Below are 142912 nucleotides of genomic sequence, written 5' to 3'. Positions count from 1 at the left end.
GGGGGCCCGGGATGCTCCCGCACCCCCGTCAATCCGAGCCTCTCCGCTGTGCCTGACCTTTGGCTTACGATGGGGCGTGATCATCACAGCCCTGTGTCTGGATCTCCACTGTGACTCTAATGTCCTGGAAAACTGGGGGCCACTGGTCATCTGTGCCCTGAGCATGCTGCACCCCTCTCAAGTTTCTCAAGCAGCCCCTCCTGATTCAGTCGAGTCCGACTCGACTGCAGCCTGCCAGGATCCTCTGTCCATGGGATTTTCCAGGCAAGAATACTGGTGTGGGTTGCCATTTCCTCCTCCAGGGGATCTTCCCGGCTCAGGGATTGAACCTGCATCTCCCGTGCCTCTTGTGTTGGCAGGTGGGTTCTTTACCGCTGAGCCACCTGGGAAGCCCAGCCCCTCCCAAGGGCAGGCCTAAAATAAAACACTGTACTGAAATGGCGTGCTCGCCAGCCCAGAGAGGCCCTTGCCCACATCCAGGCTTGGGAGGAGGACGGAAGGGCCATGAGGGTCTGAGTCCCGTGTTCTGCCCCTCCCTGAGGATTGGACACTCTGAAGGTCACAGTCATGTGGTCCCTGTCCCCCTGAAGTAATGGGACGAGTGTGGCCAGGAGCAGCTAGGGACCTCCCTCCTGAGAGCAGCCTGCCTGATCATCCCGAGGGACTTGCCCCGTCCAGCAGCAGGAGTCTCCCCACTCAGCTTTGTCACCGGCTCGGGCAGATGGCCACAGGATAGGGCAGCTCAGTCATGCAGGCAAAACCAGACAACTAGTGACCGCGAGTTGGGGGACAGTCACCTCTTGAGAAGCCAGGGTGCAGGGGAGGGCCCCTGCCTGGCTCCCCGCTGGGACACTGTCCGCTGGTGGGGGTTGGGCAGGGAACTTAAACACATTTTATTTTCCTCTGTGTCCTCAGGGCTGAGAACAGTTCAAGACTCATGGGCTGGACATGCGAACAATGTCCCAGCACCTCCCCTTCAAAGCTAGTCTAGACTAACAGCATGTACGGGTTAAAAGGTAGATTGAAGGAAAATCCCTTGGAGCCTCCAGGCCCGGACTGGAGTCTGGCACTGCCTCCCACCGGTCACTGGTCCCAGGCCTCCTGCTTGACCTTTCTGGACCTCAGTTTCCCTGTTGGGAGACATGGGAACAACTTTGTTGGAAGGCGTGGAGGGGCCGCAGGGAAGCAGCCTCTAGGCCTGGTAAACACAGTGATTTGCTGTTCACCAGGGAAGTGGTGACTCAGACGGTAAAGGATCTGCCTGCAATGTGGGAGACGTTCGTTCGATCCCTGGGTTGTGAAGAAGATCCCCTGGAGGAGGATGGCCACCCACTCCAGTACACTTGCCTGAAGAATCCCCATGGATGGGGGAGGCTGGCAGGCTACAGTCCACAGGGTGGCAAAGAGTTGGATGTGCTGAGCGACTGAGCACAGGGAAGCGGGAGCTGGGCTGGGTCTCGTCACATCTCACTCTCCAGTCAGTCACCCAGGGCTGCTGGTGGTTCGCCAGGCTGATGGAGCTGGGACACGGTCTCCCAGGACCCATCCGGGAGGCGCAGGCAGAGCCCACCTGAAGCCAGAGAAAGGAGCGGAGGTGCAGGGCTGCCTGGAGGAGGCGGGTCGTCAGGGACCCAGGCGGCTCTGCCAGGGATCCCGTTTTCAAATTACCAGCCACATCAGCGTCATCGGGAAGAGCAAGTCCGATGCCATATCGGACTCGCCCTTTTACTTACCTTTCTATTCTGCTGCTTTGGCCTGAGTTAAGAATGTTGCCTAGAGCCCGTTTCAGTGGCTGAGTCAAAGTCTCTCTTGGTGAATGTCACGTTGCACTTGAAAATCTGTGGGTTATTTTCAAGTATCTTTTGATATTGAATTCTGACTAACATAATTCCACAGTGATAAGAGAACAGACTCTGAAAATTTTGCACCTTGTTTTATGTCCCCGGATACGGTCCACTGTCTCCTGGTTTATAGTCTATGGGAACTTGAATTTGTACCCTGCTGTTGTGTGAAAATTGTATTAATCTTAATTATGTTGAATTGGTTCATAGTGCTTTTCAGATCTACTGTATCCTTCTATTTTTCTGTCCACACATTCTATTAATTTTTGAGAGTTTGAAACTCTAAAAATCTTAATTTATCTGCTTAAAAAATAGTTGTAATATATAGTAGAACCATATGTCACTTTGTTCTGTATTTTCCAAGTCTCCTGTAAATGTGTTATCATACTTTCATAATTCAGAAATTAAAAATTAAAAGTTTAATTTTTTGAAACAAAATAATTTGAGGTTCTGAGGAGTTCTGATCTTTTGAGTGCCAGCTGCCTGTTTTCTTTGTTTTGTAACTACAATAAACACTGTATTTTCCTTTACCACACAGACACACAGACACACACACCCGAGGATGTTGCCTAGAGCCTGAAACATACAGGAGAGCCCAATCTCAAGGCTCTGACCTTTAAGAGTACGACACTCTTCCATCCGAATAATAAAAAGTTGTGGGACAGAGAATAACAGCGGTCCCGTTGCAGGTTTACAGGAACACTGTGATCTGATCTACCAGGGCCCTCCCTCACCCGGCCTTTAGAAACGCTCTGCTGAAACCTTCGCGGAGTTCGGGGTTTTGGGCATGAGCCACCATTCTCCTTGCCTGGCCCTGCGCTAAACCTTTTTCTGCTCTAAACTCCAACATTGCGGTATTGTTTAGACTCTCCATGCATCGGGTACACAAACTTGCGTTTGGTAACACAAATAATCAAAGTCATTCACTTCCAAGCATAATCAACTGTCTGCTCAGTAATATGGATTTTCCCCAGGTTGTTTGCATTTCCAGAACTCTATGTCTCCTTTGGAATAATTAATATAATGAGGTGTCATGAAAACGTCTCTGAACTTTGATAGAATGAGTAACACACACATTTGGATTTTTTTTTTCTTAGTTGAAAAAACGAAACTTATTGGCAAAATCCATAATGTAACACTGTCGGAAAATTAAGCACTTTCAGGGGCTGTTTCTGATTGTAATGATTTCAGGTTTTTCTAATTATTCTGCCCCAAACGTTCCTCTTTGTCTTTTGCTCTGGTGTGAAGATGCTCTGTTTATAAAACATCATGAGGTAAAATGGCTTTAGGGGCAGGTCCATCACTCCTTGGTAACTGAGGCAATTAACACACATCGATATTAAACTTTTACGTGTACGAATTCTATATCATTAGCGAAACATTAGCCTGCTTGGCTTGACACAAAATCTTTTTTTCCTCCTCCCTGATGAGGGAATGTTTTTATTTGGAAAGCCTAACAGAGGCATGAAAACAAAACCACACGCAGTTTTGTGTATCACAAACTCTCTGCTGAAAGGACCAAAGTTGAGAACATCCCTGGTGCTAGGGGTTACGAAGGCTACACGCATCACGAGTGCAGAGGGGCATTTATTTTTTGAACAAACAAATGACTTTTTGTACTCTCAATCAAGAAAAAAATCTGAATATTTACTTAACGCTAATCTGATGAGTTAATCCTCCACAGCTTCAAAATCCCCATTTGAATACAGTAATTTGTCAAGCCCAGAGCTCCCTCCACACACTCTTTTGTTTCACAAATATTTGAATACCTACTAAGTGTGTGTGTTGGGGCTTCCCTGGTGGCTCAGAAGTGAAGAATTTGCTTGCTGACACAGGTTGGATCCCTGGGTCGGGAAGATCCCCTGGAGGAGGAAATGGGAATCCACTCCAGTATTCTTGCCTGGAGAATCCTGTGGACAGAGGAGCCTGGCGGGCTACAGTCTAAGGGGTCGCAAAGAGTCGGACAAGACTTAGCAGCTAAACAACAGCCACAGTGTGTGTGTCTGAAGGTATACACAGCAGAGGAAGTCCCTGCAGTGGGCGGGAGACCTGATATTCTGGTGGAGGAGAAAGAAGAAGAGAGAAGCTAACTGCATTGTTACTGAGTCCAGACAACAGGCTAATAAATTGGGGAATGAGTTGGGCAAGGAGTAATGACTTTATTAGGAAAGCCAGCAGATTGAGAAGACGGCAGTCTAGTGTCTCAAAGAGCCATCTTACCGCAGTCAGAACTCAGGCTTCCTTTATACTAAAAAGAGAAGGTGGGTGTGTGTGTGTGTGTGTGTGTGTGTGTGTGTGTGGCGGGGGGCGGGGGTGGGGTGGGCGGTGGTGATTGGTGGCTGCAAACTTCTCGGAGCAGAAATCCTTCCTTTTACAGCTGCCCACAGAGGTCAGCTTGCAGATGCTCCTGTAAACCTCCGAGGAGACAGACGTTCTTCTGTATTCTGCAACTTTCTATCTCCGTATGAATGGAAGAGCCTCACACTCTTTAAAGGCCAGAGCCTAGAGAATAGGCTGTCCTGTGTGATTCAGGCGGTAGCAAATTCTTCTACAGAAGAGCCAGCATGACTACCTGCCGGCAACAGAGCACAGGGTTGAAGTAAAAGGAACAGATGTGACAGTCAGGTTGGTTCTTCCTTATCACAGCGTCAGGAAGACGCTTTGTGACAGTGGGAGTTCCTCCAAGGTTAACATGCTGGCAATCGGGATGGGGGCTCCCTCCTATGGGGCTGGTGATCTCACTCACTATGGTCACTCCGTGGGCTACTCCCAGGCAGCGACCGAGCACGGGGGGTCCTGACCCTGGCCCCTTCCTGCAGCGGAGGGCGCTCTCCAGTGGAGACTTTGGCTCTCGGAAGTCTTGATGGCCTGGGTGAAACTTTTCTGAAGCTGCAGTGGACTCGGAGACTCTTGCATCCTCTTCTCCTTTCGCAGGTGTCAGACCAGCATCCCGCCTGCAGGCTGGCCCCGCCCCCACTGCCTTTCCCCTGTCCTCCTGCCCAGGGTCCCCCTGTGACTCCTGCACGTCCAATCTCTTCTTAGCCTCAGCTTCTTAATAGGACCGAACCCATGGAGCCTGTTGGAATAAAATATGAGTATTGAAAACGTGTGCTGTGGCAGGAACATAAAGACGACCCTTGGCTGGAAACATCTGGCCCTATCCGTGTCCAAGGTTGCTCAAGGCTGCTTGTGTGTTGTATCTTATTGCCAAGCTGCTGCTGTGACAGAATTTCTTTCCCTCCTTCCCTCCATCCTTGCTTTCTCCCTCCCTCTCTTCCTGCAGAGAACAGGGTCCTGGCCACGCTTGCCTCTCTGTGATTCCTATTGGGCTTTCTCAGAGGGTCCCCAGACTCTGCCCAACCCCTGAATAGCTTTGTTCCATTTCCGTGGCCTCTGAAACATTGTAACAACCCAGCCTGAAGCAACATGTGTGGAAATCTTAGCTGGAGAATCACAACTGGGTGTTGCTCAGGATGTGGAAAAAATGCAGAGTGTTTCCTCTGCTAAGCACTTGATCCACAGGGCGGTCTGTCCCTCAGCAGCGCTGAGGCCCTGGCCAGGGAAGGTGCTGGAAGACCCGTGCGCGATCTGCCCACCCTACCCCCGACCTCAGTTGTGGGTCACCCCACGCTTCCCTGGGAATGCCACCAGTGCTCCAAACCAGAGCACCCCCTCCTTGGGGGCTGCTGTGTCCAATGCCGGGTAATGGAGCCAACAAGTCCTCCCCTCCTCGGGGCCCACAGCTTCTTCCACCAACAGCACAGACTTTTCTCGGAGAAGGAAGGAAGGCCTGGCAGCAGGTGCTGGCATGTGATGTGCTGGGTCTGTGGGAGGGTGAACCCCATGGGCCATAGCCGAGCCTGCAGTGGCGCTAGGAAACACTTCCCTCCTGAACGCAGTCATGGATCTGGTGGTGCTCCCCAAACGGCAGCTGAAGTCTCACTTCCTGTGATGGAATGAAGTCTATGCTGTATAACTATGCATATAATTAAATGCAAATTTCAGAATTTAGAAAAGTGTCAGGGTGAAGCCCTTTCAAGCCTGGCATAAAAAGTCTGATGCTTTGAACTTTTAATGTGTGTGCATCTTACCTGCCCAGACCGACCGTGGGCCCTGTGGGGGGAGGGTCATGTGGGATGGAAGACGGTGCCAAGGGTGGGTGTCTCTGATCCCTTTGGTCTGTTCTCCCAGGCGTCCTCCAGTGTCTCCTGGACACTGTTCCCTCCTCCAGTGGCACAACCCCCTCTTCTGGATGCTGGTCACTTGTCTTCACTGCACGCCTCTGGCTAGAGACCTGTAGGAGTCAGAACAGTTCTACTGTGTCTGGTGTCCTCGAGGTGCCCCAGCCAAGCTACCTTTCTGGGACAAGTGCGATGATGCTGGGTTTTGTGTCTACACGTGGTCAGTGGATGACCAGCTGCTGAGCCACGGGGTGTGGTGACCTGGCTGGAGGCAAGCCCCGAGGTGGGGATGGTCTAGAGGGAACCCACAAAGACAGGGTGTCCAGGAGACCCCAGAATGGCCCTGCTGAGGGGTCGGGCTGAGCCACTGCTGCAGGGAGTTTCGTGGAGATGTGACTTCTTAGCTGAGAAGTTTGGAGAGACACGGTGGCGACTGTCACTGCTGCGGAGTCTCTTTGGATGGGACTGTGTGTGGAATGGGATGCATGGCCTCCCTCCCCACCAGTCTCTGCAGTTGACCTTCCCACTCCCCAAATGAGCTCATGTCCTCACTGGGCAAGGGGGCCAGAGAGACCCCTTCCAAGGGCAGCTCGCTTTATTGATTTCCTGTGGCTGCTGCAACAAGTCATCACAAACTTGGTGGCTTCAAACAACAGAAACTGATTTCCTTGCAGTTCTAGAGGCCAGAATCTGCCTGCAATGTGGGAGACCTGGGATCGATCCCTGGGTTGGGAAGATCCCCTGGAGAAGGGAATGGCAACCCACTCCAGTATTCTGGCCTGGAGAATCCCATGAGCAGAGGAGCCTGGTGGGCTACAGTCTATGGGGACGCAAAGAGTTGGACACGACTGAGCGACTTCCGCTTTCACTTTCCACTTTCTAGAGGCCAGAAGACCCAAACCCAGGGGTTGGCAGGGCTGCGCTCCTTCCAGAGGCTCTAAGCGGGGAGATGTCCTCCTTTCTTACAGCTTCTGGGGATCCCAGGCGATCCTTTGTTTGTGGTCACGTCACCCGTCCTCTGCACCATTCTCTCCCCCTCTGCCTCTCTCTCTTTAGTCTCTTATAAGGGCGCTGCTCATGGCATTTAGGGCCCATGCAGGAAATCCAGGATGTTATCCTTGTGAAGCCCTTAATTACATCTGCAAAGACCTTTTCCCAAATAAGGTCAAATTCTGAGGTCCCCGGGGGTTAGGATAGATCTTCTAAGGGAGCTGCCAGTCAATCTGGGCTTCTCTGGTGGCTCAGTGGTAAAGAATCCTCCTGCCAATCAGGAGACATAAGAGAATGTGGGTTTGCTCCTTGGGTCAGGGAGATCCCCTGAAGGAGGAAATGGCAACCCACTCCAGTATTCTTTCCTAGAAAATCCCATGGACAGAAGAGCCTGGTGGGCTACAGTCCATGGGGTTACAAAGAGTTAGACATGACTGAGTAACTGAACACACACACACACACACACCATTCAAAACCCAGTAACTAAACATCCAACACATCCCTTTTTCCAGGCTTCATCCCTGTAAGACTCTGCAGAGTCTTACCAGAGGAAGACAAGGGACACAGCCATGTGTTGTCTCTCCAGGGGGCCTCTCTGCTATGTGGCACTACATGGTGTGAAGGAGAGACGTCTTTTAATTTCTATTTGTTTAGTGAGTGTTGACACTCTGTGTGGTGCAGAGCAGGTAGAGGGGCAGACCAGCTTCTCCTGGATATACAGCTACTGCTCCCTTTGTGTGATGCTGGTGCCTGACTCCTTCTCCAGGCTCGCAGACCCTGTCAAGGCTAGACCTTAACATTGGCCTTGCTCCCTCCTGGGCTGGCCTTCCTCTGGGGTTGACCAGTTGTTTGGCCTTGATATCCCCATGGGTCACTCCTTGAACACCCAGACCCCAGTGAGGAAGCATGGGTTCACTGCGGCTCCAAGGGGGGCATTTCAAGAGCAGAGCCTTCCTCCAGAGCAGGGGCTCCGTTCATTCCAGTTCAGTTCAGTCAGTCAGTCGTGTCCGACTCTTTGTGACCGCATGGACTGCAGCATGCCAGGCTTCTCTGTCCATGACCGGTTCCTGGAGTTTACTCAAACTCATGTCCATTGAGTTGGAGATGCCATCTAACCATCTCATCCTCTGAGAAGGGGCTAACATGATAATTTTAGGCTGGGTAGTATGTCAGAAAGAGTCCTTTTAAGGAGGTAAGTACTCCTCAAATTATAGTAATAAATACATACATGAACGTTTAAAAGGAATGGTAGAAATAAAAGAGCAGAAACAGGATGAAGAGAAGGAGTGGGTGAGAGTGGAGCAGAAACACTGCATTATTCCTCAGAAGTGCTGACACTTTCTGTTTGGGGCCTGTTGCTTAGTGAGATTCCACAACTGGGGCGTCATTCCTACTGGATTCAGGCTTGTTCAGAAACCTCATGAGACCAACGGCTTCTACTATTTTAATATATGGGTCAGTGGAAAACGGTTGGAAATCTGGTAGCTGGTTAAAATTTCACAGGCCCGGCCCTGTTTGAATAGACACATTTATACTTGAGTTGATGCTCAAATAAATTACACTGAGAAGCGGTAGAAAGTTTGTCAGAAAAAAGTTTTGGAGGGTGGGAGGAGTGGAAGTCTCAGAGACGTGGAGCTGGGTGGGGGGCCACTGGAAGACCACCAGCCCTCGTCCCTCCCCCGCCTCAGGTCTCAGGACCCCCGCTGTCCCCCTGCTGTGACGGAGGTCATGACCTAAGCCTGCAGTGTGTGTTTTGTTTCCAAGAAAACTTGCCCCCAGCTTGAAAAATCCAGATGGACACAGGGTGAGGTCTCCAGCTCGTCCTGAAGAGCCGGAAGCCCTGGCCACCAGGGGCTGGCACGCTTGCAGGGCAGAGGCTCCTTTGGCCCCGGTTGCCACCTCGCCTGAACCACACGGTGCTGTAGAAATGGGTGTGAGAGGGCGTTCTGGAGGAGGGCAGTGCCAGAGGGGGGCGGCATCTGGGAATCGCAGACTGGTCCCCGGGAGGTTTGTGCACGGAGGTGGGCGTTCATACGGACAGACAAGCATGCGCACACACACCTGTATGTGTGTTCACGTTTACGTGTGTGTGTGCGATTCTATCACTGGTCTGTCTGTCTGTCCATCTATCCCACAGGTGTAACTGATATACCTGGAGCCGGCCTGGGAGCCTGGGCTCTGGTGTGTGGCCCCCTTGAGGGGAGCAGAGCAGAGACTGATATCCTTAACCCACTGCTGGGCCAGATGGAACCTCTGGGGAAGGGAGGACAGGGCCAGTCCCCAGCAGCTGGGCCTTGGCCTGAAATCCTTCAGGGCTCCAGAGAGCCATGGAGTCCATCATCAGCACCTCCAGAGGGAAAACAGCCCAGTAAAGATTCTACAGAACTGGCTTCTGAGAACTATGCATATGTTTAATTAAACAGTAAGTTGATTAACCTAATATATAATATATTTAAATATATTTAGCCGTATAGTATAATTAGGTTATATATATTCTATTGTGTGTTAATGTGTACAATACATGGCATAATAGAATCATCAATCACTTATATTCTGATTTTTCCCAAAAGACATTGAGAGGGTATTCCTTACTATGCACACACATACCCTTTTATAGAAAGTATATAAAATAAGAGAAAAGGCCAGATCAGCTGGAAAAAGGGGTTATAAGATAAAGATTGGGAGAGGTAAATTTCTTTTCAAAATTAGTTATAGAAGGAAGTGACTGCATAGCTTCTGAGACAAAATTCTTGAAGTGTCAGTCTGTAGCAAAGGGTCTCAGTGATGCCTTTTTTTGTAGCTGGGCTCTGAAGATGCTGAGAACATGGTAAAGAAGGCTTTCTGTGGGGCCAGGCTGATGGAGTTCAGGAAGGTGGCTTCTGCCCCTTGGATTTGAGGTGATGGTGGGCTTCAGACTGGAGCTGCTGCTGCTGCTGCTGCTGCTGCTAAGTCGCTTCAGTTGTGTCCGACTCTGTGTGACCCCAAGGACGGCAGCCCACCAGGCTCCCCTGTCCCTGGGATTCTCCAGGCAAGAACACTGGAGTGGGTGGCCATTTCCTTCTCAATGCATGAAAGTGAAAAGTGAAAGTGAAGCCCCTCAGTTGTGTCTGACTCTAAGCGGCCCCATGGACTGCAGCCTACCAGGCTCCTCTGTCCATGGGATTTTCCAGGCAAGAGTACTGGAGTGGGGTGCCATTGCCTTCTCCTCAGACTGGAGAGGGAACCACATATCTGTCACCCCTCAGAGAAAGTGAAACCGAAAGTGTTAGTTGTTCAGTCCTGTCTGACTCTTTGCGACCCCATGGACTGTAGCCCACCAGGCTCCTCTGTCCGTGGGATTCTCCAGGCAAGAATACTGGTGTGGATAGCCATGCCCTTCTCCAGGGGCTGAACGTGAGCCTCCTGCATTGCAGGCGGATTCTTTATTGTCTGAGTCACCAAGGAAGCCCACCCTTCAGAAGGGACCTCTGAAATCATCTGCTCTCAGGTAGCTTGCAAAATCAGAGAGGAAATAGCTTATTACGACACTGTAAATTCCTTTTATCAATTGGATACTGAAAGTGAGTTTTAAAGACTTGTATACATTTCATCGCATTTTGCCATAACTCACAGCAGAGTTAATGGAATGACATACGTTAAGGTTCCACCGTTGACCTTGTTCGGTTTGGATCCCATAGCTCTTCGCCTCAGTGGACATGAGTTTGAACAAACTCTGGGAAATAGTTAAGGACAGGGAAGGCTGGTGTGCTGCAGTCCCTGGGGTCGCAGAGAGTCGGACATGACCTAGCAACTGAACAGCATACCTCTTTCTGATGATTTTGGCAAAACAGCTTACAGAAAAAAAATTTCTCTTCCTAGTAGAACTGACAGGAAGATGGATCATTTCATAAAGGAAGAGCTGTGAGCTTTTGAGGAGGCGAGCTCTCTGTACCACGGGGACTGTAATGAGGAGGAGGTCTTCAATCAGCAGAATAGCAGACGCCGAAAGTGATTCTTGACGTTTAAAAGTTCTTTCTTCTGCGGGATGTCCGGCTTCTCTCTGACCAAGGGCGAGGGCAGCCCCAGGTGGGGGTGCAGAAGGGCTCTGCCTGGATGAGGGCTTCTCACCTCCTCTCTTCTTTCCTCTTCTTTCCCTTTTCTAAGGCTGCTGTGGTATTTTTATTTAAATATCACCATTACAGGCCCAAAGCGTTTCATCATGCAGATCAATTCTAATCACTTTAGACATCCCTAACCTAAAGCAGAAATGTGTGACAGAAATAACCCAACTTATAGATTCATTTTTGGGGGTCTTTTCCTGTGTTTTGCTGTACATTACGTTCTGCCAGGGCTGGAGCTGTGTCATCAGCTCCTAGCATCTGCTGTCAGATAGGAAATGCCTGGTAAATCCTTAAGGATTAATAATACAGTGTTCAGATGCACCCGCCTGAAATTCCTGCTTTCTGGGATTCCTTCTGTGGATGATCTCAGTGGCTCTGGTGTCTGGAGGAGGTGCCAGCTCTCCTCACTCCTTCTGAGGGTTTGGGAAGGGCAGGACACATCCACCTTGGGGTGCAAATCCAGCCTTCTTGGGAGGGAAACAGCGCCCACCTTGGTCCAGCAGATACAGCCTATCAGGGTCCTAACAAGATGAGGGAGGCTTCTAGAAGACACTCTGAGGTCATTGGAAAAGACCCTGATGCTGGGAAAGCCTGAGGGCAGGAGGGGAAGAAGGCAGCAGAGGATGAGAGGGTTGGATGGCATCACTGACATAATGGACATGAGTGTGAGCAAGCTCCAGGAGACAGTGAAGGACAGGGTGGCCTGGTGTGCTGCAGTCCACAGGGTCGCAAAGAGTCAGACTGAACACCAGCAAGCACCGAGGTCTTTGGAGTCACTGCTGGGTTCTAGTGGCCTGATGGGGATGACTGTTCAAGCTTGGTCCCCCTACAGGGCTTCATTCATTGCTTCCTGGGTGATGTGGGGACAGAATGCGTGAGGACAGACAGACGGGGGCTGGGAACATCCGCAGGGGCCATGAGAGTCTTCAAGTGCAGCTGTTGCAGAGACCAGTACTCGAGAACGCAAAAACCACTCTCGGAGAGTTGGAGAACTCAGGTTTATGACACCAGCAGGCCCAGAGGAGTTACCACTCCAAGCTCTGAGCCCCGAGCAAACGGGCCACAGAGTTGTTATACACGGACATGCATGCTTAAGCCGGTTTGCGGGTTTGTAGGGGCTGGGCGATTGCAAAGAGCAGGACAAGGGTGAGTGGGATAAGCTCCAGTTCCTAGTATTGTGAGTCCCTGCTTTCTGAGACTGACGTGATCCAGACTTTGCAAGGAGCAAGCAGAGTTAGAGAGGAAGAAGGAGCAGGAAGTCATGTAAAATTTTAACTTCTCCTCTTCACAGCCAGGACAGCAGCACGGCTGTCCTGGGCGCCGTGAGTCACTCACCCCAGGTCCAGCTCATCCCAAGACCTGCCCCTCCCTCACGTTCCTGCTTCGCAGGAACGCTGGTAGTTCTGGGCACCCCCCACGCAGCTCCAGGGCTCCCCCTCCGCTGTCACTGTTCCTTTTCCCTGGGATGCCTTCTCCCCGCTGCCTCCACACTCAGAAAACTCCTGTACATCCTTCCAGATGAGGTTTAGGCATCCTCTCCAGGAAGGCTTTCCTGACCCTGCCACCTGGGGTGCTCAAGGATGCAGGTCCTAGAAATGACTGAAGTAGGCATGGTGAGTGGCATTGGTGGGGAGCTAGGCTTTGTAAATAAGTTCCAGATGATTCTGAGACGCAGCCCGGCTTATAATCACTGCTCTGCTCCAAGTGTTGAAAGTGAAACTCGCTCTGTTGTATCCGACTCTTTGCGATCCCATGCACTACAATCCACCAGATTTCCTCTGTCTACGGAATTTTCCAGGCAAGAATACTGGAGTAGGTTGCCATGCCCTTCTCCAGGGGATCTTCCAGACTCAGGGTTCGAACCTGGATCGTGTGCATTGCAGGCAGGTTCTTGACCATCTGAGTCACCTGGGAAGCCCAGTCGCTCGCAAGGGCCATGCTATTTTTATGCTTATTTTTTGGGGGGTAAGCTTCATCAGTTCTTCAAACTTTCTTCCTGGAAATGAACTTTCAACCTCAGATGGTGGATAAGGCACTGCCAAATTAAAATACCAGGCGTTAAAAATTGGTACCTGGCTGGTTTGACTGTGATGTTCTTGGGGAGGTGAATGGATGGGTGTCAGGTGCCTGCCTCGTGGCTCAGAGCAGCTGCTACACGATGCAGAGTGAGCAATGGACACCACAGGGGTTTTCTCCAGGCAGGGAGTGTCCCACCCTTGGGCATGTGAATGTACACACACAGTCTGCATGACACCCTTGTGGGCAAGTATTCCCCACCCCTACCTTACAGAGGAGGACCTGAGACTTGAGAAGAGCAGGGCCTGGCTCTAGGTGACTTGGTCCAGCTGGGATTTGGTGCAGACATTCTGGAACACAGCTGGCTCAGGTCTGACTTCTGGAAGCAGAGGCTGAGATGGATTCTCCCACAAGTGACTGACCGAGGGGCGCCCCCAGGGACACGGGCAGGTCTGGAGGATGGGAGCAGGGGATGGGGAGAAAGGCAAGCCGTGTGCAGCTACTTGGGCTCTCACTGCCGCTCTGGGGCACACGTGGAGTCGGTCCTGCCCCATCTGCACCCCCGTCTCGGCCAGTCTTGTGCTTTGGGCCTCACTCAGGAGCGAGGACGGTGGGGGCACAACTTCCTGGCACTTCTGGAGAGAATCCTGCAGAGAAGCCTGCAGGGGAACGAGAGCCTTTCTCAGCCACACCTGCAGCTGTATGGGGCTGGGCTCCCCTGACATGACAAGGGGTCCCAGGGGCTGGACAGGGAGCCCCAGGTGTGGCTATAAGAGCCCTACCCCTAAACAGGGTGCAGAAGTGTCATCCACCCCACCAGGTCCAAGCCTGGTCAGTGCACTTCTTGAGAGCAGCATGCTTCTGGGGTTTTCCCTGGGCTCATGCATCTTGAGCAGGGCAGCCATCAGTAGGTCTGATCCCTGGGCATCTCTTTACTGCTGCCGGAGGGCATCCTTCCCTGGAGAGAATAAGGAGGTGACAAGGGATGTCCTGAGGTTGTTGAAGGCCTTCCTCTGTGCTGAGGCCCACTTGGTCTGTGTTTTGTGTCTGTAGCCCTTGGCAGGTCCTGGCATGAGCAAGCCCTTGGGAACAGCTTGCTTGTATGAGTGAATGAATGAATGACTAGATGAGTGAGTGAATGAATGAGTGAGTGAATGATAAGTGAATAAATGAGTGAGTGAATGAATGAATGAGTGAATGAATGAGTGAGTGAATAAATGAATGAATGAGTGAGTGAATGAGTGAATGAGTGAGTGAGTGAATGAATGAGTGAATGAAGCAATGGTGCCTCCAGCCTCATTGCTATCAAGTTCCAGCCAGGAGGCTGCGGGGGAGGGAGACAAGGTCTTGCTTTCAGCCCCTTCTCAGTGTCTGGGCAGGACTGCAGCCCACTCCCCACCCTCCTGCCTGCCCCCCGCCACTCTCAGAACTTGGCTGGCAGATTTCACGTGTGTCTGTGTCTTTTCAAGTGTTCCCTGTGCTTCCTCAGGATGCTCGGCTGCTGGGGGTGAGGAGTGATGGGGAGCTTTGGCATGCCCGGGGCTCAGGGATGGAGGGGTGAGGCAAGGCGAGGGCGGGGCGGAGACCCGCGGGCACGGCCATGGTTACCGTTTACAGAAGCCAGGCTGCAGCAGCCAGTGGAAAAAGGATTTCACCATTGCCTGTAAACCGTGAATCAGGGGCTGCCCTTGCTCGCGGCTTCCTCGGTGAGTATCCCATTCATTCTGCCTCTGCAGGGAGGGCTGAGGGGCACCGAGAAGGGTGTGCCCCTGCCACCCTTCCTATGGCCGGCTGCCTGGCAGTCTGTCTGCTCCGCCCGAGATGCCTCATTGAGCCCAGCCCGCCAGGTCCCTCCCGGTCCGTGGCTGCGGCGGGCGGGCCGGAGGGGAGCTGGCCCTCCTTTGCTGGCCTCCACCCTTACTCACTGCCCTGTCATCTTCCGCTGTCCGCACCCACCTGCTGATCGCCTCCCTGTCCTGGGCAGGGGCAGGGAGCCCACCCTCCTCCCTATGGTCCTCCCATCTCCACCCACCCTCCTCTCAAAGGGTGCCTGGCTTTCCCCTCTCTCAGCGCTGGCAGCAAGGTGCTGGGTGTGGAGGGTGGACCGCCTGGGTCCAGGGCACAGAAGTGACCCCCTGGCAGCCCCGCGTTTGAAATGGAAAAGCTTCTTTCTTGTTAGATCTGCTAGAACATCCCGTGGCCTTTGAAACGCTTTGACTTAACTCCTCTCAACCACGATCCACAACAACCCTGTCGGACCAGAAAGATGGGAGAATCCTTCTCATGTTACCAGAGAGAAAACTGGAGTTCTGCTGGAGTAACTGGTGCAAGGTCCCACAGCCAGTTGGTGCAGAGTGTCTGCACTGCAAGCCCCCTGGGCAGGCCAGTCGTGCCCCGCCCTGCGCTCTGCCCCTGCTTGTCCGTGCGCAGGACGTGTTGGTCTGTTCTGTTCTGTTCTCCCCCGCCTCCCCCCAGCCTCCAGCTCTAAGCAACCACTAATGTTCTTGTTTCTGTTGATTCTCCTGTTTGGACAACACGTGTAAATGGAATTATGTAGTATGTGGCCTGTGTGACTGGCTTCTCTCCCTTAGTGTAACAGTTTCAGGGTTAATACAGACTGTAGCATAGCTCAGTATTCCATTCTTTTTTAATGCTGAATAATATTCCAGTGTATAGGTATGACACATTTTATCCACGCACTCATCCGTAGGTGGACAGTTGTGTTCTTTCCACTCTCTGGATATTCTGAATAATGCTACCTGTAACACTGTGTGCACGCTGTGGGCGTGTGTACGTATGTTTTTCCTTCTCTGGTATATACTTAGGAGCGGACTTGCTGGCTTCTATGGTGACTCTATGTTTACCCTTTTGAGGAGCTTCCAGGCTGCTTGCCCAAGTGTTCACCAAACTGGTGGACTTTCACACTCCCACCGGTAGTGTGTGAGGGTTCCACTTTCCTCATACTCTCACCCGCACTTCCAATCTAAGCTGCCCCAGCAGGTGTGAAGTGGTATCTCGCTGTGGTTTTGAATTGCATTTCCCTGAAGGCTGTGGTGCTGGGTGTCTTTTTATTTTATACACTTACTGGCCCTTTGTATACCTTCTCTGGAGAAATACCTGTGAAAATACTGTTATCTATTTGAAAATACTGGATTGTCTTTTTGTTATTGAATTGTAAGAGCTCATTATACATTCTAGGTACAAATTCCTTACCAGACAAATGACTTGCAAATATTTTCTTCCATTCTGTCTTTTGACTTTCTTGAAGCTTCTGAAGCACAATAATTAAAAAATTTGATGAATTCAGCTTATCTGTTTTTTTCCTTTGAACCCTTGTTCTTTTGATTATATCTAAGGAACCACTACCTAATCCAAAGTCATGAAGATTTAGCCCTAGTTTTTTTTTTTTTTTTTAAATCATTTTAGCTTTTAGATTCATTTTGAGTTAATTTTTATATATGATGTATATGATGTAAGATAGGGATCAAATTTAATTCTTTTGAATGCGGATATTCAGTTGTCCTAATGCCAATGATTGAAAAGACTATTCTTTCTCTTTGGAGTTATTTTGGTGCCTTTGATGAAAAGCATTTCAACATGAATGTAAGGGTTTATTTTTGGACCCCATTCTATTCCACTTGTCTTTATGTCTACCCTTACGCAGGTCTCATGCCATCTTGATTACCGTTGCTTTGTATCAATAGTGAGCTTTAAAATCGGAAGGAGTGAATCCTCCAGCTTTATCCTTCCCTTTCCAGCTGGTTTTGGCTACTCTGGGTCCCTTGAAGATTTATATGAATTTTAGAAGCAGCTTGTCGATTTCTACAAAGAAGTCAGCTGGAATTCTGATAAGGATTGCACTAGATGGGTTTGGAGAGCAGTACCACCTAGTATATCGACTCTTTCAATCCACGAATGCAAGATGTCTTTCCATTTATTTAATTCTTCCTTAATTTCTTTCAATAATGTATTGAAGTTTCCAGAGTATAATTTTGTACTCCTTTTGTTTATTTTTTCTAGGTAATTTATTCTGTCTGTTGCTGCTGTTAGGTTGTTTGGTATTTTCTACTTAGATGATCATGTCATCTGTGAAAGACAGTTTTGTTTCTTCCATCTCAGTCTGTGTATTTATTTCCTTTTCTTGTCTTATTAGACTAATATAGACTTCCATTGTAATGTTATTAGGAATGGTAAGAGAAGACATCTTGATTTTAGGGGCAAATTGTCCAGTTTTTCATCACTAATTATGATAGCAATAAACTTTCTGTAGCTTCCTTCTATTCCAAATTTGCCAAGAGTTTTTTCCTTCATGAATGGGTGCTGGATTTTACTGAATACTTTTTCTGCATCAGTTGATATGATCATATGATTTTTCTTCTTCAGCCTATGGATTTTCAACTGTTGAATAGACTTGCATTCCTAAAATAAATCTCACTTGATTATAGTGTATAATTCTTTCTACAAATTGTTAGATTCAATTTGCTAATATTTTATTGGTGATTTTTGCATGTATATTCATGAGAGATATTGGTCTCCAGTTTCCCTTTCTTATAATGTCTTTATCTAGTTTTGGTAATAGGGTCAAGCTGGCTTAATGGAATTAGTTCTGAAGTGTTTTCTCTGCCTCTATTTTCTGGAAGAGACTGTGGAGAATCAGCATCATTTCTCCTTAAATGTTTGGTAGAGTTGATCAGTAAAGCCATCTGGAACTACTGTTTTCCTTTCTTTTTTTGTGAAGTTGTCAGCTATTGATTCTGTTTCTTTATTAGATACAGGCTTATTCGGATGATCTGTTTCTCCCTGTGTAAACTTTTGTTCTTTGTTTTTCAAGGTTGGTCCATTTCATCTAAGCTGTCAGATTTGTGGGTGGTGGGAAAGAACCTGTTCAAAGTATTCTCTCATTGTTCTTTCAATGTTAGTGGGATCAGTACTGATGGCGTCTCTTTCACTTCTGAGAGTGACGGTTTGTGTATTCTCCCCTTTTGCCTGATTTCCAGCTTCTAACTGGCTAGAAGTTTATTAATTTAATTTATCCTTTTAAAGAAACAGATTTCTGTTTTGACTTACTCTATTATTTTCCTATTTTCAATTTCCTCAAATTCTGCTCTAATTTTTATTCTTTCTTTTCAACTTAAGAAGAAAATTAAATTGCTTTTCTTTCTGCAGTTTTTCAAGGTGGACATTTAGATTACTGATTTTAGATGTTTTTTCTTTTCTAATATATGCATTTAATGATACAAATCTTCCTCTAAGCATTGCTTTTCACTGCATTACACAATTTTTTAAGAATTATACTTTATTTTCATATAGTTTAAAATGTTTTTAATTTCCTTTGATACTTCTTTGACCCATTTGTTATTTACAACAGAAATGTGTGTTATCTCTAAATATTTGGAGATTTTTCCAGCTATTTTTCTGTTATTTCAACTTCTGTTAAAGTTTACTTGTATACTTTACTTGATATGATTTCTATTCTTTTAAATCTGCTAAGATGTGCTTTATGGCCCAAAGTATGGTCTATCTTTGTGAATATTCCAGGTGAATACAGACATTGAGAAAAATGTCTATTCTGTTGTTTTTTGATAGAGTATATCATAAATGTTAATTAGACCACAATTATTGATAGTGACATTCAGGTTACCTATGTCTTTAGCTATTTGATTGATTTATTAATTACTGAAAGAGGGCGATTGAAGTCTCCTAGGAGATCTGTTTATTCCTCCCTGAAGTTCTATCAGGTTTTGCCTAATGTGTTCTGATGCGCTGTTGTTAGGCGCATACATGTTAAGGACTGTTGGCTCTTCCTGGAGAAATGACTCCTTTATCATTATGTAATGCCCCTCTTTATTCCTGATCATTTTACTTGCTCTGAAGTCTGCTTTGCCTGAAATTAATATAGCTACTCCAGCTTTCTTTTGATAAATGTTAGCATGGTGTGTCTTTCTCCTATTACAGTCTGTTTATCTCAGTCTTTAAATGTAAACTGGGGCTCTTATAGAAAATATGCAGTTGGATCTTTTTAAAAGATACTTTCTGACAATTTCTGTCTTTACTTGGCACGTTAAGACTATTACCATTTTAAGTGACTACTAACGTAGCTGGATTAATATCTCCTATGTTTATTAAGTGTTTCCTACTTATTGCACTTGGTCTTTATTTCTCTTCTCCCCCCGCCCCACCCTTTTTATGCCTTCTCTGGTTTTCATTGAGAATTTTATATGATTTAATTTTCTTTCCTCCCTTGAAGTGAAGTGAAGTGAAGTCGCTCAGTCGTGTCCCACTCTTTGCGACCCCATGGACTGTAGCCTACCAGGCTCCTCTGTCCATGGGATTTTCCAGGCAAGGGTACTAGAGTGGGTTGCCATTTCCTTCTCCAGGGGATCTTCCCGACCCAGGGATTGAACCCAGGTCTCCCACACTGCAGGCAGAGGCTTTACTGTCTGAGCCCCCAGGGATATCATTATACATTTTAAAAAGTACTTAATGGCTTTTCTAGACTTCACTATACACATTTACAAATCATCGGAGTCGACTTTCAAGCACTACTCTATCGTTCCACAGACAGTGAAGATATCTTACAACAGAGTATTCCCAATTTCTCTCCTCAATCCCTTACAACATTGCTGTTAATTAATTTATATCCATAAGCTATAATCACCAAATGTTTTTATTATTACTTTGAGCAGTTAACTATTAAGAATGAGAAAAATTGTTTTGTTTTGCTTACACATTTATTGTTTCTCTGATGATCGTCCTTTCTTTATGAATATATATGTTTTTGATATCCCTGCCTTCTTAAACCCAGGGGATGATCACTGGCTGGTACTAGAAGAGCAGTTAAGAAAGTCAGGGTACATTACCATATGTACACCAGACAGTTAATGGGAAGGTGCTGCATAACACAGCGAGCTCAGCCTGGTGCCCTGTGATGACTTAGATGGGTAGGGTGAGCTGGGGGGTGGGAGGGAGGGTCAAAAGGGAGGGGACATACGTATGCTTATGGCTGGTTCATGTTGTTGTACGGCAGAAGCCAACACAATAGTGTAAACAATTATCCTCCAATTAAAAAAAGAAAAGCCAGGTACCATGGAGACAGGAATGGGGAGAGCAGTCAGAGCTGACGGAGCAGAGCTTATGAGCTTCAGTGGGACCATGGGGCCAAGCTTGCCTTGTTGGGTGCTTCTGTCCTGGGACATGGGTGAATTAAGGGTACTGACAACCCCCAGAGTCCAGTGGAGCTATTCAGCAGTCTATGCTGAAAATTCGTGCCAAGTTTGGGACAATCTCACAGTTATTTTGGGCTAAAGGAAGAAGAGAATTTTGCCCCAACCCTGTACTTATTCCACTTTTAATTTTTGTACATTAAACTTGGGCTACCTACATGCTCATTATCTTGAATAATTGTGACCCCAAGTAATTTTTCTTAAAAGCTGTTTTTTTCCTTAAAAACGTCAAATGCCTTAATTTTGGGTAGGAACCCAGGGCTAGAAAGCTAGGAAGGAAGGCAAAGGAAATTCTTCTTCCCTGTGAGGGTTGTGACTCAGAGTCACTTAGGTGCTGTGGATGACTCAAGGGAAAAACCAGGGTTGGGTTGTTTCGTGAAAGAAAAATCTCATCACAGTGTATCTTCTGACAAAGATTTAAGCAGGGAAAAGCTGTCTCCATTTGGAGGCTAAAGATAGGCAGAATAGAGAAAAACTCAGTGTTCTTTTCAGGAAGCTTGCGGTGAAGGGTGAGAGAATGTAGCAGCCCACAGGGAGACCTGCAGGAAAACGAGAAGGTCATCAAGACGGGCCCTGTGACTCGCAGGGCTGGGGAACTGGGAGGCTGAGTCCCGCTCCAGCTCTGCAGCCAGGTCTTCCCATGGCCTGACAAGCCTTTTACTGCCTCAGTTTCCTCATCAGTAAAATACTTTGTATTAGACGCTCTTTCAGGAGATCGTCCATTCTCAGCACCCCTAGTTCTATGGACTGACGCATTTTCCAGAAGAATTCACTTCTTTAGGTTTGGCAGTGCTGGGTCTTCGGTGCTGTGGGGCTTTCCTCCAGCTGGGGTGAGGGGGGCTCGTCTTGGTTGTGCTGCTCAGGCTTCTCACTGCGGTGGCTCCTCTTTCTGCAGAGCACGGGCTCCAGGGGTTCAGTAGTTACGGTGCCAGGCTTTAGTTGCTCCGCAGCTTGTGGGGCCTTCCCAGACCAGGGATCAAACACGTGTCTCCTGCATTGGCGGACAGATTCTTTGCCTCTGAGCCACCAGGGAAGCCTTTGGACTGACACATTTTGACATGAGGTGAGGTTTTTTTCCTTTTTCTGTTGAACAGACTCTTGGGATTAAACTGAAGAGCGAGTTGAGAGCAAGGATTTGTCTCCTTTGCTGACTGACAACATCCAATTAAATTGTGAGAAGTGGTTTTGCTTGGCAGTGCATTTGTTTGCATGCTAGGAATTGAGGAAGCTTGATTTTCTGCCAGCTCCGTTGCAGAACTAATCTCAGCAGACATCAAGATGTTTTAAGAGGAGGGAGAAGTAAGAAGTTTTGAGAAAAAGCTATGAACGGAGAAAGAAGCAAAATAGGGGTTAGGGTTGTGGTACTCTGTCTGAGCCTATCTGACCTCCATGCGCCTTTAGAACTAAACTCTGAGTCCAGGTGATGTCTTTCTTCATCTCCCTCCTTGGAAGAATGTGCAGGGACCAATTGCCTGGGTTCAAATTTCTGTCTGCCGTTGATTAAGAAGGGTGAACTTGGAGAAATGTCTTAATGGTTCAAAGCTTCAGTTTTCTCATCTGTAGATGACAATTATGACAGTAACATCTTATGGGGTCTTGGTGAGGTTAGGGTGGCCAGAGCATGTGATGCTCTTGGCATTGGGTCTGCTTGATGCTGGTCATTATCACCCGAGGATGCAGACCTCCCTGCAAGTCACTCAGACCGTACGGCAGATGAGGTTTACCGACCTTGGGCTCCATTGTTCAGAGCCTGGGCCTCCCAACAGAAACCCAAGAGCTAAGCATATGGTGATGAACCAGGCCAAGGACATAAAATTGGACATGTTTAAGGCAAAGAGAAGGCACAGACTGTCTTCCGCCATCTTTGCAGTGCGTAGTGGTTGCAATCAGACTTCTATGCTTGTCTATTAGTCAGCTCTGCTGTGATAACAAACAGTCCCTAAATCTCACGGCTTCTAACCCTGAATGCTTATCTTTTCATCATGTTGCATAAACTGGCTATGGGTTGGCTCTAAAAGTCCCTGCGTCCTCTAGCTTGGAGAAGCAGCCCCTGTCTTGGACACGCTGGTTTTGTGGCAGATGGAGACAGAGTCACAGGACTGTAGAGACTGGGAGGCATGTCTTCCATATCGTGTTCTCACACACTCCACTGCCCTGAGCAAGTCACTCGGTCTAGCTTGACAGCGGGATGAGAATTAGAATCTGCACAACCTTTCGCTTCTCCAGGGGATCATCCCAGCCCAGGGATTGAACCCAGGTCTCCCGTGTTGCAGGCGGATTCTTTACCAGCTGAGCCACCAGGGAAGCCCGTGCACAAAGTTGGATGCTGTAAATCAATAACTAATGGAGGGAATGCATAACCTTCTGGGGGAAGAGGGTGGCTATTAGGGGAGCAACAATATACTCTACCACAACAGCACACTTTCCTCTTTTTCTTGTAAACAAGGGAAAAGCAGAGAGTACTGGGAATTTCAGATAGACTTTGCATGGTGGAGCGGGTTATTCATTAGATGGAATCCTTACATTAATGCAATGCCTGCTGCTTGCTAAGTGTTTGCTGAATTAAAGAATGACAGTCTTATGGACTCTGTGGGAGAGGGAGAGGGTGGGAAGATTTGGGAGAATGGCATTGAAACATGTAAAATATCATGTATGAAACGAGTCGCCAGTCCAGGTTCGATGCACGATACTGGATGCTTGGGGCTGGTGCACTGGGACGACCCAGAGGGATGGTATGGGGAGGGAGGAGGGAGGAGGGTTCAGGATGGGGAACGCGTGTATACCTGTGGCGGATTCATTTTGATATTTGGCAAAACTAATACAATTATGTAAAGTTTAAAAATAAAATAAAATTAAAAAAAAAAAAAGAATGACACAATGCAGATGTAGCCGAGAGGATCACATGTTGCATTCTTTAACAGCCGTTTTATGTGTGTTGTTTCAAATATTTTGAAACACAGAAGCTACAGTGAATTTCACTGACAAAACAAGGTACATTTGGGGAACATCTTTAAAAATTATCCTTTGACCTTCTTTTCCAAGCGGGAAAAATTCCTTGGAACACAGAAACGGCAGTTCATTTAGAATTAATGGAAACCAGATATTTATAGAAATGTTTAGAAGGATTTGGAACCCTTCCCTAAATAAGCCTTTTGTCTTAGAGGAAAGACTAAAAGCACTTTTTGAAGGCAAAATGGTATGGCACAGCTAAAACGTCTCAGTCCGTGTAAATCTCAGACACGACTTGTAAACAGCACTGTTCTTTCTGGCGTGCAACTGTGCTCCATAAGGAGTGTTCCACGCCACGCCATAACCCTCCCCTTCGGATCACCAAGGAGGGGGTTTGCTACTGGTTTGTGAAGAGATTGGACTCTGCTTGACAAAACAGGGTCTGTTTTAATCATGGCAGAGACTCAGTTGTAGAAAAATAGATGAGAGAAAAGCTTCAGTTGAACGTTCCCCTTGCTCCTGCCTCCTATAGTGCAAATCCTTAACGCTGAGACATCAAGACACAGTGAAATGTCCTTTGGTTAAGTTCAGGTTAATACAATAACCTGCTAAGGCTGTGCTGAAGGGAGTTGAGATTTGGATTTTAAGAAAGCATGTCAACACTTCTTTTTTTCAATAATGCAAGTGTATATATACATTTATGCCTCAAAGTTTTAAACTTTGAGCCAAAAAATCCACTTCTCCAAATCAAAAATTAGTACTTGGGGACACATAACTCGATGCGGTTGTTAGGAACCCCTCTCAGAGTTTTCTATCCTTTAATCATCTTCAGAAATTTTGGAAACCAAGTATTAAGCCCACAGCTAAGTTATTTGATTTTCTTTCTGATTTTGTTTTTCTTTCCTTTTTTTTTAAAAAGGGACAATTAAAAAAATAAACTAAACCCAGAAACTCTCTGTCGTACCCTTTTTGAAACCATCTGAGCTCTTTTTTCCTTTCTTTGGATGTTTGTCTCCGTCTATGTGGAATACTTACACTGTTATTCTCAGCTTTTTCAGCCACAAGTATCTTCTGACTTCTTCCTGTTGATAACTTTATGATGTGTTTGGCTTAAACAGTTCTTCCGTGTCTGCATTTTTAGGAGAATTACTAATGATGTCTTCTTTGCGGTGCTAGTCTCTGTACCTATGCATATTTCTTCCCCAAGCCTCTTTCGACAGTCATCAAGCACAACATGTATCTATTATCAGCTTCCGAAGTTCCTGAGAACCCCCCTTTTGGACTCCTACCCCTCTTGTTTTGGTCCTGGCTCGTTGATTGCCAGGCTCTGCACAGGTGGTTGTTTTATATCATCTACCTGCTTCCCAGGCGGCACTAGTGGTAAAGAACCTGCCTGCAATGCAGGAGACTAAGAGACACGGGATCGATCCCTGGGTCATGAAGACCCCCTGGAGGAAGGCATGGCAGCCCACTCCAGTATTCTTGCCCGAGGAATCCCATGGACAGAGGAGCCTGGTGGGCTATGGTCCATGGGGTCACAAAGAGTCGGAGACGACTGAACGACTAAGCACTCACACCTGGAAATGCCCTTTTCCTGCTTCTTCTGTTAGATTCCCGTCTCTCAGAGCCCTTGTTTTCCACTTTCTGGTTTTCCTTCTCGTTTTGGTGGAGCACATCCTTTAGTAGTCTCCTGAGAAAAGGTACTGGAAAATAATTTTCTGAAATCTCGCCTAACGGTGTCCTTACTCTGCCCTTCGTTACTGTTCAGCCTCTCAGTCTGACTCTTTTTGACCTCATGGACTGCAGCACACCAGGCTTCCCCGTCCTTCACGGTCTCCTGGAGTTTGTTCAAACTCTTGTCCTTTGAGTTGAGGACGCCATCTGACCACCTCATCCTCTGTGGCCCCTTTGATTAATAGGTGGTTGGATGTGGCATTTTAGGATGGAAATATTTATTTTTAACAGACTTTTGAAGGCATGGCTCCATGGTCTCCTTGTTTTCTGTACAGCTTTTGAGAACGTCTAATAGTTCTTCCCAATTCTTTGTTTAAACCTTCAATCCCCTTTTTCTCTTTTTGATTTTTTGTAAGTTTTTAGACTCTTTTCTTTGTTTGCAGTGCTTTGTGAAATGTGGCAGAGATGTGCCTTGGCAGAGATCCCTTTTCATTCTTTGTTTCATTTATTGTCCAGAAACTCAGACCCTCCAATTCTGGGATTTATTTATTTATTTTTGTATTATTTATTTGCTAATTTCATCCCTATTGTTTTCTGTTCTTTCATTCTGTACTTCTGTTTCTCAGATTTTGGACCTCTTGGGTGAGCCTGTAATTTTCTTGTCTTTCCTGATACTGGCTGAGTTCTATTGAATTTTTTAGTTTTCCTATAATATTTTTTTTTGCATATTACCACGATTAAGCTAATTAACACATCCATGACCTCACACAGTTCCTTTTGTGTGTGTGTGTGTGTGTGGTGAGGACACTTAAGATCTGTTCTCTCAGCAAATTTCAAGTGTCCAAAACAGTTTTATTAACTATTATCACCAGGTTGTTCATTAGAGCCCCCAGAACATATTTAACTTATAACTGAATTCTTGCCAACATCTCCCCATCTCTCCCAACACTCAGTGTCTGGGGTTTCTTAGAATCCATATATGAGTTACATTTGCTATGTTATTTTTACTTACTACTGATAAACACTTTCTTATCCACTAAATATTCTCATTTAAGACGTAGCATCCTTTCCTTGTTTCATGGTTGCACTCTCTCTCCGGGAGCTGCTATGAATATCCATCCTTACTCTGTAGAAGAGTTTTCTCTGCTTCCTACATTGTTTCTCTCTCCTGTAAGTTGAATTTAGTTCATCTGTGTTCAGGATGGGGCTTGCTGAATGATGCTTTCCACAGTGGGCTGAAGACCTACCTATTTTTCTGCAGGACCTCCTATGTATCAGCATCTTCTCACCTTTTTCTCTTTGTCCAGTGAGTTTTTCTTTCTGGAGGAAATTTCTGGTTTTCTGTGGGGAGAGTGTAATGGGTTGAACTGTCTTTCCCAAAAATGGTTCGTCCAAGTCCTAACCCCCTGGGCTTCAGAGGTGACCTTATTAGGAAACAGGGCTCAGTTCAGTTCAGTCGCTCAGTCGTGTCTGACTCTTTGTGACCCCATGGACTGCAGCATGCCAGGCCTCCCTGTCCATCACCAACTCCTGGAGCTTGCTCAAATTCATGTCCATCGAGTCAGAGATGCCATCCAACCATCTAATCCTCTGTCGTCCCCTTCTCCTTCTGCCTTCAATCTTTCCCAGCATCAGGGTCTTTCCTAATGAGTCAGCTCTTCCTAACAGATGGCCAAACTATTGGAGTTTCAGCTTCAGCATCAGTCCTTCTAAAGAATATTCAGGACTAATCTCCTTTAGGATGGACTGGTTGGATCTCCTTGCAGGCCAAGGGACTCTCAAGAGTCTTCTCCAACACCACAGCCCCAAAGCATCAATTCTTCAGTGCCCGGCTTTGACCTCATTAGGAACCAGGCCTGTTGCAGATGTAATTGGTGAAGATGAGGTCACAGAAGAGTCGGGGGACGCTGATCCGGTCTGATGAGCGTCCTTGTAAGAAGACAGAGGCACACGGGGAGAAGCCCTGTGACGCAGAGACAGAGGTTGGGTGAGGACTGCCTGGGGCACCATCAGCTGAAGGAAGAAAGGGGGTCCCTCTCCCAGGGGTTTCAGAGGCTGCATGGCCCTGCTGACACCTTGATTTTGCACGTTCAGCCTCTAGAACTGAGAGATGAGACCTCTCTCTTGTTTTAAGCCTCCTGTTCGTGGTGCTCTGTCACAGCGGTTCTAGGAAAGTATTCCAGAGGGCACGTGCCAGCTGCTGCTTGCTGTGGGGGCCGAGGGGGCAGGAGAGGGACAGGATGGGACAGTGAGCTGGGGTGGGGGGAAGACGGGGGCTGGAGCGGGCAGGGGACTGGGAGAGGGGAGGAGGTGGGAGGGGGCAGGGGTCCAGAAGAGGACCCGTCCTCTACAAAGTGGGTTCAGGAGGTGGGCTTTATTTAACCCCACATCCTTTCAGGCTAGTTGAGGGTCGCAGGCGTGCATGTGTGCTCAGTTTCTCAGTCTTGCCTGATCTTTGAGGCCCCATGGACTGTAGCCTGCCAGGCTCCTCTGTCCATGGAATTCTCCAGACAAGAATACTGGAGTGGGGTAGCCATTCCCTTCTCCAGGGATCTTCCCGCACTTGGGAAAGGAACCTGATCTACTGCATTGACAGGTGGATTCTTTACTACTGTACGGCCTGGGAAGCCCAGGTGAGGGTCTGGCCCTTGTCCTGTGCTGTGTCTGCGGGTCCCTGGGCCTGGAGTTCATCGCTGTGGGAGGGAACCTCCTGGTTCCTCTGGGGGTGAGAAAGGCATGGCCCTCATGGGGCAGGGCTGTGGAGCCTGTGTCCTTGTCACTCGGACTCCCAACGAATCCTCGTGCTTTCAGCCTCAGCTCACTTTTGAAAAGCAACTGGAACCTCCCCGTCCTGAAAGACCTGCCTCTGCACACCTGTGTCCAGGTCTCAAGGCCTGCAGCCAGAGGTCATGGCTTCCAGGAATCCCTGAGCCCTCCCGGAAGGAGGCGAGGGCGCCCTCTCCTGGCCTCCCCAAGAATTTGCTCCAGGCTCCCTGTAGGTCCTGCCTGGCCCGGAGGGACACCTTTCTGTCTGATGCATCCTCCCCTCACGGCACTTTTCCACACAATAATCCTCAGTGCATGTCTGTGGGATAAATGAATCGATCGAGATGACATTGAAGCTAAAATGAGAAGACATTTGACTTTATGCCTAAGGCTAAGACTGTTAAAAAAAAAAAAAAGAACACACACCAATCCACCCATTCTTTACAGATAGAAATTTATATCTCAAAGCTAAGAAAAAAAAAAAAAGAGTCAAAATTGGGACTCTGGGTAGTCTGATAATTATAAAACCAAACATCCATCTCCTTGCTGGAATTTTTGAATTCCAATCAACTGCAAAAAGTTTCTTGGCCACTCTCACAGTTGGGTTTGCCATCCTTAAAATGAATCGGCAGAGCATGGTTTACAGCTCACAAAATTCTAGGAAGAATGTTATAATTTTAACTGGGCTATTTACACAGATTTTCCTAGAGCCAGCTCAGTGCTGGCAGGCTACCTCTGCTCCATGCATCTTCTCATTCCCCCAAATGGAGGGGGGCTCACATGTTCTCCCAAAGTTATTTAAGCAAGATAAATAGGAAATTCCTCTCGTTAGGCAATTCTTTGCAAGAGCCTGTATTGTCACGAGGTGTTCCCTGAACCCTTAGAGTTGAAGACTCGCCTTAGGAAGCAAAGCCCTCCCCCGTGTCTCGCTGGGTGGATGCTTTGGAGAGATCACTGAATGTCTAATTTTCATGGCAGGCGTTTGAGTCCATGTGACACCCTGTGACAACGCCTTCCTGTCTGTTTGATTAGAAAAAGGGGCTCTAAGAAAACTCAAAGAATTAATGGAAAAGGATCTGAAAAATATATATATAAATTTGTTCAGTATATATCTGAACTGCTTTGCAGTAAACCCAAAACTCACACAACATTTAAATCAACGATAATTTAAAAGAGAAATCCAGGGAAATCAAGACAGGGTCCATCTGTACTATAGCAGAAGTGATCATGGAATTGCCGTGGTCATCATTGCGATGGCCAGACTGATCTGCTACTCTTGGACTTAAATTAGCAGGTTGCTATGTGAAGAGTTTTTATTAATGGATCAGGCAAGACTTCTTTGATCACTGATCTTGAGATCCTAATTCAAATTAGCGTTAAAAATGAGTAAGTTTCGGCTCACAAGATCAAAGGGAGACTGCAGGTAGGTAGGATGAGACCAGCCCCGGGACAGGCTCGGGGTCTGGACTTCGGGAACCAGGAAGCTGACAGTATGCTTCTCCTCTCCGGGCGGCTTCCTTCCCTCTCGAAGCCTTCCTCCCCACGGCGGCAAACATGGCCCCTCCTGGGATCTGGAGACAGCGGCTCCAGGCCCGACCTGGAAACCCGGGGCCGGAAGCGCGGAGCCCTGTGGCCTGCACCCTCCCTGGATCGACCAGCGGAGGCGGGGCCGGACGGTTCTGCAGGAAGACTGGGGCCCCTTTGAAGCACGTGGTGAAAGCAGGCAGGGCCTTTCCCAGAATGACGCCAGGGCCCCGTCTAGACAAATGACAAAGCGGATGTCCTTCCACTATCTGTGTATGTTTTCCTTCATAGCTTGCTATGCTTAATTAATTTTATTTTATTTTTGTATAATTCTCATGAGAGTATAGTTGGTTTACAATACTGTGTTAGTTTCAGGTGTACACCAGGGTGAATCAGTTATGCATATACACATCCTCTTCCTTAGATTCTTTTCCCATAGAGGTCATCAGAGAGTAATGAGTAGAGTTCCCTGTGCTATTCAGTAGGTCCTTACTAGTTATCTATTTTATGCATGTGCATGTGTGTGAGTGCTCAGTCGCTCCAGTCGTGCCTGACTCTTTGAGACCCCATGGACTGTGCCCCTCCAGGCTCCTCTGCCCATGGGATTCTCCAGGCAAGAATACTGGAGTGGGTTGCCATGCCCTTCTCCAGGGGCTCTTCCAGACCCAGGGATTGAACCTGGGTTTCCAGCTTTGCAGGCAGATTCTTTACCACTAAGCCACCAGGGTATAGCTGTGTGTGTATCTCAGTCCCAATCGTCCAATTTATCCATTTCCCCTTATCCCCTGGTAACCATAAGTTTGTTTTTCATATCTGTGACTCTACTGTTTTATAAATAAGTTCATTTTTTTTTAAGATTCCACACATAAGCGATATCCTATGATATTTGTCTTTCTGTGTCTGACTTACCTGACTCAGTATGACTATCCCTGGATCCATCCATGCCGCTGCGATGGCGTTGTTTTGTTCTTTTTTAATAGATGAATAATATTCCACTGTAGATATCCCCCACATCTTCTTTAGGTAGCTTGCTGTGCCTTTTTTTTTTTTTTTAAATCCCATAACATTTATTATAAAGGTGCTGTAAAGGGAAACGCTGGGCTTCATGACGGGCTTATCGGTAGGATTTCTGGTAGCGGGCACGGGCACCAGGACCTCCAAACTTCTTGGATTCGCAGCGACGGGGATCGGCTACCAGCAGGGTCCGGTCATACTGGATGAGGATGTCTTTGATCTCCTTCTTGGAAGCCTCATCCACATATTTCTGGTAATAGGCCACCAAGGCTTTGGAGATGGACTGGCGGATGGCGTAAATCTGGGCGATGTGACCACCACCCCTCACTCGGACGCGGATGTCCACACTAGCAAATCGCTCCTTGCCCAGGAGCAGAACAGGTTCCAGTAGCTTGTATTGCAGCGTGCGCGGTTCGATCATCTCCAGGGGTCGTCCGTTCACCTTGATGAGGCCGTTACCTCGTTTGCAGTGCGCTACGGCTGTGGCCGTCTTCTTACGTCCGAAGACTTGCACCGACTGCAGAGGGCCCTTGGACGGCATGGCTGAAGGCGCAGAGACGAGATCCTCACTGCGCGGCGCCCCAACCGGAAAAGTGCTTGCTGTGCTTTAGTAACCGAAGGTGAGACGTCATTTAGCTTTAGACCCCAAAACTGCTACAACTGCGTTCTTTGAATAGCAGACTGAGTCAGCGTGGAGGATTGTGCCAATGTGCGCATGCCAAGTGCCCACGGGGAGCTGGGCGAAGGGGCAGCGAGCCCACTGGGTGTTTCTAACCTTGCTCCAGAGCCTGGGATTGGGTGGGGCTGACTCGGGGTGGAGAGTCTGCGTTCGCAGCCGGGGGCAGGGGAGGAGGAAGTAAAGGCTGGAAACCAGGCTGAAGCAAGTGTGGTTGCTCCAGCCCCCAGTGGCCGGCATCGGTGCTGGACCGTGCTGGACACCCCAGGCACGGCTGCTCTCGGTCCGCAGAGGAGAAAGCGGAGCCTCACCGCCCAGGCCTGCGGTTATGAGCCGCCGGGAAGTGGCAGGGAAGAACTAGGGCCTCGTCCTAGCCGGGTGGCCCACTTCCCACTAGGCTGCTCACGGAGGCTGAAAACCGGCGCCGGGATGGAACGAGGACTCCCACCATCCTCCAGCCGCGGGGTCAGAGGAAACCTCAAGTCCCCGCCTTGGCTGGACTCACAACCCTTCTTCTCTTGAAACAGTTGAGTTGCCTCTTGGGTTCTTTAAGCCGACTTTGGGATCTCGCATCTCCCCTTTCCCATGGGATGAAACTCCAACCTCACAACAAGCAAAATCTATGAACACAATCGCACAGGCAGATGCTTGCTGTGGGCTCTGAATGCGGGAACTCTGCAGGCGAGCAGAGAGCCCTCCAGAGTCTCTCCTCCCCTCCCTACCCCGGACTCTGGCTCTTCTAGGAATTTGATTTTTATCTTAAAGGCAGAAATGCCGGTTAACTTTTCTTCCCTGCTCAGTGTTTCCTATGTGTCAGCAAGTGAAGGATTTAATGCCCAGGTTTGTCTGCACACACCCAGACGAACGAAGGGCCCCTCCAGGCTGCTGTGATGGGACAGCCGCCTTGACTGTGTGCCCTGACCTGAGACCCTATCCCTCCCCACTCTCACCCAAGGAAGATGGGACTATTTGCCTCTTTGGTGAATGCCCCAGCTGGTGACAATGTGCTTTTCCTTTTATTTTAGGATTATTACAATCTTTTAAGGTCAGAATGTAACTATGCAGAATTGAGATTCTTCCTTTCCCACAATGCTGTCGTCTCCATGTCTGCCGGTCATTTCTCAAATCTATGGATTCCTGTTGAGATAAGGTCTTCGGTCTTGAGCAGTGTCCTGGGGCTAAAGAGTCTGGGTGCTGGCTGCAGTCCAGAGCAGGTCTTTCCAGCGTGGAGGCCAGCGAGGTACCTCTTGACTTGTCAAGAGACCCTGAGCTCAGAGGGCGAGGCCCTGGAGCACACATCTCTGAACTGGAGGCTCTGGTCTCCATAGCAGGGGCTTCTGGCTCCCTTCCACTCTGTTAGTGCTACCAGTGCCTGTTATGGGATGCTGGTTGCTATGGCAACAGGGAATGGGCATGGTAGTAGAGAACTGATCCAAGGGGATTATTGAGGACACCAAATGGAAAAGGGCTTAACTCACATGCACTTGCAGAGCTCTTTCCTGTGAGCTGGTTATGAATCATTCGACCCCTTGCTCCCAAGGCGTCTGTCAGGGTTATTTCTTAAGATTCTCATGAGCTCCCTGGGGCTCCATGTCAACTGTGATGCCAGTTACAATTTCAGGGTCATGCTAGTGGTGTTATGTACATTCTCCTCCCGCTCAGCATGGACTTTAATGAAAAGGAAGAGACGGCGTTGGAGGAGAACACATTTCACATTTCTTCTAAAAATGAAATTGAAACCCATTTAAGTGTAGACTTTCACATGTATGGCTGAGACAGAGCAATTCATTGGAAAAACCTGTGTCCCTGTGGGCCGACTCTGTGTGCTCGCTAGTGCAATGAAGTCTGCAAAGGGCAGAGAGACTTTATCAGAAAGAAGCGCCAAGAGAGAAGTGCAAGACAAACAACAGAGCCCGAATTCAAGGGAAGAGACTCACAGGCTGAGAGGCCACTAGATACAGAAAAATCTGTGCGTCACTGAGCCAGAGACTGATTGCATACATATTACATCTACAGTCCCACTTGGGCATAGCGCTATTTCCTTTTCGTTCAGTCGTATAAAATACATAAGCACAGGCTGCTGGAACTGCAAGAAGCTTCAGAGCTGATGTAATACATCTGTACCAGTCGGGGTTTCAGGCAGGAGACAGAAACCGATCTCCTTACTGTGAGCAGAAAGGGATCCATCACGGGGAATGATCAGGAGGGGTCAGCAGCGTGAGCTGGGGCGGGGCCTCTGGGAGTAATTCCCAGGGCCACCCAGCATCGTCTTCTGGTCCATTCTGGGAGGTGGGGAAGTAGGGTGCTGCACTGTGGAGCCCGAGTTTAGGGTCACAGCCTCAATCCAGGGGTAAGGGAAGGAAGACGGGGCAGGGCAGTCCGCAGCCTACTCCACGCCGTGCTGGACTTTGGGGTTTGGCTGTTGCTACTGCCTTCACAGTATGTGGGTGTGTGTCCCTAAGTTGTGTCTGACTCTGTGACCACAGGGACTACATACAGCCCTCCAGGCCCCTCTGTCCGTGGGATTTTCCTGGCAAGAATACTGGAGTGGGTTGCCATTCCCTTCCCCTTCAGGGGATCATCCTGACCCAGGGATTGAACCTGGGTCTCCTGCATTGCACTGGCGACCCACTCCAGTGCTCTTGCCTGGAAAATCCCATGGACGGAGGAGGCTGGTAGGCTGCAGTCCATGGGGTCGCGAAGAGTCGGACACGACTGAGCGACTTCACTTTCACTTTTCACTTTCATGCACTGGAGGAGGAAATGGCAACCCACTCCAGTGTTCTTGCCTGGAGAATCCCATAGACAGAGGAGCCTGGTGGGCTGCCATCTGTGGGGTCGCACAGAGTCGGACACGACTGAAGCGACTTAGCAGCAGCAGCAGCAGCAGCAGCTCCTGCATTACAGGCAGAATCTTTACCACTGAGCCACCAGGGAGGCCTATTGTCTTCACTGCTGCTGCTGCTGCTAAGTCACTTCAGTCGTGTCTGACTCTGTGCGACCCAATAGACGGCAGCCCACCAGGGTTCCCCATCCCTGGGATTCTCTAGGCAAGAACACTGGAGTGGGTTGCCATTTCCTTCTCCAATGCATGAAAGTGAAAAGTGAAAGTGAAGTTGTTCAGTCCTGTCCGACTCTAGCGACCCCATGGACTGCAGTCTACCAGGCTCCTCCATCCATGGGATTTTCTAGGCAAAAGTACTGGAGTGGGATGCCATTGCCTTCTCCGATTGTCTTCACTACCTCCCTGTCTTCGATACCTCCCTGTAACTCCCCCTCGGCACCCAGGAAGCTGGGGTCTCCCTTAGACACACCACACCTATCCCAGCACCTCCGGAAGAGGCAGCTTCCAGCAGCTGGGGATAATCCTCCAAGGAGGGAGCTGTGGCTAGGGTGGCTGTCCTGGCCTCGGAAGGGGTCTGGGAGGGGCTAGAGCCCCATTCTGTACTGGCCGCCAGGGAAAAGACCAGCCTAAGTAGCAGAGAAATCACCCCCTCACCCCCACACCCGTCTGCAGTATCACTCCAGTGCAGCCTCACCCGGAGCTCTAACTACAGTGGAGCCTGGGAAACGGGGGGTGCAAGTTTCTAACTTGTGCAGAAGGAGAAGGGAGGAGGTACCAGTGTTGGTTCAACACAGCAGTTACAGGGAAACCAGACTGTGAGATTCGGTGACTTCTGAGTTGCCTTGAGGGGCTGCCAGGCCCAGACCCAGGACCGCCGGTGTTGCGGTCTGATTTCTGGGATGGTTTTGTCTTGGAACCAGGTGACAGGAGGAACTGGTCATTTCACCGAGAATCCCAGATCCCAGTGATTCAGTGAGAAAACCATAGGAGCCACAGTGCTGTCTCTGGTGAGTGTCTTGGGAGGATGTGGGAGGTTTTCCACCAAAGGCTGCCAGCTTCCAGAAGTTTCTGTGACCGCGGGCTCTGTTGGCGAGGGTCTAGATTGTCAATGATTAGTTACAGTTAAATATTACGGAGACCTGGTTCTGATTAAGTAGGGGTTTTAGTTTCTTTACCCTGGAGAAGGAAATGGGAACCCACTCCAGTACTCTTGCCTTGAAAATCCCATGGACGGAGGAGCTTGGTGCAGGCTACTATCCATGGGGTTGCAAAGAGTCGGGCACGACTGAGCGACTTCACTTCACTTTAGTTTCTTTAATGCTTGTTCTAAATGATGCATTGCCATTGCTGTTTAAATAATGTTGATAGTCATTCCTAATACCAAGGAATGTATATTCTCTGTGATTTTGAAAAGAAATAGCTGTATTGGTATTTGAAAAAAGGAACCACTTAATAGGGACACAGAGGCCACACTTGTTCTCTAAACCTCTCTGAGGGGCGCTGCTTGGGACAGAAAGTGGTGAGCGAATGTTCCCTTATTTGCAGCCCGTGACATGCCTGGCAGCAGTGGTTCCTGCGGACCCAGACAGTGAAGTGGCAGCCTGTGTCCTGGTCCATGGGGCCGAGTCCATGCCAGCACCTCGGAGTGGGGACGCTGGTGGGACATGTGCTCTCCTGTGTGGGAACCCTGTCTGCCCACACGTGACGTGGGCCGTGTTGCTCCTGCTCAGAGACCCCGTTCATTTCTTCTTCCCCTGCAGGAGACAGGCAGGGAAGCATCGCAGTCCAGGTCTTCCTCCCCATCCTGACATTCTTCCAGCCGAGCCCCCGGGGGCGTAGAGAAGGGGTGAGCCTTCCGGTGGGTGAGTGAGGGGGCCCCTGAGCTGCAGGAGGACAGTGGGCACCGTCTCTCCTGTACCATCTTCCCTTCCTCCCTAAATTCAGGAAATCGTCTGGAAAGGAGTTAAAGATACGTTGACTCCCCAGACTTGCTCTGGAAGGATCTCCAAGTGAAAAGTATCCTTCAGATGTCTCGCTTTCTTTTTTTAAAAGATTGTTTATTGAAATATGATTTAAAATGTTAGTTTCAGGTATAGAGCAAGGTGAATCTGATATATATACATATACATATAGCCACTCCTCTTTTTTTTTTTTTAGGAAAACAGTTCTTTACAAATTTTATTTTATTTTTAATTGGAGGATAGTTGCTTTACAATATTGTGTTGGTTTCTGCCATGCATCAACATGAATCGGCCTTAGGTATACAGATGTGCCTTCCCTCTTGACGCTGCTTCCCTGTCCCGCCCCTCTAGGTTTGAGCTCCCCAGTCATACAGCAAATTCCCTTTGGCTATCTATTTTACATATGGTAATGTGTCTGTTTCCAAGCTACTCTCTCAAATATCCCATCCTCTCTCCCTCCTCCACAGCGTCCAAAAGTCTGTTCCTCGTGTCTGCATCTCCTTTGCTGCCCTGCAAGTACGAGCATTAGTGCCGCCTTTCTAGATTCCATACATATGAATTAATATACATTATTTGCTTTTCTCTTCCTGATTTACTTCACTGTGTGTAAAAGGCTGTAGGTTCATCCATCTCATTAGAACTGACTTAAAAGATTGTTTATTGTTTTTTATATTGTATATTATTTATATAGTCAAGTAATAATCCATTGTGTATATGCACCACATCTTCTTTATCCACTCATCTGTTGGTGGACATCCAGGTTGCTTCCAGGTTCTAGCATTGTAAATAGTGCTGCGACGAACATTGGGGTAGAGGTGTCCTTTTCAATTACGCTTTTCTCAAGCTTTATGCCCGGGGGTGGGATTGCTGGGTCGTATGGTAGTTTTATTCTTAGTTTTTTAAAGGAATCTCCATACTGTTCTCCAGAGTTGCTGTATCAATGTGCATTCCCACCAACAGTGCAAGAGGGTTCCCTTCACTCTTTTTTTTTTTTAGATTCTTTTCCCATACAGATCATTACAGATTATTGAGAAGAGTTCCCTCTGCTATACAGTAGGTCCTTATTAGTTCTCTATTTCATATATAATCATGTGTATATGTCAGTCCCAATCTCCCAACTTATCGCCTCCACCTCCACCCCCTGGTAACACTGTTTGTTTCTGCAGACGTCTCTTGATATTTCACATGACTTTTCAGCAGGGTCACGTGATAGGTGGGCAGTGAGAAGTTTAGGGCTTCCACGGCCAGAATTCTGATCTGAGCTCTGCTACAAAGCCAGGTTCTTCCCATCTGTCAAATGGGACCATAATCTCACTTAAGAAAACATGACCTATATCTATTTCAAAGGTGGGAATGGTCTTGATGCAAGAGATAACACATATCAAAGCACTGTGAACTGTACCAGCTTTGCAGAAACACAGGTTCTTTCTCGAGCGTCTTCCTGTAAATCTGAGCATGATAACACTTCTTGTTCCCCTTGTGTGTGTCCTGGAGTTGGGACCATTAGCTTCATAATCAGAATCATTATATACAGAATGACCAAAAAAAAAAAAAAGGATGTAGCCTTTTTTTCTTGCCTTTTCACTGCCAAACTGAGCTTTGGTTAGCCGAATGCCAAGGCAATTTTAATGGCTGGTTTTTTAATATCTGAAAGGGGAGGTTATTAGGAGAAGTCTCAATTCAGAAACTTCAAGAAGAAGTGGGAGGGTGTGGTGAGGGTGGACGGGGGAGACTGCATTTCCTGTTTTCCTTTCAGATGGTGTTGGGAAACACTGCTGGAAAACCATGGAGACCCACGAAAAAAATTCCAGAATTCATTCTCCTTGCGGCCGCCGGGGGCCCAGCCCCAAAGGTGATGAGTAGAAGGGGTGGATTTTTTTTTTCAAGAGTTGGGGTTTGCAAGCGTCCAGCTCCGGGCTCATGGGGTGAAGACAGCCTTCCGAGGTGACATCAGCTTGTGGTCCAGGCCAGAAGCGACAGAGCAGGAGTCTGGTTTTCATTTACAGTGTTGGGGCAGGCCCGCTGGGGAGGGGGAGAGGAGGGGGCGGAGGAGGGAGGAGGAGGAGCTGGAGGGAGTCTTGACTGTATCCCTGGGCCCCGTCCAGTTTGCAGCTCAGTCCTCCACCAAAGGCCGCTCAGTTCTCCCGCGCGCCAGCCTCCTGTGAAGACCACGAGAGCAGCTTTCCGCCCGCCCAGGGTCCCCTCTCCCTGCCCGGGGTCCCCCCTCTCCTGCAGAAGGGAAAGGAGACACAGCCCGTGGGGGAAAACCATGCGTCAGAATCGCACATAATTGAATATCGAAGCCCAGGGACGCAGGCTTCTCCAGGTTTGCTCAGGGTAAGTGCCCCTTCGACCCTGTTCCCCCGGTTTGGGGTTTGCGGCCAGAGGGAAGGGCTTCAAACCCCACTGGCCGCGTCTCGATGGCTCTCAGGTCCGCGCCCTGAGAGTCCCTTTTCGGTAGGAGCTGTGGTCTCTGGAAGCCGCAGCCGGTTTTTCCTTTCTCCGTGTGTGCCACCTGGATCTCCCCTGGCGGGGCCGAGGGCTGGGGCTGCCCTGAGCCCTGCAGTGCGGTCTGTCCTGTCCATCCATCTCTGCTTTTCGGGCTCACGGTTTATTTTATTTGATGTTGCCTCCTCCTTTGAAAGCTCAGCTGGAATCTGAGAATCGGCTTTGTTTGCAGAAGTGCCTGTGCAGGGATCCCAGAGCCACTTTGGGGAGACTCTCTCCGAGGTGGCTGTTGGGGGGGCTGGTTGAGCGCCTCTGTCGCCCACTGGGAGACTGGGGTGACTTTGCTGTCCAGGCAAGGGGCAGGTGGAGGCTTCCTCAGCTCTCACCATCAGGGCTCCATCTTTTCAGGAATCTGAAGTCACTGTTGGTGCCTTGGTCCCCTCTGGGGTTCCCTAAAGGAGCTGCCAGGGTCAGAGGAGGAGAAGGAATTTGGTGTTTGGGCAGCAGGCCCGGTGGATAAGGCAGGGCCCCTGGGGCCACGAGCTGGCCTGCGTTGCCCAGATGTGTGGTGTGTGCCAAGCCCGGAGGCCCTGGGGCCTGTTTCCCGGCCGGGAGGGTGGGGCCCCCGTCCTCTCGCCCAGGATGCAAAGTGTTCCCTCATAGTCACCAGTCTACTCTGGGGACCTGTGTCAGGGGCTACTGTGTGCGGTGGGCTCCCTGGGAGGGCTCAGCGGAGTCCTGGGGGCTGTAAACAGAGATTGCATTTCACAGCCAGCCCGAGGAGTGAGTTGAGAGGCTGGTCTGGACCCCAAGAACAAACTGCTCTAGACACAGGGGAGTGTCCTCCACCCAGTGGGGACTCAGAGGAGCTGGCCCTTGCCAGCTGCTTCTCTTGCTGAACACAGCTAACTCCGAACGAGAACCACTGGGTCCCACAGCTGCAAGGGTGCTTGGACCCCAAAGGGAGAGACAGTTCTCACTCGGGGATCCCCCATCTCTGTAACTTCAAAAGACTGAACAGAAATGACTTTAAAATCAGGTATTTTTTTGGTTCCTAAGCAAAATGTTATTGAAAACCAGCTGATTGTTGGATGCTATTGGAACTCCTGAGCTCTTTAGGTGGGCTAAAGAGAAAGGAAGAGATTCATGGTCGGGAGCGCTGAGGTGTGGTTCCCTGGCTTTAAAGATGTTCTCGGGCTCCGAGATGCTCAGTTACTTGCAGAGGCCATGGCACCAGTAGGTGGCTCAGAGGGCAGTCCAGTCTTTACCATTTCAGGAAGGCAGACAGTCCAACTGTGGAGGTCCCCGAACTAGCTTGCATCGCGATTTGAAACGTGCCATTTGATTCTGTTCTCCCAGAAGAGAATGCCCTCCTGTCATATTCTATGAAAAGTGATGGGGGAATTGGTGTATGCTCCCCAGGGTTCTCCCAGCTAACAGGGAAAGGAGTGCCAGGCGAGAGAGCTGGTCCCCAGAACAGACCTGGGCTTTGCAACCAGAGCAGCTGAGCAGGCTTCCTGCATTCAGGCCACCTCTGCGGACGGGGCCCAGAGGGATGGGACCTGCATTCTGCTCCGTTCCTGCGTGGGCTTTGCTGAGGGTGAAGGCAGAGGGGTGGGAAGGTGTGGGGTGTTTGTAGGAATTCAAGATCTAGGAATGATCATGTGGTCTCGAGCTCTTCTTTGTTGAGGCAAGGGTTTTCCATTACCATAAGCTGTATTTTTTTTTTTTTTTCTTTCTCCACTCACGGCAGTGAGAAAATCATTAAGAAGATCCTGGGTGGAGAGGAGGCTTGGGGAAGAGTCTCATCACAGGGTGGTGAGGGTGGCTCTTCTTTTTCCAGTGGGGTAAATGGAGGGTGTTGCCACCCCCAACTTCCTGGGAGGTGGCCAGGGGAAACCTCTAGAATGTTCGCTCTTGGCCCCGGCTCTTCCAGCACTTGGGAGGGTGTGTGCCCCTCCCCACCATGCTTGTGGCCCTTAGCGGGTGGGATATATGGTGAATATCCACACTGGGGGTCTTCAGGATGCTTTGGATAAAGCCAGACAAGCGTCTTTCTGAAGAGGAATTGTTCTTATCTCTGCACCTCCCTTCATTTTCAAAGTGTTGAGGATTCACTGCTTCTCATTCTCTCATCCTAAGTGCCATCTGTGATTCTGTACCTTAGAACCTAATACATCACTGATGATAAAGTAGAAAGAAACCCCCTCTGTTCAATGGACAATTGATGATGGGTTTGTGGCTCCAAGGAGGCTCCCCATCTGACTTTGATTTTAAAGCCAGCTTGAAATCAGACCTCCTGCCTTTTGAGAGTTAGCAGAGTTTCGCCCTGGAGGCTTCATCCATGCCCTCATTCAACTGGTTAAAGTGGTCTTTGTCATTATCCAGTTTTATGTGAAATTCCACATTTAGGATTTAAAATCCACTGGGAGGTCCTGAATTCGTGGGAGGCTGTCTTGCCCGCACGCTAATCACTTTAGGCCAAACGTTTCACTTGAAAAGCAGTCCCTGTCAGTTTCCTTTTTGGAAGGACCCGGGGATCTGTTATCTCTTGGGGAAGAATCTTGGGCGGGTTCCCATCTGAAGGGGACTTTCTGTCCCAGCAGCCTTTCCACCAAAAGCTACAGGAGCGAACTTCTCACTGTGTCTTTGCTGTGGACAGCCCGCTGTAACACCCACCCCACTGCTACATGAATAGCTGAAGACCCGAGGAGCGACCCGGCATTTAAAAAAACCCCATTAGCAGCTCTCACTAAGGAAAGGAACGCTCACAAATGATTCAGGTTTTCAAGCAGGGAAGCTTAAAAAAGCTCCTGCTTCTTCAGACAGTCTTGGGCTGTCTTTATCCACTTTTCTAGATATGGATTCTCTCTTTCCAAACATCTGGGAGATGATCCTACCCTTTTAAGAAAAAAAACACTCTTTGTCCCCTCTGAACCAGGGGTGATGACCGTCTGAAATTCAGGGAGCACCCACAGCACCCCGATTTACAAAGAGGAGTTCTTCTGGGGAATTTGAAAACGTAATTTTAATACCTTTTGGCCTCATCTGTCTGTTTCGGGAAGGACATGAAAAGGCGAATCAGTGTCTTCCTCCTGGGAAAGCTTTTCCTGAACGTGCATTCTGCTTTCTGTCCCCTAGAGGGCGACGCATCCCTCTGAGCCCTGCGCGGTGCAGGGAGTCTGGGGGTCACAGGCAATCTGTTGAGGTACATCTCAGCAGAGCTCGTTGGGTCACTTTGGGACCCACCTAGAGACTGTTTCCATACCTAGTTTAAAAAAAATGTGACTAATATCTGAAGTAAATGTACGGTTAGGATTTTACTATTTTCTTTTGAAGTGAACGGCTGCTTGCAGTGAAGCAGGCTGTATTCTAAAGTACCTTCATCCAGGGGCGTTAACCAAGTAAGAACTTTTAGAGGAAACGTGTTACTGGTATCTACTGAGAAAGAAAGTTTAAATTAACACGACGGTGTTTCAGAACCCAGTCTGCTGTATCCGGGTAGGATCTTTGAATTTTAGAAATAGAAGGGATGTTAAGACGGAACTAACCCAGTAACTCCCAAACTTTGGCCCATGTGTCTCATATTTCTTTAAGCTTAATAAACCCCATTGTGCTCCAGGGCGGGGAACTCTGGGGTGGGAGGAGGGGACAAAAATGACTAAGACTCCGGCCCTGCCCTCGCCTTAGGGCACATTATTGACTTGGCAGGCTATGGACTTCCGTTTGGCTACTTGAAATATCCCCAAATTACTACCTTAGTGGGTGTTCTGCCCACACCCTTGACACCTCAGATGAAGAAATGGAACCCAGAGGGGTGAATGGCTAGTCTGAGGTCCCAAGAGTATTAGTTGCTCAGTTGTGTCCGACTCTTTGTGACCCCATGGGCTGCAGCCCGCCAGGCTCCTCCGTCTGTGAGATGCTCCAGGCCAGAATACTGGAGTGGGTTGCCATTCACTTCTCTAGGGCATCTTCCCGGTCTAGGTCCCAAAGCAGAATCAGCATTTCCTGGACATGCCCGTGTGCTCTCACAGGTGGGTGTTGAGGACCAGGAATATAGAGAGAGAATATATCTTCAGGAGTGCATTTTGGAGTACCACGAGAAGAAAGGTGCTTTTTTTGGCCATCGGCCAATCTTTTATAGAGTATCATATTTTATTTAGCAGAGAGGTAATTGTTGTTTCAAAAAAAAAATCTGGAAAGAAAAAAAAAAAGGCAGAAAAATAGGGCAAGTATGAAAAGTTCTGCCAAGCCCTCTCCCGAAGGCTGTTAGTCTTTCGTTGGGGCCTGGCTGCGTTTCACATCGTGTGATCCTGCTGTTCTCCTGAATTTTAAGATGTTTCATCAAGTACAGAGAAACATCTGCAAGGTAGGTGTGGCTAGGGAAAAGTGTGAAAGAAGTGCTTCTGTTCAGTCCCCCTGGTTCGGCCCATATCTTTGGTTTTCACGGACCCAGGGCATCGAGAATCGGCCACTGGAAGGGAGAGCTTGTGCACTGATTTAATCTCAAATGCAGAGCTGAACAGCAGCTGGAGATGACTCAGGTCTCAAGAGAAGCCATTCCAGGAAACGGGTTTTCTCTTCTGCAATCCTCATCAGTTGATTCAGCAGCCCAGAGCCAGCTCAGCCAAGCCCACAGACACCCCCCAGCCAGCACTTGGTGGGCTCTCTGTTTCTCACGGGGGCAGAAGGAAACCCACCAGCGGTCAGAGCCTAGGGCGACAGATGGAAAAGCAGCCGCAGGACCACTGCTGGTTAGAGCATCGGGAGTAGGCCTCATTCTGCACATAAAGCTGGGGCGGCTGGGAGAGATGAACTGACCTTTACTGACTGAGACGGGAATGCAGTAGATTTTTTCCAGGCTATTGTATTAAATCCACAGTGATATTTTATCAGCTGCTTAAATTTAATTAAAAAGAACTATTTAATTATCTGGACTTGGACATGAATCAAATTAGAAAACAAACAAAACTGGTTAAGATTCCCTTACCATCTGAGGACATTTTAGCCGCTTTGTTTGAACAGTTCTACAATGGAACCCCACGGTTTGGAGAGGCCAGTGGGCCATAGTCCCTGGCCAGGGCAGGCAGGGAGGATATACCGGCACCTGCCCTGGAGCCGACAGCACCGTGTGTCACGTGGCAGGAGTGGAACGGGATGTTCATGCAATTCCTTTTGAAGCGTCTTCTAAGGCATTCTCTTCTCTTATGTTAAATCTGAACTAGTCTCTGCCTAACGCTTATCACTAGCAAGAAAAACCTCACATTTAAAAGGGTAGAAACTTATTTACGTGTGCATCGTGGTGTCTAGTTTTTCCAACCACAGCAAATGCGGAACTTTCTGCTTCGTGTTTATTATCTTGGACCCTAACATATGTCTTTAAATACATTTCTGAATATCTGGGTGGTTAATCTGGAGGTTCTTCAAGGTGCCTTTATAGGGAGAGAAGGAAGGTAGCCCCAGATGGTGCTTGGCAGAGCCTCATGGGACCTCGTTCTGGGAGGAGGTTACCTGTGAGGGCACAGTCCCACCTTTCCTTTCTGGATTGCTCTATTCCAATGTATGAGCTGCTGAACAGACTTTTTTTCCTTTTAACAGATAGGCACTTAAAAATTGAAGTATACTGTTGATTTACATGTTGTGTTTCAGGTATACAGCAAAGTGATTCAGTTATACATACATGTTCTTTTCCAGATTCTTTTCCATTATGTTATTACAAAATACTGAATATAGTTCCCTGAGCATGCATGCTCAGACACTCAGTCGTGTCTGACTCTTAGAGCAACCCTGTAGACTGTAGTCCACCTGGTTCCACTGTCCAAGGGATTTTCCAGGCAAGAATACTGGAGTGGGTTGCCATTTTCTCCTAAAATAGTTCCCTGTGTTATACAGTAAATCCTTTATCTATTTTATATGTGGTGGTGTGTATCTGTTCATCTTAAAACTCCTAATTTGTGCTTTTCTTCCTTGGTAACCATAAGTTTGTTTTCTATGTCTGTGAGTCTGTTTTGTAAATAAGTTCATTTGTATCATTTTTTAAGATTCCACATATAAGTGATATCATATGTTATTCGTCCTTCTCTGCCTGACTTACTTCACTTAATATGATAATCTTCAGGTCCATTCATGTTGCCGCAGATGACATGATTTCATTCTTTTTTATGACTGAGTAATATTCCATTGGGCATATATACCACATCTTTATCCATTTATCTGTCAATGGACAGATAAAAGTCTACAGATAATAAACGCTGGAGAGGATGTGGAGAAAGGGGGAGCCTCCTACACTGTTGGGAATATAAATTGGTGCGGCCACTATGGAGAACAGCATGGAGTTTCCTTAAAAAGTTAAGAATAGGTCTACCATATGATCCAGCAATTCCATTCCTGGTGTATATCTGGAAAAGACAAAAACTCTAAATTGAAAAGATACACGTACCCCAGTGTTCATAGCAGCACTGTTTACAGTGGCTAAGACGTGAACAGACATTGTTTTACATGACATTACCAGGGAGATCCAGAGGTCTTGAATCTGATACTCAGTGTCTGACAAGGAGCCCAGGCTGACACTCAAGATTAGAAGAGTTAAGTTTTGCTATCACAGGACACACCTTCAGAGCCTGGGTCAAGGAGATGATTGCTTACAGATGTGTATGCGTGGCTAAGATTTTCTTCTGTAGCACAGTTTCATGGAATGGAAATGTGAGATTCAAATTGTAAAATAAATGGTACAAAAGAAGCTTTTGATGCATTTCTTTGGAGGGGGTCTTCTTACAGTTGTTCCAAATTGCTTGCTTTTGAAGTTTCCCCCAAAGCTCTTTCACTAGCAATAATATGTTAAATTCCCATGTCCTCCCTCCCTAACTGGAGGATCTAATAAATCTCTTTTAGCTTCCTCTCTGGGACCAGAATTTTCCCCAAGATTCAGAGAATAAAGAGAAGAAGAAAGAGAAGAAGGACAAGAGAGAGAGAGAACTAGGGTGCTACAAGCTGGAGACCCCTGGGGTTTAGAGAAGTGTGGCTTTTCATCTCACAGCAGATGGCAGGGCTCTCTGGCTGTGGTCTTTCAGTATTCCTGCAGCTCCCACGTAAAATGGGACAGTCAGGAGTTAACAGAGTGCTAGAACTTGATAGGAGGCCCAGCCTGGTTTTAAAAAGCAGTGCTTGGAGAAGACTAAATAAATGACTTCAAATTGGGAGCTCTGGATACATTTAAGTCTTTGTTGGAAAATGATTTCCTTGTGTGCATGTGTGTGTCTCTTTCTTAAAAAAGATTTCCAGACATGGAAAATGAAAAAGCTTTTGAGTAGACTTAATGAAAATTAATTTCATGAAATTGCAAAATAGCTTGGGAATGTCATTGGACTCTGAATGCAATTTTGAGTTCAAGGGCCATGGAGGGTAATCTTCATAATGAGAGGTGTCTTTATAAGTTCCAAGTGGACAGCTATGAAAAGGAAAAAGGCATCTCAAATTCTTTGTAGAATGAGACCAGTTTAAAAAAAAAAAAAAAAGACTTAGTAATGCTCAATAGAAAGAGAAAATTGAATGAAGTCCTATGATTGGATCTATTGCCTTTAGGACATAGAATCTATGGCACAAAGCTGCATAACACCCCATCCAATCCAAGGGTCTCAGGCAGCCAATTCTGACTTTTTCATATTTGAGAGAACAGCAGCAGACAAATGAATTCTGTTGATACAGAATCTGTGGTTTGTCACCACCAAAGAAATTAGGTCTGTTCCCACCCCTGCCAAAGAAAAGACATGGGGAGTTTCCTTGAGATTGGGGCCAAGTCTGGCACAGCCTCTTGGCATTTCCTGCCTTTGGGCTTTGGAAACGCAAACCTTCCTTAGGATTCTGGTTCAATCTTGTTTTTAAGTGGCAATGGACAAAACACTTAGTCTCACCTGGGTTCAGTTTCCCAGCTATAAAATGAAGGAAAACACGGCCATTGGACTGTGGGAGGAGGGCATGGGATCCCACCTCTGAGACAAGGGCTTAGCAAATATGACTTGTGCCCTCCTGCCTCTGTTTCTTGGGCGTGGGAGGGAGGGTAAAAGAAGGACAATGAAGGGCAGGGAGTGGCTGCCTTGTTCCTCCTTATTAAAATGGGCAAGCTGGGTGATCATTTAGGGAGATGATGTTTGACATCTTTTAATAATCTAAAAAAAAAAAGTCTCCAAGATGGGTTGCCAAGAACTTCAGTTTTAGAAAGTGGGATGCCAAGACATGATAAACAATAGGAGAGATTTAACTGCAAACAAAAACATGAACAAATATTCAACAGCTGGGCTGGGCATGCTTGAGCCACATGACTGGCTCCTAAGCACTGCAGCAGGACGAATGTGGGGGAGCTGAAGGCATTCTTCCCACCTGGGAATTCAGCTCAGCCCAACATGTGAGCTCATTAATCATCCATGGAGCCTGGAGTCCTTACCATCCGGCAGACATATCTTCTGTCTTTTGCTGTCAGGGCTGGAAGAGCATCTCCCCCCTGCCCTCTCCTCTCCTCCCCTACGTGTCTTCCCCTCTCTTTCCCTTTCTTCAACATCTGGGTAGATTTTAGGGAAGGCAACTCAACCACACTGTACATATTTTTCATTTCTTTATGTCCCAATGAGAAGCACTTCATTTAGAAGTCTCCTCGACTAGAGTTTAAGATCTCCGAGATAAAAATCTTTACATATATTTTTCAATCAATTTAAAGCTCATTTTCCCTAGAGAATAACGTAAGTGCTAATTAATGCCTCAGAAGATTCCCTGGTGGCTCAGAGGTAATAATCTGCCTGCCAGTGCAGGAGATGTGAATTCAATCCCTGGGAAGATTCCCTGGGGAAGAAAATGGCAACCCACTCCAGTATTCTTGCTGGGATAATCCCAGGGACAGAGGAGCCTGGCAGGCCACATATAGTCCAAGGGGTCTCAGAGTTGCACAGGACTTAGCAACTAAACAACAACAACAAATCAGACTGGACAATTATTTTAGAATTTGTCCACAGAGACCCCACCATTGTTTAAGATATGGCAGAATACATGGGTTCCACGAAGTTAGATCTGATCCTGCTGTAAGATATAGGTCCATGGAATTCTCCAGGCCAGAATACCAGAGTGGGTGGCCTTTCCCTTCTCCAGGGGACCTTCCCAACCCACAGATCAAACCCAGGTCTCCTGTATTGCAGACAGATTCTTTATCAGCTGAGCCACAAGGGAAGCCCAAGATATAGGTAGGGATGGTAAGAAAAAGCAAAACCAGCAAAAACCACTCAACGCCCAGTTCACCCATGCTCTCTGTCAAGACTGTCTGCAGAGACGCCTGAAGCTGGCCCCATCCCACACCCAGCAGTGGCTGAACAGGTCTTGTCTCATATCCTATTTTTTCTTCATGGATTACACTGTCCAGTGCTTTGCAATGAGGTCCTATACTATTTTCATGCCCTCATTCCGAAACAAAAATACTACTTAAAATCCTGCATCTTGAACTGGACCTCCCAGAAGAGTTGCATCAGATCTTTTTCTTGAAGCAGTGGTGCTTAAACTTCAGGGGGCATTAGAAGAGATGTGGCTAGAATCACAGGTGAGCATGGACCCTGCCCCCCGAGACCCCCACATACACAGAGAATCACAGGTGAGCACGGACCCTGCCCCCCGAGACCCCCACATACACAGAGAATCACAGGTGAGCACGGACCGTGCCCCCCGAGACCCCCCCAGACACAGGTATGATGTGGTACACATTTGCGGGAGGTTCACAAGTCCTTTGAAATCTGTGGATCCATATTAAAAAAAAAGATTCTTGACCTATTAGAATATTACAAGTTGTCTTCGAAAGCACAGGCTATATTTCTAGAAAGAATCCAGTAAAATGTAAATAATGTAGGTGCACAAGTTTCCCATGATGATTGTTGCTGATAAATAAACCCAATGTTCAATTTTAATGGAAAGAATCAGGAATAGCAGATGTACCGCGTACTTTTACATTGCTCTAAAGAAAGAAAGGTATGGCAGGATGGAAAGGTCTGGAAGATTCCCAGGGTTGAGGGCCCTGGGGCAGTGCTGGGACAGCGGCTTGGTGGGCCATCCATAGTGTAGAAAGCAGAGTGACCAGCCATGCGCGGGTTTCTACGCCGCCTGTGGGGATTGCCCTGAGCACTGAGCAGGACTTGATTACGACTTGGGGACCCTGTGGAACAAAAGCTCCGGATGCTGGGGAAATCCCTTCTTATATCACACAGATCCCTGTCTAACACGTGTCAACTATTTGAAACCAAGAAGACTGGGCCGTATTTCTGGAATGTTACCATTATCCCCACTGGGTGTCACTTCACTGTGGAAAGAAATATGTTCTCTTGATGGCTGGCCTTCTGATCATCTTCAGAACAACTGTTTCTTCTCACTGTTAACATGTTTCCAAAAAAACAGTCGTATTGACGGGAGGTTTTGTATTAGCACTGGTGGTGTGTCTTCAAGCTCCTAGAATTTGAATCACAGGGTAAATGTGTCTTATCACAGGTGATATTTTTGGTCAACTTCCCTGGGACATCCAAAGCAACTGCAGGACTTGGAATCCATTCTCTTGTTTACGGTTTTGTCTTTTTCCATCCCACCAGTTTGGCAGGCTGGACTGGCCTGGGGCCCTCACTCGGCTCTTGCTATTCCTCACAGCTGGCCCCGCTCCTCCCTCTGGGCCTGACCTCAGGAAAACCACGAGGCTGAGCCCGCTGCATCCACAACCTTGAGTGACAGCCCCAGCAAGGGGCTCTGCTCTCCTTGGCCCTCTGTGCTGTCTTGCTACGAGGCCCATCTAGACACCAGTACCCTGCCAAGGCCACGTCTCTAGCCAGACAGACCTTCCTCTGCTGTCATTAGTTCCATTGCTCTAGAATGCAAACATGAGAACCTGAGACCATCCTTAACATTGTCTTCATCAGCAGTAAGGGACAATGGGATTCCTGAATTATGTATACAATGGACAACCATCAATGGAATCACCCAGTCCAGGGCATGTCCATGGCAAGAGGAAGTCAAGGTAGGAAGATCAAGCAGGTGCAAACGCTTAGGCCTTAAGTGAAGTGGATTTCATAGCTCTGATGACACTATTAACAGTTGGGACAGAAATAACTTTTGTTCCAGGTCTCAGTGTTTATATCAGATTCTTTTTCACTTTCCTGAGATTCAAGTCCTCTTCCCCCAGACTTAACGTTTTGCTGGCAAACACTTCGTTTCTTCTTCCTTTCCAATTGTTTTCTAGTGCCAAGGAAATGTTATGTTATTTAATTATAGGGGCACATACATATGCTTTGAAAAGATGTGTAGTCGTATTGTTTTCTTATTTTAGAGAAAACTTAGCTCTTAAAGATTGGTGGTGGTGGTTTGGTCGCTAAGTTGTGTCTGACTCTTGTGATCCCGTGGACTGCAGCCCACCAGATTCCTCTGTCCATGGGATTTCCCAGGGAAGAACACTGGAATGAGTTGCCATTTCCTTCTCCAGGGGACCCTCCCATCCACGGATCGCACTCGCGCCTCCTGCACTGGCAGTGCAGTCTTCACTGAACCACCAGGGAAGCCCATCGTAAAGACCATCACATCCCCAAAAGGAGATGCCACATTTTCACCATTCCTGTTAAATTGGTGGCTACATTATAGGTGTACAGTTCTGTTCAGTCCTCAGTCCTGTCTGACTCTTTGTGACCCCATGGTCTGCAGCACGCCAGGCTTCCCTGTCCATCACCAACTCCCGGAGCATACTCAAACTCATGTCCATTGAGTTGGTGATGCCATCCAACCATCTCATCTTCTGTTGTCCCCTTCTCCTCCCACCTTCAGTCTTTTCTAGCATCAGGGTCTTTTCAAATGAGTTGGTTCTTTGCATTAGGTGGCCAAAGTACTGGAGTCTCAGGTTCAGCATCAGTCCTTCCAGTGAATATTCGGAACTGATCTCCTTCAGAATGGACTGGTTGGATCTCCTTGCAGTCCAAGGGACTATCAAGAGTCTTCTCCAACACCACAGCCCAAAAGCATCAATTCTTCGGCACTCAGCCTTCTTTATGGTCCAACTCTCACATCCATACACAACTACTGGAAAAACCATAGCTTTGACTAGACAGACCTTTGTTGGCAAAGTAATGTCTCTGCTTTTTAATATGTTGTCTAAGTTGGTCATAGCTTTTCTTCCAAGGAGCAAGTGTCCTTTAATTTCATGGCTGAAGTCACCATCCGCAGTGATTTTGGAGTCCCCCCAAAATAAAGTCTCTCACTGCTTCCATTATTTCCCCATCTATTTGCCATGAAATGATGGGACCAGATACCACGATCTTAGTTTTCTGAATGTTGAGTTTTAAGCCAGCTTTTTCCCTCTCCTCTTTCACTTTCATGAAGAGGCTCTTTAGTTCTTATTCACTTCCTGCCATAAGGGTGGTGTCATCTGCATATCTGAGGATATTTGTCCCTGCAATCTTGATTCCAGCTTGTGTTTATTCCAGCCCAGCATTTTGCATGATGTATTTTGCATATAAGTTAAATAAGCAGGGTGACAATATACAGGCTTGATGTACTCCTTTTCCAGTCTGTTGTTTCACGTCCAGTTCTGTTGCTTTTTGACCTGCATACAGATTTCTCAGGAGACAGGTAAGGTAGTCTGGTATTCCCACCTCTTTAAGAATTTTCCAAAGTTTGTTGTGATCCACACAGTCAAAGGCTTTGGCGTAGTTAATAAAGCAGATATTTTTCTGGAACTCTCTTGCTTTTTCGATGATCCAACAGATGTTGGCAACTTGATCTCTGGTTCCTCTGCCTTTTCTAAATCCAGCTTGAACATCTGGAAGTTCACGGTTCACTTACTGTTGAAGCCTGTCTTGGAGAATTTTGAGCATTACTTTGCTAGTGTGTGGGATGAGTGCAATTGTGTGGCAGTTTGAGCATTCTTTGGCATTGCCTTTCTTTGGGACTGGAATGAAAACTGACCTTTTCCAGTCCTGTGGCCACTGCTGAGTTTTTCCAAATTTGCTGTCATATTGAGGGCAGCACTTTCACAGCATCCTCTTTTAGGATTTGAAATAGTTCACCTGGCATTCCATCACCTCCACTAACTTTGTTTGCAGTGATGCTTCCTAAGGCCCACTTGACTTCACACTCCAGGATGTCTGGCTCTAGGTGAGTGATCACACCATCGTGATTATCTGTGTGGTGAAGATCTTTTTTGTATAGTTCTTCTATATATTCTTGCCACTTCTTCTTAATATCTTCTGCTTCTGTTAGGTCCATACCATTTCTGCCCTTTATTGAGCCCATCTTTGCATGAAATGTTCCCTTGGTATCTCTAATTTTCTTGAAGAGATCTCTAGTCTTTCCCATTCTGTTGTTTTCCTCTGTTTCTTTGCACTGATCACTGAGGAAGGCTTTCTTATCTCTCCTTGCTATTCTTTGGAAATCTGCATTCAAATGGGTATATCTTTCCTTTTCTCTTTTGCCTTTAGCTTCTCTTCTTTTCTCAAGCTATTTGTAAGGCCTCCTCAGACAACCAACCATTTTGCCTTTTTGCATTTCTTTTCTTGGGGATGGTCTTGATCACCGCCTCCTGTACAGTGTCACAAACCTCCGTCCATAGTTCTCAAGCACTCTGTCTATCAGATCTAATCCCTTGCATCTGTTTGTCACTTCCACTGTATAATCGTAAGAGATTTGATTTAGGTCATACCTGAATGGTCTAGTGGTTTTCCCTACTTTCTTCAATTTAAGTCTGAATTTGGCATTAAGGAGTTCATGATCTGAGCCACATTCAGCTCCCGGTCTTATTTTTGCTGACTGTATAGAGCTTCTCCATCTTCGCCTGCAAAGAATATAATCAGCCTGATTTCAGTATTGGCCATCTGGTGATGTCCATGTGTAGAGTCTTCTCTTGTGTTGTTGGAAGAGGGTGTTTGCTATGACCAGTGCGTTCTCTTGGCAAAACTCTGTTAGGTGTACAGAATTACCCATAGTTTTAAAACCACAGGTAACTTCTGTTTTTTTTTTAGGAATTGTAGTAAAACATTCATGGTGTGAATTTTGCAATCTTAATTCTTTTTAAGTGAACAGTACATTCGTGTTATCTATATGTATCTTGTTTACAACTGATCTCCAGAACTTTTTCATCTTGCCAAACTGACACTCTTTACCCATTGGACAATAATTCCCCATTCCCCTCTCCCACCCTCTAGTAACCACCATTCCATCTCTGTTTCTCATTTCTTGATTATTTCAGATACTGCACGTCAGTGGAATCTACTGGTGACTGACTCGTTTTTGGCATCATGTCCTCAAAGTTCACTCACGTTGTAGCGTGTGACAAAGCTTCTTCCTTTTATCTAAGGCTGAATACTATTTCTTTATATATACATGCCACATTTCTCTATTCATCCATTTACTGATGGGCATTTCTTTTATTCTATTTCTACCCTGTGACTAGGTGGCACAGTGGTAAAGAGTCCACCTGCCAGTGCAGGAGATGCAAGAGATATAGGTTCGATTCCTGGGTTGGGAATATCCCCTGGAGGAGGAAATGACAACCCATTTCCAGTATTCTTGCCTGGGAAATTCCGTGGACAAAGGAGCCTGGCGGGCTACAGACCAGGGGATCTCAAAGAGTCAAATATGACTGAGTACGCACACATAGCTGTTTCCATCTGCTGGCTATTGTAAATAACGCTGCGTTAAACTTGGGTGTGAACATATCTCTTCAAAATCTTATTTTCAGTTATTTTGGATACACATTCTGGGTACAGAAGTAGGAGTTACGGGTTATATGGTAACTGTACTTTTAACTTTTTGAGGAACCTCCATATAATTTTCTGTAGTGGCTGCAACATTTTGCATTCACACTGACGGTGCCTAAGAGTTCCAGTACTTCTACATTCTCATCAACACTTGTTTACTATCCTTTTTATAGTGGCCACTGCAATGGGTGTGAGATAATATCTCACTGTGGTTTTGATTTTCATTTCTCTGATGCTGAGTATTTTTTCACATTCTCATTGGCCATTTGTATGTCTTCTTTGGAGAAATGTCTATTCAAGTCCTTTATTTTTAAATCAGAGTTTGTTGTTATCATTATAAAGTTGTGGGTGCTCTTTATGTATTCTTGATGTGAACCCCTTATCAGTTATATGGTTTGCAAACATCTTCTCCCATTCTGTAGGTTGCCTATTCACTCTGTTGATTGTTTCCTTTGCTGTGTAAAAGTTTTAAAGTTTGATATAGTACCATTTGGTCTTCTCTCATTTGGGCTTTCCTGGTGGCTCAGTGGTTAAGAATCACCTGCAGTGTAGGAGATGTGGGTTTGATCCCTGCGTCAGGAAGGTCCCCTGGAGAAGGAAATGGCAACCCTTGTTCCCAGTACTCTTGCCTGGGAAATCCCATGGGCAGAGGAGCCTGGTGGGCTACAGTCCAGGGGCTGCAAAGAGCCAGTCATGATTTGGTGACTAAGCAACAATATAGAACCATTTGTCCATCCTTGCTCTTGCTGTCTGTGCTTGTGGTATCATATGGAGAAAATCATTACCAAATTCAATTGTATGAAGATTTTTCTCCTATATTTTCTTCTAAAAGTTTAATAGTCTCAGGTCTTACATTTAGATTTTTAATCCACTTTGAGTTAGTTCTTTGTAAGTGGTGTGAAGTAAGGATCCAGCTTCCTTTTCTGTTGTTGTTGCATGTGGATGTACAGTTTTCCCAGCATCATGTGTTGAAGACACTGTCCCAGGCTCCTCCTCTCCCCTCCAGGCTGCTTCGTGGCCTTGGGCAGGGTTCTCTGTGCTGTGCAGTGGGTCCCTGTTGGTTGTTCATTTTGAGCATAGCCATGTGCACCTGTCCATCCCCAACTCCTTTATAAGAGTTTTGGTTTGGTTGGTATTTGTTTGCAGTTTGAACATATCTACTTGGAAGAATGAAAAAAAAAACATAACCAATAATTTTGATTGGCACACCCCTCTGCTCTAATGCCACTACCCAAGCCTCTGACCAGGGAACCCCTGACAAGACTGGGTAGGGGTAAGAAGAGTCATTGACTCACATGCACAGATGCAGCAAGGACCAGCTCCGGAATCTGTGGGCTTGGTGCAAAGTGAACATGAAGGGTCTTTGCCCTGAAGTTATTAAGACTTTTAAGCAACACCAAACCATTACACCAAGCATGGGTTCCTGTGAGACTGCACAGGTCAGATATCCATGACCTAAGAAAGAGTCAGGGGAAACCAGAGCCTTGGATCAAGGGGAAGAGAAAAGAGGTGACGTCTTGCAAGGGCACCTAAGTGGAGAAGACCTAGGCCTGTTCTTTGGAGGGCTGTAAGGAAAAGCTTAGCCCCTCAAGCTGAGCTCACTGGAGACTGGAGGGTGATGAAGCTGACTTGAAGGTGTCTTGTGGGTGGGGGTGCAGTCAGGTGTGGGGTGGGAAGAAGGTGGTGTTTGCTTGAAGGGAAAAGGGAGGGTGTCACAGGCTACTGGGCCCATCCAGACATGAGCCTGGCTGGCTGGATGGCAAGTTTGCAGGAAGACTACGCTACAAGGCTGTCAGCCCTCAGGACCGGCTTCAGTCTTGCTAATTCAGTATCTCTGGACATGCTCCACTCTGCGACTAGAACTGGGCACACAGCAGGTTTTTATTGGAGGAAAAGTGGTAAATAGTAACGGGGAATAAAGGCAAGATTCGAAACGGTCCCAGCTGCTGTGGTTGTGTTTTTGCGCACACTGGGATTCGAACAAAGCCCGTTCTCTCCATGAAGTGGAGCTTCCCGGTGGGATTCCTGTAGATGTGACTGACAGGCTGGGCATCACCGACCTCCCCTTTGTGCCTCTGGGTGCCCGTCCTCCGCACCCTTTGTCATTCTGCCACATGCTTCATGAGATGCTATGGTTACCTGCCTTAACTTGAGAGAAAAAAGGTTGAACTGCAGAGTTTTTTAGCTATGGCCAAAGTCCTACAGTCACTAGATTCAGAGACTCCGTGTCTCTGTTTAGCTGAAACTATTTTCCATCCAAGGGATAAATCCTTGATTCACTCGTCAGTAACTGGACAGTCAAAACCTGATGGCTCTCATCTCCCGCTTTCTCTCGTAGGTTCTCACGTGGCGCTTAGACACAATCAAAATGAGGAAGCATCGGCATTTGCCCTTAGTGGCCATTCTTTGCCTCTTTTTCTCAGGCTTCTCCTTTACTCGTGGTCAACAACAGCCAGGTAAGATCCAGAATCACCTCTTCATTTTATTAAGAGGGACAGTGTTCTCTGTTTTAGATCTCAGACATCGTGAGCTGGAGAGACAGCTTAGATAGGCTTGAAGACAGAGCCAAGCCATTGATTACAGGGTGTTCATTTATTTTACAGACTTTCTCATCTCCTCTTTATCCAAGTGTGAGAGAGAGACTTTTTTTTAACTGAAACTTGGGTTTGCTGTCTTGGCGGTGGGTTGCAAGTGGTTTGTTTTTACATTGGGTGTGAGCAGAAAGTTTGTATTGAAAATATTTTACCATCGGAAGAGCTTTTCCACATTTCTGGCACTGGTTAGTGTCCCAGCACATAAATCCTGGAGAAGACAGTGATTAGAGTGAAAATTAAATTCTCTGAAAAAAAAATACGAAGATAAATACTAGTCTGTCTCTCTCATTCTGGACACAGAAAAACATTTTTTATTTAGAATCATAAAATCTTTAAAAAATCAGTTTCCTGAAACTGTGTAAAAATAGATCCTACCTAATCTTATTAAGAACTTGCAGAGTTTTGGAAAAATGAGGAATGGTGTATTTATTATAAGCTTGGAAGGTTTGACTTGGGTCCCTCTCCTTGTCTTGATGGGGTTCTTCCTCCAGATCTGGTAGTTCTTAGCAGGGAGGTGAGGACCACCCCCAATGCCAGGGGAACATGGGTTGGGGCATCAGGTCAGCCCCAGGTAAGTAGAGTCCAGGAGTCTGCCGTGCCTAGCCAGCCTGGCCCAGGACAGGAGGGCACTCCCTAGCCACTCACAGCCTGGAACCTGGAGCCTCCTGCTCCTACTTTTGAGAGACCTGGATTCATCTTTGAAAGGGGTGAATACTGTTCAACATCTCAGAGGGCTTAGATGGCTCTGAAACAAGACTTCTTCACTTAAGATGTATTCATGACATTTACTTTTCTTGCAAATTACCCAAAGCATGGGAGACTAGTTCAGGTAAAAAGTAGTATGTTTCAGTATTCCATTTTGCCAAGGCCCCAGACTGAAGAATGAACTTCTAAGGTGATGTTTGGTTATCTGGAGTAGGATATCCTTCCTGTCTGATCAGGTGGGTCTTGGGGTTCAAACTGCCACAAAGAATCATCTAGAGGTAAAGGACACCCCAGGGAATGTTTGTCCCCACACTGGTTCATGTGTGGCAGTCATCGTATATGGAACTTGGGCCAGTGACGGCACCAGCAGCTGCTGAGTCCAGGTGTCCAGGTCCCTGTGTCTCAGGTAAGTCAGTGTCCCCACCTGCCTCACACGTGAGGCGTAAATTATTCAGTCACAGCACTGTAGAAACTGAGTGAGCTGAGGAAGGCTTTGCACTGATGGGAGGTCATTTCTTGAACAAGAGAAACATCTAAACCAATGTCTTCTTTTAAAGATGTCAAAAATGGTGCCGCTGCTGATATAATATTTCTAGTGGATTCCTCTTGGAGCATTGGCAAGGAACATTTCCAACTTGTTCGAGAGTTTCTATATGATGTTATAGAATCTTTAGCAGTGGGAGACAATGATTTCCGTTTTGCTCTGGTCCAGTTCAACGGCAACCCACATACCGAGTTCCTGTTCAATACGTATCGTTCTAAACAAGAAGTCCTCTCCCATGTTTCCAACATGTCTTATATTGGGGGCAGCAATCAGACTGGAAAAGGATTAGCATACGTAATGCAGAACCACCTCACTGAGGCTGCCGGAAGCCGGGCCAGTGACGGAGTCCCTCAGGTTATCGTAGTGTTAACCCATGGACACTCGGAGGACGGCCTTGCTCTGCCCTCAGCGGAACTTAAGTCTGCTGATGTTAACGTGTTTGCAATTGGAGTTGAGGATGCAGATGAAGCAGCCTTAAAAGAAATAGCAAGTGAACCGCTCAATATGCATATTTTCAACCTAGAGAATTATACCTCACTTCATGACATAGTAGGAAACTTAGTGGCCTGTGTGCGTTCATCCATGGCTCCAAAAAGGGCTGGAGGCACAGAGATCCCCAAAGACATCACAGGTAATGGCAACGCCACCAACCTGCTGCCTGCCTCGCTCTTCTTCTGGAGATAAGCTTGGCAACCGCTGGCATTAAGGCAATCCTCTCGCTAAAAGGCGGTGGGGTGGATTAGGGAAGAGATGCCTGTTCACAGGCCTAAAAACAAAGGTTTGAGTATTCTCTGTCGTCCCCTTCCAAAATAGAGCATTTACTCCCTCCAAGATGAGTTTTGCCTTTGAAACAATTAATATTCCAACTCCAAAAAATACACATCCTGATATTATGACCCCACAGGCAGTGCTTCTTGGACAAAAAGCCTCAGCGTGGCTGGGCAGGACTTTGACAAAAGTCCCTCCATTTGTTCCTGGGAAAGAGTCCATTTCCTTTAAAGAAAGCTCAGGGTCTGAAACAGCTCAAGGGAGAGGGGAAGCGGGCATCCACTTCTGGGTCCAGTGAAGCAACACACAGAGCTCCTCTCTTTGACGCTACAGAATTTATTTCAAAGACTTGATGGACTCAGAATTGTGAGAAGCCTTAGAGATTTGTTGTTTAGTTGCTCAGTTGTGTCTGACTCTTTGCGACCCCGTGGACTGCAGCATGCCAGGCTTTCCTGTCCTTCATTATCTCCTGGTGTTTGCTCAAACTCATGTCCATTGAGTCGGTGATGCCATCCAACCATCTCATCCTCTGTTGTCCCCTTTGCCTCCTGCCCTCAATCTTTCCCAGCATCAGGGTCTTTTCCAGTGAGTCGGCTCTTGGAAGCCTTAGAGATGATCCGGTCCCAATCTATTTTGTAGGAATTGAGTCCAGGAGCTGAAGTCACTTATGTGTTGGCTCTGGATGGGGTTTTCTCACTTCTCCTCCTCACTGACACCATCGTTGTACCCACAGAGATGCTTCTGATTCCAGTGGTTCTTGTCAGTGTCCTGATGATGCAAGGACTTTGGATGTGTGTTCATGTCCAGTGACATGCAGAGAACTAACTGTCTGGCAAGTTACTTAACCAGTCACCTGCATTAGCTTTCTTGCCAGTGACTCATAGGGAAGGAATTCCACGTAAATTTCACACATGTTGCAACACTGCAATTTTGACCAATACCCAGGGCTAGGTTTCCTCATCAGCAACAGGCAGGGTGGAGGGAATTCTAGGAGAATGGGCAGAAAGTTAGGCTGCAACCAAGGGCCCCTTAACTGAGATGAGCTCCAGAAGGAGAGATGTGCATCCCCCAGGATGAAGGGAAAGGAGAAGAAAGGGGTTGTGTAGCTAAGATATTGAAGTGGAAAGGGAAGAAGCTGGGAGAGCTCAGCTTGAGCTGGCATCAGTCATTTCAATAAGAGATGACAAAGCAGGAGACACAGTGGTGTTTGGGAGTGTGGAGTAAGCTGAGCTAATTTTGTCCCAGAAGTTGTGCATAAGATGGTTTCCCCAGGGGTTACCTGTGATGTCAGCTTTGACAGGGGTGGAAGGACTCATGGCGCTACCAGTGGGTCTACTTCTAAGAGAGGAGTGAGGGACAGTCTGGATAATTTGCATTAAACCTGAAGATCATTCCCTACTTCAAATGATGTGTCTCACCTCTGCGTCGTGACACTCGTGTCAATTCTGCCAGATTATAGGGAAAGGAGGTGGGACTCCGCGAGCACCCCAAACCAAACACTGCAGGTTACAAGGAGATTACAAGATGGCAAGTCTAATGACCTTCTGCATTCGCTACAATGTCCTCAGCATCAGTAATTCACTAATCATTGCATTTCTGAATTCAACTCATCCATGTCAAAATCAATGAAGAGGATTAGGAGCGAAATGGAACATCTTCTCTTTATTGATGTTTTGGCCAATTCAGGATAATGGATGGATGAGTTTGCCTTTATGTTTAACCATTATATAAATGGATAAACAATTAGATTACCACATTAATGCAAAATAAGCCTTGATATCAACATAGTCTCTTTCCACACAGATGACAAAACCTTTGTTTTTATGCCAAGAAAGCATCTCTGTCTTCTAGTGCCCAAGCCACTAGCAGCTCCAGGGTGGAATATTAATCCATTTATATTGTCTTTCTAATTAACTTCACTCTGCAATTTCTCTTGTATCATGTTCCTCTGCGTGTTCCACAGCAGAAAAAAAAATTCCTTTCTTAACGTTTTTGGAAAAGGTAGTCAGGAAGCCATTATGGAGATAGCTAATAAGTTAGGGCCATTCCTTTCCATTTTCTACTCACTAGGTAACTTTCCCCCACCAACATACATATGATCATCACTGTTCTTAATGAACTCTACTCAAGCAAGCCCTGAAAGTTGTGCTTTTAAAAATCTCTTTTATAAATGGACAAAGATATAAAAGCTTATACTATAACAAAAGCTAAAAAGGTGACCTACATTCAGTGAGGACGAATTTTCTTTTCTTTACAAAACAAAGATTTAGAAAACTAGCAAAACCTATCTGCGATTTTGTGTTTGCATAGGAAATACAAATATGATCTTTTGTATTTTTTCTTGAAAAAAGGAGCATCCCACTAGCTAAAGAAGGCATTGTGTCCACACCCGTGTGCTCAGGAAAAGTGTTTCCAACAATGTTGAAAGCACCTTCAATTCTTCCACGGATGTTTCGAAACTTTTCCATAGAAAATGCCACTGAGGGTGTGATACTAATACATGAGCCTTAAAAGCAGAAAACCAGACAGTTTCGTATGTTAAGTGCTAGAGAGATCTGACCCCTCTTAGAGTTAATATTGGTCCCTGGTGTGCCCTGCTGTACACAAGAACCCGTGAACGCGTGTCTGTCTGAGGCTTCGGCTCTCCTGGATAACAGCATGCCCTGTGTGTGTCCCATCACGTGCGTAAGAGAACAACGTTGTTTTTTCAGTGATGACAAATTATCCAACATTTTTCTATGACCTGCTGCTGTTCAGCTTTTTAGAAGACAACGCTCAAGGGTTTTCCCTCAGTGTTTATCTTATTTATTCTACTGTGAACTGCAATCAAAAAGGAAGTATTAATAAGGAATGAGTCATCCTGCAATTTAGGGGTCATTTTTCTTCTATTGATCTTAGGCTCAGAGTTAGTCCTTCCTGAAAAGGTCTTGCTTTGGTAATTAAGGGGTAAATCTTCCTTTGTCCCTCAGGGTTATTGGCTTAGGTCCGGGCAGTGTTGAGGAATTTTGTGGTATGGTTTGTGGAGGCTGGAACTCCTGGGACAAAGTGAGCCATCACTATAGTCTGCAGTGTAATTCACACTGCTGGAGCCACATCCTCCCAAAGGTCCCTCGGGAACCTTGTGGTTCCACCAAAAAGTAAAATGCTCTGGAATTCTTAGCAAAGGCTAAGTTAGTATCTTATACGATCTTACAAGATATTTCCACACTAGTATCTTTCCCTATGCAAGGAATTCCTCTGCAAAATTGTTGTTAGGGGTTTTATGCCTGTAAGCAGAGAAAAAGACCAGTTCTCATTCCAGTAATCCTAATTCCAGCCATTCCTGGTTCAGTTTACCCAAGCAGAAAGCTTGGACAAGAACATCTCATGAGACAAGAGTTGCATTTTGTTTCCATTTGGAAATAAAAGGAATTTTGTTAGTACCAGGAAGAATTAATTTTACATATAAAATGTTCACTGTCATTACAAATATCAGAATGAGTTTACATATAATACAATTATACTCCAAGTATAGCTTCTTAAAATCCAAACTATAAATACTGTCTATGCTTACATAAAATCTCTGCCTATTCCTAACACACACTTAAGTTATTAAAAAAACACTTGCTACAATAATTTTGCTTTTCCTATGGTTTAAATCAGGCTGATTTAAACGTTCCAGCTGAGGCTTTGAAATATTCCACCCAGGTTGGTAGTTTATTGATTGCAATTCCTTGCTCAGTGCTTCTGTGAAACCCCATTCTCAGTCACAGAATGGACGTTTCATGTTTGCCATCGTGAGGAGAAAAGAGGTCTCGGTCAGCCTTTTTATGTCCATTTGTCCAAGCCCAGAGCTGATTCTAACTCTGGGTTGCCCAGATCCCCATGGTCCTGTCAGGCACTTGGTCTATGCTAGGTCTAGGGTGTCATAAAAATAAGGTTGGATAATTATGTCATGACTGGTTTCATATCACTCTGCTTAACATTGTTCTGCATTTTGTGATTGAATATAGAGGCAAAGGCAAAAATCAATGAAGAAAACATTCATCCCAACCCCAGGTCTGCATTTGAGTTTTACACAATGAAAACATTATTTGAGAAAAAAATTAACCCAAACGTATCGAATATTTTTGAATAAAAACTGGGGATGTAGTTCTTTTCATATTTCCAAAGTGGAAGGTTCATAGCCATTTTGGTTTCTAAAGAAAAGCAAAGCATAAACAATGGTTGCTCGAGGAATCAAGTATTTAACATACTGGGACAATGAGTCACCGAAGCCTAAATCTGAGATTCTGTTTTGTGCTGTGGATTTATTTGGACAAAGAAAATTCTTGCGATCATTTGAGGATTATAACAGAAATGTCCTGAAATTCAAAATCATCTTTCGACCTTTGTTACTGTAGTCCTTTATTTTCTCCTGTAGGTCAGGTAAGACACAGTTCTGTGCATCTATGGTTCCCTCCAAATTCAGTAGAAAATTTCAGAATATACCCAAGACTTCTCCCAGAAAAGTAAACATGATCTTTTGAAATTTAACTACAAAGATGGTGCAGAGGAAACTTTGCTATTAAATAAATGCCCCTACTGAACACCATCATTTCTGTTAAGAAGCTGCCTCTTATCCATTCAGAATGCAGAACTAAAAGAGAATTTCACGTTCCTTAATCAACATGTGTTTGTTTGTCCATATTTCGTGTTTCTTATTGGTTTCTCAAGAAACATGTCAGAACACCGAACGATGCATGTGATCACTTGTTCTAATGCTTTCACATTTTTTGCATTTCTCTCTTTTAAAGCACAAGACTCTGCTGACATTATTTTCCTTATTGATGGATCAAACAACACCGGAAGTGTCAATTTCGCAGTCATTCTCGACTTCCTTGTAAATCTCCTTGAGAGACTGTCAATTGGAACTCAGCAGATCCGAGTGGGGGTGGTGCAGTATAGCGATGAGCCCAGAACCATGTTCTCCTTGAACAGCTACTCCACCAAGGCTCAGGTTCTGGATGCAGTGAAGGCCCTGGGGTTCATTGGTGGAGAGCTGGCCAATGTTGGCCTTGCCCTGGATTTTGTGGTGGAGAATCACTTCACCCGGGCGGGGGGCAGCCGAGCAGAGGAAGGGGTTCCCCAGGTGCTGGTCCTCATAAGTGCTGGGCCTTCTAGTGATGAGATCCGAGACGGGGTCGTAGCACTGAAGCAGGCTAGCGTTTTCTCGTTTGGCCTCGGAGCCCAGGCCGCCTCCAAGGCAGAGCTTCAGCACATAGCTACCAATGACAACCTGGTGTTTACTGTCCCGGAATTCCGTAGCCTTGGGGACGTCCAGGAACAATTACTGCCGTACATTGTTGGCGTGGCCCAAAGGCACATTGTCTTGCAACCGCCAACCATTGTCACCCAAGGTACGTATGCTTTTCTCACCATCTGTGTGGTAGTGGGTGTTCTGTGTGTGGTTCTGTAGGAGTCAGGCTGGTGCCTTGCTGAATGATTCGCCTCAGGAGAACCTGTAAGTACCTATGGTCCAGTCCTTCCTAGATGAGCTAGCTCTTGGATGTGGTGTCTGGGATGGTTGTCGTGTTCCAGAAAATCCCCAAAGATCTGTGAGTGCATGGAAAGCTCTTGGTGGAACACAAGTTGTCAAGAAAGTGTGCTTTCATGGCTAATTCAACAAACCTGTTACTTTGAGGTTATTCAACACCATCATTCATTCATTCATTCATTTCAGTCGCTCAGTTGTGTCCAACTCTTTGCGACCCCGTGGCGACATCGTTATACCATCTACTTATCAAGAGCTTCCCAGGTGGCTCAGTGGTAAAGAATCCATCTGTCCAGTGCAGGAGACAGGGGAAAGACAGGTTCAATCCCTGGGTGGGAAAGATCCCTGGGAGGAGGAAATGACAACCCTCTCCAGTAGTCTTGTTTATTTAAATGAAACAAGAATTCCATGGAGAATTCCATGGACAGAGGAGCCTGGCGGGCTACAGTTCATGAGGTTGCAAAGTGTCAAATACGACTTCGCGACTGAGCACACACACGCAGGAGTGATCTACTCTATTGCACTCGTCTGAAAAATGGATCTCAGTGGATCATTGCGATTATGAGAAAGTTACTGCAGGATAACAGGGTTGAGCGCTGAAAGTCAGACTGTTAGACTGTGCTGGCTTCTGAGAACTGTCTCCCCAGAGTCACTTTAGTGACGGGTAGCAGCAGTGGCACTTCTGGAAGTAAGAAATAACAAAGCTCTCACTTGGGGGTCTTTATGGAACTTTTTTTCCCCTCCTCTTGTTGAACTGAAGAGGAATTCTGTTGATGGAGAGATTCTACACTGAGATGGTGGGCCTTTGGCAAAAATGTCCGATTGGAGTCATGTAACAAAATACATTTCACAAATGTGGGAGGGGGGAGGTATATTTCAAAATTTAAGTAAGAACCCAGTGGCTCTTGATGCAGTGGCAGGTAAAAGTCTGACGGACTCAGGTGCACCAGCTCCCTCCACTGGTAACCTCACCTGTCTCAGAGACTGTATTGCCAGTGGTATTAGGCATATTGTTGGGTGGGGTAAATTAAGATTTGGTGCAAAATTACATCCTGAAAATTCTCTTGATATTTCCAGACACCTGTCTGACTGAAATACAGTATGTTAAGGGTTTTCCCTCGGCTGGCATGCTTTTGGAAACAAATGAACAACTTCCATAGGTTTTGTAAATGCTCAGGAAGTGCCACTGCAGCAGACTGGACCTTTGGTACTGGGTCTTACGTTACCCAGCTGCGTGATCCTGGGCAGGCCACACAGCCTCTCTGGGTTCCAGTTTTTTGAACTGATGACAAAGGATGAAAGTTTGCCCAAAGTTGCCCAAGAGTAGCCTTGAGTCACCCTAGATGGTTGCAGAGGAAGACAGCAGCAAGGAAGGGCTGCGGGGACTGGACATTCAAGGTGACTTTGCTTAGGAGCAAGAGAGAGATGACCACTTCCAGAAGAAGTTTCAGGTTCGTTCTTATCCATGGCAATCCAGGCCCTCATCTCAGCTTTCCTTAGCTAACTCTCACTCCACACTTACAAAAACATCTTTAGTCTCTGCAATTCATTTGTAAACATTCTACAAATATTCTTGGCGATCAGGTATGTGCCAGACACCGTGCCAAGCGTTGGAGACCCCAGTGCTGGTGGACCAGACTGATGTGGCCGCTGGTTCATTACAGTGAAATGGGGAGACAGATCACAAAAGATGAAAAAACTACTCCCAGAGTATGCCAGAGGAGGACATTAAAGGGGGCTGTCTTGGAAAGAAGGAGGGAGAGAGCTGTAGGAGAGTGCCCAAGGAAGACTGATCAGAGAAACTGCAGGACAGAGCAGAAAAGAAGCAGAGGGAATAAGGTGCTAGGGGAGGTGGTCGGTCCTGCAGCGAGAGGGAGCCTGGCCCCACCCAGAACTGTGGAGAGGAGGTGGGCTGGAGTTCCCTGATGCCTGGGCGCCTAGAGAAACCTTTGGTTTAGGGGGTGAGCATCACCAGCTTGGCTGAGTCTTCCAGGGGCTTCTGTTTTCTCAGTGAAGCTCAGGGTACAGGAGCATCTGCTTTATTGGAGGTTGGGGTCCCTGAGTCACTGAAAAGAGTTGCCCAAGAGTAGACTTGAGTCACCCTAGGTGGTTGCAGAGGAAGACAGCAGCAAGGAAGGGCTGCAGGGACTGGACATTTGAGGCGACGTTGCTTAGGAGCAAGAGAGAGATGACCACTTCCAGTCCTGGCTTGTGAGGGCAGAAGGGGACTCGACGTCCTGCTGGATGTCAGTCAACAGGGAGCTGAGGGCTACAGCCGACTGGCTACAGGACCTTCAGGGTCACCTCGACAAGGGGGTTGTGCACAAGCCCCAGCAGAACCTTGTGAAAGAGGGGAGACAGAGCTGCTGGGGCCCTGACTCTCACAGCAGAAAGAGGAAGTCCCTTCCTGGAGCAGGGGGGAGGGGAGGAGATGGGATATAGTCAGCCCGGTGACTGGCAGATGAAGGCATCTGCCTTTCTCTGCATCTGTTCACATGTTCATACATCTCAGTGAGGACAAGAAGCTCTGCATTTATGGTTTCAGCACCTGCACCTACAGTATAGACGGGGCGTGTGTGACAGTGCATGTGTTCAGGTGTGCTTAATGTCTGCGTGTGTCTAGAGGCACACACGTGATTACCTGCACAGCTGAAATGTGGCTTTTATGTACCTGTGGAGAGAGGGAGAGGAAGGAGGCAGGGGATGTGGCTTCACGTGTCTGCAGCCTCCACGGAGAGTTGGAGGACTCGGGATACACTGCTGACACCACAACTTAATGCCAAAGCGGTGGTCCTCATGTGCCTATCCCTGGGTGCTTTGTGTATATGGTACTTTACATGTTTCTTTTAAAGAAGAGACTCTAGACCAATAATGGCAATGCAGTCAAACGTTAAGTAAACTAGGATGTTACACACCATCCACCTGACTGCATGGAGCAAGGAGGCCTCCTCACGTTCAGATAATCATCCAGGAAGCTGCAGACACACCTGCCTCTGCGGGCACCGTTTACCATCTTACAAGTCTCAGAAGCCTGCTCCGGTTTCTGGATCAGGTGCTGAGGTCTGATACGAGCCTTGGTTCCCGAGATTCAGGCAAGTTGCCTGAGAGCTGATACAACAGGTGGACACAAGTTCATAGTCACTTTGAGGCAGTGATCTTGTTGAAGCATTTTTGCTTTGTGATTTGTCTTTGAGTTATCCTAACCTTAACACGTAATGTGGGAACTTCACAACACAGGTCTCTTAAATAAAAATACTTCTGGGCCACTTGCTAGTTTTGACACTTATTTCCTTTTGACATTGATTATGATGCTGAATAATTAGTGTTTTTCTCCTTGACTGCAAACATCAAGGCACAGACCAGAGAAAAGAAGGGACTAGGGTGTTGGTGCTCTTCGAGTTTTGTACTTGATGATAGGTGTTTATGAAGTCAAGGTTGTGAAACACAAGGCCCTCTGAGCAGAAATGGATCACTTCTTTTTTTTTTTTTTAATTTTATTTTATTTTTAAACTTTACATAATTGTATTAGTTTTGCCAAATATCAAAATGAATCCGCCACAGGATCACTTCTTTAATTACTTGAGCCATGGCTTCATTCTCGCCTCTAAAGCCCCAGCAATGGATTTCTGGCAGAAAAGAGCTTTCTGCCTTTTTTAGTGACAACATACTAAATACATGGTGAATAAAACTACACTGATTTTTGAACGATTGTTTTGTAAAGCATACTAAGAGAAGGTAGGGGGGTTGGGGAGCCCCACCTGCCAGCAGTTGGGAAGGACACGGCTGTTACTCATGTGTGAGTTAGGATAAATCCCTCAGGGGCTCCCATGGACTTGACATTGGCAAGAACAACTGGAGCTCCCCTTGGGTGGAATTAGCTATGTAGAGGGTCATATTGAACGTGATGGGCCAGGCCATTCCACTTACCTTGTCACGTTGCTACCTACAGTCATTGAAGTCAACAAGAGGGACATAGTTTTCCTGGTGGATGGCTCTTCCAAACTGGGACTGACCAACTTCAATGCAATCCGCGACTTCATTGCCAAGGTCATCCAGAGGCTGGAGATCAGACAGGATCTTATCCAGGTGGCAGTGGCTCAGTATGCAGACACAGTGAGGCCAGAGTTTTATTTCAATACCTACCCCAGCAAGAGGGAGGTCATAAACGCCGTGCGGAAAATGAAGGCCTTGGATGGCTCAGCCTTGTACACGGGCTCCGCTCTGGATTTTGTTCGGAACAACCTGTTCACGGAGGCGGCCGGCTACCGGGCTGCCGAGGGGGTCCCTAAGCTTCTGGTGCTGGTTACAGGCGGTAAGTCCCTAGATGCGGTCAGCCAGCCCGCCCAGGAGCTGAAGAGGAGCGGCATCCTGGCCTTCGCCGTCGGGAACAAGGTGGCTGACCAGGCTGAACTGGAAGAGATCGCTTTCGATTCCTCCCTGGTGTTCACTGCCACCGAGTTCCGACCCGCCCCTTTGCAGGGCGTGCTGCCCGGCTTGCTCGGGCCTCTCAGGACCCTCACTGGAACCACTGAAGGTACGAGGCTGGGGAACCAGACACGCGATCCGGGGAGACACACACGTGATAGGGCGGTCTGCAGGGTGGGGGTGGGGAGTCAGACACGTGATAGGGTGGAGACAGGCACGTGATAGGGCGGAGATACACATGTGATAGGGTGGTCTGTAAGGGGGGGGGGTGGGGAGTCAGGCACGTGATAGGGTTGTCTCCAGGCAGAGCCTTTGGGGAATAAGCAAATTTATTTCGTGTTAGACTAAGATCAGACTCTTAAATGATGGAAACTGAAGTCACCAACTAGATCTACTTTGAGTTTCATCATACCCTGACTTGACAAAGACAGGACTTAAAATGCCCTGTGCTACAACTGTGTGTCATAAACTGTCATAAAGTAAGAACGTGTCACTTAAACTGTAGGACCAGGGGCCATCTGTCTTTGGCCAAAGCTTTTGGCCGAGGCGCTCACTTCTCAGTCCTGACCCCTCATGAGGTCCCAGTGTTCTGTCTGCACTGGTGACTCTGGTCCAGCCCCCATCTCCCAACCACCAAGCTGTAGCCTGGCTCCTCCCTTCCCAAGCAGATGGTCCACTTGTAAATGGTCTGAAGCTGACCAGTTGTAGAGCATTCGCCCTTTCCTCTCTTGAAGGAATTCCTTCAATGGGGAACACAGTAAGGGGATGAGTATGCAGATAAAAAGCAAGTGGTTCTCCAAACCCCTCCTTTATTACGGTTATCAGTGAACAGTTATTTTTAAAGACACAATAGTGAAATATGAGCTTACAAATTGAATGAGTGCAATTCACCGTCCTTAATGAAGATGGATATCATGGAAACAAGCTTTCCCGGCTCACAACCTTTACCACTGGAAGAATGTTCGATGCATGACCCACGGTGCATGAACGCATGCTCACTCATCAAGCACTCTGGTCTTCCAAAAGCCTCCCTCCCTCTCTCTCTCTCTCATTTCCTTAAAACTTCTAATCTACACTTTCATAGCTGAAGTTCAATTTGATGCAACAAATAGGCTAAAAGTAGTTGTTAGGTCCCAATTTTAGAGAAACATCAGGGAAGAGATGGGAAATAATTTTTTTTTCCAGTGGCTTGTGTTGGGGAAAACACTCTGATTTGAGAAATACTTTTGATTCTTCAGGCTTCCCTGATAGCTCAGTTGGTAAAGAATCCGCCTGCAATGTGGAAGACCTAGGTTTCATCCCTGGGTTGGGAAGATCCCCCAGAGAAGGGAAAGGCTACCCACTCCAGTGTCAGGAGAATTCCCTGGACTGTATAATCCATGGGGTCGCAAAGAGTCGGACATGACTGAGCGACTTTCACTTTTATTCTTCATGAAGGCCGCCTCGGCCAAGCATAGCAAAGAGTTTCTTTGCATTTTAATGTGTTTCAGTCATCCCGTGATCTCACTCAGGAGGAATCTTCATGGGCACTTGCTGGATTATTGCCTGGCAAGGCCACGACTCCCCGTAGAGGAGTCTCAGTAGAGAATGAAAAATGTACCTTCCTAGGAATGTTTCAAGATGAGAGCAACCTAATTTTATTGCCTTTTTTTTTTTTTTAGCCTTAGGGAACTCGTGTTCTCAGGTTAACGTGGGCTAACACTTCTAATCTGTCTGTAAGTAAAAATCTCTGTGTAGATGTGTAGGGGGAATCCTTGGGGGACCCAGTCTCGCCCAGGTAAACCTGTCTCTGTCTGTGGCTGTAAACTGACCGATGCTGAAAGACACAGCACCCTTGTAGCTTTCATTTCCGCAGAAGGAACGCTCCGTTTCAAGGACTCTGATCACTGTGGTTGGTTGCAAACGTTCTAGCTTGGGCACTGTATCACTCTGTGACCCACTTGGGTTTCGTAACCTCGGCTATCAGTACCCCTCACGATCACCAGCCCCCACTGGAGGAAAATATGCAGCCTTCTGCCATATTTTATGAGATGGACGTGCTTGGCCTCACTGGTGTTCTCTGTATTCTACGTGTTGGCATGTGTGCCCATGTGGGCACACATGAGGAAGCCCTCTGCGGTTGTGTGTGTCTCACTGTGTTTTCTGTGCTCCACTGCAGTTCGCGTAAACAAAAGGGATATCATCTTTCTTTTGGATGGATCGTCCAACGTCGGAGAGACCAATTTCCCTTATGTGCGGGACTTTGTCATGAACCTAGTTAACAGCCTTGATGTTGGAAGCGACCACATTCGGGTCGGTCTAGTGCAATTTAGTGACACTCCGGTGACGGAGTTCTCCCTAAACACCTACCCGACCAAGTCAGAGTTGCTAGCTCACCTGAGGCAGATGCAGCTCCAGGGGGGGTCGATCCTGAACACGGGCGCGGCCCTGAGCTATGTGCATGCCAACCACTTCACCGAAGCTGGCGGCAGCAGGATCCAGGACCACGTGCCGCAGCTGCTACTCCTGCTCACGGCCGGGCAGTCTGAGGACTCGTATTTGCAAGCCGCCAACGCCCTGGCGCGCGCGGGCATCCTGACCTTTTGTGTGGGCACTAGCCAGGCCGATAGGGCGGAGCTTGAGGAGATTGCTTTTAACCCGGGCCTGGTGTATCTCATGGATGATTTCAGCTCCTTGCCAGCTTTGCCTCAACAGCTGATTCAGCCCCTAACCACTTATGTTAGCGGAGGTGTGGAGGAGGTGCCTCTTGCCCAGCCAGGTAAAGCTCTGCAATTGCTCGGGGCTCCCTCTCCCCTACCCCCAGACACCTCTTTGGTGGGCAGGTGGCCCGGGCTGAACTCCAGAGGCTGGCGACGAGCTGTGCAGAGATGATGGGGTCCCTTTGGTTCATGGATTTTTGAAGGGAGGCTCAAGACACTGTACCAGCAAGCTTAGGTCCTCTGTCTAAAGGGTGTTTGTCCTTGAACGTCTAGAAAATCCAGTTTATGTTCTACCCAGGTTATCCCACCCTGGATTCAGAAGCTTTTACTTACTTATTTATTTTTTTTGCCCCAACGTCTCTGAAGATACTGGCGTGCAAATCCGGATGGAAATGGGAGAAAAACAGAGAGAGAAAGCTGGATCCCCTTTTATACATGAGTATACATTGGGAACATTTAAAAGTGGAATTGATTTTCTTGATAGGATGTTTTTATATTCCAAATCTGCTGTATCTAGAAAAATTTTTGTCATAAACCCAACAAAGGCTGTGTCTTTTTGTGATGGTAAAGTGGTTTCCAAAGGCAGCCTAGGTGATGATGATTATGGTGGCAAATTAGTAAGATGATGAGTTATGGACCCTTACTTACACCAGTTGCTGACATCACGCAGATGGGTAGCTAGATAGAGCCCACTGAAGCCTAATCAAAATAGTTCTAAGAGTGGTTTGAACAGAAAATAATATTCACGTGACACATTGTAGCCCCTGACTGGCTGCTGCTGGGTTTTCTGTAGTCTGACCACAGCAGACTGGAAGTCACTGACAGAGATCCTTATCCACAGAGTCGTGATAGACACTATCTTGGGTTCTAACCCATAACCTCAAATTTAATGGAAAGATAATCCAAATAGAGCATTGATGACACCTGATTATGTGTCAGTTACACTTGGGTGGATAACCCATAGCAGCCTTTGTCACTAGAGACAGAATTGATTTTTAAGCACAAGGATGATAAGTACCATGTTTTCAGAAGTTGGTAACAATTTGAAAACACCATCTGTTCTCCCAGAATGATTGGCACTGATGCTAGAACAGACCCCCGAGGCCTTTCTCTGGCTTGCAGCGTTGAGGAAGCAGGGCACTAGATTGGGCAAACGGTCCAGTGGTCCCAGCCCTGTGCACAGATGCACTGCTTTGAGAGGAGGCATTTGAATGACAGCTGGTGTGGGTTTTCTCTTCCCTTGCTGGTACAGTGAGCATCAGGTGAATTGCCTGAATTCCCATGACTGAAAGCTGGCAGTGCTGGGCTGAGGTCGGTTTGGAGCCTATTGTGTTTTTGTCCCTCACTGTGCCCCACGACCCACTTTTGTTGCAGAGAGCAAGCGAGACATCCTGTTCCTTTTCGACGGCTCAGCCAACCTCATGGGCCAGTTCACTGCCGCCCGTGACTTTCTCTACAAGGTCATCGATGAGCTGGATGTGAAACCTGAGGGGACCCGGGTTGCAGTGGCTCAGTACAGTGATGACGTCAAGGTGGAGTCCCGTTTTGACCAGCACCAGAATAAGCCTGAGATCCTGAATCTCGTGAAGAGGATGAAGCTCAAGACGGGCAAAGCCCTCAACCTGGGCTACGCCTTGGATTACGCACAGAGGTACATCTTTGTGAAGTCCGCTGGAAGCCGGATTGAGGATGGAGTGCTTCAGTTCCTGGTGCTGCTGGTGGCGGGAAAGTCATCGGACCGGGTGGATACACCCGCACTCAACCTGAAGCAGAGCGGGGTGGTGCCCTTCATCCTCCAGGCGAAAAACGCGGACCCTGCTGAGTTGGAGCTGATCGTACCATCCCCAGCCTTTATTTTGGTTGCGGAGTCCCTTCCTAAGATTGGAGACCTGCAACCACAGATTGTGAACCTCTTAAAATCAGTGCAAAATGGGGCACCGGCACCAGGTAAGGCACAAGACATCTGGTTGCTTCTGCAGTCCAGCTCTCCCCAGCATGAGCTGACTCTAGGCTGCTGGCTCCAGGTCTGCAGGTAGAAGCCCTCCTTGGTTTCCAAGAAAGGTCAATAACTTTTGCAGTTGTTCTTTGTTCAGTCCCTAAGTCATGTCCAGCTGTTTGTGACCCCATGGGACTGCAGCACGCCAGGCTTCTCTGTCCTTCACTATCCTGGTATTTGCTCAGATTCATGTCCATTGGGTCAGTGAAGCCATCCAACCATCTCATCCTCTTTCACCCCCTTCTCCTTCTGCCTTCAATCTTTCCCAGAACCAGGGTCCTTACCAATGAGTCATCTTTTCACATCAGGTGGCCAAAGTATTGGAGTTTCAGCATCAGTCCTTCCAATGGATATTCAGGGTTGATTTCCTTTAGCATTGACTTGTTTGATTTCCTTGCAATGAAATATGACTTTTTGTTCCCAAGTTGGCTCTCTAACTTCTCTCTAGGGAAAAACAGAAGAATCAGGGTGATCACTTTTAAGGACGTTAGACTGTTTCATCCTAATATGCATTATAAAGATTTAGACATATCAATGATGAAAAATATTTATTTTCCCAAAACCAATACTTTTATTATATGCATAATAAAAGGCATGTAACATGGTTCCATTAGAACTAAGAGTCTTCTTCTTCACATATTTCCCAAATATCTTATTTTAAGTGGAGATCACTGTTATAATTCATTCTCTAGTTTCATTAGAAATAGAAAGCATGAATTGAGGCAGGCGCATTCCCATTATAAATGCTATATTAAAGTTTCTGAGTACTAATCTTCGTTACCATGACTTCATGTTTAACCACTTTCCACTGGGTGATAAAAACGTAGTAACAAGCGTAATTAATTTCACATATAATCCCTTTGATTTGAAAATGCAGAACCTAGAGCCTCTCTTCAATGATGATTGGGCACATTTACTGTTGGTTTTGGGTTGTTAACTGGACATCTGGGTTACATTTCCCTCCCTTGACCTGCTGTGACTTGCAGCAACTCATTTGAAATCTCTCATCTATAAGGTGTGATGGTTATGCAGACTCTGCCAACCCATGTCTCTCCCCGCCCCTCAACATTTCTTCTTGAGTACAGCTTTGAATGTTAACGATACTGTTCAAACATACAAAAATTCTAAAATAAGTTTTGATATTTTTATTATTAATAATTTCCTATGCTGCTTTAAAAAATTATTGTGATTTTTGTTGTTGTTGTTAAGTTGCTCAGTCATGTCTGACTCTTTGTCACTCCATGAACTGCAGCAGGCCAGGCTCCCCTGTCCTTCACCATCTCCTGGAGCTTACTCAAACTCATGTTCATTGAGTCGGTGATGCCATCCAACCATCTCATCCTCTGTCGTCCCCTTCTCCTCCTGCCCTCAATCTTTCCCAGCATCAGGGTCTTTTCTAATGAGTTGGCTCTTTGCATCAGGTGGCCAAAGTATTGAAGCTTCAGCTTCATCATCAGTCCTTTCAATGTTTATTGAGTTGATTTCCTTTAGAATTTAAAGCCACCAAATTTGACTTAAATGACAAATTCAATGGCTTGAAACAGAATGATTTTACTATCTTAAGTTTTAGAGGTCAGAAATCCAAAGCCCATTTTATTGGGCTAAAATCAAGATGTCAACCTTCCTTTTGGAGGTCCTGGCTGATAACCCTTTTTCTGGGGTCTAGAGGCCACCTGCATTCTGTGACCCACAGCCTCTTCCCCTCCATCTGCAGAGCCAGCAGGGTAGCATCCTGTCTTGTCTCTGACCTCTGCTTCCTTCCTTACATCTTCTCTCTCTGACTCTAATCCTCTTCTCTGCCTTTTAGAGGACATGCGGTTGATTACAGTGGATCTACCTGTATAATCCAGTACATATCCCCATGCCCCTGATCCTTAATTTAACCACCCCTGAACATTTTCTTCTGTACAAATGCCAGGGATTCAGAGTTGGATATCTTTGGGGGCTGTTACTCAGCGTACCACGGTTGGTATGAAATTGTCCCTTTTCTGCCTTGAGTCACAGAGGCGGTCTTCCTTGTAGTTTCAGTTGAAAAGGATGTGGTGTTCCTGATTGATGGCTCCGAGGGTGTCAGGAGCGGCTTCCCACTGCTGAAGGAGTTCGTCCAGAGAGTGGTGGAGAGCCTGGACGTGGGACCAGACCGGGTGCGCGTGGCCGTGGTGCAGTACAGCGACCGGACCAGACCCGAGTTCTACCTGAATTCCTACATGGATCAGCAGAGTGTAGTCGGAGCCATCCGTGGGCTGACCCTGCTGGGCGGGCCAGCCCCCAACACAGGAGCTGCCCTGGAGTTCGTCCTGAGGAACATCCTGGTGGGCTCCGCTGGGAGCCGCATAGCAGAAGGTGTCCCCCAGCTCCTGATTGTCCTCACGGCCGACAGGTCTGGGGATGACGTGAGGGGCCCCTCTGTGGTCCTGAGGAGGGGAGGGGCCGTGCCCATCGGCATCGGCATTGGGAACGCTGACATCACCGAGATGCAGACCCTCTCCTTCATCCCGGACTTCGCCGTGGTCATCCCCACCTTCCGGCAGCTGGGGACCATCCAACAGGTCATCTCGGAGAGAGTGACCCAGCTCAGCCGCGAGGAACTGAGCAGGCTGCAGGCGTCTGTCACCCCCTTGACGACTCCGGGTAAGGAGCCAATTCTCTGGCACTTCCTTCCTTAAAATATCTGGGGCTATTGGGACTGCGGGTTACAAAGGCCTCTCAGTTTTGTTTCCTCCTCCATGGGGTGTGGAAACTAGGCTTACATGAAGAATTAGGAGCCGCTTGGCCTTGGTGGCCAGAAACGACTTGGGGAAAGGCCGAGAGTCGTGTTTTTAGCCAAATTTAAGTCTCAAAAGAGAAGTGGGCTTGGTTTACAGTTCAGACCCCTAACTCTGCATGAAGGCTTCTGTGCTGATAACTGAAGAGAGGGGCCATCTAGTTGATAAAACTCCCATGCAATGCCGGGTCCTCGTTACCCTTGGGGGTTCAGCTGGCAGCCTCCGATGGTCAGGGAAGGTGATCATCCCAGTTGCCTCTGTCAAGCTTGGGCACCGTTTCTGAAATGTTGGTATTCTCAGAGCCCAAGTGTGAAGATGGCATTTGAATTTGCTCAGCGCAGAGAAGGGAGTGTCTGAACTGGCAGGAGGGCCGCCTGGCTCTTCTGACCTCGGCTTATTCTACTTCCTGTTCCGCTTCCCCAGGCTTGATGCAGAAGAAAGGGGGCTTAGATAGGCCCACCCTTCCAAGAAGGCCCACAGAGGAGCTCCTCTCCCTGGGGCCTCGGGTTGGGAGGGCACAGTGGAGAACAGGCACACACAACGTCACCCCTGCGTGGTTCACATGCCTCACAACAGCATCTGCATCCAGGGATGGGGAGGCTGGGGTCAGCAGGCGGGGAGGCAAGAGTGAAAGCAATCGAGAGAAAAGTAGATGCAGGAAACCATTAGGGCGGGTGAGAGAGGGGGCAGCGTCCCCTCGCTGGTGTCCATGCAGAACAGCACTCCCTGTGAGCCTTCCTTGGAATGTTCTACAGGGCTCACCATCCAATAAATTGGGGGAAGCTGTGGGATAAATGCAGTGAGGGTTTTGTTGGCTGTTCCCTAGTTGAAGTGTTTTATGTGTCCCCCATACAATAGGGGAGCACTTTCCAAAACTTGTTTGGCTGCAGGAATCTCTCTCTTTTTTTAGTTTTTATTTTGTATTGGAATACCATTGATTTACAATGTTGTGTTTGCTTCAGATGTACTGCGGAGTGATTCAGTCATACATATACATATATCTGTTCTTTTTAAAATCCTTTTCCCATTTAGGTTATCACAGCCTACTGAGTAGAGTTCTGTGTGCTCTATAGTAGGTTCTTGTTGGTTATTTTTTTAAATATAGTGGTGCGTATATGTCAACTCCAAATTCCGACTTTATCCCCCACCCCACCCACCACCTTTTTTGTGGTGCATTTGAGGCAGTGGCGCTCCCAGGAAGGCACTTTGGAAATGCTGGTATCGCGTGTGGCAGCTTCTTTAAACATAAGCACGTTTCTACAGCAGTGTGGCTCCTGGTCCGTTTGCTTTCCCCCTCTTCAGGATAACTATTTTCTACCTTTTCCTCATTCTGCTTCATCTACACCTTTCCCTCTTCAGTTAACTCTGAGCTGGTGATCTTGATTTCCATTTCACTGAGAAAGTATAAGTAAAATCAAAGAACATCTCTGCTTCCTCTAACAGTTTGCCTCCTCCCTATTCAAGAGTGCCTCCTGCAATTCTCCTGTCTCCTGCATCATTGATTCTCCGATGTACTGCATAGATCCTTTCATGATATGTACGCAGTGCCTTTTCTTCTCTCGTAAAAACCCCCTGGATGCCCTGCTCTCCCCTTCAGGAGGGTCCCGGTCTCCTTTTTTTTTTTAATTAAAAAAAATTAATTTACTTCTTTTAATTAAATTGTATAATTTATACAATACTGTGTGGTTTTTGCCATACACTGACATGAATCAGCCACGGGTGTACATGAGTTCTCCGTCCTGAACCCCCCTCCCACCTCCCTCCCATCCCATCCCGCTGGGTTGTCCCCATGCACCGGCTTTGAGTGCCCTGTTTCATGCATCGAACTTGGACTGGCGATCTAGTTCACATATGGTAATATACATGTTTCAGTATTATTCTCTCAAATCATCCCACCCTGGTCTCCTTTATAAGCATCATCTTCACTGCCTATAGTTCTCTCTGAACTTACCCTAGCCTGTTGTTAGCTCTCTCTGCTCCACAGAAAGTGTGCTGGGCAAAGTCCCTCCATCTGGCAAATCCCAGTGGTCAGTGTTGGGTGCTGTTACGCTTGACCCATGAGTGCCATCTGTCACAGCGGTGACCCCCTCCCTCCTAGAATGCCATGCTCCCTCGGTCCAGATTCGGCTCTTGTGTGTCTAGGTTCTTCCTCCTGCAGAGTCATTCTTCCTTATCCTCTGCTGGTTCTTCCTCTTCTCTCTTCCTCTTCTTCTCTTCATCACTGAATTCCCCAGGATCCTCTCCTGGGACTGGTGTTTTAACTTGAATAGTCTGAATTAGGACGCCTCGCCTGCCAGGTGGCAATTCTGTGACAAACTGGGAGGCGGTTCATTAGACACAAAGGCTCTGGTGCCAGTGGAGTTGAAGCCCTACGATAACATTTGATTCACAGTGGTCAGCGGCAAGAGGGACGTGGTCTTTCTCATCGATGGGTCCCAGAGTGCTGGCCCTGAGTTCCAGTACATCCGAACGCTCATCGAGAGGCTGGTCGACTACCTGGATGTGGGCTTCGACACGACCCGGGTGGCAGTCATCCAGTTCAGCGATGACCCCAGGGTGGAGTTCCTGTTGAACGTCCACTCCAGCAAGGACGAGGTGCAGAACGCCGTGCGGCGGCTGCGGCCCAAAGGCGGGAGGCAGGTCAACGTTGGGGGTGCCCTGGAGTACGTGGCCAGGAACATCTTCAAGAGGCCCCTGGGGAGCCGGATTGAGGAGGGTGTCCCTCAGTTCCTGGTCCTCATTTCCTCCGGGAAGTCGGATGATGAGGTGGAGGACTCGGCCATAGAGCTCAAGCAGTTTGGCGTGGCGCCACTCACGATCGCCAGGAACGTGGACCAGGAAGAGCTGGTGAAGATCTCGCTGAGCCCCGAGTACGTGTTCTCAGTGAACACCTTCCGGGAGCTCCCCAGCCTGGAGCAGAAACTGCTGACACCGCTCACCACCCTGACTGCCGGGCAGATACAGCAGCTCCTGGCCAGCACGCGCTACCCGCCTCCAGGTGAGACTGGGTGTTGGCTATTGCTCTTTTGTTGTATCTTCTAAAAAAAAATATATGTGTATATATATATATATACACACACACACACATATGCTGCTGCTGCTAAGTCGCTTCAGTCGTGTCCGACTCTGTGCGACTCCATAGACGGCAGTCCACTAGGCTCCCCCGTCCCTGGGATTCTCCAGGCAAGAACACTGGAGTGGGTTGCTATTTCCTTCTCCAATGCATGAAAGTGAAAAGTGAAAGTGAAGTCCCTCAGTCGTGTCTGACTCTTAGCGACCCCATGGACTGCGGCCCACCAGGGTCCTCCGTCCATGGGATTTTCCAGGCAAGAGTGCTGGAGTGGAGATGTATATATATATATATATAGGCTCAAAGGCCATGGTGCTCAGAAGTAAAGCTAAGATGACAGACACCTGTGATGGAACCAGTTGGGACTGTGGCTTGTTGCAGGGAAGAAGGGCATCAGGAAGGCTGACGGCAGGATTTGAATTTGCCAAAGGTGGTTTTGTGGAAGGCTTGAGCAAATGGGACTTTGCCCTGGACTGGATGTTGTTGAGAAGGGGGAGTAGTCCTTTGGGTGTCTTAGTAACTCTCATGGCGTAAGTTGTAATTGGTAGAGAAACAGTGGTCACACCTGTGATCCAAGATGGGGGGCGGTATTTGGTTATTTTGTCTTCTTTTCGTCAGTGTTCAGACACAGAAAGAGCATGGCTTTCCCTGATGTTGTTCTGTGAAATCTTTTGTGTTCCACTGGAGAACCCAGGGCCTGGCTGTGTGTGCTGGGGCAGCTTTTCTGTTCTCAACAAAAAATGGTTCTGTTCCACGACTTGCTCAGCTTTCGCTGTGCTGTTTTTCCACTAGAAGTGGCCAGTGTGTTATGAGGCAAAAGGTTGAATTTGTTGAGAGGCAAGATGTGAGCTATTTAATAAATGACATCCAGGAAGTACCTAGAAATCCAATTAATAGGAAGGTATGGTTTATCTTTCCTGAAAAGTGAAAATGTTAGTGGCTTAGTCATGTGACCGCATGGACTGTAGCCCACTAAACTCCTCTGTCCATGGAATTCTCCAGGCAAGAATACTAGAGTGGGTTGACATTTCCTTCTTCAGGGGTTCTTCCCACCCAGGGATCAAACCTAGATCTCCTGGGGTCTTCTTTACTATCTGAGCCACCAGGGTTCCTTATCTTTCCTAGGACTTTTGTTTAATTGTATAGTGAAAAAACTGATTCATGCAAAGAAGACAGGGGAATAATAGCTAAAATGAAAACTTTGTATAAATGCTAGAGATATGTGAGGAAAAAGAAATACTGTGAATCAAACACCCTGGGAGAGAGTTGGGTTTCTCCTGGCTGTCACTAGCTAAGTGGTGGCCTTTGTCCTCAGCTGTCTCTCTTTTCTTGCGTAATAATAAGAGATGTTGGTCTGGGTGATCTCAGTCTCTGCTGGTAGTAACAGGTCATGATTCATAGATTATGGTCACCCAGGATTTGTTTCTAAGCGCTATTGATTTTGAAAGAAGTTGTAACCCAGACTGCAAAGCCACCATTAAACTCAGAAAGGGGAAGTTTTGGAGAACTAACAATATTTCAAGAAGCAGAAATTGTTTTGATGCAAAAGGCCCAATATGTAATGATTGATAGAAAACCTGGGAGACAAAGACACGCACGTTGGCTGGTAGTTTTCACGTTAATTAGCATGATGGTGTAATGGAGTGCGAAGTTCAGAAATGAAACCAGATGCGCGCCAGTCCTGTGCTGAGCTTTCCTTTTCCTCACCCGCAGCTGTGGAGAGCGACGCTGCGGACATTGTCTTCCTCATCGACAGCTCTGATGGCGTGAAGCCGGATGGCATCGCACACATCCGGGACTTTGTTATCAGGATCGTGCGGAGACTCAACGTCGGTCCCAACAAAGTGAGAATTGGGGTCCTGCAGTTCAGCAACGACGTCTTCCCAGAATTTCAACTAAAGACCTATAAATCCCAGGCCAGCGTGCTGGATGCCATACGTCGCCTGAGGTTCAAAGGGGGGTCTCCTCTCAACACTGGCAAGGCTCTGGAATTCGTGGCAAGGAATTACTTTGTCAAGTCTGCCGGGAGCCGGATAGAAGATGGGGTGCCCCAACACCTGGTTCTATTTCTGGGTGGAAAATCCCAGGATGATATTTCCAGGTATTCCCAGGTGATAAAATCTGCAGGAATTGCGAGCTTAGGGTTGGAGACCGAAATATTGACAGAACAGAGCTGCAGACCATCACCAGCGATCCCAGGCTTGTCTTCACGGTGCGGGAGTTCAGAGACCTCCCCAGCATAGAAGAAAGGATCGTGAATTCCTTTGGGTCCTCCGGGGTCACCCCTGCACCTCCGGGAGTGGACACACCCTCTCCTTCAAGGCCAGGTATGTGCTTGGGCCCTGGGACTACAAAGTGGTTATTATTTTATTTTTATTCAGTTTTAATTGAAGGGTAATTGCTTTATAATATTGAGTTGGTTTTTGCCATGTATCAACATGAATCAGCCATAGGTATACACACAGCCCCTCCTTCTGGAACCTCCCTCCCACCTCCCACCCCGTCCCACCCTTCTGGGGTGTCACAGAGCACCGATTTGAGCTCCCTGCTTCATACAGCAAATTCCCACTGGCTGTGCATTTTACATATGGTAATGTATTTGTTTGCTACTCTCCATTTGTCCCATCCTCTTCTTCCCCTCCTCCGCCCCGTGTCCCTCTGTTCTCTGTGTCTGTGTCGCCATTGCTGCCCTCCAAATAGGTTCATCAGCACCATCGTTCTAGATTCCACGTATATGCATTAGTATATGATATTTATTTTTTTTACTTTCTGGCTTACTTCACTGTGTATAATAGGCTGTAGGTTCATCCATCTCATTAGAACTGGCTCACATGTGTTCCTTTTTATGGCTGCGTAATATTCCATCGTATATACATACCACAGCGTCTTTATCCATTCATCTGTCAATGAACATCTGGGTTGCTTCCATGTCCTAGCTGTTGTAAATAGTGCTGTGATGAACATTGAGGTAACATATGTCCTTTTCAATTATGGTTTTCTCAGGGTATATGCCCAGTAGTGGGATTACTGGGTCGTATGGTAGTTTTATTCCTAGTTTTGTAAGGAATCTCCATACTCTTCTCCATAGTGGGTGCATTAATTTACGTTTCTACCAACCATGCAAGAGAGTTCCTTTTCCTCCACACCCTCTCTAGCATTTATTGTTTGTAGATTTTTTGATGGTGGCCATTCTGAGGGAACACGAACTATTTTTTAATTGAAAAAAAGCAATCAGCATTCATTTTAATGATTTTCTTCTCTCAGATTTGTGGCAGTGATACTGTTAGAAATTAAATGTTTTTTTAGTTGCTAAGTCATGCCTGAGTCTTTGTGACCCGCCCTGCCACCCCCCCCCCGCCCCCCCGCCATGGACTGTAGCCTGCCAGGGTCCTCTGTCCATGGGATTTCCCAGGCAAGAATACTGGAGTATGGTGCCATTTTCTTCTCCTGGGGATCCCCACTCAGGGATCGAACCCAAGTCTCCTACATTGGCAAGTTTATTCTTTATCACTGAGCCATCTGGGAAGTCCCTAGAAATTAAATACAAGAAGAATAACTCAGTTGAAATTGTAGGAGGAATAGAAGGAACCATTTCAGAAAGCAAAAGGTCCTTGCTTCTTCCATGAGTTTCCATGAGACTAGCTGTAGCCCTATTGAGATGCTCTGTAATAGTGCATTGAGGGTTAGCCACAGACTCATTGGCTCTCAGAATAAAGTGGCACCATTGAAGTTGTCCAGTCCATGCCCCTCCAAACATGATTGAAAGGCAGCCTCTGTCCTAGGTGGGACAGAGGCAACCCTCCTTCCTTGGGCTGAGTGCACCTCCCTGGGGGAATTGAGAGCTGTCCACCTATAGCTTTGACCTCATGCTCCTGAATCTGACCTTGGGTGCTGCCAAGAGCAAGTTGGGTTCCTCCACCAACCCATGTCTTTCTCAGCTCCTCCGCAGGTGATGGCCATGCAGACATCTGAGCAAACGATTAGGGTTGCTTACCATGAGGCATCACATTCCACTTAGCTCTTTCATATCCTCCTTCTGTGCTGGTGGTGGGACATTCCACACTGCCCTGGATCTCCCTTCTCTCAATTCCATTCTCAAATCTTGGTTAGAATTGGGAAATTCTCTCCAACAAAGCACTGGCATGCTGTCTAGCAGTGCTCCGAAGGTGCATGCGGTCTGCTTCCTGTTTCCCAGTCTTTCTCCAGCCTTCCCTCGCCTTGCCTCTAGGACATGTCCCCCCTACTGCCAGACACTGTCCTTTCTTTTGACCAGGGAGAAAGACTCCAGTGGCATAAACACTTGATACCATGGACTGGTGAATCCATGGCATAACCCCATTTTGCATGGGATAACTGGGGATCTGCTGAGTTCTCACAGCTCCTTTCCTTTCATTTAGATAATTTATCATTTATCTTCTTGTTTTGGGCATGATGGTTTGAGAGCTGTGAATCTGGTAACTATAGAGTCATGGACTAGAGCCAAGGTGTTCACGGTGAATGAATGACAGAAAGGCCTTATTTTAATCATTTTCTGCTTGGTGATTTTGTTCTGGGTATGGAAATTGAATTTCCCCTTTTCTCATTGTCATCAACTTTAGAGAAGAAGAAAGCCGACATTGTGTTCCTGCTGGATGGTTCCATCAATTTCCGGAGAGACAGTTTCCAGGAAGTGCTCCGTTTTGTGTCAGAAATTGTGGACACGGTTTATGAAGGGGGCGACTCCATCCAGGTGGGGCTGGTCCAATACAACTCTGACCCCACCGACGAGTTCTTCCTGAAGGACTTCCCCACCAAGCAGCAGATTATTGACGCCATAAACAAGGTGGTCTACAAAGGGGGGAGGCACGCGAACACCAAGGTGGGCCTGGAGCACCTGCGGCGGAACCACTTCGTGCCCGAGGCGGGCAGCCGCCTGGACCAGAGGGTCCCGCAGATCGCCTTTGTGATCACGGGGGGCAAATCGGTGGAGGACGCTCAGGAGGCAAGCATGGCGCTCACGCAGAGAGGCGTCAAGGTGTTTGCGGTGGGCGTAAGGAACATCGACTCGGAGGAGGTTGGGAAGATAGCATCCAACAGTGCCACGGCCTTCCGGGTGGGGAACGTCCAGGAGCTGTCGGAACTGAGCGAGCAGGTTTTGGAAACTCTGCACGATGCAATGCATGAAACCTTATGTCCAGGCGTGACTGACGTTTCCAAAGGTAACGTCCTTTAGGTGCATATATTCAATCTTGTCTTTTCAATGCTGGCATGTTATCTGGTTGCCCAGATGCCCAGTGCTGGCCTTGGGTCTCCTGCAGCACCTGCTGCTTCTGGGACTGACTTACATCCATGTGGTTGGGTCCTGGTTGTCACCTGCCTCTGAGATAGGATGTGTTTCCCGGATAGGAGTGGATGTCTGTCTTTTCTTGCTCTTACCAGATTTACCCGTCCTGTCTAATCCTCTAAATAATTCAGACTGATTGATGTCTATTTCAATTTGTAGGTTCCTTAGATTATTTGAGACCAGAGTGTTTGAATTCTCAAGTGTGTTTAATCTAAAGCCGACACTTGGGATGCATCTAGACACTGGCTATATTCTGTGCTAGGGCTGATTAAGTCCCCAAAGCCAACATACTAAAATGCCAACAGTTTTGGTTCCTAAGAGTCAGTATGCATTTTCCCGGTGAGAGAGGCAGATCCAGTTGCTTCTCAGAGTTCGTACACAGACGATCTCATCTTGCCCTTGAGTGAGCGTGTTCCCGGTCCGCGTCCCCAGCTGTGCCTGTACGTTGAAAGCGTCTCAGCAGCTTGACTTTGAGCTCATGGCCTGCTTCTCCCTTTATAGCCTGTAACTTGGATGTGATTCTGGGCTTCGATGGTTCAGGAGATCAGAATGTCTTTGTGGCTCAGAAGGGCCTCGAGCCCAAGGTGGACACCATCCTGAGGAGAATCAGTCAGATGCAGAAGATCAGCTGCAGCGGCAGCCAGCTGCCCACCGTGCGGGTGTCTGTGGTGGCCCTCACGCCCTCGGGCCCTGTTGAGGCCTTTGACTTTGCTGAGTACCAGCCGGAGCTGTTTGAGAAGTTCCAGAACATGCGTGCCCAGCACCCCTACGTCCTCACTGCGGACACGCTGAAGCTCTACCAGAACAAGTTCCGGCAGGCCTCGATGGACAACGTGAAGGTCAGGGCGGCCGCCGCGTTTCTACTTCCTGTGTCACCTCTCAGTTTTACTGACGCCCTGAAAGCCCCGTCCCCAAACTGTTCTTCTTTGGATGTTCTTCATGTTTGGTGGGGTTGGTGGTGCCTGTGTATAAGAGTCCTTTATCATCAACTGAGCTGAAATGAAATATCTTTGTTTTACTAAAGCTCTTAAAAAAAACAAAACTTGAAAATCAGTAATTAAGCTTGAATGAGTTGAATTTGTGACTAATGCATGTTTAACCATAGCCCTGCCCTCTAAATATGTTATGTTCTCTATTTGTATATAATTTTATCTCTCTTTCTATGTTTGTACACACACACACACACACACACACACACATCAGTTCTCCAGGGCTGCCATAACAGAGCTCCGCAGGCGGGGTGGCTTAAACAACAGTAATTTGTTCTCTCGCAGCCTGGGAGGCTGGAGGTCTGGGATCGGGGGGAGGCAGGGTAGTTTTTTGGGAGGTCTCTCAACTGGGCTTGGAGATGGCGTTGTCTCTTCTGTCTCCATGTGGTTTCCCCTCTCTGTGTCTGTGTCCCATCACCTCTTCTTAGAAGGACACTGGCCACATTGGATGAGAGCCCACTCTGATGACCTCATTTACTTCATTGCCTCTTTAAAAGCCCCGTTGCCACATACAGTCACACTCTGAAGCACTGAGGGTTAGGACTTCAAACTGTGACTTTCAGAGGGACGCAGTCCAGCCCACAACACACATGCACACCCCTTCCCCCCACACACGTGTGAAGCTATGTCCCCTAAATAAAGAGGATGAGATAAAATTTTTATTTCCATTGTTGCTGGTGCTTTTTAATAAATCAAGCCCTGCAACATACCCATTTATTTTATATCCCATCTATTGCACAGTATCAAGGAACTATGAATAGGGGGTAATTGGTTTTCAACCTTGGCCCCCTGTTTCCTCCACCGTGAGGTGAAAGATTTTAACTGGCTAATGTTCCTTGCAAGGGTCTGTGATGTTTCTTTTTAATTTCAGCTGGGTTTTCACACATCTTTTATCTTCAGGTGGTCATTCATTTTACCGATGGAGTGGATGGGGATCTGGCTGATTTACAAAGAGCATCAGAGGAACTCCGACAAGAAGGTGGGTTCTGGGGGGTTTCTACAAATGGGAAGCAGGTGTACTGCTGGGCTGGAGAGTTTGCTAACAGACCCTGTGGGGCAGCGGCTTGTCCTGCGGGCACCTCTGTCCAGCATCTTGGTCCTCTTTCACCTGCCTGAGGCCATGGGATGAACCAGCAAGTACCCCTCACATAGACCAAAGTCCTGATACAGACCCCATGGTGTCCTAGGCTCATTCATGTGGTACAACATCTAGAAAGCTTGATGCTTTTGCAAAATAACATGAAGTTTTGATTCATTTGGCTGTATCGTTTAACTTAGGAATTACTGTGTTTTGGGTTTGCAGTTATCACAGCTCAAAAATAGTATAATGTTAGGCAAAGTTAACATAAAATAATGAAAGCATACTTCCCAAATTTATTGTGACTGGTTTGCAGTGGTACCTGTTACCAGATGTACTATTTGATCATTTGCTTTGGAATTTGATAGCACTGACGATCGAAAAAGTAAGTGCCAACGTCAGAGGTTTAAGAAGAATTTATGGAAGCATGACTTAGCTCAGGAATGTTCAGCTTATTAGCTTGCTCCTCCAGAGCAATGGAGAGGAAGCTCCTGTCATCTGATTTTGGAGGCGTGGGATTTCAGCCTTCCCACGGCACATCTGTGTTAGGTGGGACCGGAACTTGAGCATTTATGTGTGTCATAAAGGACAGTGTCGCTTCCTATAGTCACGTCCATCAGTGTGCTTTTTGACACCTTGGGAACAATTGCTCAGAGGAGTACAGAGTTCTAGTATTGCAGCTCTGCAGAACAGCCAATAGTGTGATTACATGCATGTCAGTTAAAGGTCAACTTTTATTTATTTGTTTTATTGTGTTTAACTGGAGGATAATTGTCTTACAGTGTTGTATAGGTTTCTGCTGTACACCACCACGAGACCAGTCATAGTCATATACATATTCCCTCCCTCTTGAACCTCCCTTTCCCTTCCCATCCACCCCTTCAGGTCATCACAGAGCGCCAGGCGGGCTCCCTGTGTCATACAACAGCTTCCCACTAGTTATTAATATCTATTTTACACGTGAGAGTGTGTGTATCAGTGCTACTTTCTCAGTTCGTCACACCCTCTCCTTCCCTTGCTGTGTTTGTAAGTCCATTCTCTATGTCTGTATGTCTCCATTCCTTCTCTGCAAATAGGTTCATCAGGGCCATTTTTCTAGATTCCATATATGCGTGTTAATATACGATATCTGTTTTACTCTTTTTGACGTACTTTCCTCTGTGTAACAGGCTCCAGGCTCATCCACCTCACTACAAAGCCAAATGTTTATACTGAAGTTTTCTTTAAAAAATAGAGGTGGGAGGAAAGCGCTGTGTTTCTTGAACGCCCACGTGAGCAGTCTTAAGTGGACCTGTCCCTGCAGGTGTCCGAGCTCTGATCTTGGTGGGCCTCGAACGCGTCGCCAACTTGGAGCAGCTCATGCAGCTGGAGTTCGGGCGAGGGTTCACGTACAACCGGCCCCTGAGGCTGAACTTGCTGGACCTGGACTACGAACTAGCCGAGCAGCTTGTGAGTGTTTTGTGTGTCTGTGTACATGTTGGTCTAGATGCCGCAGGTTGGGGCATCCCAGGATAATACAGTCCGTTATCACCAGGCAAATGGAGGAGAGACTCCTGGGTGGGCAGTTTAACTCATCTGATTCACTAGGGACCTGCTTTGTTGCCACCACACGAGTCCTCGGAAGGGAACTCTCTGAGGACTGGAAAGACGGCCACCTGGGAGACGGGTGTCCAGGCAGCGTTGCCTCAGAGTGGCCTCTACGTCGTGAACGAGGCGTTTTCCCCTTTATAAGACGGCTGAGAAGACGTAACATTGAGATCAACCCGCTCCAAGCCAAAAACAGGGAAGACAAGAGTAGGCAGGAAAGAGAGATCATCTCTGGGTGGAAAGGGGCTTCTGTCGCCTTCTCTTCTAGTTTTCTTTGCTGCAAATGAGGACAGACCATGAGGCTTCCTAATCCCCCTGAGTTCAACCTCTCAGCTGGTGGGTTTAACTCCTGGGCTAGGGGTGAGCCTGGGGGTTTTGGGATGTGGGCCTGAGTGTTCAACTCAGAGACTCTTTGGCGGAGGCAGCAGTGAACTGCAGAATTCAGTGACTCTGCCCATTCTTTCCTTCCTGCCTTCTTCCTAGGACCGGAGTTAGGATTTTTTTTTTTTTTTGAGTGGAAGGAGGTTAGTAGACAAATTTTGGACTTGGGAGAGCGTGAGAATTCCAGGAAATTCACTACAAGCAAATGCATTGACCCTCATGAGTTCAGCAGGTGGAAATATGTCCTGGGTGTGCGCTTTCCCACATGAGGCCAGGGGCTGCGCTGGGAGGTCGTGTCCAGGGTGTCTGATGGATGTTGGAGGCCTTGGTGACCAGAGGTTGGGGTGCTCATGGCTCAGGCAGGGACCCCACCCCATGGCCACTCCTAGGCCTTCTCTCAAGGCAGGTACCCTGTTCTGTGACTCTGCCCAGGGCTCAGGGAAAGACATTTGGTCTGCTCTAAAACCCTCTTCCATCCTGGACGTCTGCAAGGGTTTGTTAGGCTTTGCTTTTTGCAGCTTAAAAATGTCTATGTTATACTTAGCAACTGAAGCTTGACTGTCTATGCTGGAAACTTTAGAAGTAAGGCCCAGCCTTAGGTGAATATTTTATGAATAGGATGTATTATCTTTGGTGGCTCTTCAGACTCTGTTTGTGACATCCCATAGCATGCTGAAGGCTAAGTCTTCGAGGAAATGCCACTGGGAGTGATGTCATTTCTTGCTGTGAATGCCACATTCCTCAGACTTACGATTTTTTCCTAGGCAGTTACTGAGGGGTGAACTTTGCCTTTTGTCTCGGTAGGACAACATTGCTGAGAAAGCCTGCTGTGGGATTCCCTGCAAATGCTCTGGACAAAGAGGAGACCGAGGGCCCATAGGCAGCATCGGGCCAAAGGTAGGTGGCTTTACCCTCTTTTTCACCTGAGACTAGCTTCAGAGCTGGCACTGCTCCGGCTGAGAGATTTCTCCACTGTCGCAGCAGGGAGATGGAGGGGAAGGAACAGGAATAGCTGTGCTGTAAGACGGGGGGTCTGAGGGGCAGACCCTTCCCCGTGTCTGCTCCTGCTTCCCTTTCCATAGGGTTCAGTTCTGCATTGTAGCTTTATTTTATAAAACCATGTTGAGACCAGGGGCATCATTGACTGGCAGCCTCACTATGATGGTCAGCACGATTCTTTGCATTTGCTTCTAAGTTACAGGACTTCACACAGTATTTCTTGGTAGATCAAGAACCTTAAAGATCCTGATAGAATAATTGCACTGAAATAATGTGTAGAAAGCTGTCACGTTCAAGGGACACCTAACACATGGCTCTACTGCGTGAAGGAGGATCAGGGAGATGCTTAAGTAGGAAACAAAGAAAACCACAGCTCTTAACCAAGGAACTGGTGACTTTGTTCTAGGGCATTCCTGGAGAAGATGGCTACCGAGGTTATCCTGGTGACGAAGGTGGACCTGTAAGTCAACGTTGCTTTATTCCTTAAGTCTTTATTCCCTCCTTGTTCCTTACATGTTGGGACTGAATTGTGGAGTTCATCTCTTTCATGTCCAATCTTTTCCACTGGGAAAACCATGAATTCCTATCTGTCTTAACAACTCGACTCGGAGTTCTGTGCTACAGGAACTGGTCTGATGCATGTGGGTATGAAGTGTAGGTCTTCACTTGTTCCATCTCAGAAGGGGGACAGAGTGGCTTTGGAGACAGAGGGCCACTGGGGATACCAAACCCAGCATCTACCAAATTCAGATACCCAGGCGAGAGGTGAGGGGGGTGGATTGGGGTGCAGGAGAAACCTTGGCAGGATTTTAGGGGTGGCACCCTTTGAGAGGAGTCTCCCCGAGGGCGGTTGGGTTATCAGGAGCCAAGGCGTCCAGTGGGGGTGGGTGGAATCTGCAGCAGGGCCTTTGGGAAGCAGAACCTGTCCCAGAAGTGACTTGAGAGGTTTTTGAGAACCGACAAGGCCCAGCCTTGGGATGGAGATAGAGAGCTCCTGGTGGGGATAGAGAGGTCCTGGGGTGGGGATAGAGAGCTCCTGGTGGGGATAGAGAGCCCCAGTGGGAGGGCTGGAAGGTCGTCCCAGGAAGGACAAAGGTCTGGAAGGACTGGAAGCCACCAAGGTCCCATCAGCAGAGCTGGGTGTCAGCGCTGGGCCTGGACTCATTGGAGAACTGAAACCAGGGACCACACTGAGGAGCAGCCAGCCTGAGGGCCCTCCACGGGGCCAGTCCTCACCAGATGGAGCCCCCCAGGGCCTACTCGTCCTCTACCCGCCAGGAGGTGCCCTGTGCTGCTGACTGCCCCAGACCGTCTCCCTCCGGGGCAGGGAGCTGCAGGTTCCAGGCCCAGTGCAGCGAGGCTGGAGGCCCGCCTGGCACGTCACCCATCAGCCCCGCCTAATGCAAGCCCTCCTCAAGGATGCCCGCTCAGTGGGCACACTCGACAAGAAGTTCCAACCTGCAGATCCCCTTTGTATCTCCCCACAGGGTGAACGCGGTCCTCCTGGCGTGAACGGCACTCAAGGTTTCCAGGGCTGCCCCGGGCAGAGAGGAGTCAAGGTAGAGTGTGGGTGCCCCTCGGTGTGGGGAGGGGACCCCTGCAGCCCCGCACGTGTGCAGAGGGAGACAGCTCCTCCCAGAGCCTTCTGGGGGAGGAAGATGCCCGCCCGGCTTCTCCGCTCAGCGCTGGGCAGCCAGTGGCCTCGCATGGTGGCGGCCCCGGGCCTGGCGGGTTCAGGAGCACAGGCCACGTTGGGAGGGGAACCTGAGGTTGGAGAGACAAGTTGCCTGTGGCAATGTGAAGCGACCAGCAGGTACTGACAGGACAGAGAGAACCTGGGCTGGGCAGAGAGAGGGCCAGTGCCCAGAGTCTGTAGAGCCCTGGACCTGGGGGGAGTGAGGGAAATGGGGGGCGGAGCTTGGGAGAGGACTCCCGTGCTGGAAGTTTCTGTGTGTGAAATACTTGGATCAAGGGCAGATGAATCTTCTCCATCTGCTGGAGTTTGGGAGCCTGTGTCAAGGGACCGGCCCCCACACTGCAGGGCTACCAAGGGCCTCCTCGGAGCTCCTGCCCCTGGCCTGCAGTGCCCCTGCTCCCGGGGGGCCAACAACACCCACGTACTCAGGTCCAGGCAGGTTAGCCTTGTAATCCCCTTGTGATGGAGAGAAAGCTATCCCAACAGGTGAATCTCTAACACTGAATTTTTAGAGCCCGCGCTTCGTGTTGGGGACGGGGGAGGTCAGCCCTTAGCCTGCTCTGGCCTACCCTCTCCAGCCTCCAGGAAGGAGCTCACTTTCCTTCTTCCCTTCCCTTCCAGGGCTCTCGTGGATTCCCGGGAGAGAAGGTACTTCAGCCTGGTTTTCTTTGTATGTTTAAAACTTTCCCGGTATTCTGCCAGATTTTGCACTCACTCGTGTGTCTTGTCCCCTGACAGGGTGAATTAGGAGAAATTGGACTGGATGGTCTTGATGGTGAAGATGTAAGTGAGTTTCCACTCTTAAGTCCAAACCGCTTGGGCCTGAAGATGCTGGTGACTGATCCATCAGCCTACAGCAGACACTGCACCAGGAGTGACATTTTATTGTTGTCTTTGGCAGGGCGACAAAGGGCTGCCCGGTACTTCTGGAGAGAAAGGGAGTCCAGGAAGGAGGGTAAGTATATGTCTAGAGTGTGGCTGTCCTGGAAAAGCGACAAATATTTCACTCAACGATGATTTCTTTTACTTGTGTATAAGACCGCTTCCTCTGGGCAGCCTTCCCTGACCTCCTCTTGGGGTGCGTTCTTGGCATCTCCTAGGTCCCCTGTCAGTCATGACATATTTATATTGTCTTTTCTTGTTTGGAGAGTATGTCCCATGGGGCAAGACCTGAGTGTGTTTTGTTGAAATAAGTCCCCACCACCTGATGCAGCGCAGGTCCCCATAAGTACTTGGGGGTTACCTGAAATGCTTGGGGACAGTTTTACCTTTGTGGCAGATGAGTAAATGGTAAATGCTGCAACATTGTTCAGTTTAAGATCTGTGATGGGATGAACGCAATTTTGAGGGCGAGATGAAAATGTAAGACTCATTCTCAGGCTCTGCTTGTGGTTCTTATTTAGGGCGACAAAGGACCCAAAGGCGACAAAGGGGAGAGAGGTGACGTCGGGATCAGAGGCGACCCGGTAAGGGGCGCTGCTCTTCATCACTCATACGGGACTTGAGCCTGGGGAAGGGGTGTGGGAGAAGGGATCAGAGGCGACCCGGTAAGGGGCGCTGCTCTTCATCAGTCATACGGGACTTGAGCCTGGGGAAGGGTGTGGGATGCCGGGAACCGAAGGGATCACTGACGCGAGACTTGAGCCTGGGGAAGGGGTGTGGGGAGAAGGGATCAGAGGCGACCCGGTAAGGACGCTGCTCTTCATCACTGATACGAGACTTGAGCCTGGGGAAGGGGATGTGGGATGTCGGGATCAGAGGCGACCCGGTAAGGGACGCTGCTCTTCATCACTGATGCGGACTTGAGCCTGGGGAAGGGGGTGTGGGGAGAAGCGGATTGAAAGGAAGGATTTCACTGCTGAAATTGCTTTAAAGCATGCTGGCAAAATATGTGGTTTGTCCTTTTCTTAGAATTTTGGGGTGGCTAGATATGTCTCTATTCTCTAACTGCAAGATAATTCTTTGCAAAGCCTCTCCTATTAAGACCCAAGAAGCTTCCCTAAAGTGTGGTCTTGGGATGCTTTAAGTTTGGGTTAGAGAAAGAGAAGCGTTTACAGCTTTTCCTGTTTTATGGGGCTATAAAACCTGTCAGCAAGTGACCACCACTGAGCCAGCCTCTTGGGGTCCAGACAGGATGAGGCAAGTGTGAACCTGGCCCCCATCCTCCCCAGGAGAAGGAACAGGGAGGAAGAGCCATCATCCCCCACCCCATTTGGGGCTCAGAGCGATTGCTGACCCCACAGCAAGCTCTGTCGGGTGGGATGGGCATTACCTGAACGGGATGTGGCTGAAGCACTGAGTTGCAGACGTCACTGCAATTTTCTTGGTCCCTGGCCCCCCGCAGCAGTGGCTTTCTGTATATGTGACTTATTCCCCACCTGTGCTCTTTTCAGGGCAATTCAGGACAGGACAGCCAGCAGAGAGGAGCCAAAGGAGAAACCGGAGACATCGGCCCCGTGGTACAGTGCTCTGCACACCTAGACCCTCCCTGCGCTGCAGGCCCGGGGGGCTAGCCTCGTCCTGGGTCATTGCCAGCCCTGGGGGCTGTGGATGGGGGCCTTGAGGCTGTGGGTGCATAAGGTCGAGGTCGGGAGCAGAGAGCCTGGAAGCCACCATGCGTGCTTGAGAAGGGGTCTCCGAGGGGAACCCAAACAGCCCCTCCCAAGAGGGGCTTCTTCTGGGCGGAGTTTGTGCCCCCTAGATGTTTCCAGAAAGTACACGTCAAGCCAAAGCCTCGTGGGGGGCAGAGGGCACCTGTGTCTGAGGCATCCCTGGCATGGGCGACCGGCCCTCTCTGTATGCACCCCATCCCCCGGCGTCTTGGGCAGAATTTGAGTTACACAGTCTTCTTTGTGGAGAATCTTACATCAGTTTTCTTTCCCATGCCAGGGTCTCCCTGGGAGAGATGGGGTGTCTGGAGGGCCTGGAGAACCCGGGAAGAGCGTGAGTGTCTCCTGGGGCTTGGGGTGGGGGGGACTTTGAAATATTTGCCTAACTCTGCCAGACTTCCTACTCAGAGCTACTGAGCAACTTTTTATTGGGGGAATTAAGGGATTTTGGAAGCCACCTGTTGCTGCTTCTACATACCCTTTGTCATTATCATTTACTCTTGACCCACCCCGAGTCTGCTTCCCTCCCCTCCCAAAACAGACCAAAGGGTTAAGTCACTCAGTCCTGTCCGGTTTTAGGGACCCCACGGACTGTAGCCTGCCAGGGCCCCCTGTCCATGGGATTCTCCAGGCAAGAGAGAATCTCCCACTGGAGTGGGTTGCCATGCCCTTCTCCAAAACAGACCAAACAGACACTTTAAAAAGTAATAACTTTGCTGCTTTTGACTATTCGGCCAGGCTTTATCCCACTGAATAATTAAAAAATCCAAACAGAAATACAGAAAGAGTGAGGGGATTAGGGGTAGGGAGGCAGACGGGGTGTATGTTTATTTTGTTTGATAATTGTTTGTTGTTCTTCTGCTGCTGTAAGTCAAGCAGTGAATCCAGAGCCAGATTTCCAGTGAACTGCTTCTCACAGCTGCTTTTCCAAGGCATTTCAGAAATGCCTGTTGCAGACCACTCACTGCCTCGTCTTTGTCTTAAAGAATTGCTGAGGTCAGAGGGGGATGGATGATCATTGAGAAGCCATTTGAATGCCTCCAGGGCCCAGGGGGTACCCGGAGCTTGGACCCTCTAGCTGGAAGAAGATGGTCCAGAAGCTTGTGAATCCTTAGTCAGTTCAGGGTGCTGGTGGGTGCCTGAGACAGGTGTTTGCTCAGCATCTTGCTGGGGATGGTGGTGGGGGGGTTGAGATCGGGGCCCCCTCCGCTGTGTCCCCCGGGGAAGTCACACACTGCGGGATCCACAGCTGGATCACCCAAGGGTGTCTGCTGACAGCGGCTTTTAAAAGAAACAACTCTTACCTGTAAGCAGATGATACGCTATGGGCATCACCTTACTTTTAACGTTCAGCAGAAAACTTAAATTTTGAAAACTGCTCTCTTAGAAGGCTCGAGTGTAATTTTTGAGTAATACTGTTGATCTATACAATGGTAAGCAGTGAGGAAACACTCTACTGTTGGGCTGTCCAGCTCTGTGAACAGAGGCAAAACTTGTTTCCATGATGAGCACAGAACTCAGTTGTATTTCTAAGCATGGGTAGAAACTTGGGGTTTGAGTTCTGTGTGGTCAAGTTGGGACTTGTTTTGGGAGCTCCCCAAGTGAGGCTCACACTGAGATGAAAGATGTCCTCTCCTGGGCTGCCTCCTGTCCTTTGAGGCCCGAGCACAGGTGACCTCCGGTAATACTCAGGGATGACTGTGAGGAGTGAGCAGATTGTGCCCTGTGGAGGCCTGGCTGCACCTCTCCCACCTGTCCATGTTTCGTCCCTAGACGGAGGCTCAGGTCTTCGCTAGAGGAGCTGCCATTGCAGTGAGTCACGGCAGAGCGGTGGCCCCAGAATATCACCGCACTGGTCCACGGCGGACAGTGGGCGTGCTTCTTGGGTTGAGGAAGCAGACGGGCCATGCCCGTCACAGGCTGGCTGATGACAGGCTCTGGAATTCCACCTCCTAACCTCGCAAAGATGTGTCCAGGATGGGTGCCCACCCCAAACCTTTCCACCAAAAAGGAAGAAGTCACAAGCGGGACTTCTTGGAGCACGCGCAAGCGCGGCCACGGTTATTTGAACTAAGGTTCGCTTCTGGAGCGTCGGGGAAGATGCTGCCAAGTCTTGGGCTCAAACCGAGACAGCCGGGCTTTTAGGTCAGCGCACATGTACTCCGGACACGTTACTTAGCCGAGTGTGTGTTATAGTTGGCCAGGACAGTGTGGAGAGTCTGGGGCTTCCTTCCATTATAATTGCCATCTTACCTCTCCCTCCAGTTAGGAAAATGCAAGAAAAATAGCCAGGTCGGCATTCCTGTTTTCTTGAAACTGGCTGGGGCCACGTAGCCCGAGGACTCCTTGTTTTGCTTGGCAGGTCTGAAGTCACTCTCAAATCTTCCATTTAGATGATTGACAAGGGCAGCGTGGGAGCACAGCTTTCCCTCGGGGAGGGCTGGCGGGTGGGGAAGGTGTCACTTGGTGAGAGTTTCCTGCGGGCCGGTAGGCACAGCGTCTGGCTCCCAGCGGGTGTGGTGAAGGTGCCCAGTCTCCCCCAGCCTCTCTGCCTCCCCCTCACAGTTGTGTGGTTTTTCCCCAGGGTGGCTTTGGCCGAAGGGGACCAGCAGGAAGCTAAGGTAAAGCCTCTACGCCGCCGTCTCCTTGATGTCATCTCCGTATAACTCACCGGGGGCTTCCAGGGGCTGGCCCTCCCGTCCCACCCAGAGGGGGGGACTCTCTCTTTCACCATCGAGGCTTGTGGCTCCAACAGCAGCTTTCCTACCATCTCCTTGAATTTAGCCTTTTCTGCAAAGGCTTGGGAAAATCTTGATGATGCAGTGAGAATGATTATCAGAATGAAAGTGGCTGTGGGAACGGGGGATGGAGGAGAGGAACAGAAAAGAGGCAGGAGGCCGTGTCCTGGGTATCTCCTGCTGGGGATGTGCCCACTTACTGGCCTCGGTGGCTCTGCCTCTCAGCTGTCTCTGTGAGACACGTACGGGCTGAAATAGCTTCATGTCATGAAGTCATCTTGAGGAAAAGGTAAGATGAGCGGGGCAATCAATTCTAAGGGTGCCAAGTGACAACTGGCTCCGTGTGTCCAATGCCTCTCCCTGGAGCTGCAGTGTTACTTCTGACCCCCCGCAACCACTGGGACAGTTCCCTGCACCCTCCTCCAGATGTGACCGGAGCACAGATGGCTGACCTCTCCCTGCCTCTTCTCTCCTCTCAAAGGGCAACCAGGGCGGCCCCGGCCAGCAGGGCCCTGTAGGAGAGCAGGGGACCAGAGGCGCACAGGTCAGTACCCCGGCATGCCTGCGTATCCTGTGATACGTTCCCAGATGTCTTGCTGTTGTTGTTTAGTAGCTAAGTCATGTCCGACTCTCGGCGACCCCATGGACTGTGGCCCATCAGGCTCCTCTGTCTGTGGGATTCTCCAGGCAAGAATACTGGAGTGGATTGCCATTTCCTCCTCCAGGGGATCTTCCCAACCCAGAGATCAAACCTGCGTCTCTTGCATTTCCTGCATTGGCAGGTGGATTCTTTACCACTGAGCCACGTCTTGCCGTGTATTTTTTTTTAATTGAGGTGACAATCAGTTTGCAAAATTGAACACAAAATTTAATCTTTTGAAGGGGCACTGAGAGCATTCCCAGCGTTGCCCAAGCAGCATCTCTATCAGGTTTCAAAGCATGATTATTGTCCCTCAGGGAGACACTGTGCCCGTTAAGCAGTCATGCTGCATCCCGCCCTCCCAGCTCCTGGCAACCACCAATTCCCTTTCTGCCTTGGCGGACTGGCATCTTCAGAACCTTTTATACAAACAGAAGCATTTACCAGGTGGCCTTTTGTGTCTGGCTTCCTTCACTCAACATTGCGTTTTTGAGGTTTATCCACGCTGTGGCCTGTGCCAGGGAGCCGTTCCTTCCTGTGCAGAGTAACCTCCCGTTGTGTGGGTCCTGTGGTGGTCGTGGCGGGTCACCTCCACGCAGCACTTATGTGGGCATCTTACTTCTCCAGGGTCCGCCTGGTCCCACCGGTCCTCCAGGCCTGATTGGTGAACAGGGCATTCCCGGACCTCGGGTAAGTCTGGCTTGGACCTTGAGTAAGTCCGTCTTGACCCCTCTTTCGCTAAATGGCCAGCATGGATAGCCCGTGTTTCGTGGGTGGTAGGACCCCTCAGCCCGACACTTTCGTAACACAGACCTCAGTTCTCATAGCAACTGGCTCATCCGCCCTGAGGAAGTTAGATATTGTTTTTCTTGGGACTCTTTGGGCTAAGTCCCAGTGGACATAAGCTGGGTGGGTATCCCTCACTGCAGAAGTCTTAGGGTGGACTCAGGAAGTCAGATGAATCTACTAAGATGCTCAGATTACACCGTACTGCTGGAAATTATTTCTGTGCTTTGATATTCTGTGTAAGGAAATCCCCCTACCCTTAAGTGTGATGTGGAAGGTGGTCCTTAAACTTGCCACCACGGCAGACGTCAGCATCTGTCTCAGCTGTTAGCGATGATGAGCAGAAGCAAGTTGGTGTAGCTGAGGCTGGCCCGGCTGCCCTCACACCCACACTGTGGTGTCCCTGGGGTCTGCTGTGATCCTGAGGGAGCCATCCTACTGTTTGTTAGAGAAAATAGTCATGACTAACAAAGCGACGAAGAACTGACCCCAGGCTACGTAAACGCCCAGAAGTGTTTTACAGGGGCAGCAGGAACTTCGTGAGAACCGCTATTTGCTTGGGAAGTCTTTCCTCAATTTGAAATCTGATAGATACCTATTTTTAAAGCTTGTGTTTTCTCTAACATATATTTAAGCTCTGATTAGTCAATTCTTTTTTGATGATGCAGAGGTGAGGTGAAACTCTTCAAATAGCAAGCAATACGAACAGCCATCACCATCTGGATTTGCTGGGCCCGGCAGGGTCATTTCTGCCTTGCATTTTGAGGGCTGTGTCCCTTTGTTGATGTATTCTCACTCGATGTTCGAGTGAAGTCAGGTGCTTGTGGGGAGGTGTGGAAAGCGAGAGGAGGGAATGCCACATACAGCTGCATGTTTGTCCCTAGTTGGTAACTCAGGAGGTGACCGTTAATTCCTGGGATGTGTGCACACATGTGAAAAGAGGTCACGCTCAAATTTTAGGTTGGCACAGGCCCTCTCCATGCACGTTTGCACGGGGCCTCCAGGGCTGGAAGTGGCAGAGAGCTGCAGGTTCTGACCTCCATGCAGAGGCAGAGTGGGGGCCGCAGGAGGTGGGATTCGGACCCTTTGGCTTTGGAGGGGTGGGTGTCTCACTGCCTGTCTCCCCTCCTCCTGCTCTAGGGAGGCGGGGGAACCGCAGGTGCTCCTGGAGAACGCGGCAGAACCGGGCCCCTGGGAAGAAAGGTTTGTCTGGACAAGGGCAATGCGTGTTTCTGGAGGCCAAGCCGCCCCTCCCCCAAACACCCCATCCTGACTCCCTCGTCTGTCAGTCTGTCCAGCTGCTTGGTGTGCACATCCTTCTCCTCCCCTCTGGTCTCTTCCACCCGCTGCCCCCGCTGACAGCAGCTGGGCCGGGGGGATCACTGTCCCCGCCTCGAGGGTGTGCATGGGCTGTGAGCAGTGGATTGGTGTGTATTCGCATAGCTAGGACACCAGCCACTGCTGGCCTGCCGCATCTTTCCAAGTCCGGGCTCGTGAGGATGGTTCAGGGAGCCCAGGGCACGTCGGCAGCCCCCAGGACTGCCTCCAGACGCTCTGAGTGTTCTCCAGATGGGCCGGCAGCCTCGCTGGCCGCACGCAGCTGGTCCAAGGGCCCCAGAGCCCGGCGGCTTTGGGTAACAGCAGCTTGCTGGATGCAGGCTGACGGTCTGTAAGCCCCGGGAAGAGCTGCTGTCCTTCGTCCGAGACGCAGCATTTCTCAGGGAGAGCAGTGAGTTCAGGCAACTCAGACTCACCTCTCTGCCCCGGATATGGCCTCGGGGTTTCGCTGCTGACTCCACGCAGCCCTCTTTCCTGTGCCTGCCTCTCTCTCCTCCCCGGCAGCCTGTCCCCTTGCTGTGATGAGGGAAAGAAGAAGCATGGAAGCCTGCCTGGATTCTCTTCCAGGCGTTCACGCATGAGCCCTGCAATGTAAAAAACTCACTAACCTCAGAATCTAAAAGGTGAAGCTGGCAGCTTGTGACAACCTGCCAGTGACATCACCCAGAGCAAGCGCAGTCCTGAAACCACAGTTTGAGTCGTCTCAGCCCTGTTTCTCATGTCTAGGGTGAGCCCGGAGATCCAGGACCTAAGGGGAGCATCGGGAACCGGGGTCCTCGTGGGGAGACGGTAAGGTCGCCACGTGCATGGGGCCCTGGCTTCTGTCGACTCTGCTGAGATGCTTGGGGAGCAGGGAGTTGGGCCTTGGGCTGGGCTGGGCTTTGTCATTGCTGCTTAGGTTGGTTCCACGCAGAGACAAGCTGCTTCTTATGTAACTGGGGATGTGATTGAAAATAGTGAAACTTGGTGCTTATGAGTTTCAAAATACTTCTTATTTCATTGGAGGGATAGTGAATAAAGGTAGTTTTTCTAGATTTTTTTTTCCTTAGGAGTGAATGTGGCGGTGTCTTGACCCTCGAACCACCTTCATTTCAGGACTTGCAAATGCTTTTCAAGTCCAACTAGATGGAGCTTTTCTGTAAAGAAATAAATGTCCTTGGTTTAAAATGGAGTGAGCTTTGATAAGATCTCAGTTCAGACTGAAACAGTTTGTTTTGAATGAGATATGAACGTGAAAGTGTTAGTTGCTCACTCCTGTCCGACTCTTTGCGACCCCATGGACTATAGCCTGCCAGGCTCCTCTTGCCATAGAATTATCCAGGCAAGAAGACTGGAGTGGGTTGCCATTTCCTTCTCCAGGGGACCTTCCTAACCCAGGGATCAAACCCGGGTCTGCTGCATTGGCAGCCAGATTCTTTACCATCTGAGCCACCAGGGAAGGAATGAGATATCCCAGAATGGAAATTTTTACTTTGAGAATTCATTTTAAAAATATTTAAAAATCCTCTAAGTGCTTACTTACAATAATGTTGTAACATATATTTCTATCTAGGGAAAAAAAAAATATCTCCAGGACATTGGGGAGTTTCCTAAGATGAGTTATGACACCTAAATACTACATACATGGGCCAGGTTGATTTGACCCGTGATCCCAAAGCTTGACATTATTATTCTTGTGTTTGTAATTTCTCTATAGTGAATGGCAGTTTAAAAATCCATTGCTATTACTTCGTCTCAGAAGCAGAGGGGAAAAATAAGATCAAACTTTAAAAACTACTCAAATCATTGAAAAAAAATCTCTTCTTGTTTCTGTTTCTGTTAATTTGGGGCAACAACTCTTTAGTTGTTTAAAACTGTAAATTAACTAAGGAGCATGTTCTGCATGTGTTTTAGAGGTATTATTGTATATTTCAAGTACATTCTTCTGATTCTTTTGGAATAATGAACAGTGTCCAGTTCAGAGAGCCCCCCAGGAGAGAGTGACAGGGACAAATCTCTGAGTATAGGGAGACGGGTTTTGGGAAGAAAGGAAATCTAGAGGTGTGACCTGGAAGGAAGGGAAGGAGCGCCCAGGAGAGGGGAGCAGGGGCTGAGCAGAGAAGACTCAGGAAGGTGTAGGTTGAGCCCCGTGTTCTTTCTTTGAAGTAGAATCAAAGACTCATGGGGCTTCCCTGGTGGCTCAGTGGTAAAGAATTTGCTTGTCACTGCAGGGGATTCGAGTTCAGCCCCTGGGTTGGGAAGATCCCCTGGGGAGGAAATGGCAACCCACTCCAGTATTCTTGCCTGGGAAATCCCATGGACAGAGAAGCTTGTGGGCTACAGTCCTTGGGGTTGAAAAAGAGTCGGACATGACTTAGCAACTAAACCAACAACAACAAAGACTCATAGATCCATAGGTCAAGGTGACCTTCAAGAGTCCTGTCGACTCTTAAGATTCCCTGGCTCCATGACTCTTTGATTCTACATCCAAACAGCATCGTTACCAATAGCTTGTAGCAGTTTTTCACATTGTAGTCCACGAAGCTCACCCGCCTATAGACACGGTCTAGTTCACACTGAAGGGTGGGTGGGTGTAGGAACTTTCCCTGAACTATACCCTGATCTGACGCACTGCTCAGGGCTTTAGACAGAGAAGGTCGTGGAGCGCCTGACATGGGCCCCTGCAGCAATGCTGTCTTTCCGTTCTTTCAGGGAGATGATGGGCGAGATGGAGTTGGCAGCGAAGGTCGCATAGGCAAGAAGGTATGTATCTGCTGAGGAGTCTGGAACTCTGACATGTTGTAGTTTTAAAGATTTATCTCACAAAATTTAATCGTAACATGGTGAACTTTTTCTCTTGGTGACACTGGATCTATTTCTGTTCTGCTTGAGAATAATTTATGTTAGATGATTTTAAGCTGGGACCCAAATATTGAGTCATTTATTTATCTTTTATAGGGAGAAAGAGGATTCCCTGGATACCCAGGTCCAAAGGTAAGCATTCCCCTAGTGGGTAAACATCTTCATTGTTTTGAATGAGTCTGATGGGAGCACGGCTGAAGGTCACTGTATCTCGGGTCCAGTCGTGGGTCAGACACTAACTGAGTGACCCTGGGAAAGACCCAGCTTCTCTAAGACCTTCCTTCATCAGTCAGATGAAGATGACAATATGCACTTGGCATGGCCCTTGTGAGGATTAAATAATGACACTGCAATAAAATATAAACCTTAAGATGCTATAATCTATACACATGGATGCGTGCATGCTGAGTCGATTCAGTCATGTCTGACTCTGTGTGACCCCAGGGATAGCAGCCCACCAGGCTCCTCCGTCCACAGGATTCTCTAGGCAAGAACATTGGAGTGGGTTGCCATTTCCTTCTCCAGTAATCTATATAATGCTGTCATTAATGTGAATTCTAAGTTCAATAATGTTAGACTAAGTCTATACTGGTAACTCAGTGGAAAAGTCCATCAAAGTCCAGCCAAATCCATTTGGCTTCCCTGGGTAGTGTGATTCGGAGGTCCCCAGGGACCCTCAGTTGGACTTGCCACTCCAGAGCTTAATGTGCTGCTTCCTGGCTGTCTTCCCAGGGCAATCCTGGTGAGCCAGGGACAGACGGACCACCGGGACCCAAAGGCATCAGAGGCCGAAGGGTAAGTTTGCCTGCCCCTTGGCCGAAGGTGGAGAGCCAGAACCTTCGTGGCAGCAGGCCTGAACCCTGAAGACTCCATTGCTTCTTTCAGAGTTACCCTTCTTCACCTGTGACCCGGCTGGAGATTGTGGGGGTGGGAGTAGAGGAGCTCTAACCCTGGGCTGACGTCCTCCTGACCCCCTGCAGCTGTGTCGGTGCTGTCTCCCTTTGGTTATGCTCCCCTGCAGGGAGGCCTGGAGGGCCCCCTCCTCTGATACATCTCGAGGGTCACTAGTCCACGGTCCACTCCATGCATGGCACCAGGGGACTCAGAATGAGTGATGTTGAAAGTCTATGTGGACACAGTCATTGGTCATGCCCATTGGATGTTGCAGACACGATTTCATGAGACACACAAAGTGCTCACCAGGGTTCCAGGCTCGGGTCGAGCAAGGCTGAGACCCTGTATTCCCTCGTCTCCCCATTGTGCTAAGGCTCCTCTTTCTTAAGCTACTTTTTGTTGTGTGTTTTTCTCCCTAGAGGATATTTACTCATCCTCTAAAATTGCACTGAGTCTTGAATTAGCAATTTGTGACCTAGAAACAGGGAAAGGCGTCTAACAGGTATTTTTAGCTTAAAATCCAGTTAAATTCATCATCATCATCCAGTTAATTTGCTCAGTGAGGACATTCAAACTAGATCATATACTACTCACGATGGAGTCTGAAAACACTGGATTGGTTCTCTACATTCGAAGAGTGAGCTCACGATCTGTCAGTTCCTGATTTCTTGCACATCCATTGTGGTCTTATTAAAGGTTCCGGCATCCTCTCCCCTTGACCTGCCAGAGAACAGAGTTTGGGGAGATGCACTCTGTTTTGCTAGGGCCACTTGTCCCCACACTGAAGGCCTCTTGAAATGAAAGATTCCTCTTGGTGATGGGGAACGTCAGACAAGATCACATCTACCACCCCGTCCAACTGTAGGAACTGAGAATTCTCCCTTTTCTGTCACAACTGAGCCATGTGTATTCTGCTTCTAGGGAAACTCGGGACCTCCAGGGATAGCTGGACAGAAGGGAGACCCCGGTTACCCAGGGCCATCTGTAAGTACCTACCCATTCCCAGTCGAGCTGCCTGAGGGCTGGGAGCCTTACACGTGGCCCTTGAAGACTTTCCACTATCTCCTTTCCTTACGAAAGAGTTGTCTGCATTTTTGTTGTTTATTTGGCTTTTAACCAGTTCCCTTTTTGATATCACAATGAAGAAAAGACTTTTTGAATTTTAGAGTACCAAGACGATGGTAAAGCAAATTTCATGCGAAATTCTGTAATCCAGGGTGTATTGTAAGTTGCCTTTAAAATTTCCTAGTGTAGGTTTTGAGGTTTGTGTAGAGGGCAAAGAAAAGTAAACACATCTAAATACCTCTTGATTGCATCTTGAGGAAGTTTAGTAGAGATCTCGGTTTGGAGGAGACTCCCTTTGGGCTATAAAGTCCCCAAGGGGTTCATAGTTGAAACTCCACTAGTGACCTGCCACCTGGAACCGTGAGGGCGCCCTTCTCCAGCCCTTAAACATCCTTCATTACAAACGTCTTTGTTTCCTTGCTTGAATTTCTCCTGGTACTGTCTTCTGACATTGAAATTGATGAAGTTCAAAGAAGAGTGGGGAAGATAAGGCAGGAAGGAAAATAATCCCTGAAAGAACATGTTGAAGGGTTGGGCTGGTTGAACCAGGAGAAGAAGGCAGAGTTAGGGGTTTAACTAAGGGGAGTATTTAATGGGCGATGGTTAGTCCAGTGACGGTGAGAGGCGAGCAGGCACAGCTGGACGGAAAGATGCTGGCTAGCCCACGAGAGGACAGCCTGACCCTCGGCAGCCACACACTGGGATGAGATGTCGAGGGCAGCTGTGGGTGTATCCTGGGGGTGGAATCCAGCCAGGATGCTTGGACCTGGAGCCTCACAGTAGCTCTCTTGACTTCCGGGTGTCCCTCCTGCAACAGGACGTGGGAAGCTAGGGGCAGAGTCGGGGGGGAAGGCAGATCTGTTCTCCTTGGGGAAGTGGCATTTAGACTCAAGCTCGAATGTGTGGTTTACCCTGATTGGTGATGAGCATCCTGGTTTTCAGGACGCAGGGCTGATAACCTCAACTGGAGATACTTCTGTCTCTCTTTTGCTCCTGGAGCAGTTAAGTCAAATTTAGAGGGAGAGCCTGTGAAGGATCAAGGCCGGCCAGGGACCACCTCGCTTCCTCTGGTGTGCGTCCATGGGCCCGGGCTCTTCCTCTGCGGGACGCTCCACACCTGCACGTGTGCGAGGTCTCGCCCGTCCTTGTTTTGCAGGGTTACAAAGGCAGCAGAGGCGACTCAATGGACGTAAGTTGCATGCGTGCTGCATGAGCCCTTGCCCTGTGAGCCTCCTGTCCGCCTTCTTACGTCTTCTCTCCTTCCCTTTTTCAGCAATGTGCGCTGGTCCAGAGCATCAAAGATAAATGCCGTAAGTACGCTATTTTCTGCTGTCTGCACCGCGGTTTTATTCTTGTGTGTGGAATCTTGCGTGTGGAAGCCCGGTGAACATGGCTTTCATGCTCCTCTGTTCTTTTCCAGCTTGCTGTTACGGTAAGTTAGCTCGATGACTGGATTTCCTTCTGAGGGAAGCAGAAGTCCCCTTTTCTGGTAAGTAGTGTGTCTGTGAACCTCCCTCCCCCACTTCCCACAGGGCCCCTGGAGTGCCCCGTCTTCCCGACGGAGCTGGCTTTCGCCTTGGACACCTCAGAGGGGGTCACCCAGGACAGGTTCAGCCAGATGAGGGAGGTGGTCCTCAAGATTCTGGACGACCTGACCATCGCTGAGAGCAACTGCCCGCGGGGGGCCCGAGTGGCCGTGGTCACTTACAACAACGAGGTTACCACGGAGATCCGCTTTGCCGACTCCAAGAAGAAGTCCGTCCTCCTGGACAAGATCAAGAACCTGCAGGTGTCGCTGACCTCCAAGCAGCAGAGCCTGGAAACCGCCATGTCCTTTGTGGCCAGAAACACGTTTAAGCGTGTGCGGAGCGGGTTCCTGATGAGGAAGGTGGCAGTGTTCTTCAGCAATAAGCCCACGAGGGCGACCCCACAGCTCCGGGAGGCTGTGCTCAAGCTCTCAGATGCTGGGATCACACCCTTGTTCCTCACAAGCCAGGAGGACCGGCAGCTGATCAATGCCCTACAGGTCTGTGTTCCGGGCATCCTGGGCTCTGAGAAGGCACTCGGGCACATCCGTGCCCAAATCTGGGACCAGTTTGCACCCTATAGCTTCTCAAAGTGTCTAGATGAGGCTGGTATCTAAGCTGGGATTTCTGGAACATCCTGATGGCTCTGGACATCCAAGTGCCTGTGACTTATTCCCACCGGGTCCCTCCTTGAATCTTGGAAGAGATGCTCCCAGGCTGACCCTGGGAGCCCTCCCTCCCCTAGGGACATCAGCGAGCCAACCCCCAGAATGCATCCGTATTCAGGCGTTTCTCAGCCATTGTTAATTGCCATCTAACAATTAAACAAGTCATTTAAACAAATAACACGGAAGCTTTAGCTTCTGCCTGTGAAACAGCTAAGCACTCCCTTGTCATTTGCTTAAATAACTTGTATAATTGTTATAATGATAGATAATATATAAAATAATCAATTATTGATCAATCAATAATGATCAATCAATCAATATATAAAATCAGTTGATCAGTTGATCAATTTAATCAGTCTTTGCTCAATGCCAATCCTGGTTGTGCTGTCCAGGATGGGTGAATGATGGTCAAGACGGGAAACAGCGGGACCAGGATCTTGGCTCTAGTTTTAATTCAGTCACCTTCTGGCTTCAAGTCACTGAGAGTAACATGGCCCTCCCCCTTATCTCTCTGTGGCTCAGGTTTCTCAGCTCCAGAGGGGTGAACTGGTCTCTAACATCTTCCTTTCCAAACCAAGTAGTCTATGGTTTTATCACTGCCACATCAGCCAGGGAGAGTTGGGTCACTGGTGCCATCTCTCAGGGTTTGTTCTGCCAAACTTCAGGCCAGTTTGAGCACCAGGTATTGGGTTGAGTCTCTGCCTTTGGTTTACCAGCTGTATGTTCCTATCAGGGTCTCATGTATGTACATCTCCCCTTATGAGGGCCAAGTGATCCAGAACCTTGCATGTTCCTTTTTACCTGTTTGTTTATTGGCCTCACTGGGTCTTTGCTGCTGTGCACGGGCTCTCTCCAGTTGCAGTGCTTGGGCTTCTCACTGCAGTGGCTTCTCTTGTTGCAAAGCACGGGCTCTAGGTGCACAGGCTCAGTAGTTGTGGCACACAGGTTTCGTTGCCCTGAGGCATGTGGGATCTTCCTGGTCCAGGGATTGAACCTGAGGCCCCCTGCACTGGCAGGTGGATTCTTAACCGTTGGACCCCTAGGGAAGTGCCACCACGCATGTTTCTCAAAAGGATAGTTTCAGGCAGTCAGTTATTCATGCATTCAATTATTCACAAAATGAATCATTACTGATGGTGTGTCAGAGGCTGTGATTGGCAGGACTTTTAAAATCTTCTGGAAGTGATTGCTTGTTTTGTTGTTAAATCCCTTTCTGGACCTGGGCACATGAAAGAGGGATGGAGCCAATGTTGGCTAGTTGCTATTATTGTTGCTAGAAATAACAGTTAACATTGAGGACCCTGCTGTTTGCTGGAGACTATACCAGGCACTTAAGCTTCATTACCTAATTTAATCCTCCAAATAACTTCATGGGTATCTACCATTAATCCCAGATTGCAGCAGAGGAAACTGAATTCCAGAGAAGTTAAATAGCTTTGCTTCAGGTCCAGCAGAGTGCAGGAGAGGGGTTTGAACTCCAGCTCATCTCGTTGGAAGAAAACCTGTGCTTTTCTATTATAATCAGTGCCTTCCTTCCTAACCCCACTTCCTAAGAAAGAGAAGCTATTGGGGGGTTATTTAATTGATGTGACTCTAATGTTTTCTTCAGCTGTATTCTCAAATGGTAATGTCCATTATATTCCTCCTGAACATTTCTTTTTGTTTAAACCAGATCAATAACACAGCGGTGGGACATGCCCTTGTCCTTCCTGCTGGCGGAGACCTCACAGACTTCTTGAAGAATGTCCTGACGTGTCACGTCTGCTTGGGTAAGGTGCTTCTCCAAGAGGAAAGCCTGTCCAGCGGCAATTACCAAAACACACCGTCCACAGGGGGACACTGAGTGAATAATCACCATGTGTACAAAAAGCCTGAGTTATATGAAGATTCACGTGGCCCTGTATTTACCGGTGTAAATGCTGCATATGTACTTTCCATGCCTGAAGCGGACTCGCCCCAAACAGAGCCTGTCTCTGTTAGGAGAGCGTTGGGTTCCATAGGTAATAAAGGAGTAAGTGGGCTCTGCTTATGTTTTGACCTTGGAGTCCAGAAATTAATAATCTGGCTTTGTGACTTTCTGGAAAACACTCTTCAAGGAGTGGCAAAGAAGTAAGGTGTTTTTCTTTCCTTCTCCGCCCTTTGTACTCTTTCATTATGCCAAAAGTGTTCATTGCTTAGTCGTGTCTGACTCTTTTTGACCCCATGGACTATAGCCTGCCAAGCTCCTCTGTCCATGGGATTCTCCAGGCAAGAATACTGGAGTAGGTTGCTATGCCCTCGTCCAGGGGATCTTCCTGACCCAGGGATCGAACCCAAAGCCATATTAAAAAGGATTTTAGCTTGCTGATTAGTTTCCCCTGGTAAGTGTTAATGCTAAGTCACTTCAGTCGTGTCCGACTCTGTGCAACCCCATAGACGGCAGCCCACCAGGCTCCCCGTCCCTGGGATTCTCCAGGCAAGAACACTGGAGTGGGTTGCCATTTCCTTCTCCAGTGCAGGAAAGTGAAAAGTGATGGTGAAGTCGCTCAGTTGTAAGTGTTAGGCGATGAAAACTGAAATCTGGCCACGATAATGTCAGCAAGGTATACATAGTTGTACATTATGTGACAATTTTAATGACCCCAGACCCTCTGCAGACTGACGTGCAGTTTCTCACTCTGAGAGTGACAGAATAAACAGGCTGCCATGCTTCTTTCTAGACATCTGCAACATTGACCCATCCTGTGGATTCGGCAGCTGGAGGCCTTCCTTCAGGGACCGGAGGGCAGCAGGCAGTGACGTGGACATCGACATGGCTTTCATCTTAGATAGCTCCGAGTCCACCACCCCGTTCCAGTTCAACGAGATGAGGAAGTACATCGAGTACCTGGTCCGACAGCTGGATGTGAGCCCAGACCCCAAGGCCTCCCAGCACTTTGCCCGCGTGGCGGTGGTGCAGCATGCGCCCTACGAGGCGGTGGACAACGCCAGTGTGCCGCCTGTGAAGGTGGAGTTCTCCCTGACCGACTACGGCTCCAAAGAGAAGCTGCTGGCCTTCCTTGGCAGCAGGATGACCCAGCTGCAGGGGACCAGGGCGTTGGGCCGCGCCATCGACTACACCATTGAGAACATCTTCGAAAGAGCTCCCAACCCCCGGGACCTGAAGATCGTGGTGCTGATGCTGACGGGCGAGGTGCAGAAGCAGCAGCTGGAGGAGGCCCAGAGAGCCATCCTACAGGCCAAGTGCAAAGGCTACTTCTTCGTGATCCTGGGCATTGGCAGGAAGGTGAACGTCAAGGAGCTGTACAGCTCTGCCAGCGAGCCCAACGACGTCTTCTTCAAGCTAGTGGACAAGTCGACCGAGCTCAACGAGGAGCCCCTAATGCGCTTCGGGAGGCTGCTGCCATCCTTCGTCAGCAGTGAGTCCTGTGTGCCCTTGGTTTGGGAACGATAGCTGGTGTGCCCACGTCGACCTGTCCGTTCATTCAGCCGGTGTCTACTGGCATCTCCCGCGTCCCAGACACCCTGGTAGGAGCTGGGGTTGCAGTGGACGCAGATGGGAATCCTGCCTTCTCCCACTTGTTTGTTCAACCGGACTTGACCGGGCTTCTCCCAGCCGCAGGCTGTGCTCCTGGGGGCCAACGGTCCAGGCGGGCACGGGGCTCAAGTGCACATTTATTACGCCCGACACTAAGCATGCTGGTCACACTGAAGTGTGTCCCCTGGGGGACCAGGGAAGCTTCTAGAAGGAGCAGAGTTGATCTGATTCACCCCCCAACCCCACACTTGGCTGCTTCCAAGCCTTTGCTGTTGTGGCTCTCGCTCGTTGAAATGCTCTCCACCCTGCTTTAGCAGTGAACCCACGTTCATCTTCAGAAATTCCCTCCATGTGCCCCTTCTCACTGGGGTGCTCCCCACGCCCAAGGCTTGAGCATCATTAATCTGGATGCTGTACTTACTGCATCTGTTACATGGCCTCTTGTCATTCATTTCTGGATCTGTGGTCCCCGTAGACCACACGTCCTGGGGGAGGTGTAGCATTCACCACTGCCTTGTCCAGAGTCAGCACAGGAACGTCTTACAAACAAGGGAGCTTTATAAAGTATACTCTGCACCACCCCACCCCACCCCCCATAAAATTTTAGGGAAAAAAAATGTAAAGCAAAGCTGGGCTGGCAAGTTCACGCAGGGGTCACTATTTCTGTCTTCAGAAGTTTAAAAACAGAAGCTTCCTTAAATAGCATTGAGAAAATGTTGACAGTAATGTCAGCATTGTAAATGTTGATTCTAATCTGACGTTCAAGAGCTTGGAGCTTACTTAGCTCTGCACTTGATTTCTCCTCTATTCCTGTCTTCCTGCACACTGAGTAAATGTCACCTTTAACCTAATCACCCAAATATCGCCAAATAGAAGATACTGATTTAAGGTGCTTTATGGACTGAGGACCGTTACGCTTCATGTTTCAAATCACTGGATTTAGATCATCTGGAAGAATGAATTGATTCAACAAGTGTTTATGGACTACCTACTGTGTGATCCATTTAACTCCTTAGCAGAGTAATTTTAATTTGGGTGTGGTTCACATGCACTTAAATTTTTTTTTCCCTCTAGGTAAAGATGCTTTCTACCTGTCCCCAGATATCAGGAAACAGTGTGATTGGTTCCAAGCAGACCAACCGGCAAAGAATCTCGTGCAGTTTGGTTACAAACAAATGTAAGTGATGATAAGAAGTGTCTCAGAAGTGAGAGTGCTAGAGGGCACGCACAGGTCCTTTAGCCAACACATAACTTTATGGGGTGAGGATGCTGAAATCCAGAAAATGGGACTTCCCAGAGGTCACGTGGAGCATTTCCGGAGAAGAATCTGTCGTCTCCATTGGTTTTTGCTGTGTAACGAACTACCTGAAGCTTAGTGACTGACAATAACAACTGTTTAATTTGCAATTCTGTGGGCTGGCGGGTTTTGTTTGGGCTCAGCTGGGCAGTTCTTCTGGCCTCTAAGGGGCTCACTTAACATGCTTGTGATCAGCTGCTGGTCGGCTGTGGACTGATGGTCTGGGGTAGTCTGACATGGGTCACTTGTCTCTGCTCTATGTGGCAAGCCTGGATTTGTACCCAGGGAGACTGGGCAGGGTTCCAAGAGAGATGAAAGTGGGCAAGCCCCGCTGAGGTCCAGGCTGGAGCTGGCGCACTGTTCCCTATGCTCTGCTCCACTGGCCAAAGCCAGCCTTGCTAGATTCAAGAGTGGTGAGCTGGACCTGTTGGGGAGACCTGCCACATCACATTGTTAAGAGCATGGGTACAGAGAAAGGTGGGCCTTTGGGCCATATGTCCCAGCAATCTAACCAGTGTGCAATGATTTCCTATAGAAGGATTAGACACATGAAGCAAAAAATGGACTCCAGTCTTCTTAAAAGGATTAATGCTGTACTAGCATAGGTGATGGTGGTTACTGAAGGAGGCGACATGTATGATCTCCTGGACGGAGCATGAGGGGGTTGAGAGGTGGGTAGGGCTGCGGTGCTCACAGTGATGCTGGCCACTTGGCACATGCTCTGTGGTCTTATGTCCAGTGCTGTTGTTGATGTCAAATCCAGGAACAGAGAGGAGAGCAGTATGGCTGTGTGATGGGGGGACTGCAAAAGGGGGGCATGGTGACAGGAACTGGGGCCAAGCACTGTGCCAGCAATTCATGCCCTCCAAGAGAGGATGGAGTGTCACACTCTGGGGAAAAGGCAGGTTTTGGCTGTTGAGTCCAAATGAGATGCAGATTCGGGTTAGCCTTGCAAAGTGACTTCTTGGCTTCTCCTAGCTGACCCCCAGGTGGCCTCTTCCTACCACCCTTACGTACTTCTCTCTGTATCCCTTAACTCCTTCAGCTCTTGCCTCTGTCCTCACAGGGAGCCTTTATGTCAGCCTCAGTTCAGTTCAATCACTCAGTCATGTCTGACTCTTTGCAACCCCATGGACTGCAGCATGCCAGGCTTCCCTGTTCATCACCAACTCCCAAATCTTGCTCAAACTCATATCCATTGAGTCGGTGATACCATCCAACCATCTCATCCTCTGTCATCCCCTTCTCCTCCTGCCTTCAATCTTTCCCAGCATTGGGGTCTTTTCTAATGAGTCAGCTCTTCGCATCAGGTGGCCAAAGTATTGGAGTTTCAGTTTCAGCATCAGTCCTTCCAGTGAATATTCAGGACTGATCACCTTAGGATAGACTGGTTGGATCTCCTTGCAGGCCAAGGGACTCTTAAGAGTCTTCTCCAACCCCACAGTGCAAAAGCGTCAATTCTACATCACTCAGTCTTCTTTATAGTCCAACTCTCTCATCCATACATGACCACTGGAAAAACCATAGCTTTGACTAGACAGACCTTTGTCAGCAAAGTAATGTCTCTGCTTTTTAACATGCTGAGTAGGTTTGTAATAGCTTTTCTTCCAAGGAGAAAGTGTCTGCAGTGATTTTGGAGCCCCCAAAATAAAGTCTGTCACTGTTTTCATTGTTTCCCCATCTATTTGCCATGAAGTGATGGGACCAGATGCCATGATCTTGGTTTTCTGAATGTTGAGTTTTAAGCCAACTTTTTCTCTCTCCTCTTTCACTTTCATCAAGAGGCTCTTTAGTTCCTCTTCATTTTCTGCCATACGGGTAAAAGTGTGGTAAGCCTGGTAAGTTGAAAATCATTCCTAATCCAACAGTGACCGTCCTCTGGTGCTGTGATGCTCATCCTGCTAGATTTGGGTCCACAGGTTCTATTTTTCTAGGTTTTTAATATGATCTGTCTAATTTCCCTTGAATATTCCATCACGTTGGCTCAACTTTATCTTTAGGAAAACAGAATGAACAAAACAACGTAGGGTTTGAAGTTTTATGATATCAACTTGAACAGAATATACTGTATATGCCATATAGCATGACACTTCTATAAAACAATAACAATCATCTCAGCATAAGAAACAAACAAAACTGGGTCTGTGCTGTCGTGTCTGCTGGTTATGTTGTTATTCTTTTTAAGGATTCAGAATAAATTAATAAATTGTGAGAGAAACAACTACACACACAGAAATTAGTACAAACAAAAATACACAGTGAGTACTGGGACTGAACTTATATGTCGACCTCATAGTTTTCCAGCTCAACACGGCATCTTGCTGCGTGGATACCTTCTTACAATGAGAGTAGCTGTTAAATGAGCTTAGTTTTTGGAGTGTGTTTTTCAGTTGGTCAGTTTTTATAATTAGTCTGTTGTTCAGTTGCTAAGTCATGCCTAACTCTTTCTGACCCCATGGATTGTAACATGCCAGGCTTCTCGGTGCTCCACTGTCTCCTGGAATTTAGAGTATTATTTAAATATTATTTTATTTTTTATTATTCATTATTGATAAGTATTATTATAATGACAATATTTATTTTTGTTTCTTTACTCTCTCCCTGGTTTTACTTTATACATTGAAAATAAGATGACAAGTATATTTATAGTACAATTGAAGTTTCACTTCTAATAATTCTATTTTTTATATGCTGTTAAATGTCTTTTCTGTGGCACAGATCCTAAAAGGACACATTTAGTATATGTAATATCGTATGTAATATTGTATGTAATATATATAAACTACTGCATGTGTTTGCTGAGAGAGCAAATTTTACATAGCACATGGAATTATGTCTTTGTCTGTTTTAAATGGCAGGAGAAAATATGTACAAGTCAAAATAACATTTAATATATTTTAACAGAAATGTTCCTAATAACGTTACTTCAAGTCCTACATCCAAACTGGTGACCACAACGAAGCCGGTGATCACCACCACCAAACCGATCACAGTGGTGAACCTGCCAGCCTCAAAGCCAGCTGCCACGAGACCTGTGGATGAGAGACCCGCAGCTGGGAGATCCGTGGCCACCAAGACGGACAGTGCCAGGCCCATGGCCACCAAGACCGAGGCCACCAAACCTGTGGCCACCAAGATTGAGGCCACCAAGACCGAGGCCACCAAGACTGAAGCTGCCAAACCTGTGGTCACCAAGGCTGAGGCTGCAAAACCCACAGCCACCAAGACTGAAGCCACTAAGACTGAGGCTGCAAGGCTCATGGCCACCAAGACCGAGGCCACCAAACCTGTGGCTGCCAGGCCCGAGGCGGCAAAGACAGCCACAGCCAGACCTGCAGCAGCCGTGAAGCCTGCAGCAGCCAAACCTGCCCCTGCCAGACCCCCCGCTGCTGCCAGATCCGTGGCCACGAGGTCCGAGGCCCCCAGGCCCCAGGCAGTCAAACTGGCTGCCAGCAGGCCCGGCGCTGCTAAGCCCGTGGGTAAGAAAGCTGCCAGCTTGTGCTCTTCTCATTTATTGTGTCCAGGGCTTGTCCCCGGAGCCTGTTACAAGGCAAACCAGACACAGTCCTTGATCTGGGATCTGAGATCTAGATGCAGTATCTTGTAAGGTGTTGCTCTGAGCATAGAATTACCAGAACATTGCTTATTTTCTGTATTCAAAAGCAATCTTTCTCTCCCCTGCCGCGCACCCTGCAAGGCTGATGAGTTCCATGCAAAGAGCAAGTGAAATAAATCCCCCTGCCTTTGCTGCCTGTTCTCCCACACTCCCCACCCCAACTCCAAGCCCGCACCAGGGGAGCTCGGGAGTGACCCATTCTCTCCGGGATGTAGCATGTGGCCAGCCCCCAGCCCAGCTGGAGATGCTGTTGTCTTAGGCTAAAGGGAGAAGTTCTAAGCCGATGTAGAGTTTTAGACCCCTCCGCGGGAGTGGGAGAAGGATAAAGCCTGTTGTCAGCACTTAGGCAGTGAAAAAGATGTTTCTAGGCTTTAGTTCTGGAGCTAGACCTCCCTCCCTCAGACTGTGACCCCCAAAGTTCTGGATGGAGCTTTGCAGTTACAAGCCTTGTCCCCGCTGTGAAGCTCATAGCCACAGAAAGGAAGCCCAGGCTTTGTGCTCTGCTTATCTTGGGCCATTTTGTTTAGCAAAGAGGAAAGTTAGAGCCAGACCATCCGTCTGTCCCTGCAGGCTGGACGGCATGCTGGTACTGCCCCAGGGAAGAGTACATTCCAGGCTGGATTTGATGATCAGGGGCAGGTGGGCTTCACGGGACTCAGACTGTGCTGTTTTATTTTTCCCTCAGAGAAGACGCTTAGAAGTTCCTTTGGAGTCACAAACTGAGTTGAAAAGTGAAGGCAGGATGTTTGTGCTCCTGAAAAAGTGGACATTGTCTTCATTTTATGAACAGAGAGAGAGCAGGGATTCCTTCAAAGAATTTCAGGTCATGCCCTGAAGTTCCATGATGTGTATTTAATAGACTGTAAATTATGGGGCTTATTCTGTCTTGAAGATTTCAGATTAAGCACGCTGGACTGTGCATTTTCAAAGTATCTTCTTAATTAGATTTTCAACAGAAAAAAAAAAAAGGTAGTGTTATACCTGGTGGATGAATGATGAGATTTTTGATTAATGTGAATTTCACATTTCGCATATGCTGGTAGTTACATCAGTCTTTCTCAGGAGCTTAAATGAGAAATTACTCCTCTGCCTCCCCTAAGCTTCAGATCAACTGTCTACTGGTACATATCTTTAAGATTTCACCTTTGGCCTATATGTTACAGTCATTTAGGGTTTTACTTTTTATCAATTAATTTTTTAAAGTTTTTTTTATGAAGATCATTTTAAAAACTGTGCATCTATTTAATTTTGTCTGCGCTGGGTCTGCGTTGATGCCAGGGCTATTCTCTAGTTGCAGTGGGCAGGGCTCCCCTTGGGTTATGGTGCACGGTTCTTAGCACCATGGCTTCTCTTGTGCAGAGCGTGGGCTCTAGGTGCACGGCCTCCAGGAGTTGCGACGCACCAGCCCCTTGGCATGTGGGATCTTCCTGGACCAGGGATCGAACCTGTGTCTCTTGCACTGACAGGCAGATTCTTATCCACTGTGCTACCAGGGAAGCCCCTAGGGTCGTATATTGTATCTCATGCTCTCTACACTCTGCTCTATTCCGCAGTGAAGGCACCTCGCGAGATCCATGTGTCTGAGGTCACAGAGAACAGCGCCAAGCTGCACTGGGAGAGGCCCGAGCCCCCCAGCCCTTACTTATACAACCTCACCGTCACCTCGGCCCACGATCAGGCCGTGGTTCTGAAGCAGAACCTCACTGTCACGGACCGCGTCATCGGGGGCCTGCTCCCCGGGCAGACTTACCACGTTACGGTGACCTGCTCCCTGAGGTCTCAGGTCAGAGCCATCTACCAAGGCAGCTTCAGCACGAGTAAGTGCAGGGTCGCCTTAAGGACAGTCGGTACCCTTCTCTGCACAGGGTATCAAATGGGGTGGTCAAGGGAACAATTCCGATTCACTGGACCTTGTCCTGAAAAACAGCAACAAGGTTGCAATGAGATCCTGCACATCCTGGTTGTACCAAAGTTGATAAATTAACAAAACGGAAACTGGGCAACTACTGTGAACTATTACCCTGCCTTTGGGGTCCTGGGCTACTTGATGGAGGAAACCTGATCCATGGGGCCCGAGTGTAGCCACTTCCCAGGGAGGAAGAAATATGCCCGTGGAACCTGGCTGGGTCTCAGCCACCCACCATGCCTGAGCGTCGGAAGCACGTTTCCTTGTTCAGTGAACGGAAAACACCCTGAGTCACCCTCCGTAGGGAGTAACCAGGGAGCCCTTGGAGTTGCGCCATCCCAGGACCGCGGGACGTCCGCAGCCCTGCAGAAAGGGCACCGGCGTGCCCCTCCCCTGGGCCCACAGTGTCCTGCCCTGCCCTCTGCTGTGTGGGCCCCGTGGTTCCTGTGCTGCCCCGGGGTTTGCCCATGCATGCTTTCCCGGTCTCTGTTCAGTACTCACGCCCCACCCTCCAAGTTCTCCTGGACCGCCCCCTTAACCCCGACTCTTCTCCACCCCTGCTGCTCCTGGGACGTGGAAGGGGAGGCTCCCACTCTTTTCTCCTGGGCCAGTGTCATTCACATCAAGGAACCATGCGTGAGGATGGGCAGTTCTCATCTGTTACCATGCAATGCAGAAAGATGTGAATCCAAAGACCATTCAGCCCCAGGGCTCTGTTTCCTAGGACAGAAACAGCAGAAATTATGTGGAAACTGTGAGGACCTGTTCCAAGTTCAGAGGTTTTCTCTGTTTGCTTGTTGAGATGAATCAGATATGTAGACAATTAGATAGGAGTTGTGTGTGTAGAGACTTCTTGGGGCTCTGTGTTTCAGTGGCCCACCATGATCCAGAAAATCAAGCCTGCCTCAGTCTCTTACTTTTCTGAGTTACTTACTAGGGGTGAATCTTCTTTTTCAGAGAAAATTCAGCCTCCACCTCCACAAACAGAGCGATCAGCCTCTAGTGCAACCATCAACCTAGTGGTGAGCGCAGACCGGTTGGCTGGGAGTAAAGCAGGTGAGCCGCTGAAAATCTTAGGTGTGTTGCAGCACTAAGAAAGCATTCTTGGGACTACGCTGGCGTGTCCAGTGGTTAAGACTCCGTCTTGCCATGGCAGGGGGCATGAGTTTGATCCCTGGTTGGGAAGCTAAGATCCCATGTGCTATGTGGCGAGGCCAAACGTTCAAAAACAAAAGCAGAGCTAAAAGCAGAACTCCACAGCCCATTCACACTTAAAAGGAGAAAGTCCAGTAAATTATACTATTAAAAAAAAAAAAGAAAGAATTCTTCCAAACAGTTTAATCTGCTGGGGTTCTAATTCTCAGACCAGGAGGGACTTGTATGGGGAATGTTCCAAAGTGGCTCTCTGTGGTCCATCCTGGTCTTAACTTCCATATTCCAAGTTCCAAATGGTGGCTTACCTTGCCGGTCCCGAGGTTCTTAGAAAAAGCTGACCGAGGGCAGCTTTGGGGGACTGTAGCCAGGACTCAGGAGTCCCTTAGTCATTTCCCCGGTGCCTCGTCTTGGGACTTGAGTTTATTTGTGGTCTGTGATGCAGCACAGCATAGGGTTTCATCCACTCAGTGATTTAATTTAGTAAGAAACGACTCAGAAGAACACGAGACAGCTCAGTTTGGAATCCATGAAATTCGGGGGTTTGGAAGTGACTCACGGGATTGATGCTCTGGTCCCAGTTCCTCAGCATATACCCTGGCTTAATCTAGCCTGCCCTTCTCTTGGGCCTGAGCCGAGCATGTGCATGTTCTATGTGAAATCTGTGACAAGTTAGATGTGTTTCTGGAAGTGACAGCTGTTTGTTGTTTTTGTTCCTGGGCAGTGGAACTCTGGGCGACCCATAACCTCTCCTCCAGGGGAACGTGAGCTGTGATTGTTGATCTGTGGGAAACCAGTTATTGAAATGGCCAATATGCTTTGCTTAAGAGTATTCTGCCAAAGATATTGGTATTAATTCCACAGTCAAAATTCCATGGGATTTAGATATCTTTTTGGTTTATAGACCCCAAAGCAAAGGGTTTCCACTAATTATGGGGACGGTTTGTTAGTTTTGAAATTAATATGTTGGCTCCAGAGGGTGAGATAGTTAGATAGCATCACTGACTCAATGGACATGAATCTGAGCAAACTCTGGGAGATGGTGAAGGACAGGGAAGCCTGGCGTGCTGCAGTCCATGGGGTCACAAAGAGTTGGACAGGATTTAGCCACTGAACAACAACCTATTGGCCCCAGTCAGGAGGAGGGAGGTGTATTTCTTTACAGAGTTTGTTTCTGTTATGGATTAGGGCGAAAGGCATTTCCTGGGTGCTGAGCCACTTTTGTGGATCCTGGATGTTCAAGCAGCTACGCTTTCCCACTCTGTCCTGTATCATCAGAAGCAGCAGCACGCTCATTTTTTGAGCTGTGAGGATTCCCCATTTTACTCTTTCCACTGCAAGTTTTAAAATGATCCTTGTTTCTCCACCTCACCCTTTTTGTAGCGTCTGTATCCTAGCTCTGCTGCTGCTGCTGCTGCTGAGTCGCTTCAGTCGTGTCCAACCCTGTGCGACCCCAGAGACAGCAGCCCACCAGGCTCCCCCGTCCCTGGGATTCTCCAGGCAAGAACACTGGAGTGGGTTGCCATTTCCTTCTCCAATGCATGAAAGTGAAGTCGCTCAGTCGTGTCCGACTCTTAGCGATCTCATGAACTGCAGCCCACCAGGCTCCTCCGTCCATGGGATTTTCCAGGCAAGAGTACTGGAGAGGGATGCCATGGCCATCCTAGCTCACCTGCGTTTAAATGAAACTGGGTGGCTTCCTCCTCCACACCTCCATCTCCTTGGGCCTGCTTGGAAATATAGGACTTGGTTCTTTTAGTTGTTTCTGGAGGAGTCTCGTCTGTTACTAGAATAGTATTTTATTCCGCTGATGGACTTTCCCCCTGTCCATGTATACATGTGTATATCTACATCTGTATTTTCACATTTATCTATCATCTCTTAATTCAGCCATAACCCATAATGACTTTTGACATAAGGAGTTATTACAGAGAAGATAATAAAGTCAATACAGGAATTATGAAACGATTACATACATAGATGTTTAATGAGGGTCAGCAAACCAACTACTTATAAAGCTGCAAAACGTTTCAAAATAGTTTATATTTGGAAACAAGTTTAGGAATTGGTCTGTGATAGAGGTTGTTATTCAGCTGCTAAGTTGTGTCCGACTCTTTGCAACCCCACAAACAGAAGCACGCCAGGCTCCTCTGTCTCCACTGTCCCCCGGAGTTTGCTCAAACGTGTCCATCGAGTCGGTGATGCCATCCAGCCGTCTCATCCTCTATCGTCCCTTCTCCTCCTGCCCTCAGGCTTTCCCAGCGTCAGAGAGCCAGGTGTGTTTCAGGCTCCTCTGGCCTTTCCAAGTTCTTTCCTGACATAAATGTATGGGAATAACTCAGAAATTCATGTTACATTGGGTAATTAAGTTTCAACTTCTTAAGAGTCGTGTTAAAAAACTATAAAAACTCTCAATGTTACGACTTTTAACTTAAACTAAAAAAATGGCAGTAAGGATGTGGCATAATGCTTTGAGATGTAGGAGGAAATTGAAGTCTCAATGCCTTGGGTTTTTTTTTTGAAATATATTATTGAAGTATATATATTTGGAGTCATTGAAGTATAGTTGAATTACAGTTTACAATGTTGGGTCGGTTTCTGATGTACAGCAAAGTGACTCAGATATACATATATATTCTTTTTCATATGGATTATTATATGACATTGAACATAGTTCCCTGTGCTAAACAGAAGGGTCTTGCTTATCTATTTTATGTGTAGTAGTTTGGATCTGCTAATCTCAAACTCCTAATCTCTCTCTCCTCCCTTGCCTCCTTTCCCCTTTGATGCCCATCGGGTTTGTACGCTTCTTTTCTATGTCTGTCTGTAAGTCTCTGTTTCATAAGTTCATTTGTATCATACTTTAGATTCCACATATAAATGATATCAAACGGTATTTCTATTTCTCTGACTTAATTCACTTAGTAAGATCATCTCTTGGAGAAGGCAATGGCACCCCACTCCAGCACTCTTGCCTGGAAAATCCCATGGGTGTAAGAGCCTGGTGGGCGGCAGTCCGTGGGGTCGCTAAGAGTCGGACACGACTGAGCGACTTCACTTTCCCTTTTCACTTTCATGCATTGGAGAAGGACATGGCAGCCCACTCCAGTGTTCTTGCCTGGAGAATCCCAGGGACGGGGGAGCCTGGTGGGCTGCCGTCTGTGGGGTCGCACAGAGTCGGACACGACTGAAGCGCCTGAGCAGCAGCAGCAGCAGCAGGACCATCTCTAGGTCGGTCCATGCTGCTGCGAATGGCACTCTTTCATTCTTTTTTTTTGTGGCTGAGCCGTATGACATGGTGCGCATACCCCACATCTTCTGTATCCATTTCTCTGCTGATGGACACTTAGGTTACTTCCATGTCCTGGCTATCGTAAATAGTGCTGCCGTGAACATTGAGGGGCATGTACCTTTTCAAATTAGAGTTTTTCCAACCCCTTTGATTTCTGCTCATAATCAAGGGACCATGGATCAGCTTTTGTCTCTTCTCTGGGGGTTTTCTGCAGCCCGTAGCCCACCCAGCATGGTGCTTGAGTTCAGAGAAGCCGTAAGGGACTCACTAGGATTTCACCAAAGATGGGGTCAGGACTGATGACATTCTGACTTCAGAGTCCCTGAGATCTGTGCATATTGTCGCCACTCGTTGGTAACTTCATAGAGTGTGGGGAATGTGAAACTTCTAGAAAATTTGATGCTTCATTGAGAGAAAATAATTGGGAATAAATTGCACAGTGAGATTTGGGGATGTGTTTGGTCTTCTTATGTGTGGTCCAGAAGGGATAAGAATATATAAACAGTGTTGAGTTAATATAAACAACACAGTCTTTAAATAGGCATCTTGCTGGGCTGTCTTGTTTTTTAAGACTGAGTCACAGATTCAGAAGTAGGAAGGTATTCTCAGTCCACACCTTCAACGCTTAGGTCTCCTCTCTTTACGTGACAGAGAGAAAAGAGATGTTAAAACCGGGGCTTGTGTGTCTTTCAAGGTGATGACTGGTAGTTAGATTTGTATGAACCCAAAACCTTTCTCCTTCCTTCTGACCTGTACAGAACCCTCAGCCCCAGGACCTGAGTGCTGTTTCACATGTGTGTGTGTGCACAAGCATGTATATTTCCCCCCAGTGATTCAAGTCAGTCTGAAAGTATAAATTACTTGCTCTTCTTAACAAGGTTCTGCATAACTGATCTCTAGCCCACAAGTAACAAAACAGTGCTGTGCCTGGAGAAGTCACTTAGTAAACATTTGCTCGTGAACATATGGAGTTACACGCACATACACATACACATACCCGGTCTTGAAAGCTCTTCTTGAATTAATTGGGTATTTACTTTAGAATGTATAAATTCAAAATGCATAAACAGATCAGGAGATGAAAGCTTGCTTTCCTCCCTCCCAATGCCTCCCTTCCCTCTCTCCCATATAATTAAGATGTTTTAGAAATTCCTCAGGGGGTAAAACATTTTAACAATATTCATGTTTTGGCAGAAAGAAAAAAGAATAACAACAAATCATCGTTTATAAGTAACTTTACAAGTACAGTAACTGTATTCTTCCTCTGTAGTTGTATGTATATTTCACATCTAAGTGTCAATTGCCACAATATGCATTCTTTCTGCAAACCTGTATTTTCTAGGCAATTCAGGCAAGTATCAGTTTTAAAGCCAGCATTTTTATGTGAACATGAATACAGGTTGATTCTTTTTGTTTTTTGCAGCTCCAGTTCACTAGAAACATGGTTTGTGCTTGCAGAGATGTGGCCCTTTCTTGTATAGTAAATGCTAGACACTTTTGTCTGTGTGCCTTTTTTACCACATGAATAAAAGATTTCCTAGGTTTTGATTCTGTCTTTAGGAACTGAATTTTGTCATAGTTAGCCACTCTGGGTTTGGGGAGCATGGTGACCAGTGTTTGAATCTGTGCAGGAATCTGTGGGCCAGAATCCTGTGAAATGAACAAGTCTCTGATCCGTGGCATCCAGTGACGGGGAGGAAGACTGGACAGTACTAATACCTGAGTTTTCGTTGGTGTTTGTTAATGTTCGCCGCTTTGGAAATGCACATTTGATAGGTACTTCTTTACCAGAAGTGTGACACAGGCCCAGAACGTGAGGACACCCTAGCGAAAGGATTCTTTGTCTCCCCTGATGAGGCCTGGCCCTGTTTTGCATGGAGTGTGAGCTGTGGCATCAGTGTGAGGTGGAATGTGAGTAAGGCAGCAGTGTGAGACGAAGGTTGACCACAGCAGCAGACCAATAGCATCAGGATTCCAGACTTTGCAGTCCTACACGATGCATAAATATTACTTATTTATTTTTAGCTGTGCTGGGTCTTCGTTGCTATGCGTGGGCTTTCTCTAGTTGCGGCACGTGGGGGTCTATCCTTCCTTGCGATGTGCGGGCTGCTTGTTGCGGTGGCTTCTCTTGTTGCGGTGGCTTCTCTTGTTGCGGAGCACAGGCTCTAGGTGTGTGGCCTTCAGGAGTTGTGGTGCATGGGTTTAGTCGCTCCGTGGTACATGCAACTTTCACCGACTGTGGACTGAATCCAGGTCCCTTGACTGGCAGGCAGATTCTTAACCACTGGACCACCAGGGAAGCCCCATGATTCCATTTTAAATGGTTAATCCTTTTTTTTTTCCCTCAACAAAATATAACAAGCCCTGTGAAAAGAGAAAAAATCCCTGCCCACTTTTTGCTTTTCTCAGCATCTAAAAGAAACACACCCACTTTTCTGGGATGCATTTGCTGCCTGAAAATGGCATTTAGTAGCAATTAAATGAATCTTCCAGTGATCATCACAGTCTTAAAGCACAGACTACGATAGGTGTTTCTGTAGTGTGCTTCACTCCTGCTGGTTTGGAGGATACTGTATTTGTATTATGTTTCTGTCACCATCTCTCTCTTGTTTCTCTTATTTTTGGCTGAAGAAGCCTTGGAAATATATTTTATATGCATATGATTAGTAAAGCAAAGATTCTGAAGGTTTCAAAGAGCAAAAAAAAAAAAAAAAAAAAGACCTCAGAAAATTTGCTTTTTTAGTGTTATACAATGAATCCTAAACTATTGACCTACCTATGTATGAAGAGATGTTTTGGTGCAAAAGGGAGTCAAATAACTAACAAAATCTGTAGCATTCATTTTAGTTACTCTAGAAATTAGCAGTCTGTAGAAATGACCATGCTTTGTCTGAGCGGGCATTTCTGGGTCAGTTACACAGCTCAGAAGGAAATAAGTTCACCACTGTTTTGCCTCCTTTATTGATTCTAAGATGCACAGATTTTCCCACCATAGTACTTCCAAAATGGAAATGTGACTTGAAGTTGATGACATGTTGTGTCTTATTGGCAGCATTTTCTCTTACTTAGCGGAATATAAAACAATCATGCATCATAAAATTAAGGTATCTTAGATTTGATGAAATCCAGTATTTGTGTGTTCTACCATGAATATATAGCGTTGGCTGCCATAAAATGATGTGATGTGGAAAATATATGATTTTATGTTGATAATAATTTAAAGAACGAGCTTAACCCCACAAACTGAGGTACGTTAAATAGCTACAAACACTTTCTCTCCTTGGTTGAAGAGACATAGCCATCTTCAAGGCAGTGTGTTTATTGCTGCGTGAGAAGGTAGCTAAGTCAGCTACCATGTTTAAATCATGAGGGGTCCCCAAGGGCATTTGGCATTTTTTTTACTGTGAAGCATAAAAGTCTTATGAAATGATACTTTGTTGGTTAAGACCTGAAACTACATTTAACATACAGCTACAACTACATTTAAAATAAAGTCAAAAATGCAGAAAATATTTCCTTGGTAATTCTGAGTCAGTAATCAAAATATAGACGTGGGAAAGTTTTATTTATTCCAGCCAGTTGTATCTGCTTCAGAGGTTTGGAAGCACTTCACATCATGTCAACAGTGTCTGGTCCGAAGGCAATTAAACCTTCTTGTTTTGAAGCCGTTAAACTAATAAGGAACATAATTGCACGTATTTATATCTGTACCATAAACACTTTCCACTCCTCTTAAGCCCCACAGTTTTGCTTAAGAAAGTACTGAAATATTGATAACTTGCTGGCTTGGAAAATGTCAAAGATGATGCCTTTAAAAATGCTACTTTTAGACACTGTAGAAATCTCAACTGATAAAAGACAAGAATTTTTAATTTAACATGTTTTCAGTTTTAGATACCTTTTTCTAGTAATAAAACAATAGATACTCATTGTGAAGAATTCAGAACATACCGAAAAATGTTAGAACATAAAACCTCCCATTTTGATGCTTGAGAACCTACTATGGATCTCCACTCAGTGCTCTGTGGTGACCTAAATGGGAAGGAAATTTAAAAAAAAAGAGAGATATATAATCTATGGCTTCCCTGGTGGCTCAGATGGTAAAGGATCCACCTGCAATGCCAGAGACTTGGGTTTGATCCCTGGGTTGGGAAGATCCCCTGGAGAAAGGAAAGGCTACTCTACTGGAGTGAGTAGAGAAGAGGAAAGAGAAAAGGAAAGGCTACTCTACTGGCCTGGAGAATCCCATGGACTGTATAGTCTATGGGGTCACAAAGAGTCGGACACGACTGAGTGACTTTCACTTTCATACTTTTCAGGGTTTGATCTCTGGGTAGGAAGATCCCCTAGAGAAGGAAAGGGCTACCCACTCCAGTATACTTGCCCAGAAATCCCGTGGACAGAGCACCCTGGCAGGTGACATGTCCACAGGGTTGCAAAAGAGTCAGACGCAACAAATATGTGTACTATGGTGGACTCACTTTGCTGTACAGTAGAAACTAACGCAACATTGCAGAGCAACTATACTCCGATACAATTTAATTTAAAGAAATGGAGAATCCCAGGATTTTGTCTTTAGATACTACTGAGGCCCATGTTAATTTATTTCTCTTGGTTCTTCAAGTGTCTGTGTGTCCAGAGTGGTCGTGTCCTGATAGCTCATTAGTAAACCTTACAGGTCTTGGCAGTGACTCCTGCTGGAATAAAGGATGTAGAATGCAAGAGCTGTGGTTTAGTGCTGGAGAGCAAAGGTGAAGATCAAAGGAAACTGGAAAAGCCAGTGGGTCAGGGAACACTGTCCTACTGCAGGACTGCCTGCAGGCTGGGCATCCTCGGGTCTGGGAGGACTTTTGTCTGCTTCAGAAAGCACAGTCCAGTAGGACCTAAAGAGCGAAACACGGTGGGCCAGGATGGGAATGCACTTTGAATAAACAACGTGGAACCGACCTGGGCCCCTGGGGGATGCTGTAGGGAAGAAAGAGGAGGGGATGAGGTGACCATTCGGCCAGGTTCCCACACTAATGGGGACCCACTGCTAAACAAGGGATGTGTGTTTGTGGCTGAATGGTCTTACTTTGCTCAGTCCCCTCTTTCCTTAAAACCAGGCCTTCTGCCCCAGTGCTGGCACTTATAAGAGGAGGAACATTGGTTTTGTGAGTTATCATCACTTTATCCTGGCCTCCTCAGGTCTTCAAAAAGCTCTGGGTAGCATTGCTGGCCTTCTGGGCCTCTGAAAAGTCTGCAGCTCAGAGATGCTGTAATTGTGGGGCCACCTTCCTCCTGCAGGTGTGATCGCCTCCCCAAAGTCACCAGGCAGTGTCTTAGACCAATTCTGAGCTTCAATCCTGTGCCTGCAAGTCTGGTCCCTTATGGCTGACCCAAGCTTTGGTTTTCTATCTGAAGACCCAGGTCTTTCCTTTAACTTCTTAGTATCAACCAGCATTTGCAGAAGCTCACCACCCCTGCCACCCCTGCAGCTGGGGAGAAGGCCCCCAGAGATGTGAGCCTGGTGTGTGTGTGTGTGTGTGTGGGAAGGGGGGAGCAGTGATTCACACATGTAGTTACATAAACAAGTAGCGTTGTCCACTCCACGGGCTTTGTTTTACGTTTCTCAAATTTTCAGATAACAGTTGATATTAATATTAATGCGTCTCTCTCCCAGCCAGATCTAGAGTTTGCCAAAAAAACTCTGTAAACAGAAGTTTTACTGTGTGTGAACTGTAGACTTTTCTCTCCAGGCATGGTGGAAAATGTAGCTTTCACTCTGCAGCTGGGCTGTATCAGAAGCATGCATTTAAAATGCATTCAAAACATAAAAGACTTCCTTAACTGGCAAAAGAATGCTTCTCTGTCTTCAAAATAGCTTTACTAGGTGACATTTTCGCTGTTGTGAGTTTTACATCAGTGTTAGCACTTCTTTTGGCTTGTAAACTTTGGCTGGTCACAAAGTTAGTAGCTACACACACACTTGTATGCATATACGCACATACTCATAAAGGATTTTCTTTTCCCACTTTGACTTTTGTTTTTCATCAACTTGGCTTGTAGTGAAATGGAGAGTCTTGTTTTTGAACAATGTTCTGACAGAATTTAATTGCTATTTTGCCAAGGAGTAGAAAACTCCAAGGTTTTAAAATTTAAGTTGCTTCTCTGGGGGTTGAGCATTGAAAGAAATGTAGACTAACTGACTCAGTGATTGGAAAGGGGAAAACAAGTTCATTTCATCTGAAATCATCCGATAATAGTTGCCAACATTTGAGATTCCAAGTACAGTCTGTGAAGCCCTTTTATTGATAGGACTGTATTTATTGCTCTTGAAGCTGTAGGTGATTATTATGTCCCCCTGACAGTATGGATATCGAGGCTCTGGGGGGTAAAGGAATTTTTCCTTCTGGAAACGCTTTCTGCTTTCTTCGTCTGACAGCACTGAGATTAGACCTTCAGCTCCTCGTGCGAGAAGCAGAGTCACTTACACATCCGCATTAATCATCTTTCCCCATCTTGTTCCTCAAGATATATGTAAGTTGCCAAAGGACGGCGGAACTTGCAGAGAGTTTGTATTAAAGTGGTACTATGATTCCGTAACTGAAAACTGCGCCCGATTCTGGTATGGAGGCTGTGGTGGAAACGAAAACAGATTTAATTCACAGGATGAATGTGAAAAGGTTTGCCCTCCTGGTAAGTGATTCTGATCTTGTGTTCGTGGTTTTTGTAGATAAAGGATCCAGGCCAAGCATTTATCTTTTAAAGATGTTTAATGATAATGATGCTGATAGATTTGAAAAAGAAGGTAAACTGGATTTTCGGATGAGGAATTGTACAAATAAAATACATAGTATTCATTTTCTGAGTTATTATTATCTCCTAAAAGCGTTTTTGCCAATGAGGAAACATGGCTAACCACTCCTCACCCTTTGGAAATATTCCTAAGCTGCTGGGACTTCCCTGGCAGTCCCGTGGTTAAGACTCCATGCTTCCACTGCAGAGGCTGTGGGTTCAACCCCTGTTTGGGGAACTAAGATCCCACATGCCACCCTGGTGGCTAAAAAAAAAAAAAAGAAATATTACTAGGTTTCTGGTATTCATAAATATTGTAACAGAAATGATTATTGGGAAAATAATGTAATGAAAAATTAATAATAACCTCTATATAGTCTGTGTGCCAAGTTGCTTCAGTCGTGTCTGACTCTGTGTGACGCTATGGACTGGAGCCCATCGGGCTCCTCTGTCCATGGGATTCTCCAGGCAAAAGTACTGGAGTGCGTTGCCATGCCCTCCTCCAGGGGATTTTCCCGACCCAGGGATGGAACCCACGTCTCTTACATCCCGGTATTGACAGGCAGGTTCTTTTCCACTAGTACCATCTGGAAGCGCCTATGTATATAGTCTGCGCTAAGTCCCTAGTCATGTATGACTCTCTGCGGCCCCATGGACTGCAGCCCACCAGGCTCCTCTGTCCATGAGATTCTCCAGGCAAGAATACTGGAGCGGGTTGCCATGCCTTCCTCCAGGGAATCTTCCCGACCCGGGGATCAAACCTGGGTCTCTTTTGTCTCCTGAACTGGCAGGCGGGTTCTTTACCACTAGCACCACCTGGGAAGGCTCTGTATAGTCTATTCATCTTTAGATAATCCTGCTTCCTCTAAATAATAAAGTTGACAGCAAGGCCATCTGATAGCTCTATTGTGTTAGGCAAGTTGATTGATAATAAAGTCACAACAGCTACACAGGGAGTCTGGGGCCAGTGCCGAACGGGAGTGTTGGATTTGCTTAACGGCCAGGCGGGTGATACCAGGAGATAGAAAGGGCTCAGAGGACACAGAGAACCCCGAAGTCCAAGCTAGGAAACTCCAGGGAGCCGTTGAAGGAAACGAGCTGACGAGTGAGATTGATGGTGAAAGCCAGAGGCCATGGACCATTTTCATGAGAAACACGATATTCTTGTGGGTCAATCATGTGACTTTCCCCCCTCTTCTGCCCTTCCATCCTCACCCCCTCCCCACCCCTCCAGTGCCCATCAAGCAGCCCGGAGTTATCGCCGCGATGGGGACCTAGGCGTGGCCGACCAGCGACACATACCTCTTGAAGAAGAAGGAGTCAGCCATCGCCGTCGTCTTTGTAGGAGCTCTGGGTGTAGATTCCCTCGCACTGTACGTCTCATGCTTTGATTTACACCCGGACTTGGGAGGAAGCCTCTGCCGCGTAACCTATCAATATGGTGCTACATGTGTCTGTGGACCTGACCCTCTTCGTCTCCGGGCGATTCCATCGTACACTCTGAACGTTATGTAACCCACTGCTGGCGTTTATGTGAACGTTCCCATAGACTCAACTTCCCTCTGGAGTTTCACGTTATGCCTCTTTCAGGCAAGTGTAAGATCTAGAAAATAAGCCCCTGACTTCACAGCTACCCTGTATACTTCTGCTTGGTTCATTTTCTCGCCTCTTTATTAAGCATGACTTTAGATGGAAAGCCTGTGTATGGAGAAGAAACAAGAATCCAGCTTTTTCATCCCCCCCGCCCCCAATCTCCTGAAGTAGATTTCAAGCTGATTTTCTTTTTCTAAAGCTTCTAACAAACTAGTTAGAAGGAAGCAAAATCCCTTAACCTTGGCGCACTGTTGTGGGACCAACGCCTTAATTAAAGAATGAAAAGAAAGTCACGATAGAGAAGATTTGTTGGCGTTCCTCTAATGTTGTGTGTGTGTTAAAAAAAATTTTTTTTTTTTTTGTGCGGGGGGGTTTAATTTTAATTTTAAAATTTTTAGGAAATTTATACAAAGAAACTTTTTAATAAAGTATATTGAAAGTGTGGGTTTGGCGTTCTTGGTTGCGTTGTTTCTATATAGCATCTGTCGTCAGAATCTCCCCAGGCCGGGGGAACTGGGCCCTGTCCAGGTGCATAGTCTTGCACACCACCCTCTGATGTCCAGTGAAGGGCAAAGGTGCTCTATCTGACAGAGCGTGGGAGACCCGGGGGGTCCAGCCCACCTGCCCTCCAGCGCTCCATGACCAGGTGGATCACAGTCTTTGCTTAGGGCCCCTGGAGTCTCCCTGGCCTGGCCTTCACGCCCCACTCTGACTTGTAGCTGTGTCCCAGAAACGTGGCCTCCCCCACTGCCTCTTTGATAACTGTTTCATGGGGGCTCTGTTTGCTTCCATCCAGAGGCTGAGAAGTGGGAGGTCTCTGGCCCAGGACTCCCCAGCCCCTTTCCGGAGTCTTAGACAGACCATAAAGTATCTTTTTCCTTTAAAGACCCCCTTTCTCTTTCCTTCAGAAATAACACAAGAAACAAAGAAATACATATTTAGGCGTTACCTCAATTCCACTTAGGAAGGAAAGTGAATTTCTATGATGAAGTACAAGGACACAGGCAAAGGCTTTTGGTAGAGCTCCTTGGGTGGGGACAGAACTGCTTTATGTAAGACGGGGGACGGTCTGTCAGTTACTCTGTTGATGGAGGTGAGAGAGGACGAGTCAGTGCTTGTCACGAGCCACGGAGATGGGTGGGGAGAGACTGGGTGGTCACAAAGACCCCTCACTCCTTGTGATTTCCACCCAGATCTTTAGGTGCAATTTCTAAATTCACCAACGCACTCAAAGCGAGCACATTTGCCTAGCACCTGGAGGAAGAACTGAGTTTTGTCCCTGAGTACATCTGCCAGAGCAGGTAGACCAAGAGTCAGGGATGGAGGGGAGGACCATGTGGACAGAGGAGAGCCCTGCTGGAATCTGCAGGAATTCGGGGGAGGACTTGGCACTTCACAATCCATGACTCTGGGGATTTGAGTTTACCTGCAACTTGCTGGGGCAGAGAGCCCAGGTGACCATCAAGGCAACTTTGGGGGCGATTGCAAAGCTTTGAGGACTCCCAAGAAGCTCTCATGGTTGGGGGGGGCCCTGGACCACCCCTGCCCTCTAGGGCACACTGCCTGCCTCCCCATCTTTGTAGGGCCTGCCTTTTAGCCCAAGGCCAAACCAATGGAAGGACCAAGAGCCCTGTGATGGCCATGATATCCAGAGGGATGTTCACCCAGGGTGGAAAGTGTGGGTTCTGCGCCTTTCTCAGCCAGCCTGCCCAGAGCCCTCCAGCCCCAGAGGATCACCCCCCTCCATACAAACTGGTCTGCCTGCCTCCCCTCAGGTGTGTAGTCAAGCCAAGTTCATTACATCCCAATGGAGCAAAGAAACATTTGCAGTGGGGGTCAGGAAAGGGGGCCTCACTGGAGTAGTGGGCTGGACAGTCTGTGTGCATTTCCTGGGGCTATGTGGTACTTCCATAACCAAGTACCACAAACCGGGTGGCTTCAAACAACAGAAATTCATACTCTCACAGTTGTGGAGTCTGGAAGTCCAAAATCAAGGTGTCGACAGGGCCATGCTGCCTCAGAAGCCCACAGCGCAATCCTTCCTTGCTTTTTCCTACTTTCTGGTGACTCCTTGGTTTGTAGGCACGTGAGTCCCATCTCTGCCTCTGTCCTCACATGGCCATCTTCTTATAAAGACGCCAGTTACGTGGGACTAGCACGTGTGTGTGCTAAGTTGCTTCAGTTGTGTCTGACTCTTTGCCACCCTATGGACTCTAGCCTGCCAGATCCTCTGTCTGCAGGATCTTCCAGGCAAGAATACTAGGGTTGGTTGCCTTTTCCTTCTGAGATCTTCCCGACCCTGGAACTGAACCCGGGTCTCTTAGTGTCTCCTGCATTGGCAGGCGGGTTTTTACCACTAGCACCACCTGGTAAACCCACACGAGACCAGGGTGTATAGCCTCACCTCACCTAACTATATCTGCAATGGCCCTATTTCCAGATAAGGTCAGATCCTGAGGTCCTGAGGGTTAGGACCTCAGCATATCTTTTTGGAGGGTGGAAAGAAAGACAGTGAAGTCGCTCAGTCGTGTCCGGCTTTTTGCGACCCCATGGAATGTAACCCACCAGGCTCCTCCATCCATGGAATTTTCTAGGCAAGAATACTGGAGTGGGTTGCCATTTCCTTCTTCAGGGGATCTTCCCGACCCAGGGATTGAACTTGGGTCTCCCGCATTGCGGGTAGGTGCTTTACCATCTGGTGGATGGCTGGGGGACACAATTTAAGCCATCCCACATCCCACAGAGGTGGGCTCCAATTCCAGCTCCCACCTCTGATGTAGAGGCCCTGCCAACAGGAGGGCAGCAGCTGCAGTGAAGAGTGAGTCTTGTTTCTTATCAGAGTGAGTCAGTTTCTTATCAGCCCTGGCTACTGAAACAGTGGCTGCGGGATCCTCAGGCCACTCCTATTCATTTCACACTCGCATCCCGGATGCTGCTCAGAGCCTTTCCCCTGTGGTCCAGTGCTGGCTGGACACCTGGCCCCAATGACCGGAGCGGAGAAGCCCTTGGCTTGTTTCCGCCCCACTTCCTCTTTACTCTCCACATTGGAGGGGTTTTCTGGGCTGGAGCTCTGTCCTGGGCTCCAGAGGTGAACTTCCCTGTTGGTCTCCGTTGTTCTCTCTCACCATTCCCCCCCACCCTGGTCTCCCTTCTGCTGTGGGGTCCCCTGCTGACTCTGTCTTGGGGTATAGGTTGTCAGTTCTCTGGAGGAAGCTGGGGAGCCCGCTCCTGGGCAGTCTGGCTTCTGTGAACCTCCTCTTCCTCCCCCACAACCCCCTCCTGGGGATCACCTTCCCCACAGACCCTCAGCACTGGTGTCTTTAAGCAGGAATGAAACCTCCTGACGAGCAGTGGCAGCCAGGTGGCTTGGGTCCAGCCAGATTTTCAGGTCACTTAATCTACAAGAGATTTGCATGACCTTGCCACACTGACTGCCACATCCTTCCTTTCATTCAGCCAGGGGTCAGGGTCCTAGGGCCCAGAGGTCAGGCCCATGGTCAGTTGAGATCTGGTCTCTGGCCCCTGACTTGGTGGTGGTGGAAAGGAATGATCAGACCCTGGTCTCCAGCCCTGGGTGTTTCTCTTAGGGCTTTTGGATGGGAGCTGGTCCCCATCAGCAGGGATGGGGCTGGTCCCTGTGGACAGGTGGATGTCCTTTCCCGATGCCACTGAAGTGGGTCCCTTCCTTCCCGCCCCCCCCCAGGAGGTGAAGGAAGAGCACGATGTCTTCATAAGCACATTGTTGTCCCCGAAAGGCCCCTGACCCATCCCCTGGCCCTCATCTATGCCATCAGAGACTGGGGCTACCCTGCAGTCGCTCTGAGCGGGGCCCCCAGCCATCAACTCTGGGAAACAGGGTCCACCGGGCACTTGACACCAGCCTCTTGCAGGAACCTGAGGAGTGAAGCGCTCTGAGCCCCAGACCCCTAGTGCAGGCTGAACACTGCTCCGCCCACACCCCTGGATGTCCCAGGAGTGAGCCTTGGCACCCCAAGTCACCCCACGAGTGTGTGAGCTGGCATCAGCACGCGTTAGTGGCAGGCTCCTTGAGGGGACGGGAGAAAGCTCGTCACGTGTCCATGGTTTGACTTCACAGGCACGCTCTTGAACAAGTTGCCTTAGCCCCAGAGTTCTCCTCCCCCAGCCACCACTGCAAGTCTCCCCTCCCCTTCCCTCCTCCAGCTGCTTAAAATCCCCTCCACCCTCACAGTGGTTTTCAGATCTTCCTCTTGGTGGGAAGGAATGCTTAGACCGAGAAAAGCAAAACCCGAGAGACGGCGGAGTGGTGGACCTCTTGTTTCCTGCATGGTACACATGGGGTCTGTTCACCCATCGCATTAAAAACAATCAACTTTACATAAGGTAAAATGCATCCCCTTCTGTGTGTGGCTTGATGAGTTCTCACAAACGAGTGCACGCAGGCAACCCTCACCACGTGCATGGTGGTCATCACTCCCACAATCCCACCCGGCAGCATGTATGTGTAAATGAACAGCAGTTAAAGTGTTCCTGACTTTTCTCCCAGTAAATTTGCAAATAGAGATTTATCCCAAGGAAACCGTCAGAGATGCACAAAAATCTATGTTCGAGGATATGGCATTAGGTGCAATGACAAAAATGTATTAGAGATTATCAAAATGGCCAAGAAGAAAAGGATGCTTAATCAACAAAAGAAAAATACAGCCATTAAATATGTCGTAATGCAGGTAAATGGTCCTTGCAATTAATCAATTGATGTATATGATACAATGTTAAAAAATATAAAGATCTGTATATTTAATATGATACTTTCATATACATGTGTACATGCACACATGTGTACTTCTCTTTGGTGAGAAAAAAATAAAAAATACAACAAAATTTAAGCAGTGGTTATTTCTGGCGTGGCGATTTAATGTTCTTTAAATGTTTCTACACTTAAATTTTTTTCTAAAATAAACGTGTATTACTCTTATCAAGCAGTTATTTTAAAATGGAAGATATTTTTATATACAAATGACACTATTTGAAAATTTTAATTGTTTTATAATCTGTGTTGTATGGACGTACTTAACCACCTATCATCATTCTTTCTTTTGTTCCATAAGTGCTTACTGAACGTGTATCATGTGCTAGACCAGGTCTAGGCACTAGAAATGCAGTTCTGTTGGAACTGACCTAGTTGGGGGAACCAGACAATACAAATGCAGCTATAAAATGTGAGGAGGTGGGAAGAGAGGAGGAGAAAAATAGCCATGGCCACCTTTCCGATTCCCGTGGTGCCATTAGCATGTAGGGATGCCCAGGAAGAGAAAACGTGGTCTTTGGGAGAGCTTAAATCAGGCCGCACACATCACTGCAGCCACACCTCACACTCACACCAGGGACGCTCAGATGTGCAGAATCAGGCCCAGCTGGAGGGAGAGCTGCCGTCCTGGGGACCCCATTCAGCCACCAGATGTGTGCCCTACTCAGCTGTGGCACTTTCCCTTCCCAACGTCCAGACCTCATCTTGAAGCTGCATTTTACCCCAAAATTAGTTATAAAAAGAAGTAGAACAATCATGAATGGGTTCAGTTATCCCAGATTTTCAGTCTCACATGAAGATCCCATTTTCACATAATTCTGCCTTGTTAGTGGAGACAATTAGCTAATTAATTCATATGACAGCTGAGCATATTGTATGTGTTCCTCTGGGCTTTTAGGGTGAAGTAGAGAACAGACCAGACAGGATCCCTCACCACACAGGGCTTATGTCCTCCTGGCGGGAGACACACAGAATGCAAGGACCAAGATGAAGAAGGATCAGTTCAGCTCAGTCACTCAGTCGTGTCCGACTCTTTGCGACCCCATGGACTGCAGCACGCCAGGCCTCCCTGTCCATCAACTCCCAGAGCTTACTCAAACTCATGTCCATTGAATGGGTGATGCCATCTAACCGTCTCATCCTCTGTTGTCCCCTTCTCCTCCTGCCCTCAATCTTTCCCAGCATCAGGGTCTTTTCCAATGAATCAGTTCTTCATATCAGGTGGCCAAAGTATTGGAGTTTCAGCTTCAGCATCAGTCCTGCCAATGAATATTCAGGACTGATTTCCTTTAGGATGTGAAATGTTGTTGCTGAACCACGAAAGATGCTGGGATTCTTGGCCTCCGGAGGAGAAGAATTCATTCAGTCAGGGGCCAGAGATGAGGCTTGATCACTCAGAGCTTTTGTGTCATAAAGTTTTATTAAAGTATAAAAGATATAGAGAAAGCTTCTGACATAATCAGAAGGGGGCAGAAAGAGTGCCCCATTGCTAGTGTTAGTAGTGGAGTTATATACCTTTTAATTAGCTATTACAATGAATCTACCAGACCACCTGACCTGCCTCTTGAGAAATCTGTATGCAGGTCAGGAAGCAACAGTTAGAACTGGACATGGAACAAGACTGGTTCCAAATAGGAAAAGGAGTACATCAAGGCTGTATATTGTCACCCTGCTTATTTAACTTCTATGCAGAGTACATCATGAGAAACCCTGGGCTGGAAGAAGCACAAGCTGGAATCAAGATTGCTGGGAGAAATATCAATAACCTCAGATATGCAGATGACACCACCCTTATGGGAGAAAGTGAAGAGGAACTCAAAAGCCTCTTGATGAAAGTGAAAGTGGAGAGTGAAAAAGTTGGCTTAAAGCTCAACATTCAGAAAACGAAGATCATGGCATCTGATCCCATCACTTCATGGGAAATAGATGGGGAAACAGTGGAAACAGTGTCAGACTTTATTTTTGGGGGCTCCCAAATCACTGCAGATGGTGACTGCAGCCATGAAATTAAAAGACACTTACTCCTTGGAAGGAAAGTTATGACCTACCTAGATAGCATATTCAAAAGCAGAAACATTACTTTGCCAACAAAGGTCCATCTAGTCAAGGCTATGGTTTTTCCAGTGGTCATGTATGGATGTGAGAGTTGGACTGTGAAGAAAGCTGAGTGCCAAAGAATTGATGCTTTTGAACTGTGGTGTTGGAGAAGACTCTTGAGAGTCCCTTGGACTGCAAGGAGATCCAACCAGTCCATTCTAAAGGAGATCAGTCCTGGGTGTTCATTGGAAGGACTGATGCTAAAGCTGAAACTCCAATATTTTGGCCACCTCATGAGAAGAGTTGACTCATTGGAAAAGACTCTGATGCTGGGAGGGATTGGGGGCAGGAGAAGGGGACGACAGAGGATGAGATGGCTAGACGGCATCACCGACTTGATGCACATGAGTTTGAGTGAACTCCCAGAGTTGGTGTTGGACAGGGAGGCCTGGCGTGCTGCAGTTCATGAGGTCGCAAAGAGTCAGACACGACTGAGCGACTGAACTGAACTGAATCCTTAGTACAGAGTTTAAACTGAGTTGTTTGTTGTGTAATCATCAGTTCCAGGCTTAAAGATAAAAACGTTTTATGTGACTAAGGAATGTAGAGGGAAAAAAAAATGTTTGTCCTTTCCTCCTCCTCGAGAATTCCAGACCCCTCTCTCCTTGGGGACCCCCGGACTTCTTATCAACCTGCCTAAGAATTGACTCTCAGATGGACTGGTTAGATCTCCTTGCAGTCCAAAGGACTCTCAAGAGTCATCTCCAATGCTGCAGTTCACGGGCATCAATTCTTCGGCACTCAGCTTTCCTTATGAAGATGTATATGCAGAATCTAAAACAAATGATACAAGTGAACTTATCTACAAAACAGACATAGAGTCAGATATGTAAAAACCATCTGGTTACCAGAGAGTGAACGGGGGATGGGCTGGGAGACTGGTATTGACATACACACGAATGTATATAAAATAGGTAAATTATAAGGACCTACTGTATAGCACAGGGAACTCTACTCATTGGGAAAAGAATCTAAAAAAGTGGATGTATGCATATGTGTAACTGATTAACTTAGGTGTTCAGCAGAAACCAATGCAACATTTTAAATCAACTATATTCCAATGAATATTTTTTAAAAAAGAAGCAAAACGTGGACTTGATTTTGCAGGAGGTGACCAGGCTGTGGAGCAGGAGGCAGGTAGTGCTGTGCTGGGGTGGCTGCCATGTTTCAGGAGTGGGAACACCATGGGCCTCATTGAGAAGTAGATGGAAAAACACCTGAAGATGGTGAGGGAGACAGCCAAGGGGGTAACTGAGGAGAGAGTTTGGGGCAGGCAGGGCTGTGAGAGCAAAGGGTGTGCATCAGATGGAGGAGAATGCCATGAGCTGGGCTGTGCTGCATGAGAGCAAGGGGCTGGGGGACCCTTGGGAGCCCAGATCACCCAACTAGTGACATGGAGCCATTGTTCAGCAGCTCCATCCAGGGACTGACAGCAAGGTCCTTGACCTCTACAGGATCCACTGGTTGCCATGTGTAGACCAGACATGAGGTCAACGAGGGGCTGACACCAGTGATGGGGTGGCGACATTGTGGTGAGGCTGCAGCAGAAATTCACATGAGAGGCGGTGGTGACAAGGACCGAGCAACAGCAGACAGAATGAAGGGGGAACTCCAGGGACACTGATCTAAAATACGAAAGAATTGATAGTAGCGTGGAACTACAACCAGCCCCCCGCTGTTAGATCATCCGTCCTGACTTTGGTTCAGCAAAGTGTGGTCCCAGCTGCAGGACTTCTGCCTGGAGACAGATGTGGACCTCTTTCTGAAAACTGTTCTTTGCCAGACTGTACCGTGGACTCCAGCCTCACTCCTGAGCTGTGCCCCTGATTCGAGTGTCTACCTAGTGCTTTCTGGGGCAGCTGCAGACAACCTCCAGCCTGGCTGTGTGGATGGAGGTGGCTCGCCGTGAAAGAGCACCTGTTTAGAATTTTGTGAGCAAGAACTAAACTTCGACTGGAGTGATGTGCTGAGGTTTGGGGCTGTTCTAGAAGACAGTACAGTCTTAATGAACACAATTGACTTCTGTCCAGCAGCAGCTATGTGTCAGGCTTCACACACATTATCCCAGGCCGTGTTGTCTGGTGGTGGTCACTATACTAGCTGTCCAGTTGATGAATCAGAAGGTCAGAGTGGTCCAGGTCACCCAGCTATGACCTAATAAAGGCTGCATCTGACAAAGTCTTTGTGACCCAGAAGTCCTCCCCGAGTTCCCAAAGATGTGCTGGTTCCCAAGGGACCTTTACTCTCTTTATCCAGAGGCTCTTTGGCAGGAAGTTGGTCCAAGTTCTGACTCCACGTCTTCTTCCAGCACAAAGTTTGCCCTTCTCAGCTCACTTTTCAAGACCTTCTGTAACTCTCAGTGGAAAGAAATTCTCTCTATCCTTCCCTTTTCCTTTAATGACAGTTTTCCCATCATTCTTTTCCATTATTCAGAGCTGCTCTGGCTCAAGAAGGACTCAGAGAAGCTGGATATTCTGGTCTTGTGCCTGGTTCTCTGGGGCTGGGTCATTGGGACATCTGTTTGGACGGTACTATTAGCACATTTCAATCATTTCATCAACTTGACTGCATTTGGGAATATAAGTGCCTCCCCCACCACCTTTAGAACTGTCTATATAGTTAAAAAAAAAGTCACAAAGAGTATGACTGGGTGCCCGTCTTTCTGTAGGAAGCCAAGATCCCGAACCCTTGAGATCAATTTGAAATTCTCCCCTACAGCGATTCAGTTTCAGGGAATGGTTCAGATTTTGCTGCCAAATTTCCCTTGTTGTCAGATTTCCAGCTGGACCTGGCTGTCTGTCAGGAGTCAGGTTCTCTGAGTCCAGCCGTCCGGGCGTGGCTTCCGGAGAAGATGGGTGCTGCTGATGGTGCCAAGCCACGGGGCTCTGGTCCAGGGGGTGTCCAGGGGTCCACGCCTGCTCCAGTTGCGGTTCAGGCCTCTGGTCTTTGATGCTGCCTGTGCCTTCTGCCTCCACCTGGAGCCGAAGTGCTGTCCTTCACGCCATCAGATTCTCAGGGAGGTCTTCTTGTTTGTTTGGAATCCCAGCTTCAGATTTGGACCATCCTTCAGAGATCCTGCAGCCCAGCCTGGAGCCAGTTCAGAGATCCCTTTCCGTACTATTCCTGACTCTGCGACCCCAGGGTGGGCATGCAACTGCCCAGGAGTGAAACACTGGAGAAAGAGTATTTAAAAATCCAGTCATGACAGCCCAAGACACTTGGTAGCTGGTGATGGGAAACAAACAAAGTAGAAAGGACCTCTGTGCATAATTGGGACACTGCCCAAGTAAGACTCAACCTGGAAAATAGATAGGATTTTCCTGCCTGAAGTCAGAGGTGTCTGTGAAAACCTTCAGGCCGCTGGTACAAAAAGTCAGCTAGTGGAAAGGATTTGGGTAGCTGCAGGGCGAACCAGCCAAGCGTGTTTGAATTCCAGAGGAATTCTAAAGTTCCAGCGTCCACACGGATTTTCCAGGAGATGTTAGAAACAGAAATTAGAAGATGTTAGAAACAAGGCTGAAAAGTTGGGGAACCTCTATATACGTAAGGAGGAAAAAAAACAAAACTCTGTTTTTAAAGATTCAAATTAGAGAAGCTGAGCTGGATGGCAGCTCTGGCTTAAGGACTTGCCAGGTCATTTGTGGAACAGTCCTGGCGTGGGTTCTTCTAAAAGCAGACCCTAAGTTTTGGCTGCAAGTCACTTATGTGGGAAGGTAGGTGAGAAACACAGATGTGGGCCTTGAGAAGCAAGACAGAAAAGTCGAACAAAAGCGTGTCAATCTGAGCAGGTCACTGCTGTGGTTGCAGTGGGGTTGGGTGGTGGGGCTGCAGCACGCCAGGGCCCGGGCAGGAGGTGGGGAGAAGGTGATGGAGAAGGGGAGCTGGTGCTTATCTCCTGGTGCACCTCCTTTTTTGTGGGGCTACTGTGGGGCAGGGAGGAGGGTTGTTAAGGCCCAGCTGTTCCAGGCTCCCTGCCCACACTGTTAGAAACAATTCTCAGCCCAAGAGACTGGGAATCGTGGAAGCAGAGAGCTGTCAATGTGCCTGCAAACACCATGTCGCTGCCTGTGCGCTCAGAGATGGGCTGCGGAATGTGGCATAAACAACACAGCTACCTGCCCGTTTGGACGTGAATCCACGGGAACGGAGGTCCAGACATAAAACCCAGCTGATGAGAGAGTGCTGTCTGGAGAGGACAAAGACACTGCACATCTGGTTACTCCAGTGGGAGAGAGGAGGAGATTCACTGACTCAGCAGATAATCTGAGCTCCTACTGTAAGCCCACTGTATGCCCAGCAGACGGGGACTGGCAACCTGCTTTGGTAAAGGACCAGCCTGTGTCCTGTGGTTCCCCCTGACCTGCCGTGGTGTGAATTTTGGCTGTGCCTCTGGTTGCTTAGCTCCCTGGGTCCTGTCCTTTTTTGAAACCAGACCTGGTTTTCCAGTCTTCCCTTTGTGTCTATCAGCTACTCAGCATCCTCCCAAGAAAATAATTTTCTGCAGGTTTAAGCAGAGAAGTTTCTATCGCTACTTAGAACCTAGACTGGTACACACTCCATCATTCAATCACATGTTACAAATGTTTGTTGAGCACCTAACGGGCCAGGTATTGTACGAGGCACTGGGATACGGGGTGAAAAATACACATACCCCACTTGCATGGATCTGATGTGGCAGGGGGGATGGGCAGATCTCACAGTAAACGAGGATGTACCTGCAGGCAGAGGGCATCTGATGAGCTTTTGGGTGGTTAAGGCAAGTCCTTCTGAGGAGTTGATTTATAAGTTAAACCCCAAAGGCAAGAGGGAGCTAGGCACAGGGAGACCTGAAGGAGGAGGAATCCGGGTTGGGAGGAGAGCTGGGTCAAGGGCTCTGCTGAGTTTGACATGCTGAGTCTGGCGTGTTGGAGAAAGAGAGAGATCGCTGGAGGGGCTGGAGCACACGGGAGCGGGTGGTTAGGAAATGCAGCCCTGGAGCAGACAGAGGACACGGAGAAAAGAGGGTGTGTTTGGACTTCTTTGAATCAGTAAGTCAATAAGCAGAGTCAGAAAGACTTGCTACGAATCAGACACAGGGCTAAGGAAAGGGAGTTAAATGGTTGATGCCTTTTACTGAGACGAGAAACAAATGAGGGATAAATGATGTTCTTGGGGCGCCATTTGCTTCTTTTTACAAATGAGTGGTGGAATCAAGGATTCCCTCGTGGGCTTTGTCACGTGGGATCCTGTTGAATTTTCAAGTCAACAGTATCAGAAGGGTGACTGAAGTTCAGGGCAGTGTCTGGGACCGGAGGCATGGATCGGGCACTTTGGGGGAATATATGATACAAAGAAAGTCACAGATTTTCTAGACAACTCTAGACACATCTAGGATTCCCTGGTGGCTCAGATGGTAAAGCGTCTACCTGCAATGAGGGAGACCCAAGTTCAATCCCTGGGTCAGGAAGATCCCCTGGACAAGGAAATAGCAACCCACTCCAATACTCTTGCCTAGAAAATGCCATGGATGGAGGAGCGTGGTGGGCTACAGTCCATGGGGTCACAAAGAGTCAGACATGACTGAACAACTTCACTTTCACTTTTCTAGACACATCAGAGTACAACTACCAAAAGTCAAAGAATAAGACATAATTTTAAAAGTAACCAAGTAAAATGGTGTAGGCTTCCCGGATGGCTCAGCAGTGATCTGCCTACAGTGCGGGAGACATAGGAGACGCAGGCTTGATCCCTGAGTCAGGAAAATCCCCTGGAGGAGAGTATGGCAGCCAACTCCAGTACTCTTGCCTGAAAAATCCCTTGGACAGAGGAGCCTGGGGGACTACAGTCCATGGGGTCGCAAAGAGTCAGGCACGACTGAGTGACTAAGCCCATGATGCTTTAAGTCACAAGTCCAGATGAGATACCCTAGTCTGTGAGTGTAGACAGAGAAGGGAAAGCAGCTTAGGATAGACTTCTCAGCAAACTTAGAGATTAGGGGTTGAGCAAAGGAAAAGGACCCAGCTAAAGAGTCTGAGAAGGAGCAGCTGGAGCAGTTAGAAGACAAGCAGGAAAGAAGGCTATCTTGGAGAGAATGGAAGGAAACTCTTTCAAGAAAAGAGTGTGTGCGGCTGTGTTGAGTGCTGCTGAGATGAGGGCAGGGAGGTCTCGAGAAGGTTTGCACAGTTGCTGACCTATGTGTGAGGTGCCCTCTGCAGCCAGGAACGGAAACCCTGTCTCACACTGGCTTTGCCTGTAAAGACAATTTTTCATTCCCACCTCACAGAAAATCCAGAGCGTGCGCTGCGGGGTCCGTCGGTTAGATGGTTGACTGATGTCATCAAGGACCAGGTGCTTTTCATCGCTCTGTGCTGTTTTCAGTATGGGCTCTACCTTTATGCTGGTATCGCGATGGTCCCATTTGGACCTGGCAGTATTTACAGGAACAGGAGGCCCGTCTCTTTCTGTGGCTCTCTCAAGAGGGATGGTGTGTTTCCTAGCAGCTTCCCAGCAGGCACCCCTGGAACTCTGACGTTTAGAATGGGCTCAGGTGGCCTTTTCTGGGGGGTACTTCCCAGGTGGTAAAGAATCCACCTGCCAATGCCGGAGACGCTGGAGATGTAGATCTGATTTCTGGGTCAAGAAAGTCCCCTGGAGCAGGAAATGGCAACTCACTCCAGGATTCTTGCCTAGAGAATTCTATGGACAGAGGAGCCTGGCGGGCTACAGTCCATGGGGTCACAAAGAGTCAGACATGACTTAGCGACTGAGCATGCACGACCTTTCCTAATCTGAACACTGGCATGATAACTCTTAGACAAACGAGCCCACCTCCATCTGGGCCCAGGGCGAGAATGTCAGTGGGATTCTGGTCAGGGGGCTGGGGGCTGGCTGTATCCATTGCTGTATGTGCATAGGTTTCTGTATGTGTGTGTCTGTGACATAGTGACATGTGCCATGTAAAAAACGGTGTGTCCTTCCCCCAGGGGTGTAAGCTTTATTCAAAGGAAAAACCAAACAGCAGAAACAAAACTTTATAGTGTTTGTTAAAGAGCACTCGAACCAGTGGGGCTAACTGACATTTCGTGTCTACTGTGGTCCCTCCCTGCAGTCGCTCTCTGTGGTCCAGGAAAAGCCGAGATGTCAACTCAACTGCTTCAGTGAGGCACCTGCTGTGTTGCATCTCAACCTGGATGACGGTGGCCCTTGCCTGACACTCCCGCCCATGCCTAATTCCCCACCTTCTCAATTTTTCTGGTTTCCTTCACTCATCCCAGGGCCAGCACTATGCTTGTAACCCATGGCAGTGCTTGGAAAACAGCAATTAAAAAAAGACTTTGATTTGTCCGCCTTTGTTTGTTTGTTTGTTTTTGCACTTTCATGGGCAAAAGAGAGATTCAATGTTTGAGTGCTTGGCCTTTGTTTACATATAATAGCTTGTCGAATTTCCCACCCCATCAAGGGAATTTAGGCTACTCGAGATAAGACACAACTTTGGCATAATAAAAATAAGGATTAACCATTTCCACAAGCAAAAAACGTGTGCATGCTTTCTACTATTTAGAGTAAGGGTGTCAAATTAGAGTACATACTAATTCCGTTCCATTCTATTCTACTCTGCTCATTATATTCTATGTTAAAATATATTCAGAAAACCGTTTCCTTCTGTGGGATCACCCTGGGAAAGGTTGGAGTAAGTCCCGGTC

At 47.9% G+C, this 142912-nt stretch overlaps 2 protein-coding genes across 2 annotated transcripts; one reads left to right on the top strand and one right to left on the bottom strand.

Moving 5' to 3' along the window:
- Positions 1 to 30302: 30302 nt before the first annotated feature.
- LOC102267652 (small ribosomal subunit protein uS9) lies at positions 30303 to 30866 on the bottom strand. The gene has a single exon (XM_005908626.3). The coding sequence runs from the start codon at positions 30817 to 30819 to the stop codon at positions 30379 to 30381; it is 441 nt and encodes a 146-aa protein (XP_005908688.1). The 5' UTR covers positions 30820 to 30866; the 3' UTR covers positions 30303 to 30378.
- A 6975-nt stretch (positions 30867 to 37841) lies between these two features.
- On the top strand, positions 37842 to 128791 carry COL6A3 (collagen type VI alpha 3 chain). Its single transcript, XM_070368546.1, is given in 45 exon segments — positions 37842 to 38097; positions 55300 to 55417; positions 56818 to 57435; positions 62348 to 62950; positions 67034 to 67618; positions 69668 to 70267; positions 71583 to 72155; positions 74227 to 74835; positions 77362 to 77967; positions 79753 to 80181; positions 80184 to 80366; positions 82638 to 83237; positions 83864 to 84201; positions 85252 to 85330; positions 86733 to 86878; positions 88202 to 88294; positions 88803 to 88856; positions 89884 to 89955; positions 90714 to 90740; positions 90831 to 90875; positions 90994 to 91047; positions 91496 to 91558; positions 92486 to 92551; positions 92982 to 93035; positions 95286 to 95327; positions 95921 to 95983; positions 96707 to 96769; positions 98006 to 98068; positions 98930 to 98992; positions 100895 to 100945; positions 101141 to 101176; positions 101777 to 101839; positions 102860 to 102922; positions 104160 to 104192; positions 104277 to 104313; positions 104424 to 104435; positions 104536 to 105029; positions 106870 to 106966; positions 107897 to 108595; positions 109789 to 109891; positions 112916 to 113490; positions 115181 to 115444; positions 116491 to 116589; positions 126491 to 126655; positions 127989 to 128791. Coding segments are annotated over 44 exon segments (9714 nt in total). The 5' UTR covers positions 37842 to 38097; positions 55300 to 55329; the 3' UTR covers positions 128033 to 128791.
- The last annotated feature ends 14121 nt before the right edge of the window (positions 128792 to 142912 follow it).

The sequence above is a fragment of the Bos mutus genome, chromosome 3 (assembly GCF_027580195.1).
Source record: "Bos mutus isolate GX-2022 chromosome 3, NWIPB_WYAK_1.1, whole genome shotgun sequence".
NCBI lineage: Eukaryota > Metazoa > Chordata > Mammalia > Artiodactyla > Bovidae > Bos > Bos mutus.
Note: the sequence above shows the minus strand (reverse complement) of the source record. Positions and strands in the feature narration are given on the sequence as shown.

What these genes read in the sequence shown, in the direction of transcription:
- LOC102267652 (XM_005908626.3), bottom strand. Translation starts at nt 30,819, where the DNA reads ATGCCGTCCAAGGGCCCTCTGCAGTCGGTGCAAGTCTTCGGACGTAAG.